Source organism: Bubalus kerabau, chromosome 6, assembly GCF_029407905.1.
Source record: "Bubalus kerabau isolate K-KA32 ecotype Philippines breed swamp buffalo chromosome 6, PCC_UOA_SB_1v2, whole genome shotgun sequence".
NCBI lineage: Eukaryota > Metazoa > Chordata > Mammalia > Artiodactyla > Bovidae > Bubalus > Bubalus kerabau.
This window is the reverse complement of record NC_073629.1, coordinates 22,475,812-22,604,533: the sequence shown is the minus strand read 5'-3', so window position 1 is coordinate 22,604,533 and position 128,722 is coordinate 22,475,812. Positions and strand designations below refer to the sequence as shown.

At 42.5% G+C, this 128,722-nt stretch overlaps 6 protein-coding genes across 16 annotated transcripts in view; 3 read left to right on the top strand and 3 right to left on the bottom strand.

Annotated features, from left to right (window-relative positions):
* The first annotated feature begins 8,355 nt into the window (after positions 1–8,355).
* CD160 (CD160 molecule) lies at positions 8,356–14,643 on the top strand. Its single transcript, XM_055587082.1, is given in 5 exon segments — positions 8,356–8,427; positions 8,430–8,649; positions 12,599–12,676; positions 12,679–12,717; positions 14,636–14,643. Coding segments are annotated over 5 exon segments (417 nt in total).
* Positions 14,644–24,476: 9,833 nt separating this feature from the next.
* Positions 24,477–83,971, bottom strand: RNF115 (ring finger protein 115). Of its 2 annotated transcripts, XM_055584534.1 has the most exons (10): positions 83,837–83,853; positions 62,350–62,408; positions 61,553–61,604; positions 58,785–58,827; positions 51,997–52,208; positions 31,535–31,585; positions 30,294–30,366; positions 29,270–29,363; positions 26,470–26,585; positions 24,477–25,786 (listed from the first exon to the last, which is right to left on the bottom strand). In XM_055584534.1, exons 2-10 carry the CDS (start codon positions 62,357–62,359, stop codon positions 25,655–25,657), a joined length of 783 nt encoding a protein of 260 aa, XP_055440509.1. In that variant the 5' UTR covers positions 62,360–62,408; positions 83,837–83,853; the 3' UTR covers positions 24,477–25,654. The 2 variants fall into 2 exon arrangements, with proteins under 2 accessions (XP_055440509.1, XP_055440508.1); XM_055584533.1 differs by lacking the exon at positions 61,553–61,604 and having other exon boundaries at positions 83,837–83,971.
* A 308-nt stretch (positions 83,972–84,279) lies between these two features.
* POLR3C (RNA polymerase III subunit C) lies at positions 84,280–97,196 on the top strand. The gene is made up of 15 exons (XM_055584525.1): positions 84,280–84,421; positions 85,403–85,569; positions 86,166–86,421; positions 86,532–86,717; positions 87,780–87,868; positions 89,882–89,986; positions 90,117–90,209; positions 92,090–92,170; positions 92,419–92,470; positions 92,968–93,028; positions 93,460–93,610; positions 94,374–94,475; positions 94,586–94,635; positions 95,060–95,209; positions 97,045–97,196. Exons 2-15 carry the CDS (start codon positions 85,423–85,425, stop codon positions 97,121–97,123), a joined length of 1,602 nt encoding a protein of 533 aa, XP_055440500.1. The 5' UTR covers positions 84,280–84,421; positions 85,403–85,422; the 3' UTR covers positions 97,124–97,196.
* Positions 97,197–97,662: 466 nt separating this feature from the next.
* On the top strand, positions 97,663–104,110 carry NUDT17 (nudix hydrolase 17). Of its 6 annotated transcripts, none has more exons than XM_055584532.1 (8): positions 97,663–99,294; positions 99,602–99,788; positions 100,022–100,047; positions 100,197–100,289; positions 100,545–100,643; positions 100,866–101,002; positions 101,374–101,526; positions 103,975–104,110. In XM_055584532.1, the coding sequence occupies exons 1-8, from the start codon at positions 99,247–99,249 to the stop codon at positions 103,994–103,996; spliced, it is 765 nt and encodes a 254-aa protein (XP_055440507.1). In that variant the 5' UTR covers positions 97,663–99,246; the 3' UTR covers positions 103,997–104,110. The 6 variants fall into 6 exon arrangements, with proteins under 6 accessions (XP_055440507.1, XP_055440503.1, XP_055440502.1 ...); XM_055584528.1 differs by having other exon boundaries at positions 97,663–99,438; positions 101,379–101,526; XM_055584527.1 differs by having other exon boundaries at positions 97,663–99,438.
* On the bottom strand, positions 101,757–111,900 carry PIAS3 (protein inhibitor of activated STAT 3). Of its 2 annotated transcripts, none has more exons than XM_055584524.1 (14): positions 111,769–111,900; positions 108,722–109,139; positions 108,478–108,562; positions 108,186–108,236; positions 107,873–107,963; positions 107,026–107,160; positions 106,715–106,820; positions 105,944–106,017; positions 105,649–105,809; positions 104,211–104,344; positions 103,962–104,130; positions 103,692–103,825; positions 103,455–103,492; positions 101,757–102,928 (listed from the first exon to the last, which is right to left on the bottom strand). In XM_055584524.1, exons 2-14 carry the CDS (start codon positions 109,134–109,136, stop codon positions 102,662–102,664), a joined length of 1,860 nt encoding a protein of 619 aa, XP_055440499.1. In that variant the 5' UTR covers positions 109,137–109,139; positions 111,769–111,900; the 3' UTR covers positions 101,757–102,661. The 2 variants fall into 2 exon arrangements, with proteins under 2 accessions (XP_055440499.1, XP_055440498.1); XM_055584523.1 differs by lacking the exon at positions 111,769–111,900 and adding an exon at positions 111,057–111,179.
* Positions 111,901–117,923: 6,023 nt separating this feature from the next.
* The window catches only part of ANKRD35 (ankyrin repeat domain 35), a 17,717-nt gene continuing 6,918 nt past the window's right edge, over positions 117,924–128,722 (bottom strand). The window contains exons 3-15 of one of the 4 annotated variants that reach the window (XR_008715599.1): positions 128,580–128,668; positions 128,142–128,206; positions 127,254–127,311; positions 126,991–127,061; positions 126,583–126,689; positions 125,745–125,929; positions 125,078–125,115; positions 122,870–124,885; positions 120,923–121,012; positions 120,623–120,688; positions 119,460–119,557; positions 118,996–119,025; positions 117,924–118,908 (exon numbers count right to left, since the gene is read on the bottom strand). Coding sequence is in view for 3 of the 4 variants with exons in the window: in XM_055584520.1 (XP_055440495.1) it covers positions 119,498–119,557; positions 120,623–120,688; positions 120,923–121,012; positions 122,870–124,885; positions 125,078–125,115; positions 125,745–125,929; positions 126,583–126,689; positions 126,991–127,061; positions 127,254–127,311; positions 128,142–128,206; positions 128,580–128,668 (2,845 nt within the window). In the remaining variant the exon portion in view is untranslated. Of the gene's footprint in view, positions 118,909–118,995; positions 119,026–119,459; positions 119,558–120,622; positions 120,689–120,922; positions 121,013–122,869; positions 124,886–125,077; positions 125,116–125,744; positions 125,930–126,582; positions 126,690–126,990; positions 127,062–127,253; positions 127,312–128,015; positions 128,207–128,579; positions 128,669–128,722 lie in introns of those variants that run through there. The other 3 variants (XM_055584520.1, XM_055584521.1, XM_055584522.1) reach the window with 3 other exon arrangements.

Genomic DNA, 128,722 nt, shown 5'->3' with positions numbered 1-128,722 from the left:
TTTACCATCTGAGCCACCAAGGAAGGTATTAGTAAAAAGAAATGAGATTTCTTCCTTCTTCTATGCTGCCAATTTGAATAGCATCAGAATCCAGAGTAGTGCTTTCTGAAAAGATAGTTCAGTTCACTTGCTCAGTCATGTCCGACTCTGCAACCCCATGAATTGCAGCACGCCAGGCCTCTCTGGTGGAGAGGTCTGACACAACGTGGTCCACTGGAGAAGGGAATGGCAAACCACTTCAGTATTCTTGCCTTGAGAATCCCATGAACAGTATGAAAAGGCAAAATGATAGGATACTGAAAGAGGAACTCCCCAGGCCAGTAGGTGCCCAATATACTACTGGAGATCAGTGGAGAAATAACTCCAGAAAGAATGAAGGGATGGAGCCAAAGCAAAAACAATACCTAGTTGTGGATGTGACTGGTGATAGAAGCAAGGTCAGATGCTGTAAAGAGCAACATTGCATACGAACATGGAATGTCAGGTCCATGAATCCAGGCAAATTGGAAGCGGTCAAACAGGAGATGGCAAGAGTGAACATCGACATTCTAGGAATCAGCGAACTAAAATGGACTGGAATGGGTGAATTTAACTCAGATGACCATTATATCTACTACTGCGGACAGGAATCCCTTAGAAGAAATGGAGTAGCCATCATGGTCAACAAAAGAGTCCAAAATGCAGTACTTGGATGCAATCTCAAAAACGACAGAATGATCTCTGTTCATTTCCAAGGCAAATCATTCAATATCACAGTAATCCAAGTCTATGCCCCAACCAGTAACGCTGAAGAAGCTGAAGGTGAACGATTCTATGAAGACCTACAAGACCTTTTAGAACTAACACCCAAAAAAGATGTCCTTTTCATGATAGGGGACTGGAATGCAAAAGTAGGAAGTCAAGAAACACCTGGAGTAACAGGCAAATTTGGCCTTGGAATACGGAATGAAGCGGGGCAAAGAGTTTTGCCAAGAAAATGCACTGGTCATAGCAAACACCCTCTTCCAACAACACAAGAGAAGACTCTACACATGAACGTCACCAGATGGTCAACACTGAAATCAGATTATATTCTTCGCAGCCAAAGATGGAGAAGCTCTATACAGTCAACAAAAACAAGACCAGGAGCTGACTGTGGCTCAGATCATGAACTCCTTTTTGCCAAATTCAGACTTAAATTGAAGAAAGTAGGGAAAACCACTAGACCATTCAGGTATGACCTAAATGAAATCCTTTATGATTATACAGTGGAAGTGAAAAATAGATTTAAGGGCCTAGATCTGATAGATAGAGTGCCTGATGAATCATGGACAGAGGTTCGTGACATTGTACAGGAGACAGGGATCAAGACCATCCCCATGGAAAGGAAATGCAAAAAAGCAAAATGGCTGTCTGAGGAGGCCTTACAAATAGCTGAGAAAAGAAGAGATGCAAAAAGCAAAGGAGAAAAGGAAAGATATAAGCATCTGACTGCAGTTCCAAAGAATAGCAAGGAGAGATAAGAAAGCCTTCCTCACAATCAATGCAAAGAAATAGAGAAAACAACAGAATGGGAAAGACTAGAGATCTCTTCAAGAAAATTAGAGATACCAAGGGAACATTTCATACAAAGATGGGCTCAAGAAGGACAGAAATGGTATGGACCTAACAGAAGCAGAAGATATTAAGAAGAGGTGGAAAGAATACACAGAAGAACTGTACAAAAAAGATCTTCATGACACAGATAATCACGATGGTGTGATCACTGACCTAGAGCCAGACATCCTGGAATGTGAAGTCAAGTGGGCCTTAGAAAGCATCACTACAAACAAAGCTAGAGGAGGTGATGGAATTCCAGTTGAGGTATTTCAAATCCTGAAAGATGATGCTGTGAAAGTGTCACACTCAATATGCCAGCAAATTTGGAAAACTCAGCAGTGGCCACAGGACTGGAAAAGGTCGGTTTTCATTCCAATCCCAAGGAAAGGCAATGCCAAAGAATGCTCAGACTACCACACAATTGCACTCATCTCACACGCTAGTAAAGTAATGCTCAAAATTCTCCAAGCCAGGCTTCAGCAATACGTGAACCGTGGACTTCCAGATGTTCAAGCTGGTTTTAGAAAAGGCAGAGGAACCAGAGATCAAATTGCCAACATCCGCTGGATCATGGAAAAAGCAAGAGAGTTCCAGAAAAACATCTATTTCTGTTTTATTGACTATGCCAAAGCCTTTGACTGTGTGGATCACAATAAAGTGCGGAAAATTCTGAAAGAGATGGGAATACCAGACCACCTGACCTGCCTCTTGAGAAACCCATATGCAGGTCAGGAAGCAACAGTTAGAACTGGACATGGAAAAACAGACTGGTTCCAAATAGGAAAAGGAGTACGTCAAGGCTGTGTATTGTGACCCTGCTTATTTAACTTATATGCAGAGTACATCATGAGAAACGCTGGGCTGGAAGAAGCACAAGCTGGAATCAAGATTGCCGGGAGAAATATCAATAACCTCAGATCTGCAGATGACAGCACCCTTATGGCAGAAAGTGAAGAGGAACTAAAAAGTCTCTTGATGAAAGTGAAAGAGGAGAGTGAAAAAGTTGGCTTAAAGCTCAACATTCAGAAAACGAAGATAATGGCATCTGGCCCCATCACTTCATGGGAAATAGATGGAGAAAGAGTGGAAACAGTGTCAGACTTTATTCTGGGGGGCTCCAAAATCACTGCAGATGGTGACTGCAGCCATGAAATTAAAAGATCCTTACTCCCTGGAAGGAAAGTTATGACCAACCTAGATAGCATATTGAGAAGCAGAGACATTACTTTGCCAACAAAGGTCTGTCTAGTCAAGGCTATGGTTTTTCCAGTGGCCATGTATGGATGTGAGAGTTGGACTGTGAAGAAAGCTGAGCGCTGAAGAATTGATGCTTTTGAACTGTGGTGCTGGAGAAGACTCTTGAGAGTCCCTTGGTCTGCAAGGAGATCCAACCAGTCCATTCTGAAGGAGATCAGCCCTGGGATTTCTTTGGAGGACTGATGCTAAAGCTGGAACTCCAGTACTTTGGCCACCTCATGTGAAGAGTTGACTCATTGGAAAAGACTCTGATGCTGGGAGGGATTGGAGGCAGGAGGAGAAGGGGACAACAGAGGATGAGATGGCTGGATGGCATTATTGACTCGATGGATGCGAGTCTGAGTGAACTCCGGGAGTTGGTGATGGACAGGGAGGCCTGGCGTGCTGCAATTCATGGGGTCACAAAGAGTTGAACACGATTGAGCGACTGAACTGAACTGAACTTGGCTACATCATGGTAAGGGTAGGACAGTGAGCAGGTACTAGACTTTGAAGAAATTTCACTAGTGAGTATTATTCCACTGTCACCTCATTTTTTACCGCACATCCTCAAGAGCCAAAGGCCTGATGGGAACATCCCATTAGTCCAATTCCATCTTTCAGAGGGTGAGAAAAAGGTGTATCTGGTCTTTTGGGCTCCTGGAAGGAAATCGGGGCTCTGCCTTCTACCAACACTCTCACAGGGAGATAATGAGGGGAGAAAGGAGGATGCAGCTGGTTCCATCAAAAGATACTATTGAGTAGCCAGAAGAATGACAAACACCCACTACATGGAATCACTGAAATCTTTCAACTGGGGAGAAAGCCAGGTTCAAATCTGTGTGTTTGTTTTTTCAATATTTAGAAGTAGGCAGCCTCCTCACTTACAGATGAGGAAATAAAGTTCAGGAGAGGACCTGAGACAAGCCAAGGTAACAGTCATCAAGAGTTGAAATCAGGAAACCATAAACAAAATGAAAAGACAATGTATAGAATGAAAGAAAATATTTGTAAATGATGTGGCTGACAAGGGATTCATCTCCAAAATATACAACTCACATAGCTCAATATAAAAAACAAACAAAACACCCAATCAAAAAATGGATGGAAAATCTAAATAGACATTTCTCCAAGGAAGACATACAGATGGCCAAAAGGCACATGAAAAGATGTTCAGTGTTACTAATCAGTAGAGAAAGGCAAATCAAAACCACAATGAGGTATCACCCACACCAGTCAGAATGGGCATCATGAAAAAAATCTACAAAAATAAATGCTGGAGAGGGTGTGGAGTAAAGGGAACCCTCCTACACTGTTTGTGGGAATATAAATTGGTACAATTGTTATGGACAACAGTATGAAAAGTCCTTAAAACATTAAATACTGAACTACCATATGATCCAGTGCCGGGAGCCACCACGGGAGATCCCACCCATGACAAAGGTCATGCAGAGAGAACCTGACAGGCAAAGGGATTCCCTGGATCTGCTCGATCATCTACCTCAAAACCAGAATCTGTCTGTCTTACTATTTTGTGCCTTTCACCAACTCTTCTGACATTAACAGGGGGCGTGGTGTTGGAGAAGACTCTTGAGAGTCCCTTGGACTGCAAGGAGATCCAACCAGTCCATTCTGAAGGAGATCAGCCCTGGAATTTCTTTGGAAGGAATGATGCTAAAGCTGAAACTCCAGTACTTTGGCCACCTCATGCAAAGAGTTGACTCATTGGAAAAGACTCTGATGCTGGGAGGGATTGGGGGCAGGAGGAGAAGGGGACAACAGAGGATGCGATGGCTGGATGGCATCACCGACTCGATGGACCTGAGTCTGGGTGAACTCCAGGAATTTGTGATGGACAGGGAGGCCTGGCATGCTGCGATTCATAAGGTCGCAAAGAGTTGGACACGACTGAGCAACTGAACTGAACTGAACTGATCCTCGACCACCTTTCCCTGGAAAAGGTCAACTTAGGGCTTTAGTTAATAAGTCTCCTGGGTATGATAGGACAGTTTCAATTCAAACCCCTCTGATGGCTTTCTAGCTTGCCTGACAGGTTTTTCACAGCCTTCCAACCGTGAGAGACACAGGAAGCCTAAAACATTCTAAAAATATAGAGCCTTTCAAAGAGTTAAAAACTATTAGAGTAGTGCTGGTGTAGGATTTCATTGTTGAGCCAATGCTTGCTGCCAAGTGCCCATATCCCTTATCCATTGTGCACCTGGAAGTGCATTAGTTAACATAGCTGGAATGTAAGAAAAACAAGTAGTAGCCTTGGAATTAACCACTTCAGACCTTTGAGCTATTTTTCCCCAAATAAAATAAACTCACAACTCTCACAATTGTGCATTTTTTTAAAGTCAACACAGAGAAAGACAAATACTATATGATATCACTTGTATGTGGAATCTAAAAATAAAAATGGTACAAATGAACTTTTTTTGATGGTTAAAGGCAATTAATAAAGCATTCAATATTTATTCTTGATATCTTAAAAATTCAATAAAATAGAAATAAACATATATTCCTTAACATAATAAAATACTTAGCACAATACTTAAAAAGGAAACAATTGAAGAATCCCCCATTAAACTAAGGAAAAAGACAGGACTCATTATCACCACTATTTAATATTTTCTGAAGATATTAGCCAACACAATTAGACAGGAAAAAGAAATCAGAAATATAAAACTAGAAAATGAAGTCATTATCACTGTTTACAAATAAGATGATTATATGACTAGAAAAGCCACAAGTCAACTGAAAAATGATTAAAAACAATTATAGAATTGAGTAAGAGACAGTAACTAGGTATGAAATTAATATATAATCATCAATAGTCTTTCAGGTGTGAAAAACACTGAAGAGATAAAAGATATAGTGAATGATAACAAAATTAAAATGACAAACATAAAGGATACAATGGGGAAAAGATAATATTTTCAATAGTGACTTAAAATATAAAATACTAAGAAATAAACTTAACAAATGGACAAGACCTTTGTTTTAAAAACTTCTAAAAATGCCTGAGAGACACACATAACAAAATACAAGACTTTTTAAAATGGTAAGGAATATCATGCTCTTGGATGAAATAAAATCAATGTCACTGGAAGCAACCTAGATGTCCATCGACAGAGGACTGGATAAAGAAGATGTCATATGTATACACAATGGAATATTATTCAGGCATTGAAAAGGATGAAATAATGCCATTTACAGCAACATGGATGGACCAAGAACATCAACCCTATAGAAGATGAGCAATTTCACAGAAAGGGATAAACAAATGTCTCTTGAATATATAAAAATGTGCTTAACCTAGGTCATGAAACGGTAACTGTAAGTTAAAACTGTATGAAGACCATTTTTCACTTCTCAAATTATCACTATGCTGTTGGCATAGGTATGAGGAAGCATTTCATATGTTGCTGGTGGAAAGGTATGCTGGTGCAACCTCTGTGGAGGACAATATGGCAACTTTCTCAAAATTGCAAACGCATATACCCTTTGACCAGCAATGCCATTTCTAGAGATTCATCATTAACAAAATAATGCACGTACAAGGTAGGGTTTAGGAAACCTCCATCAGACTAACCAAGGATCTCTGTCAGGCCTTGTGTAGGAGATCCCCTTGTGCTTTCAGGAAAAGTGAAGCCAAGGACACCAGCAGAGCCAACATCTGCTATTCCTGGGGCTGCTGACAACATGCAAGATGCAGATGGAGAGGCTGCTGTGCCCTACCCATTCTTCTGGCAATTGTGGACATCTAACTTTGTGGTGAGCACAGCCCATCCAAAGATCCCCAGAGCAGAGACAGTCAATAGGGAGAATCCTGGGTTCATGAGGAATGGAACCCATAATTTTTTTTTTTTTTTTTTATGGTGGGGAAGAAAAGGCCCCATTTTTCCTGACACTAATGAAAGGGTGAAAAATATAGTTTATTTTTCTTTTTTTTTTTTAAGAACTAATACTATTGCCCTTCCCATCAGACATCTGCCTCTACTATATGTTGCAAAAAAGCCTGGTAATCTGGCCTTTAGGCTCTCATATACTATAAATTTATAAAATCCAGGTTTGATATCCAGATACTCCAGTATCTGTCAACTTTCAGTTCAGTTCAGTTGCTCAGTCGTGTCCGACTCTGCGACCCCATGAATAGCAGCACACCAGGCCTCCCTGTCCATCACCAACTCCCGGAGTTCACTCAGACTCGCATCCATCAAGTCAGTGATGCCATCCAGCCATCTCATCCTCTGTGGTCCCCTTCTCCTCCTGCCCCCAATCCCTCCCAGCATCAGAGTCTTTTCCAATGAGTCAGCTCTTTGCATGAGGTGGCCAAAGTACTGGAGTTTCAGCTTTAGCATCATTCCTTCCAAAGAAATTCCAGGGCTGATCTCCTTCACAATGGACTGGTTGGATCTCCTTGCAGTCCAAGGGACTCGCAAGAGTCCTCTCCAACACCATGGTTCAAAAGCATCAATTCTTCGGCGCTCAGCCTTCTTCACAATCCAACTCTCACATCCATACATGACCACAGGAAAAACCATAGCCTTGACTAGACGGACCTTTGTTGGCAAAGTAATGTCTCTGCTTTTGAATATGCTATCTAGGTTGGTCATAACTTTCCTTCCAAGGAGTAAGCGTCTTTTAATTTCATGGCTGCAGTCACCATCTTCAGATTTTGGAGCCCAGAAAAATAAAGTCTGACACTGTTTCCACTGTTTCCCCATCTATTTCCCATGAAGTGATGGGACCTGATGCCATGATCTTCGTTTTCTGAATGTTGAGCTTTAAGCCAACGTCTTCACTCTCCACTTTCACTTTCATCAAGAGGCTTTTGAGTTCCTCTTCACTTTCTGCCATAAGGGTGGTGGTGTCATCTGCATATCTGTGGTTATTGATATTTCTCCCGGCAATCTTGATTCCAGCTTGTGCTTCTTCCAGTCCAGCATTTCTCATGATGTACTCTGCATATAAGTTAAATAAGCAGGGTGACAATATACAGCCTTGATGTACTCCTTTTCCTATTTGGAACCAGTCTGTTTTTCCATGTCCAGTTCTAACTGTTGCTTCCTGACCTGCATACAAATTTCTCAAGAGGCAGATCAGGTGGTCTGGTATTCCCATCTCTTTCAGAATTTTCCACAGTTTATTGTGATCCACACAGTCAAAGGCTCTGGCATAGTAGCAACCACTTAATCACTCTGTGCCTCAGTTTATCTGTAAAATGAGAAAAATAATGCCTGTCTCTAGGACTGTACCATAAATGTATACAAAAGAACTTTTTAATAGTTAAAGGGCCTATAGAAGTTCCAGTTGAAGAATAGAAATAAAATATAAACCACTTCAGAATTAATGAAGAACTGGGATTGCAGACCTCCCTCAGATACAGGTATAGTCTGTAGGTTACTCTTCTAACAGGGTGGTATTCAGTGTCTATGGAGCAGCCCCATCTCTGCCTCAACATTTTTATGTGAGTGGATTTAGTTAACCATGTATATACCTGTCTTCCATGGCTAACACTTTCCTTCCTATTCCAGAATGAATGCACACCCTCAGCTCAACTTCCCAGGAGGGAAAGCAACTGTATGGCTTAAGAAAGAAGAAAATGAGGCGGGAACCATGTTTTTTTGTGCAAGGACAAGTTTTGAGATTGTTCCCTTGAGACAAGCTTAAAGCAACTGAGACTTAAATAGGATCCTGAGAGAGATGGTATCAGTGAAATATCATCTCAGTTGGTGCTCACCATAAACCAAGCCATTCCATTGGACAGGGAGACCTACCAATGTTGTGCCAGAAACCAGAAGCTGGATATCCACCTTCAGGGCCATTTTTGTCTATGAGTCATAGCTGAGCTTCTGATATCATCCCAATGCTACCAGGTGAGATAGTAAGCAGGGTCACAGATAGAGACAGTAGTTATTTCAGTTCCTGGATAGGCAGTAACCTTGGAAAAAGAGTCCTTCCCATTACTTAGATCCTTTGCCATCACTCCCATTGGCAAATGCTGCCTTTCCTCAAAGCATGGATACAAAGGTATCTCATTTTGTCTTTAGTTTATAAATGGATAGGTGTCTTGAAGAGCATTTAGTCATAAGAAATAGAAACCTGGAGTTGCCTAGCGGCACAGTGGCTAGGAATCCACCTGCCAATGCAGGTGACATGGGTTTGATCCTTGGTCCAGGCAGATCCTACATGCTGCAGAGCAACTAAGTCCACATGCATCAACTACTGAGCCCACAATCTAGAGCCTGCAAGCTGCAACTACTGAGCCTGTGTGCTGCAACTACTGAAGCTGGTGTGCCTGGAGCCTGTGCTTTGCAACGAGAAGCCACCACAATGAGAAGCCTGTGCACCGCAATCAACAGTAGCCCCGCTCACCACAGTTAGGGAAAGCCTAGCAGCAACGAAGACCCAGCACAACGAAAAAAAAAAATTTTTTTTTAAAAGAGTAAATCTTAAGAACTGTCATTAGAAAAAAAAAAAAATCTATTAAAAAAAAAGAAAGAGAAACCCACTCAAATTGTCATAGATTTGGGGGGCAGGGAATAATAATAAGTACAGTAAGCCCCCGTGAGTTCTGGAATCAGAAACCAGAAAACCAACAGAACCCCAGTTACTGTCTCAATCTCTCTGGGGTAGGAAGCCCTCTCATCTCTGCACATTTCCTTCGTATATGTTCCCCTGCTTTGTCACTGCTTTGTGTGCATGTGCTCAGTTGTTTCAGTCGTGTCCTACTCTTCACGGCCCCGTGGATCATAGTCAGCCAGGATCCTCTGTTCATAGATTTTTCCCAGCAAGAGTACTGGAGTGGTTTGCCAGGCCCTCCTCCAGGGGATCTTCCCAACCCAGGGATGGAACTCCTGTCTTTTGCACTACAGGCAGATTCTTTACCTCTGAGTCACCAGGCTTTAGCACAGCCTAAATATGGTCACTCCAACTTCAACTTTATATATGACTTCCTCCTATTCCCAGACAAGGGAGCAAGTCTTCAAAACTAAACTATGTTCTAGCTAGAATTCTATACCCAACCAAACTACCAGTTAAACACGAGGAAAGAATGAAGACAGTTTGACACACAATGACTCAAAAAAAAAAAAAAAAAAAAAAAAAGTGCTTCAGTAAACCAAGAAGGTGAATCAGTACAGCAGATCAAATGAGATTCAGGAAATGAGAAAACTAATAGGGGGAAGGGGATAAAGAAATTCTAGAATGAAAAAGGGCCCAAAAGCGTAATTGGTCGTGAAGAAAGCAAATGATAGAGGGCTTGGAAAGATCTCTAGAGGGTGAAATGGAATTGACAGATCATCTTTCTGAAGGTCTATGACAGATCTGATAAAGGATTAAAGATATGGATACGGAAAACTTTGCCTATTTAAGATGACCATCATCTCCAAGGAAAACACTAAATTTCACAAAAGGAAGCACAATGGTAGCTCACAATTTGGCTCTGTAATAAGTAACATTTACAGAATTCAAATTATGTAAAAATAAACTAAAATTTGTAATATAATGATTTTTGAAAGATGCAGAGAAGGGTAGAGGTTTAAAAGAACTATACCCTCATTTTCTATAACACAAAGTCAGTAGACAATGTCTAAACCTTATCATCAAGAAGTGGAAGTCTTAGGGCTTTGTGTAGGAATATGGTAAAACACCTCAAAGAGTTGATAATGGATAAAAGGACACTATTATTTTTTATGAACTTTCACATACTATCTTTTTGACTTTAAGAAAAATAGATCTAAAGTACACCTACCCACCCCCAAATAGAATCTACTTACAATGCAGGAGACCTGGGTTTGATCCCTGGGTCGGAAAGATCCCCTGGAGAAGGGAATGGCAACCCATTTCAGTATCCTTGCCTGGAGAATTCCATGGGCAGAGGAGCCTGGTGGGCTACAGTCCATGGGGTCACAAAGAGTCAGACATGACTAGTTGACTAGCACTTCACCCCCAAATAAAAACCTATCCCAGAGCCTTTTAACAAATATTTTCATCATCTCCTACAGTTACTAGTTAATCCAAATTTTCTACTTCAGCCTAAGGGAATTTGTTTTCCTCCTAGCTTTCTGGTGTCTTCCCATCTGACCTAACTAGCTTAACATTCAGCACTTTCATTCTCTCCCTTATCAAACTTGCATCTCTATTGGCTTCTGTGACTGCTTTCTGGTTTTTCTACCTTTATGGCTGTTCTTTTCTTTCCTCTGCCTGTTTCCTCCTCTCGCCTCTCAAACATGAAAATTCATTCAAGGCTCATTCCCCACTCCTTCAATCTTTTCTACTATCTCTCCCAACTCTCACCCACCCTCGATTTAAACCTGCAACCCCTTGCAACTGACCCACAAATCAACTCTAACCTCTTTTCTAAGTTTCAACTAAAAAATATACCCTGACAACTGACTCCTTGTTCTTGAATGCCCTACCATTTCCTCACTCAAAATCAAACCTGAGACCATATTTTTGTCCATGATTCACAGTCATAACCTTGGTTCCTCCTTTTTCCTCTTCCCCTATCTGGTCAGTAAGTACTACTAGTTCTTTCCCATATTCATTCCTTTCTTTCCAAAGGTGTTTTCCAGGTCTTCCACATCTCACAGTATAGTCTCCTAAGTAGTAAACCCCAGATCTCAAATCTGCCCATGTCTTTTTCAATATTTAACATCCCACACCTACCTCAGGGCCCTGCACCGAGCTACTGCCTAATAAATGGTCCAACATCCCTAAATACGATCTCCACCTCTAATCCATACTGCCACCAGACATCTAAAATGCAAATCTGTACAAACTACACACCATTCAGAGTTTTGATGGCTTTTCACTGTCATGCGGCAGTGAATTAGTTTAGCCTGGCCCTGGAGGTGCTCTATGAAATTTCATTCTACTACTTATGTGAATACTGTTCTGGTTAATCTCCCTAATGGAAACTCATCTTTTATTCATCTGAACAGACTGATTACATATCCCAGGCACAGTGCTAAGCCTTGGAGAACAGAATGGGAGTATAAGGAAGCCACTGTCTTTATAATCCAGTATTTGTGTTCTCCTAATACCCCTTAAATATTTCTATTAATACTTGTGACAGTTCTCCTCAAGATAGAAAGCTTTCTCATCCTCTCAGCATACTTAAGTACTATAGTCAGTAAATATGGATGCTCACCAAATGTGGAAATAAGGTTTTTTGGAAGGTGAAATAAGGCTAAAGAGGTAACAGATAATACCAATAAACAATGTCTACCATTTACTGAGTGTTTACTGTGTGCCAGGCATTGTGCTAAGTGATATATTATTTCATTTAATCTTCATGGCCTTTTGAGGTAGGCAGTATTCTTGTCATGTGACAGGTCAAGCTCAAAGGTAATCTGTGTAAGTTCACTCAGCTAGTAAATAGTGGTAAATAAAAATCCAGATCTATTACAAAACCCAAGATTTTAACTTAGACTAAACTGCTTGATTCACTCCAGAAGATGGTTTTGAAATGAGATTTGGGGACACTCAAATCTAAGGTAACTAAGCTATTTTAGCTGTTTCTCTGGCCTTTAGAGTTCCTTCAAGGTAGGCCGATTTGCATCCCCACTGTGACACACATAGATTCTATATTTATGTACTGTTGCTTAAGTACGTCATCACCACCACCCACAAATGTTAAAAAATACTTATGTGGGCAACTAATTATACTGAGGTATCCTTGGAGATCATGAAAAAGATGTCCTGAGATTATGCAAAAGGAGGTATTAATTTTCAAAACTTTCTCCTGATCCACTGATTCTCTTCTGGACTGCAGTAATGGTACTGAAACACAGAGGACACCCTGAGTTTGGCCACAGTAAATGTGTTCTCAGCTCAGGCTTCCTGAAAGAAAAGTCTGGATGATGCTGTTCACCAGCCTGGTGACCCTTCAAGGTATGTTCAGAAGAGCCTTAAGCGCCACAAGAAATGAGGGTCCTATACCTGTAACATCTTGATGCCTCTCCAGGAGTGGAAAGGAAGCCCAGAATGGGACAGTGAAATGCTCCCCAGGCCCTGGCTGTCCACAAGAAAACATAACATCAGTATGAGGGCAGAACTGGTCCAAATGGACTAGTGACTTCATACTAACTAGGGGAGGTAGATGAATCAGACTTTCCATTGGGCAGGTCACACCTATGAGGAGAGAAAGCCTGTGGGAGAGGCAAGCAAACACCCCCAACTTACTGGATGAACAAAAGGCTATAAGTTAAGGCAACAGATGTTTGGCTACAGTGTGAAGATGAGAAAGGCAAGAAACAGACTTGGTCTGGAGGTGGGTTTTAAACAATGCAGCTCTTTAGCAAAGGATGATGGCCAGTCTGAGTACATAAAACACTTGTAGTTGAGTCCCCTGAGCATCAATGTGAATCAGTTTTCCCTATTAGATAAAAAAAGACACTGGAATTTGCAATGATTTACCATTTCATGTCTGTATAGTCGGTAACTGATACAGCTTTTTGCCTCTCCTTGACATCCTTAATTTCAAGCCTATTGAAGCCTTCCTCAAATCAGTAAGTAATACTTTCCAAGTGCCACCAGAATGCAAGCTCTATTAATATGGTAAGGACTTTGTCTTTTTTACCCCAACAAAAAAACAGTATCAGGCACATAGCAGGCTCTTAATATATTTGTTTAAAGAATTTGTATGATGGGCTAGGCTTTATAAGGTGCTTCTAACCTCACAACCCTTCCAGGTAAATATTCCCTGATTACTCACCAGCAAACAGGTATAAAGAGGTTAAAAGTTGCCCCAGTGCACAGGAATTAATACAGGACCATCTCACTCTAAAATCTGTGCTCTCAGTGATCACCTACTACATGCTAAGCAACTTTTCTCTCAACTCCATCACCACTCTCCCCATTCTGAGACTGCCTCCTCCCATTTCCAGAAACAGGACTACTTAACACTCTTACTTCAGCCCTTAACCTAAACTATCAAAAGAAAACAAAGACCTAATCTGTGTTCCTTGGCAAGCATCTGCCAAACGTAAGCCTATGCCAGCTTTCAGGAGGAAACTGGTGAATATCAAGCAGTCTGACCCTTCAGATATAATTCTTTATTGAATCCAAATCCTCTCAGATGGCTATTTTATTGACAAAGTTAATTTTAATTATTCATACAGATTAAAAACTTTAAAGAGGAAATTTATTTTAGCCATACAACCTACTACCATTTATGACTCCCAAGTTATGCTAGAGGAAAAAAAATCTCTAAGCTCTTTTCCTTTTTCTAGTCAGGTGAAGAAAATGAACTTTGATAGTTCATTCCTTTCATCCCTCTCTCCCAACTCAAGACTCAGCAGAATTATGGATATGGTAGTGTTCAGTAAAACAAAAACACACATTTTCTCAGACCCAGAGAAATGACATAGGTCAAGTTACTATGCATACATGTGACAAAAATGAGGGAACTTTCCTGGATCTCTATGCCTCCCTCAGTTCATGAAGCTAATTTCAGTAAGTGTCTCTGTCGTTTCATTATGCCAGGCATTCATTGCTATACATGGAAAACCTACCTTGAAATTGAATGGCGTCTATTCCTTCTTTGATTGTCCTACTTTCCAGCCAGGAGAGATCAAAGGTAGGCTTCTTCCCCATTTCCATGAGGATCATGCAGATGTCATAAGATCACAATTACAACTTTAAGCAGTAAGACAAAACACATGTAAGACTTTCTTCCCTCCTTTCCTTGTCCATTCCCTCCAGTCATAAGGGTCTATCAAACACACATCCCAGCATGAAGTACATCAGGTATTTTGTTGCTATTCTTAAGTTTGTAGCATAATACAAACCTTCCTTTTTCCTTCTACAGCTTTGTAAGCTTTGTGCCAGAAGAAATTTTTTAAAAAGCTACAGCAAGAGAAAACTGACTTTCTTTAGCTTGGTATCTTTCACATCACAGTATACAGAGAAGGAAATAACAGGGAACAGGTGAAGAGACGCTAAATATGCCAAGAATATGGGAAATATAAGATGGGCAAGTAAATGTATTCCTTCACCTCCCCTCCTCACTGCCAGAACAAACCTAACTTTTTTCCTACCTCAGTCACCAGTAAACAGTGCAGTTCTCACAAAAGCAGTTGGTATACAGTTCTCATTTAAATACTGGCTAAGTGTGTTGTGTTTTTGTAACCTGGAAGAACTTTTCCTCTATGTCCTCCGAACAAAGTCAAATAAAGAAGCAAGTCAAACAAAATGAGAACACCAATGTTTTTGGAAGACATTTTATTTGACATGGTTAAGGGAAAGTAGATGAAACAAGCAAACATAGTTAGGATAGGAGAAGAACGCCAGACCCAGTAACTGACTTGGCAGAAAATGAGGAAACAAAGACACCTTGGTGTTGAACAGCATCCACGTAGTGGTACTGGACGAAGAGGAAGGTTTATTTGTGTAGACCAGGTGCACCACAGATCCTAACTGTCCAGCTTCAATGAAATACTTGTCAACCTCTCTGATCATTTCTCTCTTTTTAAATAAACATCAAAGCAGTATTTGCAGCCTTTTCTTTTCTCCCTAAGTTCACAGATCCTTTTGTCTCTCTTTGGACAGATAATCTCTTATCATAGTTAAGCAGAGAGGTGGGGGCAGGATATTCCTGATAGGAGAACTATATGAATAAAGAGGTGGGAACACAATTCAACCAGGGCTAAATGGCAAACCATCAAAGGGAAACAGACACCTTACCTGTGATCCTTGGCCAGGACCTGCAAAATGTGGGAGCTAAAGTTTATAGGAACAGAGGGAGAAAGGCTGAAAACAGATGGGTTAAGACCTTTATTAGTGATAGCACTGAACCCCAAACTAAGGATTTTGGATTTTGTCTTATGGAGGTAAAAAGACTAGGCATGAAGTCAAAAGCCTTAATTCAAATTCTGACTCTGCAACATACAGGCTACATGTCTACGTGTCCTTGGGCAAATGAAGTTTTGAGATACTATTTCTATCTACTTATCTGTAATATGGCATATTTCCTACTTTATCTTCTGTTTCCATAGGATTCCTCTGAGAATCAAATGAGATTCTGGATTTTAAACCCAGAACCACTGGAATTCTGACTAAAGTCTCCAAAGCTTTCTCCACTATAGTACACTCACTTTAATCTTTATCGACCTGTTTTATGTACTAGTGCTGTTCTTTTTACTGTATTTTAAGTTTACATGAGTGGAGATGTCTTTTACTTTTTTACTATTCAAAGACTCTTCTGAAACTGCTCCATATTATACAATTGCTGGAAGTCTCACAAAGAAGCCATATCCAACTATATAAAAAGTTTTTATCCATTGTGCTGTGCTAATTATAGCCTACATAAAAAAAAAGTCTGCAGAAAGGACACATGATTACTGGCCAAGTTTATCAAGACATTCAAGAGCATTAGACTACTAACTCTGACTTGAACTAAGCAGAATAAACAAACCCAACAGTAAGTCAGGGGTCCCACTTCTAAAGAATTTATTTATTCTGCTCATTTCAAGACAGTTAAACAGAAATTTGAAACACTTATGTCTTGACTTTCAAAGTGTATTAATTCCACTGATTTCAAATAAGCCTATAAATTTCCATGCATGAATATTCTTCTGGACACACATCTAAACTTCAGTCTATATGAGTGATTCATAATCCAAGGAATTTGAACCTCTGTAAGGCCATGCAGTTACATAAGAAATCTGTGTAAGTATTATCTCTAATATATCTTACAAATAAGTAATACTTCTCTTCAACTGGATGTAGATTCTTGTGTGACTAATAAAGACAAATTGATTTAAAAGCATTACTGAAAGCAGAGCAGCTTTTTCCTGTGTGTTTGTTCCAGCAAGATACTAAAACTACAATTATAATCTTGTTGGGAGGGAATCTAATAATTTTTGGATCTCAAAAATGATACATCTTATTAGAAAAAGAATCATAAGCTTACATTTCATGATTTATAGATATTAAGTGTTTCAGGTGAAAGAGGAAAGGTAGCATATAGACTTCACTTCTGGGAACACCTTAAGTGTAATTCGGCAAAACACAAAGTTTATATGTAAAAAATTTGAAACTTGAGTGCCTATAATTCCACTTATCTGGCAGGTATATAAGAGATCAAAACCTCAATAGTGTCCATTGGATAAGATGTTTTAATCCTCTCTTGATCCTGGAAAAGATCTCTGGTTGTACACTTTATATTCTATACATTCTATTTTAAAACCCATGGCACAGCCTGCTGGGATGCTGACATTACTGCAATCTACAATTCCCTGCCCCCAACAGGATGGACACCTGTGATATGTTTACCTCAGTGTTCCCCAACCTTTTTGGCACAAGGGACTAGTTTCATGGAAGATAATTTTTCTACAGATAAGGGTGGGGAGATGGTTTCAGGATGACCCAAGAGCAGTACAATTTATTATGCCTCCACTGATCTGACAGGAGGCGGAGCTCAGATGGTTATGTGAGGGGGACTGATTGTAAATACAGACAAAGCTTCACTTGTTTGCCTGACACTCACCTCCTGTTGTGTGGCACAGTTCCTAACAGGCCATGGACCAGTACTGGTTCATGGCCCAGGGGTTCAGAACCCCTGGTATACCCCACCAAATCCTTCCCCCAACTCCCTACATCAGAACTTACGTTAGATTCATTTGGAAACTTATAGTAAGAGTACTCTCTCCTGCTAGTACCCTCAAACTCCCCAATCTCCACTGGTAAATTTCTGCAAACTGCACCTTTATCTTCCTGCTTCTCTACCACAGAGACCAACGGGATTTCCCCTAACAATCAGATATCAATTCATCAGCCCTGCTTCTTCTCCTAAATCTGTCTTCCTTCACAGATGTCAGTGGCCTTCCTAAATCAGCTCTAAAAATCAACTCTGAGGTGGTGTCTCTCACTTCTCCAAACCCCAGAGGCTGTTTTGTTATTGTTTAAAACAGACAAACTATGATCCCCTCCTGATTAGTTTTTGTTAAGTTCTGATAAACCTGTATTCCTTGAGAAACAGCACTTGGACACCAAGAAGAATGAAACTGAAGCACACAGAAGGTCATGTGAGAAGTCAATTTGTCATCAATCATTTATCAAGAAAGAAATTTTAAAAACAAGACAAATGTGTTAGAGTTCACCTAATTATAATACAGGAAAAACAGATAATGAACACCCTTTCCTCAAATCCATTTATTCTCAACCTTCAAAAATGATAACCAGACTTTTAGCTCTAGTGAAACCCTTTGCCACATACCACATAACAGGATGTCCGCCCAAGCCAACAGTGCCCCAAAATAGAGAAGTATAGAGACACATGGGCCTAAGGCAGGTACAATGAGGGAATCAGACTATGAGGCGCCAGCCCTCTGCTGTACCCCTGCTCACTTTATCTATTTCAGTGCCCACCAAATCCCTTCTTCCTCCAGAGTGAAATGTGCATATATGCATGTGCCTATGGACACACATACACAAATGTTCAATATAAAGACATAAACAAGGAATTTTTCTAATAATTATTTAATCCAAGTGAGACTTGGGGGGGGAACAAATTCTTCTCACCAAATCTTCCTTCTAACTTGAGAAGTAACTATCGGACCAGACAGTACTGCTTAAGGAAAACACTTAACAAGTATTTGCTCATTTGTTATGTAGCAAATGTTCACAACTAAGGAAGCTACTTGGACTCTCCAGGTTTCCCAACTCTTCAGAGAACTGGCAATAAGAGGAATTTTGAGGGAAAATTAATTGTGAATACCAGGATTATTCCTTCTCTCTGTTGAAGATAACAGTTAAATGTTCATCACTTTGCCCTGCCCACCCAACTGCCTAGTTCTAATTCATCTGGAAACTACCCGAGAAGCAATAATCATTCAGAGGCCAGCACGGAGCTGACCTATATAACCTCTCAACTTTCATGTCTACCAATCTCTAGGAAGTCTCTCCTAATTATGTGCTAACAAAATTATTTCCCTTATTTCAAATTATAATGAAAAAAGATTAAGAAGAAAAAGACATTTATGAATGAGAAAACAATCTGCTTATCTCTGCATGGAACTCAAAGGGTAGGCCATTTAATACAAATGTAAAGGCCTCAAGTCTAATGACTAAGATTTGAAATTGCAACTTTCTTCTACTTGCTTTGATAATGAGTGAAAGCTGAATCGTCTCTCCTAGTAAGGCTGACTCCTAGTAAGGCTCCAGTTTCCTGAGTCTGTAAACTTTCAGGCTGTAAAGGAATGAACACCTGAAAAGTCTGGGTTATGGAGACTTCTGCTTTGGGCACTGTATCAAACTGTGTTTGGATCCATAATCATGTGGCCCAATTCTTTATAATAAATCTCTATATACATGTACACACAACCTTATGGTTCAGCTTCTCTCAGTTCAGTTCAGTTCAGTCGCTCAGTCGTGTCCGACTCTTTGCGACCCCATGAATCGAAGCACGCCAGGCCTCCCTGTCCATCACCAACTCCCGGAGTTCACCCAGACTCACATCCATCAAGTCAGTGATGCCATCCAGCCATCTCATCCTCTGTCGTCCCCTTCTCCTCCTGCCCCCAATCCCTCCCAGCATCAGAGTCTTTTCCAATGACTCAACTCTTTGCATGAGGTGGCCAGGGTACTGGAGTTTCAGCTTTAGCATCATTCCTTCCAAAGAAATCCCAGGGCTGATCTCCTTCAGAATGGACTGGTTGGATCTCCTTGCATTCCAAGGGACTCTCAAGAGTCTTCTCCAACACCACAGTTCAAAAGCATCAATTCTTCAGCACTCAGCCTTCCTCACAGTGCAACTCTCACATCCATACATGACCACTGGAAAAACCATAGCCTTGACCAGACGGACCTTTGTTGGCAAAGGAATGTCTCGAGGTGGGTCATAACTTTCCTTCCAAGGAGTAAGCGTCTTAATTTCATGGCTGCAATCACTATCTGCAGTGATTTTGGAGCCCAAAAAAATAAACTCTGACACTGTTTCCACTGTTTCCCCATCTATTTCCCATGAAGTGATGGGACCTGATGCCATGATCTTCGTTTTCTGAATGTTGAGCTTTAAGCCAACATCTTCACTCTCCACTTTCACTTTCATCAAGTGGCTTTTGAGTTCCTCTTCACTTTCTGCCATAAGGGTGGTGTCATCTGCATATCTGTGGTTATTGATATTTCTCCCGGCAATCTTGATTCCAGCTTGTGCTTCTTCCAGCCCAGCGTTTCTCATGATGTACTCTGCATATAAGTTAAATAAGCAGGGTGACAAAATACAGCCTTGACGTACTCCTTTTCTATCTGGAACCAGTCTGTTGTTCCATGTCCAGTTCTAACTGTTGCTTCCTGACCTGCATACAGATTTCTCAAGAGGCAGATCAGGTGGTCTGGTAACCCATCTCTTTCAGAATTTTCCACAGTTTGTTGTGATCCACACAGTCAAAGGCTTTGGCATAGTCAATAAAGCAGAAATAGATGTTTTTCTGGAACTCCCTTGCTTTTGCCATGATCCAGTGGATGTTGGCAATTTGATCTCTGGTTCCTCTGCCTTTTCTAAAACCAGCTTGAACATCAGGAAGTTCGCGGTTCACGTTATTGCTGAAGCCTGGCTTGGAGAATTGTGAGCATTACTTTACTAGCATAACCCTAAAACACTCCTTACCTAAATTAACCTCAAAGTCTGAGATATTTCCTATTCTTTGAAGAAACACTACAGATTCATTAAGTAGGAGGGGTCCTGGAAACCGCAAAAAGATTTATCTCCTTTATCTAAAAGAATTAAAAAAAAGTGAAGGAAATTTCAGATAAGATTGATGCTCTCTGCTATTCTTATATTGAAAAGTTAAATCCTTATCCAGCACTTTGTTTGCATACCTTTGTAAAGCCACTCAAGTCTTTCTGGTTGTCTAGATTAGTTCAGTCGCTCAGTCATGTCTGACTCTTTGTGATCCCATGCACTGCAGCACGCCAGGCTCCCCTGTCCATCACCAACTCCCGGAGCTTGCCCAAACTCATGTCCATCGAGTTGGTGGTGCCATCCAACCATCTCATCCTCTGTCGTCCCCTTCTCCTCCTGCCTTCAATTTTTCCCAAAATCAGGTCTTTTCCAATGAGTCAGTTCTTTGCATCAGGTGGCCAAAGTATTGCAGCTTCAGCATCAGCCCTTCCAATGAATATTCAGGACTGATTTCCTTGAGGACTAATTGGATCTCCTTGCAGTCCAAGGGACTCTCAAGAGTCTTCTCCAACACAACAGTTCAAAAGCATCAATTCTGCACTCAGCTTTCTTTATAGTCCAACTCTCACATCCATACATGACTACTGGAAAAACCATAGCTCTGACAAGACAGATCTTTGTTGGCAAAGTAATGTCTCTGCTTTTTAATATGTGGTCTAGGTTGGTCATAACTTTTCTTCCAAGGAGCAAGCAACTTTTAATTTCATGGCTGCAGTCACCATCTGCAGGGATTTTGGAGCCTAAGAAAATAAAGTCTCTCACTGTTTCCATTGTTTCCCCATCTATTTGCCATGAAGTGATGGGACCAGATATCATGATCTTAGTTTTCTGAATATTGAGTTTTAAGCCACCTTTTTCACTCTCCTCTTTCCCTTTCATCAAAAGGCTCTTTAGTTGTTCTTAAATTTCTGCCATAAGGGTGATGTCATCTGCATATCTGAGGCTATTGATATTTCTCCCAGCAATCTTGATTCCAGCTTGTGCTTCATCCAGCCTGGCATTTCACATGATGTATTCTGCCTATAAGTTAAATAAGCAGGGTGACAATATACAGCCTTGAAGTATTCCTTTGCCGATTTGGAACCAGTCTGTTGTGCCATGTCTGGTTCTAACTGTTGCTTCTTTACCTGCATACAGATTTCTTCGGAGGCAGGTAAGGTGGTCTATTATTCCCATCTCTTGAAGAATTTTCCACAGTTTGTTGTGATCCACACTGTCAAAGGCTTTGGCATAGTCAATAAAACAGAAGTAGATGTTTTTCTGGAAATCTCTTGCTTTTTCTGTGATCCAAATGATGTTGGCAACTTGATCTCTGGTTCCTCTGCCTTTTCTAAATCCAGCTTGAACATCTGGAAGTTCATGGTTCACGTACTGTTGAAGTCTGGCTTGGAGAATTTTGAGCATTACTTTGCTAACGTGTGAGGTGAGTGCAATTTGCGGTACTTTGAACATTTGATTGTGCAGTGGTTTGAACATTCTTTGGCATTGCCTTTCTTTGGGACTGGAATGAAAACTGACCTTTTCCAGTCCTGTGGCCACTGCTAAGTTTTCCAAACCTGCTGCCATATTGAGTGCAGCACCTTAACAGCATCATCATTTAACTGGCATCATTCTAGTTCTCTAGTTGTAAGTAAAAATACACCTGCCTGTCCTGGCATCAGTTCAGTTCAGTTCAGTCATTCAGTTGTGTCCAACTCTTTGCGACCCCATGAACCACAGCACACCAGGCCTCCCTGTCCATCACCAACTCCCAGAGTCCACCCAAACCCATGTCCACTGTGTCGGTGATGCCATCCAACCATCTCATCCTCTGTCGTCCCCTTCTCCTCTTGCCCTCAATCTTTCCCAGCACCAGGGTCTTTTCCAATGAGTCAGCTCTCCGCATCAGGTGGCCAAAGTACTGGAGTTTCAGCTTCAACATCAGTCCCTCCAATGAACACCCAGGACTGATCTCCTTTAGGATGGACTGGTTGGATCTCCTTGCAGTCCAAGGGACTCGCAAGAGTCTTCTCCAACACCACAGTTCAAAAGCATCAATTCTTCTGCGCTCAGCTTTCTTCACAGTCCAACTCGCACATCCATACATGACTACTGGAAAAACCATAGCCTTGACTAGACAGACCTTTGTTGGCAAAGGAATGTCTCTGCTTTTGAATATGCTGTCAAGGTTGGTCATAACTTTCCTTCCAAGGAGCAAGCATCTTTTAATTTCATGGCTGCAATCACCATCTAACAGTGATTTTGGAGCCCAGAAAAATAAAGTCAGCCACTGTTTCCCCATCTATTCCCCATGAAGTGATGGGACTGGATGCCATGATCTTAGTTTTTTGAATGCTGAGCTTTAGGCCAACTTTTTCACCCTTCTCTTTCACTTTCATCAAGTGGCTTTTTAGTTCCTCTTCACTTTCTGCCATAAGAGTGGTGTCATCTGCATATGTGAGGTTATTGATATTTCTTCGCAATCTTGATTCCAGCTTGTGCTTCATCCAGCCCAGAGTTTCTCATGATGCACTCTGCATAGAAGTTAAATAAGCAGGGTGATAATATACAGCCTTGACGTACTCCTTTTCCTATTTGGAACCAGTCTGTTGTTCCATGTCCAGTTCTAACTGCTGCTTCTTGACCCGCATACAGATTTCTCAAGAGGCAGCTCAGGTGGTCTGGTATTCCCATCTCTTTCAGAATTTTCCACAGTTGATTGTGATCCACACAGTCAAAGGCTTTGGCATAGTCAATAAACCAGAAATAGATTTTTTTTTTTGGAACTCTCTTGCTTTTTCAATGATCTAGTGGATGTTGGCAATTTGATCTCTGGTTCCTCTGCCTTTTCTAAAACCAGCTTGAACATATCTGGAAGTTCACGGTTCACGTATTGCTGAAGCCTGGCTTGGAGAATTTTGAGCATTACTTTACTAGCGTGTGAGATGAGTGCAATTGTGTGGTAGTTTGAGCATTCTTTGCCATTACCTTTCTTTGGGATTGGAATGAAAACTGACCTTTTCCAGTCCTGTGGCCACTGCTGAGTTTTCCAAATTTGCTGACATATTGAGTGCAGCACTTTCACAGCATCATCTTTTAGGGTTTAAAATAGCTCAACTGGAATTCCATCACCTCCACTAGCTTTTTTCGTAGTGATGCTTCCTAAGGCCCACCTGACTTCACATTCCAGGATGTCCAACTCTAGGTGAATGTGAGTGATCACACCTTTGTGATTATCTGGGTCGTGAACATCTTTTTTGTACAGTTCTTCTGTGTATTCTTGCCACCTCTTCTTAATGTCTTCTGCTTCTGTTAGGTCCCTACCATTTCTGTCCTGGCATATCCAGATAATAACAAAACTTCCAGGCTAACATCATTTTTTGAGACAGCTGATACTGTCAATATTGTTTTACTTGAAAACCACAACATATTCCAACTTCAGTTGAGCCTATCTCAACCTAAGCAATGGCCGTTCACAATATACCTCTTATGTCCCCTCAGACTCATCATCTCTCCCCATTCAAAGCCAATGTATATCTCTGGGTTACATTTCAATAACCATAGTAAACAGTTCACATTCTCCAAAAACACTCTCTCTACAGAGGTATAACATAAGAGGCTCATGAGAAAACATCTCATTCTCTTTGGGGCAAACCTGCATCATACCTTATGGTCACAACTTTTAGAGGCAAGCTATTAATTCAGCATTAAATTCTCCCACTTTCTCTCTTCCCTACCCTATTCCTCTATCCTCTACTAAATTACAAAGATATCTCTAACCCCACCCTCATGCCCAAAACCAGTGTGTGACAGACTCCTAGCCAAGAAAGAGACTCACCAAAGACTCACCTTCTTGTTTTGATCATTCCAACCATGAAGGGCTGATTAGACCACACCAATGGTGCCCCTCTTGTCACCATTTTTGGTGCACCAACTGTGGTTACATGTTCCCATCATTTATTTTTAAGACTTTGAAGTTCCAACAACATTCTTAAGCTTCTCCATTTATTCAACTTTAAACACTTAAATGCACCAAAGAGCATCTGCATGTACATGGGACACAGGCTGAAAAAAGAAGGCCTATCTCTCCTAGGCCAAGTTGTTTCAGCACGATCACAAAAATCAATATCACTGCAAGTATAGCCAGAACGAAGCAAACAAAAAGGTTTCAGAGATGATAAATGAACTTTAAAAATTAAAATGAAACAACATAAAGTCTCAATTCCTGAAGACCAATGAATTATTAAAAAAAACATGAATCAGCTGTAAAAGCAGTAATAAAATAATCCTATTTCTGTGAGGGAAATTACTTTAAGGTCCCCAGGATAAACAATGAGCTGAGACTCACTAAAAAACCTTAGAACCAGAGATTTCAAACATCTGTCTTTTGTGCCTTTATCCTGCCCAACTTATTCCCAAAAAGGAACCACAATCAGATTCCTACCAATGTAAGACTCTTTAAGATATGTCATTTGTCATGTTGGTTTCTGCAGAAGCTGCATCTTACGAAGTAGTCTTTAAAAATAAAAATGAGAAAACCAAAGAGTACAATTAGAAGCCTTCCCACTGTAACTTTGTTTTGATTTGCTCTCTAAAGATTTAAGGAAAAAAAAAAATCATTAGTCTCAGATTCCTGATTTAATATGACCTCACTCCATGGCTAACGTGGCCAAGAGTAGATGCTTCTGTACAATTAAAACAGAAGCACTTTATCAGCAGGACTTTACGGCTCTGGTTCCACTGTATTTACTATAAAGTACACTAACGATGGTGGAGGTTGAAGAAAGAGGTGAAAACAACTGTCACAAGGTAACATGACAGACAGCAGGACCCTAGGTAGACTTTAAGGAACCAATTCTATTCTGGCAGGGGAAACCCACATAATTAACCAATTCTATTCTGGCAAGGGAAACCCACATAATTAAGTTTCACACTTACAAAATTTTATCACTCTGAATTCAGGAATAAGAGGCATTTGGTTCTAGATATAATTCCATCTGTAGACACTAACTTTAAATTTAAAGAAAAACACTCAGTGAATTAATATTATAAGTTGGGGTTTCTTAAGTGATTCCTAAATCCACCTACTATTTTTTTTGCATTGATACAATTAATAGCTGTGATAGGAGGTCTACCATAGCCCTGGCTCAGACGTGGTCTTTAGTTTCAGAAAGTCCATCGGTCATGTAGCTGGCTGTCACTGCTAAATCTGTTGCTTGCAGAAGCCCCGGATCTCTGTGTTTGCTGAGTAGAGTCCTCACCATTTAAGCTCTTCCTACATACAGGACATGCGTCATGCTGAAACAGAAAGATATAAGTCCACATGAACATGCCTGACCTGAGAAGCTGGAAGAACCAACTAAACACTTAAGAAACCCTGACAGTTAGCAGGTAGATAAACAAAAAGGGCATGCATTCTCACAGAGTACCCGCTGGGCTTCAAGTGTAACCCCAGGACATCTCCCAAATAGAACTTTTAACAGAACTGACAAAGAATTCAAGGCAGCAACTTAACAATAGCTAACACATACTATCAAACAGAACTAACTAGAAACAATGACCTGAGATGGTCTAGAGCAGGGGTCAGCAAACTTGCTCTGTTAAAGAAAAAATAGTAAATATTTCAGACTCTGCAGGCCATACCGCCAATGTTGCAACTACTTAACTCTGCTAAGGGAGCACAAAAGTAGCCATAGACCATATGTAAACAAATGAGCATAGCTGTGTTCCAATGAAACTTCATTTACAAAAATAGGTGCCAGTCCACAGAGACCTATAGGCTGTAGTTTGCTAACCCCTGGTCAGAGAAGTTCTGAACAGATTAATAATCTAAAACACAGTAATGTTGCTACTAGGAGTTAGCCAGAAACTAAAATCTGATTTGCTTGGCTCTCCACTAACTGTTAATTATGCCCTTACTGATCCCCCCAAGACATGACTGCCACAGGGCCCCATCACAGATGAGAGCTGTCTGTACTTACGAGTTCTAACCACGGCACAATACAACTGCTGTGAAAGTAGTGGTTGCAGGGTAACTGCCGGACTTCCTCCTCGACTGTGTAATCCTCTTTGCATACTGGACACTCTAAGCCCTTATCTGTTAGAGGAGGAAATGCTTTTAAAATAAGCAAAAAGAAGGAAAAAAACCTAGCCTAATGTCTTTACCACCCAAAGGGATACAAAGAAAACACAAAGTGCATCTAGGGTGGAGGCAGAGAAGCAGTAGAATTTTACTTCAAAAGGGGGACAGAGGTGGTAATAGCCAGGGATATGAAAAGGACTGATGAATGGGCCCATTCCAATAAGGTCCAGACAGCAACTCTACGAGGTCTATTTTTCAACATAAAGAGTTGGAAGAACCGGGGCTTAGATTATCTGTTAAGTAAAACAGGAAAAACATCTTCTCAAATGTGTGAAAGCCTTCTGGCAGTTTCTACTTAGGAAACACTGGCAATCTGTCCACCACAACCAAAGGACTCATCTTGACAATCTTAGCAGTTCTCATTCAGTGCGTCAAGCCACTTTCACTCTACTACTTTCGACATTACACATCCTATTTCATCATGGTTACCCTAAAGCCTTTTTAACAAGTTGTTTATTACAAGTTGTACCAAGAGGTGCTGCTACAGAACTGCAAGGCCCAAGGGTAAATCAGGCTCCAAGTCCAGAGACCGGAAACTTTCTTCTGAGAGATAATGGCTACAAACTGAACTAGGATTACCAAGCTGCAAATTCCAACTTTCCCAAGTTTGGCTAATAACACCAGCTAGTCTATCTCTCCGGAGAAGGCAATGGCACCCCACTCCAGTACTCTTGCCTGGAAAATCCCATGGACAGAGGAGCCTGGTAGGCTGCAATCCATGGGGTCGCTAAGAGTCGGACACGACTGAGCGATTTCACTTTCACTTTTCACTTTCATGCATTGGAGAAAGAAATGGCAACCCACTCCAGTGTTCTTGCCTGGAGAATCCCAGGGACGGGGGAGCCTGGTGGGCTGCCGTCTATGGGGTCACACAGGGTCGGACACGACTGCCGCGACTTAGCAGCAGCAGTCTATCTCTCCAGCAGCCGGGGTATGTATGCTACATGCTCCACAATATTCACAGCATTTGGAGTAAAATACCACTTAAAAGATTCACTCTCTCCTCTCTACTCCCACGATGTCTGCCCTAATTTCAGCTTTTACTTCTCATGCCTGCTGCTGCTGCTGCTAAGACGCTCCAGTCGTGTCCGACTCTGTGCGATCCCATAGACGGCAGCCCACCAGGCTCCCCCGTCCATGGAATTCTCCAGGCAAGAACACTAGAGTGGATTGCCATTTCCTTCTCCAAGGCATGAAAGTGAAAAGTCAAAGTGAAGTCGCTCAGTCGTGTCTGACTCTTCGCAACCCCATGGACTGCAGCCCACCAGGCTCCCCCATCCATGGAATTCTCTAGGCAAGAACACTAAGAGTGGGTTGCCATTTCCTTCTCATGCCTAGTTTACTGCAATAGCCTCTTAGGTAACAACCCTGACTCCAGGCCTGCCAAATATATCCTATACTTTGCTACCAGTTGGTTTTCCCTAATACCAGCTCCACAGCAATTCCCAGCTCATCTTTTCTTGGATTCTCAGTTGGGATCCCCAAAAGCAACAGATTCAAAATTAAAAACATCACATCACCTCCTTATCCAAACCAGGGCCTGCTCATAATTCTTCCATTCCCTGATGATGTCAGCACCACCTCTGTAGTTACAGAGTTGCAAAACCTTAGAATCATCTTTCCCTCTTTCCCCTCCTTATCTTATGCAACGATGAAAGCCTTTCTTCAAAAAGTGTCTGAGTCCACCCTTTCCTTTGCAGCATTGCCATCACCTGAACCCCACCAGAATGCTGCAAGAGCCCATTAAGAATATTTCTGCTCCTTCCCTCTTCCAATCTATTGTAGATACTATCCTCCAAACTAATCTTCCCTAAAGATCACTCAGATTTCCTCATTCCTCCAGTTAGGGACCTACAGAATTTACCTACTACCTAAAACATCCAGCCCTAACTCCTCTGCCAGTTTCAGGGTCCTCTGCAACAAGGACCTATCCAGTCATACCTATCCAATTATACCTCCAATTCAAACATACCTCCCATCACTCCACAAATTAGATTCTATTTCAGATCTAATAAGGTTACACTCCTTATACCTAATGCAGACTCCACATTCATACTGACATTCTTCATTGGTTCATACTTTGCCATAAACAGAAAAATGTCTCTAAGATGGCCCATCCTGTCTTTTAAAATCTTCTGACTCTCTAAAGTAGAATTCATGGGGAAAGAAACTCCAAGTCCAAACTAATGTCCCTCAATACTAATTTTTTTTCATGCTTATAAATAAAATAATATCTATGTCTAATGTACCTAAATATAGGGTAGATGTGAAACAAATTCCTAGCCTCCTATTTTTTCTCTTCCTTTTCCCCTAGAGTATCATTTGCTCAAGTACTTTTTATAATAATGTCTAATCATTTGGTGAGTTTTGCTTCCTCTAGTAAGTTCTTCAAGAAATCAAGTTTTATATACCTTTGCACTTCTTTATTTCCTGCATGGCAGCTAGAAAAATAGCATGGTAATTGCTCAGGAATTAGCTGGTGACTAACCCTAATGAAGGGATAGGTACCTTTTATATCTGGCACACAGGTAGGAACTTTAGGAGTCCTACAGCTTCATGGAAGATTTTTAATATAGTACATGGCTCAGATTCTGAACAGAGATAATAAAACGACAACACACATATGAAAATGAACCTACCAACTTGTTCCTGAGTTACTGTCACTGTTGGAAGAGATGTGATCTTTTCCTTGTCAGCTGGGGGAGGCCCTGTATTTTCCAGTTGTCCTAAAAGCTACAAAAAAAAAAAAAAAAAAAAGGCAAAGAAGAAGTGGCAGACATCGAACTATCCCTAGGAGGGAGCTGCTCCATCTGAGAACAGTGCAGACATTAGAAATGTTAGTTGCTTTTGCTTCCACAAGGCTCTGAGAGGCTTGGGTTTGCCCTTTCCTGCTGCCAGAATAATTGCTTTACAATTTCAGAGTGACATTAGTATAAGCCTACAGACAGATCCATCATTGCAAGGCTCACCTCTGGGCATAAAGCAACTTTGGAGGCAGCAAAAGGGTTGTGATGTCACAAATAAAGCTACACCTTAACAGAAAGTGATACTTAACCAGTTCAAAAACTTCATTTTGCTGAAAGAAAGAAAAAGGTGAGAGTATGGAAAGTAGCATAAGGTAAGCCAAGAAATAAGTAAATTACTGCCTACAAGAAGACCTGGATATAAATGACATGCCTTCTAGTCTCAGCAATCCACAAGGGAAATGAAAAACCAATTAAATTAAAATAAACAGAAACAAGTGGAAGCAATTATACATGGCATGGGAATACCTTTTTCTCTGCTTCCTTCCCCTACTTTGCTCCATCTAGCAGAAATCCCTGCTTCAACATGTGAGGAGACCTTTCTTTTTTGTGAAGTACTTGTCAATAGAATCCTCAGAGGAATGAACAAGAGGCCAAAACAGAAAATACTGTTTGTTACAGAAGTTTTTTCCTTTGGAGTTGAAGCTATCTTCTAGAAAGTCCCTAGGACCAAGAAAGTACATGGATGCTGAGCTAAACCCATAAACCATTTATCTCTTTAGTAAAACAGAAACCCACAAGCTCAAAATATTAGGGAAAGCAGAGTGACTGCCATTTCAGAAAGTAGCAGAAGGAAAGCAGGAAGCCTGTGGAACCATGAGACACACTGAACAGACACCCTCAAAAGGCAGCTCCTCACCTGGGTTACAATGGCATCAAGCCCTGTCTGACCCCAGGCATAGTCCCCAGGGTTGGAGTGCAGCATCCCGCTCCTATACATGAGATGAGACAGACAGCATTAGATGGAGTGACCAGGCTCCGCCTTACACCACAGAAAAAGTTGGCAGAGGAATCCTGCTCTCTCTCAGAGCTGGCAAGTCACTAGTTCTCTAGAACCAAGTGGCAAAGAATTTCTCAGTGATTTCAAGGTCAAACAGATTATCCAGAGGCAGTCTCTCATTCTCCAGGAATTTCTGCTTAACTGTATGGAACATAAAATGTGAAGCTACCTAAAATACCACCTGACAAACCAGAGCAAAAAGAGTGACTCATTGCCTGTTGGTTAAAAGTTTGTCTCCTCTGTGCCCATTTAAATTAAACATAGATGGAACTGCTTTTTAAGGAGATTTTTCCCTTCCTGAGTGGCCAAAATTGACAGCAAAGTTCCCTCATTCTAAGGAGCAGCCTGTGGCCTTACACAATGAGCAGCTTTCAAGTAGAGAAGCAGCCATAGCAGTGTCTCTGAATCACAACTTAGAGCAGTTACAAAAGGAATTTGGCAGCACCTCTTTCTGGAGCTGTTGGTGTACCACCCTGCATGACAGATATCCAGACTCTGGCTGGAACATGCTTAAAGAAACTAGAGGCTGGAAAACAGGGTAACTGTGTGGAAGGACCAAGGTCCCTCTGAGCAAAGAAGCCTTCTGGGGTAGAGTCAGAAATGGCAAATAATTGTCCAGACAAGAAGACATTACATCTTTAACCTGTACAGTAAGTGACTGTCACTCTGTTACTGAATTTAAGCCTTTTGTTTCTTCTGAAAAAACCTTCTTACTTTGAGAAAAGGAAGTGAAGCAATGTTTTCAATTTCAGAAATTCTTAAGGAATAAAGTCTTCCCATATAATCTCCAAGAGAAACTCACAAATCAGACACCAAACTTGGTAAGGACCACCTCACTCCCTACCTCAGCACGACCCTCAGACCTGAGTATGAATGGAATCAGACACCCTGCAGGACCAGGATGGCCCTCATCAGCCTGAATTATACAAAAATAAGTTCTGATTAAGTTTGGGCTCAGCAGACAACAGCAGTCTTGAACAGCCTGCCAATCACACCTATACACTCACCTGTGCAGCTCCTTTTCTCTCATTATGGCACAGATACTACAGTACTAGAAATTATGCTACTCCAGGAGAGTGAGAAGGCAATTAGTTACTTACCAAGAAAATGGGGATCCAGGAATGAATCCTGCAATGATCTGTTGTAGTACTCTGTTGAAGAAAAAAAATTAGGTAAGACAACAGACTCATGAAAGTACTCTATAGATGTCCATGGCTGACTCATCACCAACCCCTTCCCTGTAACACAATGGCTTTTCACTGTATACAATAGCACCAGAAATCAGTCTGCTATCTGGTAGACTGCTACTTTGCTATTATGGCTGTCTTCCTGAGCTATGCTGCCTTATATAATAATAGATTTTTATGAATTAAGCAGGAAAGGACTCTGACTGTATGGTTGGTGTTCAAACTATGATTCCTGGATCCTTGGAAGCAACATGAGAGGCTTAAAGAGATTCTAGGCCAGTAGGATTCTGGACCCACCTCCCTGCAACAAGAGTAGTTCCATTTTTATGTGCTATATACATTGTGCAAAATACTATTTAAAGGTACGGCATCCCACCCATCCCTTTATTTGGCTGTGCTGGGTTGTCTTTGCTGCTCGGGCTGTTTTCTAGTTGTGGTGCTGTGTCTAGAGGTTTTTCATTCTTGTGGCTTCTCTCATTGCACAGCACAGGCTCTAGGACATGTGGGCTTCAGCAGTTGCAGCTCCAGGGCTCTAGAGCACAGGCTCAATAGTTGTGACATACGGGCTTGTTCCTCCATGGCATGTGGGATCTTCCCAAACCAGGGATTGAACCCTTATCTCCTGCATTGGCAGGCAGATTCTTTACCACTGAGCCACCAGGGAAGCCCTAAAGAGCCCTTTTAAAAAAAATTCCATGATAGCTAACTAAGACGTTCACAAGTTATTTTATACTCCTCTTTTGGGTATAGGTTGGACTTACTGACTTTTCTTTTTTTTTGATGTACAACTGACATATAACATTGTATTTTTTTTTCAGGTACAACATGATTTGATGTTTGTATATATCGCAAATGATCATAATAAAACTAGTTCACATTCATTACCATACATAGTTATAAAATTTTACTTTCTTATGATCTACTCTCTTAGCAACTTTCAAATATACAATACAGCATTAAAATAACACTGTAATGTAATTAACAGTAATGAACTATAATCTATCTCATTGTGAGTCTCATTTACATTTCCCTGATAATACAGTCATTGTGCTATACATTATATCCCCAATATTTATTTTATAGCTGGAAATTTGTATCTTTTGACCCCCTTCACTGATTTTACTTATCCCCCAACCCCTCCTATGGCAACCCACCAATCTGTTCTCTTTTATCTATGAACCTGGATACTGAATTCTTTTTTTTTTTTAAGATTCCACATATAAGATTATATAGTATTTGTCTTTCTCTCTCTGATTTATTTCACTTAGCATGTCCTCAGGGTCCATTCATGTTGTTGCAAATGGCAAGATGTCAGTCTATTTTAGAGCTGAATAACATTCCTCTGTATATGTGTACCACCATTTCTTTATCCATTCGTCCATCAGTGGACCCTAAGGTTGTTTCTATGTCTTGGCTATGGTAAACAATGCTGCAACGATCATGGGATGCATGTATCTTTTCAAATTTGTGCTTCTGTTTTCTTCAGATGAATATCCAGAAGAGGAATTGCTGGATCATGGGGTCGCAAAGAGTCGGACATGACTGAGTGACTGATCTGATCTGAAGGTAGTTTTATTTTTTTTTTTTTGAGGAACCTCCATATTGTTTTCCACATTGGCTATACCAATTTACATTCCCAATAATAGTGTAGAGGGGGCTCATTCCCTTTTCTTGACACCCTCATCAACACTTGTTATTTCTTATCTTTTTGATTATAGCCATTCTAACGGGTGTGAGGTGATAGCTGACTGTGGCTTTGATGTGTATTTCTCTGATGGTTAGTGACGGCAGAGCATCTTTTCACGTGCCTGTTGGCCACCTATATGTCTTCTTCAGAAAAATGTCTATTCAAGTCCTCTGCATGTTTTTTAATTCAGTGTTTGTTTTTATTGTTGTTGAGTTGCATGAGTTCTTTGTATTATTTTGGATATTAGTCTCCTGTTGGATATATCATTTGCAAATACTTTCTCCAGTTCAGTTGGTTTCCTTTTCATTCTGTTGCTTTCCTTAGCCATGCAGAAGCTTTTCATAGTCTGATGTAGTTCCACCTGTTTATTTTTGTTTTTATTGCCTCTGCTTTTGGAGTCACCCAAAAAAATCATCACCAAGACTGATGTCAAGGAGTTTCCTGCCTGTTTTCTTATTGGCATTTTACAGTTTCAGGTCATATGTACCGGTCTTTAATCCATTTTGAGTTAATTTTTGTATGGTATAAGACACTGATCCAATTTCATTCTTTTCCTTGTGGCTATCCAGTTTTCCCAACACCACTTATTAAACAGACTTTTCTTTCTCCACTGTATATTCTTGGCTCCTCTGTCATAAACTAATAGACCATATATGCATAGATTTATTTCTGGCCCTCTGTTACCTTGATTTAGATGTCTATTTTCATGCCAATACCATACTGTGACTTACTTCTTTTTTTAATTATTAAAAATTAAATTTATTTCATTACCAAAGTTAAGGGAGTCAAATAAGACACAAAGACTTAAACAGATTCTTGCAAAAGATTCTTGTCTTATCCAACCCCCTGTTCCTGCTCCCGGGAAGGAATCACTTTCTGTGGTTGCTTCTGGCATTCTTAAATATTCATATTCCTAAGTACTATCATGATTCATTTGTCTCTTTATCAATCAGTTGTAGTCATTCACTTATTGATTTACTGATTTCCTCTTAGAATAGATGAGCATTTAGTTCTATGAGCTAATTACTCCAATCTCATCCTGTCCTCCAGCTACTCCGCTTTCCTGTTCCAGACAGAGTCTGGTCAGTGATTCTGGCTATATCAGTATCAGTTGTGACTTACTTCTTAACAATAGAATACGGTAGGATAACTGTGACTTCCGAAAGTGGAAGTGGAAGTGAAGTCGCTCAGTCGTGTCCAACTCTGTGACCCCATGGACTGTAGCCTACCAGGCTCCTCCATCCATGCGATTTTCCAGGCAAGAATACTGAAGTGGGGTGCCATTTCCTTTTCCAAGGATAGGTCATAAAAGGCATTGTGGCTTCTTCCTCGCACCCTCTCATGGATTACTTTCTCTGGGAAAGTGCCATATCAAGCAATCCTGTGGAAATGCCCACATGATAAAGAACTAAGGCTTCCTGGCAATACCTAGAACAAACTTGCCAAAATCTGAGTAATTCCCAATTGATTCTTCAGATAACTACAGCAACGGCCAATGAACCGACTGTAAAGCTCATGAGATCCTGGGCCAGAACCACCCAGCTAAGCTGCTCTCAAATTCCTGACCCACTGAACCTATGAGATAATAAATGTTTGTTGTTTAAGCCTCTAAGCTCTGGGGTAATTGTTATACAGCAATAGATACCTAATACAGATTTTGATACCCAGAAGTGAGTGCATGCATGCTAAGTTGTGTCCAACTCTGAAATCCCATGGACTGTAGCCTGCCAGGCTCCTCTGCTCATGGAGTTTTCCAGGCAAGAATACTGCAAGAGGATTGCCATTTCCTACTCCAGGGGATCTACCAGACCCAGGGGTCAAACATGTCTCTTGTGTCTCTTGCACTGGCAGGTGGATTCCTTACCACTGGGCCACCTGGGAAGCTTGCTGTGGGAAAAAAAAAAAAAAAAAACACCTAAAACGTGGGAATAGCTCTGGAATACAGCAGAGGGCAGAGCTGGAAGGATTTTGAGGAGAGTGAGTAAAAGTTTGAAAAGCCTTGAAGAAATAGTAGACGCATGATGGCTTCTGAGGAAGAGTGAGTACTTAAGGGAAAGTGAGGAAAACAGGAGGGAAAGAGATCCTTGTTATGTAGTGGCAAAAGCCTGCCATCATATGGGAAATAGAAGTTATGGCTCATGAACGGGATGATAATCTAGCTAATAAGATTTCCAGACAGGAATGTTGAAGGTCCCTTTTGGTTTCATCTTGATGCATTAAAATGCAAAAGAAGAGGAATACATTTAAGGAAGAATACTTAAAAAGGAGTTAAGATTGGATCATTCTGAAAATTCCCAGACTCTCCAGATGGCAAATGATACTAAAATTAAGAAATGGCTTTTAAAAAAAAGAAAGAAAGAAATGGTTTTCAAGCAAAGATCAAATCATGGGCATTGCCAGAAGAAAACAGTTAAAGAAGCCAAGAGTGTGGCTATAAAAATTCTTTGGGAAGACCTCAGAAAGATAGTGCCTAGAGAACTATTCAATTAAACAACTGTGGATGTCCTATTATTAATAGTTTCCTGGGGCTGCCATAACATATTCCCACAAACTGGGTAGCTAGAACAACAGGAGTTTGTTCTCTCATAATTTTGGAAGTCAGAAATCTGAAATCAAGATGCTGTCAGGGGCTTCCCTGGTGACTCAGTGGTAAAGAATCCACCTGTCAATGCAGGAGACATAACAGACGCGGGTTTGATCCTTGGGTTGGAAAGACTCCCCTGGAGGAGGGCACGGCAACCCAGTATTCTTACCTAGAGAATTCCAAGGACAGAAGAGCCTGGCAGGCTACAATCCATAGGGTTGCAAAGAGTCAGACATAACTGAAGCATCTGAGCACACACACACATAAAAGACCTTATTTCCAAATAAGATCATATTCACAGCTAAGTTAGGAAGTTAGGACTTGAACATTGGTGGAGTATACAGGTCTACCTACAACAAGTATTGTCCTTCAGCAATCCCAGCAGAAGTTCACGGTAAAAAAGAGTATCTAAAAAAGACTTGTGAGCGTAGCTCTTGTTAACGGCATGAACTTTACTAATACTCACAGGAGACTCAAAGTTTTCAAAAGAAACACTACCAGCTTAAATTGAAAAGTACAGAGGCAGTACAAAACGAAAAGAGATCTTTTAGGCCCTCAAAATTCTATTGGTAAGATGCACGCTAAGAAAACTATGGAGCTGCAAATTTGGACTACTTTTCACGGAAAACAATGACTCATTGGGTGGAATCAAGAGCCAGGAAGGAGGAAACAAGAGCCACAGAGAAGCATTCCTGGGCAGAAGTAGAATGAAGTCCTAATCAAGGACTGTCCAACATTTATCCAGACAAACATCAAAATTGCTATGAATCAGTAACTTCTGTGTGCCTTACATCTTCTCCCTTTCTAAACAGAAATCTCTATACCTGTTTATTATATGCTTCTCCCATCACTATATGTTGTATATGTGAGGGGTAAAAAACTTGTCTTTGTTTTCTAGATCTCCACATCAAAAGGAATTCTGTCTATATCCAAAGAGCCTCATCCATACTCAGACCTAAGTAAATGACACCTGGATTTCAAGTTAATGCTATAAAGGGACAAGACTTCTGGTGGGTCTTGGGAGGAGGTGAGTATATTTCTCACATGGGAGAAATTTCTGGCCAAAGATTAAATTGTGGTAGTTTTAAAAAAATATGTCCGGGGCTTCTCTGGCAGTCCAGTGGTTAAGACTCTGCTTGCACTGCAGGGAGCACAGATTTGGTCAGAAAACTAAGACCCCCACATGCCGTGCAGCATGGCCAAAAAATTAAGGAAAACAAATTTTTTTTTAATTTTGTAAATAAAAACATGTACACAAATTCTTTAATATTCTTCCTCATGAATGTGGACTAGACTTGGTGACTCACTTCTTACAGATAAAATATAGCTGAAGTGACAGCGTTTGTCTTTTAAGATCAGGATATAAAAGGCATTATGGTTTTCCCATCTTCCTTTTTCTCTCTTGAATCACTTACTCTAGGGGAAGCCAGCTGCCAAGTCATGAAGACACCAAAGAGTCCTATGGAGACGTCCACACAGTGAGGAATTGAGGCCTCCTGCCAACAGTAATGTTAGTTCACCCATCTTGAAGTGGATCTTACCAATCCCAGGTAAGTATTCAGATTACTGCTGCCACTGCAGACATTTTGATTACAACATCATGAAAAACTTTACCCAAAACACCTAGCTAATTTGCTCCCAAATTCCTGTCCCTCAGAAACTGTGAGATGATAAATGTCTGTTGTTAAAAGTTCCCTGATAGCTCAGTTGGTAAAGAATCCCCCTGCAATGCAGGAGACCCTGGTTTGATTCCTGGGTCAGGAAGATCCACTGGAGAAGGGATAGGCTACCCACTCCAATATTCTTGGGCTTCCTTTGTGGCTCAGCTGATGAAGAATCCACCCACAATGCGGAAGACCTGGGTTGGATCCCTGGGTTGGGAAGATCCCCTGGAAAAGGGAGAGGCTACCCACTCCAGTATTCTGGCCTGGAGAATTCTATGGATTTTATAGTCCATGGAGTTGCAGAGTCAGACACGACTGAGCAATAATTCTATCATAAATTGCTAAATTCTGGTATAATCTGTTTACCCAGCAACAAATGACTAGTATATCCTCGCTTGCTAGTAAAGGCATATCTCAGCAATATCACAGGTGTATGGTTCCAGACCACTGCAATGAAGCAAATGTTGCAATAAAATCACTCTTATGAATTTTTTGGTTTCCCAGTGCATATAAAAGTTACGTTTACACTTTATTGTTGTATACTAACTGTGTGATAACATTATGTCTAAAACAATGTACATACCTTAATTTTAAAATATTTTATTGTTTAAAAATGCTACCCATCATCTGAACCTTCAGCAAGTTAGTAGTAACACCAAAGACCACTGATCAAAGCTCACCACAGCAAATACAATAATGAAAAAGTTTAAAATATTATGAGAATTATGAAAATGTGACACAAAGACGTGAAGTGAGCAAATGCAGTTGAAAAAAATGGCACCGACAGATTTGTTGGATACAGGGTTGCCACAAACCTTCAATTCGTAAAAAACGCACTATCTGCTAAGAGCAATAAAGCAAAGTGTAATGAAAATTGGGAAGCTGTACAGTTGGCCTTCTGTACCCACAGGTTCTGCATCTGCAAACTACGAGGGGAGGGGGGGAAACTCAAGAAAGCTCCAAAAAGCAAAACTTGAATTTGCAGTTCACCACCAACTATTTATATAGCATTTACATTGTTTAAAGTGTTGCTATTTACATAGCATTGTATTAATTGTTACAGTAACCTAAAGATGACTTAAAGTATACAGAAGGATGTTTGCAAATACTGTTTTATATCAGAGATGCGAATTCTCAGAGTTGGGTACCACCGGGGGGCGCAGGGTGTCCTGGAACCAATCCCTCCAACAGATACTGAGGGATGACTAACTAGAACAGTTAATCACATACTTGAACTAACCAATAAGTAAGTGGTAATAATCAAGTTTGAGAGAAAGACAGAAAGACTCTAGTTCCCTGAGGCTCTAAAGCAGACCCTATATAAATACTTGGAATTGCCAGGGACACCTTAGGGGATCAGCTGCTGATTTTGCCTTTATCAGCTGCTCACTCTCCAGAAGTGAGATGCAGGTTCCATCTCAGCAGCTCAAGGTGACCCCAGTAAGTGTATGAGCTGATGTCAGGAAATTATCTTCAATAGATACATACATAGTACTTACAGTGAACTTTTTTTAAACAAACACTTTCTTGTTAAAGTAATAGGAGCTAAAAGGAGTGGGGGAAGAGGTTTATGTATTTAATTTTAGCAACCCACAGAAGAGAGAAATAAATCCACAGGGTCTGGAAGGGAAGATACATGCTAAAACCAAGAGTAGTCACTTAGTCTCCAGAGCTATATTCTCTCTAGGTTTTCCTCCTAGCTCCCTTCTCAGTCTTCTCTACTTATTCTTCCTACCTTCCAAACTTCTAATCAAGGAGGGCTCAGAGCTCAATTCCCTGAGCTCTTCTATTTTCTATCTTGACTCTTTTGGCAATTTCATCCAGTTTTATATTTAAGTACCATATATAGGCAACAACTTCCAGGTTTTATCTCCAGCCAAGATCTCTCCCTACTCAACATCATCACTTGAATGTGTAGTAAGCACCTCAAACTTATTAAGTCCAAAAGTGAACTCTTAGATCTTCTCCCCCAAACCTATCCCTTCTAGCATTCCCCATTTTAGCTGATGGTGGCTCCATTTTTCTAGTTGTTCAGACAAAAACCTTTGTCATCCTTAACTCTTCGTTCTGTTACACCTCATATCCAATCTGCCAGCAAATCCTATCATGCCCAATGTCAATCTTTACCTAGAATCCAACTTTTTTTTTTTTTTTTAAACTAACCCTCATCCAAGCCACTGGCATCTCTAATGCAACAGCCCCCTAACTGGTTTCTCTGCTTCTGTCTTTGCCCCCGTGCCCCTCGTACACACACATACCACTCGCCATTCTATTATCAACACAGCAGTTACAATGATCATTTAAAGGTGTAAGTTAGACCATGTCATTCCTCTACCCTAAAATTCCTACTGGACCTCCACTGCACTCAGAATAAAAGCCTTTATAATAGCCTACCAGTCTCTACATGATCTCAGACTCACCTCCTGATCTCCGGCCCCAACAAGTTCTCTGTGACCTCATCTCCTACTATTTCCCTCACCCATTCTGCTCTCTTTACATTAGACTCTCCTTGTTGGCACATTCCTGGCTCATTCCCTCACTACTTTTATGTCTATTCAAATATCTTCTCAATAAGGCCTTTGCTGACTACACTTTTTGAAGCTTCACTTCTCCCACACTCCCAAACTCCCTCCTCCCTTTTTTTTTCTATATCATTTACTGCTGTTTAAAACTCTATTGATTAGGTTTATTTTGCTTGTCTGTCATCCCCCATTAGTATTTAAATTCCACAAGGGCAATCTTTTTTTTTCTTTTCACTCTTTTGTTGACTAATGTAAGCCCAACATCCTGAATAGCACTTGGCAGTAATACATAAATGCTTACTGCATGACTTAAGAGACCTCAAGATGGGGCCCAATCAGATAGTCATTGAAAGATATATTCAATCTATGAAGATTAAAAAAAAGAAATTATAAAATAGGTATAGTATGATTTCTTTTCAACTCTATAGATGTAGGTATCTCATATATATGTATGTAAAAGGTCTACAGGATTACGTACCAAGAAACAACTGTGGCTAATTTCTGGGTAATGCTGTTTTTTCAATCCAAGCCAAAAAAACAAAACAAAGTAAACCTACTATTTTTAAATAACAAAAAAAGTCAATTCTCAAAATTTGAGTTCTGAGTAGTGGTCAATAAACAATGGTCCCATAATCTAGGGTTAACTTCTGCTGCTGCTGCTAAGTCGCTTCAGTCGTGTCCGACTCTGTGCAACCCCATAGACAGCAGCCCACCAGGCTCCTCCGTCCATGGGATTTTCCAGGCAAGAGTACTGGAGTGGGGTACCATTGCCTTCTCCGAGGGTTAACTTTAGGAGAACATATTTTAGGTTGAAAACCTGCTGCTGCTGCTGCTGCTGCTAAGTCGCTTCAGTCGTGTCCAACTCTGTGCGACCCCATAGATGACAGCCCACCAGGCTCCCCCATCCCTGGGATTCTCAAGGCAAGAACACTGGAGTGGGTTGCCACTTTCTTCTCCAATGCATGGAAGTGAAAAGTGAAAGTGAAGTCGCTCAGTCGTGTCCAACTCTTAGTGACCCCATGGACTGCAGCCTACCAGGCTCCTTTGTCCATGGGATTTTTCAGGCAAGAGTACCGGAGTGGGTTGCCATTACCTTCTCCAGAAAACTTGATAAGCAGGATAAAAAGTTATACTACTTCTCAAATCAACAGGACAAACTGTTATCAGGAAGAAGCCAAGCCAAAATTCAATCAATAAAAAACTTATAAAATATGAAATTGTATAGTACTTTCAAAACACTGGGTAACATTGTAATGATAACTACTGTAAAGTAATAACAATCATGTGGAACAATCTGGGTTGACCTGCTAAGAAGGCAGAGCAATATGCCCCAAAGATGTGCTCCATTTACACTTACATGAATGAAAAGAAAAAATAAATTGAACATAAAACTCCTTAAGTTTTACTTACTGATACACTGATATGTGTCCCTTAGAAGGAAAATTTTTGACAAAGTTAGGCAAATGCTTAATTCTTTTTTTTTTTTCCTAATAGTGAAGACTATAGAACACTATTAAAATTTCTTTAAGTATTTTGAAACATTCATAATCCCACCAACTACAAATATCATCATTTTTGCCATATCCTGGCTCCAATATTTAACTGGCTTCATATCTTCAGGCAATTTACCTAACCTCTCTGTGCCTCAATTTCTACTGTAAAATGGAATATTCATAGTAACTTATCCAGAGTTATAATAAAGATTAAACAAATAATTGTAAAGCAATTGTAAATCAAACTACTATCTGGCCCAAACTCTTAGCTATTATTACTACTAATTCATATGTTCCATATACCTCTTAGAAACATAATTACAATTATTCATTCATTCAACACAAATATATAGTGTGTGTATTGTGTGTTTGTGCTCAGTGGTGTCTGACTTTGTGAATTTATAGACTGGAGTCTGCCAGGCTCCTCTGTCCATGGGATTTCCCAGGAAAGAATGTTGGAGTGGGTTACCATTTCTTTCTCCAGAAGATTCATTCAACACAAATATATACAGTATTCACTATAAAACAGACACTAACTAGAAGCTGGGAATACAAAAATGAATAAAATGCCACCCTAAGCCACTGGTCCCAGAAGTAACTGAAAAGGTTGTAACAGATCTGGTCTCCCAAAGATGCTAGGCTCAGATAAAAATAACAGGTAACTTTTATCAAACCTTTAAAAAATAGATAATTCCTGATTTAAACTATTCTCAACCATAAACACAAAGCAAGATTTCCCAGTTTATTTTACCAAACTAAAATAACCCTGATACCAAAGCCTGATAAAGATTATACAAGAAAATTACCAGCTTCCGTATAAATTGATGCAAAAATCCTAAAAAAGATTAGGAAGAAATCAATTCCAACAATTCATTAAAAGATCAATGCTTCTTTGTCAAAGTAGTTTTTAATTAAAATCTGATGAATTCATAGTGTTCATTCAATGTTAGAAAATCTATTAGTTAATAAAATGCACTAATTGTTTAAAGGAGAAAAACTATAAGGGCAATCTTCACAGGACTGCAAACAGCATTTGATAAAATCACTCACCATCCTCAGTTAAAAGCCCATAATAAATCAGGAATAAAATAAATGTGATAGTGCACATATTAGGAACCAAAAGCAAATATGCTTAATAAAGAAACACTAATTCACTTTTACTGAAGTCAGGAAGAAGACAAAAATAACTATTAGGTAACTTTGTTTTGATAATAAGTCAATGCAACAGATAAGAAAAATAATGAGGCATAAACACAGGGAAAAAATACAATCAATATTTGTAAATGATACACCTGTTAATCTAGAAAATTTAGAAAACAAAATGAATAACTATTAGAGCTAATAAGACAACTAAATTAAGGAGCAAGGTGTTGGGTAGCAATCTAACAATCAGTTTAAAAATTAAGTGCAACTATAAAATTTTACTGAATACATCAAAAAAGAACTATACAAATTGAGACATGAGCCGTGGGTCCAGATGAGAAGTTTCAATATTATAAAAAGTACCAACTGTCCCCAAATAAATGAATTCCAGTCAAAATTCCAACAGGATAAGAGAGGTCAGAGATTGACAAATTACATTTAAAATTCATTTGAAAGAGTAAATGTAAGAGAAGCATTCAGCAGTTTTTAAAAAGGAATAATAATGAAATAGACTTTCACTACTAGGTATCAAATCATACTACAAAATTATAGAAAGTAAATCAGGAAGACACAGGCATCGGAGCATACAAAAAAATATCAGATCATAATACAAAATCCAGAGATGAATATGAAACTGTATACATAACAAAGGTAACATTTCAAGTCAGATGGATTATTCAGTAAATGATAATGAGAAATAATTATATACTCATATTCAGAGGGGACATATTACTCAAAAAATGCACGAGAATTATACCACTCAGTACCAGAAGTATGTGCACAAAACACAGAAATCCTCCCTGGAAGTGGATAGAGGCACATATCCACTGGGATGAATGCTCTAATGTTCTTATAAACTTGGAACTACCATTAGCTTTCATTTTACATAGGAGAGCTATCTAATAATGATGCCAACAAAGAGAGGACAGAGACAGACAGATGATGATAACATACTGACCAACCACTTAGTTCCATCTAAGAACATCTAATTTACATCAGTGGTCAATACTGTCCCCACACAGTAACTGAGAAATCCAAAGAGATGGTTTTGCTAGATTCAATAAATGGGGTAGTACCATTCATACTCAATAGATAGGAAGGAGCAGTACTAGTCATTCTGACAAGAAATGGGAAGACAGCCAGGACCAACATGGAACTGTCTTCCAACATGTGTAATTTGTGAACATCCTGCCTGGACATTCATTTGGGGCATGTCTGTTTAGAATTAACTGAATTTTCTAGTAACACATCTACTGTGAAAATCAAGGGAAAATTATACATTCCCGCCCCCAGCACTTTCCCAGGAAGTCTTCACCACTTTGGAAAATTCTAACACTAGCAATCACAGGTTCGATCCCTGGTTGGGGAAGATCTCCTGGAGTAGGAAATAGCAACCCACTCCAGTATTCTTGCCTGGGAAATCCCATGGACAGAAGAGTCTGGCAGGCCATAGTCCAGGAGGTCGCAAAGAGTCAGACATGACTGAGCACATACAGATGCACACAACTCTAGCAATGCTGCTTGTGGTAGACGGAGATGGTAGATATTACACTCTCATACCATCTGCCTATCATATTAATTAAAAAAAATTACAGACATTTATTCTTTAGTTGAAAAATCCATACACATAATCAGAATATACAGTTTAAGGTTTCTTTTTAGTGCAAAGGAATCCAACGTCTCAAGAGCTTTGATGAGCCTGCAACATGTTTTCTGGAAATCACTTAACTGAGCCTTTTGAGACTCTGGAACAAAACAGAAGAAAAATTGTCTCAAGAAAATCAGCACTTAGATTTTGAAATCAAACTGCTGCTGCTGCTGCTGCTGCTAAGTCGCTTCAGTCGTGTCCAACTCTGTGCGACCCCACAGATGGCAGCCCACCAGGCTCCCCCGTCCCTGGGATTCTCCAGGCAAGAACACTGGAGTGGGTTGCCATTGCCTTCTCCAATGCATGAAAGTGAAAAGTTAAAGTGAAATCACTCAGTCGTGTCCGACTCTTCGCGACCCCACGGACTGCAGCCCACCAGGCTCCTCCGTCCATAGGATTTCCAGGCAAGAGTACTGGAGTGGGATGCCATTGCCTTCTCCGTGAAATCAAACTACCTATTCTTAATTCTATACATCCAGAACTGGAAAGAACTGGGACAATTCTCTTCTATATTTCCAACATGCTCGGATTTACCCTAGCAAAGAGATGCCTGCTCTACTGGAAGACATAATGCAAACAGAATAAATTCAACAGAAGATGGTGATATGCTTTTTTTTTGGCCACAGATGTGGCTTGTGGGATATCAGTTCACTGACCAAGGATGGAACCCAGGCCACAGCAGTGAAAGCCCGGAATCCCAACCATCAGGCACCACGGAACTCCTGGTACGCTTTTAGGAGGACACAATTGATGGCCTGTGGCAAGTTTATGGAATGGTAAGGATTTTCAGGGTAGGGATGAGAAAAATAGCTACAGAAAAGGTAATGTAAGATTGCAAATAAGAACTTATATTGATAACTGAACTGAGCAATGATATACTTTTAAGCAAAGGTGGACCTCATTTACCTATTATTCAATTTCCAACAGTTTCAATACATACCATTGTGAATACCACTACTGACTACTTTGCATATAATTCAGGATTCCATAGACCCCATGGAGACATGGAATTCAATGAGAAGCCTTCATCTTTTATGTGAAATTCAAAGGCATTGTGAAGTCTGAGGTCAACTGAGCTAACCAGGTTAACTAGGATTTGTTTCATTTGTAAGAGAACCCTCCTGCAACAGTTCTATTTAATTCTCCTAAAAATGGTGGCCTTTTAAACTTTTCTTTCAGAAGCAGCAGTTATATAAATGGGATGCTGGATTAAACCTAAAAATAGGCACACTGGTCAACTTTCATTATTTTTCTACATATAATCATGGAAAAAGGTTAGGAGATCCCTCTTCCCACTCTACACATTTCTAATCAAAATATAATTTGAAAGTTTGTCCTTGCCAAACTATAAAACAGTTACTTGAGAATAAACCAGCAGAGCACTGCAGCACCTCAATAAAGCTGTAGGTTTCATCATATGCACCAACAAATCTACAGGGGTAGTTTCTACACCCCTCTTTTGAAGACTATCTCACACCTCTCATACCACACAGCATTTTAAACACTGACATATAACTCCCTAATAAGATAAAGCAAAGATGAAAGTGTTTATAAAGCCAGGGATGAGCAGCTTCCACATGATTTTTAATTCTTTACAGTCTCAGGATTAAGCTGTCAGTCAGGCTTTGATTCATGTTAAATAGTGTATGGATGATGTTAATGTCGCCCCCAGGCCCCATTTCCTGGCCTACTCCTTAGAACTATTTCCATGAAAATACATTTTAAAATAAATAAATAAAGGGGTGTAAAAGATAAAACTGTTTATCTTATTAAATACACTATCACTTAAGAGTCTTCTAACATTACTGCACTTTAATTTTCATAATTTCCCAATGCATTCATGAAGCAATCTGCAGAAAATGCTTTAACAAATTAAAGAGCTTTTTAAATCTGATATTTGTATGTATTTGTGAAATGATTATCATGTAAGTCTAGTTAATATTCGTCCCCATACAGTTTAAAATTTTTTTTAACATTTGAACTTTTAAGACCTACTCTCTCAGCAATTTTCAAATATGCAATAACATTATTAACTATAGCAGCCATATTGTACATTATATTCCCATGACTTATTCATAATATAACTGGAAATCTGTCCTTTCTGATACCCTTCACCCATTTCACCCACCTCCCACCCTAAAATCCCTATGGCAACCACCAATCTGTTCTCTGTATCTATGAACCTGATTAATGAATTTTTTTTTTTTAAGATTCCAACTATAAGATCATACAGTATTTGTCTTTCTTTGTCTGATTTATTTCATGCAGCATTAATGCCTTCAAGGTCCATCCATGTTGTTGCAAATGGCAAAATTTCATCCTTTTTCATGGCTGAATAACATACACACACATATATATGTGTATCACAATTTTTTTTTAATCTATTCATCCGTCAATGGCTCCTTAGGTTGTTTCCATGTCTTGGCTATGGGAAACAATGCTGCAACAAACATGGGATGCCATTTATCTTTTCATATTTGTGTTTTTGTTTCCTTCAGATAAATACCCAGGAATGGAGTTGCTGGATTATAAGGTAGTCCTATTTTTAATTTTTTTGAGAAACCTCCATTGTTTCCCACAGTGGCTACACCAATTTACATTCTTACCAAGTGTAAAGGGGTTTGTTCCCTTTTCTCCACAACCTCATCAACACTTATTATTTCTTGTATTTTTGATAACAGCCATTCTAACAGGTGTAAGGTGATATTTCATTGCAGTTTTGATTTGTATTCCTCTGATGATTAGTGATGCTTGGCATTCTTTCATGTCCTTTCTGGCCATTTGTATGTCTTCTTTGGAAAAATGTCTATTCAGATCTTCTGCCCATTTTTTAAACAGATTGTTAGGCTGTTTGCCTTTCATTTTGTTGATGATTTCCTTTGCCATGCAGAAGCTTTTTATCCTTTGATGTAGTCCCACTGTTCATTTTTGCTTTTGGAGTCAGATCCAAAATATCATCACCAAGATCAATGTCAAGGAGTTTGCTGCCTATGTTACCTCATAGGGATTTTATGGTTTCAGGTCTTATGTACAAGTCTTTACTCTATCTTGAGTAAATTTCTGTGAATGGTATAAGGCAGTTTCATTCTTTTGCATGTGGCGACTCTCAGAGCCCCACAATGGCATCTAGCTTTCTCCTCAGCAATAGACTGAAGGCTTTCAGCAAATTTTCAGTGCTTAACATCCTGATGGGACAGGCCTGCCATAGGATGCATCCTTAGGAAATGTGCATTTACAGCCACTAAAATACACACAAATCTAATATACAACATAATCTCACTCGGCCTTGTATCCCAGTCTGTGCACTTTATCAAGCCAAGTGGGGCAGGCAGTCTTAGAGAGCTCTGAGAGCTGGCAGTACTGTACCCTGAGAAGAAAGTGCATTAGGTCAACTGCTTCCTCCTCTATAGCTCCTGGATGTATTAATACTTGTACCGACACAAGTACCCATCTTGGTTTACCTAATGGCTGCTGCCAGACAGAAAGGCACTATCACTTTCTTAGCGATTCTCCACACAGAAGCAAGCATCTGGTATTTCACAGTCTCCCAAATCAGTCATAGCCAAGTATTTATAAATTTAAAAACATATTTTTTATGTATTTAGTTCTCTTCTATATTAGTTGGAGAATAATAATATAGGCATAGATGTTTTACTTATATTTTATAGGTTTTATTATGAATAAATTCCAAATCAGGATAATAAGAAATGATATCATATTTGCTAAAAAAGAAGAGATGTTGGGTCTGATATGGCCAAGAACCACTTGAGTTATATGAACCAACACATTCTAATTTTCTCAAGTTATATTAAATTGAATTTCTATTGCTTTTAACAAGAGAGTTCTGACCATTATAACTAAAAAGCACTAGATAAGAAAATATTGGGAGAAAATATGGGAATATTTTAAAATCATGAAATAAGGAGAGAGACTTTCAAGTATGGTATGAAATCTAAAATATGTAATATATAAACAATATATAAAAGATTAAGATCTTTGCTACATAGAGAGAACTCCTATAAAACAATTTTTTAATTCTGTAATAGGAAAACCAAGCAAAGGATATTAATAAACAATTCACAAAAGAAAAAATGCCTAAAGCCCAGAGATAAATCCATGCACATATGGACACCTTATCTTTGACAAAGGAGGCAAGAATATACAATGGATTAAAGACAATCTCTTTAACAAGTGGTGCTGGGAAATCTGGTCAACCACTTGTAAAAGAATGAAACTAGAACACTTTCTAACACCATACACAAAAATAAACTAAAAAATGGATTAAAGATCTCAACGTAAGACCAGAAACTATAAAACTCCTAGAGGAGAACATAGGCAAAACACTCTCTGACATACATCACAGCAGGATCCTCTATGACCCACCTCCCAGAATATTGGAAATAAAGGCAAAAATAAACAAATGGGACCTAATTAACCTTAAAAGCTTCTGCACATCAAAGGAAACTATTAGCAAGGTGAAAAGACAGCCTTCAGAATGGGAGAAGATAATAGCAAATGAAGCAACTGACAAACAACTAATCTCAAGAATATACAAGCAACTCCTACAGCTCAACTCCAGAAAAATAAATGACCCAATCAAAAAATGGGCCAAAGAACTAAATAGACATTTCTCCAAAGAAGACATACAGATGGCCAACAGACACATGAAAAGATGCTCAACATCACTCATTATCAGAGAAATGCAAATCAAAACCACTATAAGGTACCATTTCACACCAGTCAGAATGGCTGCGATCCAAGAGTCTACAAGTAATAAATGCTGGAGAGGGTGTGGAGAAAAGGGAACCCTCTTACACTGTTGGTGGGAATGCAAACTAGTACAGCCACTATGGAGAACAGTGTGGAGATTCCTTAAAAAACTGGAAATAGAACTGCCTTATGATCCAGCAATCCCACTGCTGGGCATACACACTGAGGAAATCAGAAGGGAAAGAGGCACGTGTACCCCGATGTTCATCGCAGCACTGTTTATAATAGCCAGGACATGGAAGCAACCTAGATGTCCATCAGCAGATGAATGGATAAGAAAGCTATGGTACATATACACAATGGAGTATTACTCAGCCATTAAAAAGAATACATTTGAATCAGTTCTAATGAGGTGGATGAAACTGGAGCCTATTATACAGAGTGAAGTAAGCCAGAAAGAAAAACACCAATACAGTATACTAACGCATACATATGGAATTTAGAAAGATGGTAACAATAACCCTGTGTACGAGACAGCAAAAGAGACACTGATGTATAGAACAGTCTTATGGACTCTGTTGGAGAGGGAGAGGGTGGGAAGATTTGGGAGAATGGCATTGAAACATGTATAATATCATGTATGAAACGAGTTGCCAGTCCAGGTTCGATGCACAATACTGGATGCTTGGGGCTAGTGCAGTAGGACGACCCAGAGGGATGGTATGGGGAGGGAGGAGGGAGGAGGGCTCAGGATGGAGAACACATGTATACCTGTGGCGGATTCATTTTGATATTTGGCAAAACTAATACAATTTTGTAAAGTTTAAAAATAAAATTTAAATTAGTGGGAAAAAAAAAAAGAAAATGCCTAATAATTATATGAAAATAAGCTTAATCAAATGAAAAATTAAAGAGACATTAAAAAGTAATATTTAGCATATTACTAGCATATTTTTGTCTATCAGATCATGAAAGATAAAAGACTGAAAACAGTTTGATAAGGATGTTCTGTACATTTCAAATACTATTGGTGAGAATATAATGCTATAGCCTTTCAGAAGGGCAATTGGACAGTATCAATTTTCAAATGGTCATATCTTTGACCCAGCTCTTTCTCTCTTAGAATTTTATACTCCAGCAAGAGAATTTCAGAAAAACATCTACTTCTGCTTCACTGAGTATGCAAAAGCCTTTATTGCATGGATCACAACAAACTGGAAAATTCTTAAAGAGACTGGAATACCAGACCATCTTACATATTTCCTGAGAAACCTGTATGCAGGTCAAGGAGTAACAGTTAGAACCAGACATGGAACAACAGATTGGTTCAAAAATTGGGAAAGGAGTACCCAAGGCTGTGTATTGTTTTCATGCTTATTTAACTTATATGCAGAGTACATTACGCAAAATACTGAGCTGGATGAATCACAAGCTAGAATCAAGATTGCTGGGAGAAATATCAACAAACTCAGATATGCAGATGATACCACCTTATGGCAGAAAATGAAGAGAACTAAAGAGCCTCTTGATGAAGGTTAAAGAGGACAGTTGGCTTAAAAACTTTTTTCTGGCGTTAAGCCAAAAAAAGCTGGCTTAAAATTCAACATTCAGAAAACTAAAATCATGGCATCTGATCCCATCACTTCATGGCAAATAGATGGGAGGAAAGTGGAAACAGTGAACAGTGATAGATTTTATTTTCTTGGGCTCCGAAATCACTGTGGATGGTGACTGCAGCCAAGAAATTAAAAGACGCTCCCTGGAAGAAAAGTTATGACAAACCTAGACAGCATATTAATAAGCAAAGACATCACTTAGGTGACAAAGGTCTGTATAGTCAAAGCTATTGTTTTTCCAGTAGTCATGTGTGGATGTGAGAGCTGGACCATAAAGAAGGCTGAGCGCCAAAGAATTGATGCTTTTGAACTGTGGTGTTGGAGAAGACTCTTGAGAGTCCCTGGGACAGCAAGAAGATCAAACCGGTCAATCCTAAAGGAAATCAACCATGAATAGTCCACTGCAAGGACTGATGCTGAAGTTGAAGCTCCAACACATGGCCACCTGATACAAAGAGCTGACCTGGGGAAAGATCCCAATGCTGGGAAAGACTGAGGGCCTGAGAAAGGGGCGACAGAGAGTGAGATGGTTGGATGTCATTACAGACTCAATGGACCTGAGTTTGAGCAAACTCCAGGAGACAGTGAAGGACAGAGAAGCCTGGCATGCTATAGTTCATGGGATTGCAAAGAGTCGAACATGATTTAGCAACTGAACAATAACAAAATGAGAACAGCAACAACACCTACCATTTTACATGGATTAAATGAGCTAAGTAGAAAAAGCACAAAGCACAATCCTATGCACATGGCAAACACTTAAAAATTTAGTGTTTATCATTCCTACTAAATGGTATCCATGAGATCAAGGACTACTATCTGTTTTGCTCACCATCATATCCCCAGTATCCAGTGAAGTATCCCAACATAAAAGACACTCTATAAGTATTTGCTGAGTGAACGTTTTGCAGTCACAAGACTCTATATTCCTATTAAATTTCATATTAACTCCATCACTGCAATCTATTGAGGTCTTTTTGAATCCTAATGTCATCTAATATATCTGCTATCTCTTTCAGTATCTTCTGAAACTTTGATAAACATATCACCTAGATATTTATCTGAAATATTAATAAAAATGTTAACTAGAGACCTATGTCATTAGTTTTATCATCCTTCAGTTTATCATCATTGGTAAACTGGTACTAGTTGAGTACAGACATTCAATTTGGCTTCATTTTCATTCTGCGTATATATTCTCATCTTGCCCACAAAGTATGAAAATCTTATTATGTCAATTAGATTATGTCAGTATGTCCTTCACTGAAACTACCCTTAAAAGAATTTAAATAACAATTTAGCACTCACCTTTCAAAAGCTGGGGATCTCTCTGGACGAGTACTTCCTCGAGATCTGTATCTCTGAGTCACTGACAGCCGTGGAGGCCGACTTGGTCCCCAGAAGTCAGTGTGAGTTTGGTGACTCCTCTCATTGGCTCTGTTATCTTGGTCCAGTAGACTGCTACTTAGAAAGGGTCTAAAATCTTGGAAAAACATCGTGGGGTCCAAACGGTCCCAGAACTACAGCAAAAACCAGAAATAAACAACATGTTACTTTTTTCAAGAAAAGGTGACAGAGGAAACAGGATGAAAAAATACTGGGAAAAAAGAGAGGATTAACTTTTAAGACTTCAAAATTCAGCAGTTCCAAATGTTAAAAATGTATGCTTCCCAATTTCGTGGAGGAAAAAAGAGAAGTCTTTCAAGTGTATGCACAGGGGGAAAATTTTGTATACCAAGAAATAATTCCCTTCATATAGAAAGAAGCCAATGGCCAGACCTTAATACTGAGCTCATAGCCACATGGCTCTGACCAGTTTCCCAAACTAAAATTAAAAACATGAACCAAAGGTTGATCATGAACTTCTGTCCTAAGTACAATCAATCATCTAGATCAACATTATAACCTTGTGTATTGTAACAATGACATCCACATGTCTACCATAGAATAACTTAAGATTAAACAAAATGGATGTATACACTTGTGGGGGAAAAAAAAGCATCAACACTACAAAGTGAAGACAGATGTCTATAAAACACTTAACTTATAGAAGGTGCATGAGGAAGCTGTGTCGAAACTGTGTCAAAGCTGTGCCAAAGCAGTGCAAGAATGTCTGATAAGGCCATTCTATTGTACACACTTTTTACTAAAAGTGTATTGGCATGGGACAGGCATGTCTAGGGGCGAGGGGGAAGGGGAGTGTTTGTTGGGTTTTGCCAAGGAATCACTAAACAAAGAGTAAGAGGAAAAAATCCAAGTTACCTCTAAAATAATTTAAATTTTTTTATTTATAATTTAATTTATATTTATATATATATATAAATAATTTATATTTATAAAATATATAATTTATAAAATAATTTAAATTATTTGGGCATCAGATATTTCAAGAGTTCCACAGACCACAGCTTACTTCACTCCATCCAACCAAGTACATAACTCTGGTCACATCCTGGTCTTTTCATGTTGTTTTTAAGTTTTAAATCAAGTTAAAAAAAACCTCCTTATTTATTGTATTTTAGTATGTTACTAAAATATTAAACTACTCAATACATGACCTTAGATCCTAAAATCCTCACAGCTCCTCCATCCCAGACTGATCTTTCTTCCAGAGACCCATACTAGCAACAGCCTCCTTTAGAAATACTCAGAGAAGGGTTAGCAGCTCAGTTGCACATTAAGCTAAAGCTGATTCTCAATCTACCTTCCAGTAATTTGTCACATCAATTCTTAAAGTTAAGGGGTTTGTCTACGTTTGTCCATAATGTTATTTTTTGCTAATTTTTCCAATTTATAATTTATTTTCAAAGATGCTTTCTCCCTTTTTAGTTAAAAATATACAATAAATATAAATTATAAAAATACAAGTGCAGAATATAAAATACAAAGTACAATATAGCTTCCATTCTCTCAGCTGTGACCAAACCCTACCCCTAATTCCAAAGAACTATTTAGAGGTTAATTTGATATGCAGAATTCCAGATTTTTTTTTCTTGAGAGGGAATTGTTAAATTTTAATCTTTTGTTTTCCATTTTATATTTTATGACTTTGTTGTTGTTGTTTGTTATAGTTCTAGAACATAGGCACCATTCCACTAATAGAAACTGACAGGACATAGAGACAGAACTATCTGATGAATACACACAATGACTAGAAAAGAAATATAAAGAGACTTAGTTTATGAAAAGACTACCTTAGTTTATGAAAAGACTTAGCTTACCTCTGAGAAATCATCCCCCAAAATAGGTCCTATATTAACAACTGCAAAAACTAAACAAACCCAAATGAAACAAAAGCAAATAAAACTTCAAAACATTAAAATACAGTGCAAAAAAATGGTAAGACAAATTTAAGTCACTTTCCAGCCTTTCAGTCAATAAAAGGCTGTGACTGTGTCTTTGTTTGGATTCAGGTCCTCCTTTTTAAATTATGCCCTAAAGCCCTTGCCCCAAGTGATGGGGGTTGGGGGGTGTTAAGCGGGGCAGTGAACACCCGGTCTGTGACACCTGACAGCATGCGCCTTCACGGTGGGCCAGCACAGCAATGGCGACACTCCCCTATTCTCACTGGTAAAGCTTCAGAATTCCAGATCTTTAATTCTCTATGTGTACATACATTCACCAGGCTTTATAAACATACACACACATTTATTCAACAAATACTTACTGAGCATGTACTATGTCCCAATCACTTTCTGGGAATGATTAGAATACAGCAGTTAACAAGATGTTAAAAAGCAAACAAGAACTTGTGCCCTAACAGATTTCATTTTCAAGTGGGAAGAGAAACACTCTCCCTCCCTCCAAAAAAAAAAACAATGCCATGAAAGGAAAAAAAGGCTTGCAATGAATAACTCAGAACAAAGGCATATCATTCTTTTCAACAATAGCACTGTATGGATGTTTTATGTTTTATATAGTCTTTAACATTTATTATAATATATAGTATTTGACACATGTAAAATAACACAAGAAAGGAGGTGTAAGAAAATAAAACAGGACTTCCCTAGTGGCAGAGAAGATAAGAATCGACCTGTCAATGCAGGGAACATGGGTTCCATCCCTGGTCTGAGAAGATCCCACATGCTGTGGATCAACAAGGTCCCCGCGCCACAACCACTGAAGCCCACACGCCCCAGAGCCTGTGCTCCACAAGAAAAGCCAACACAATGAGAAGCCTGTGCACCGCGACAGAGTAGCCCCAATTCTCCGTCAACTAGAGAAAGCCTGCACACAGCAATGAAGGCCCAGCGCAAACGAAAAAAGTAAAAATAAATTTTTTTAAAAAAGAAAACATATGGTCATGTAACCATCTCTTAGCTCATATGACCAAAACCACTGAAACCCTATGTCCCTCCCTCCTCCAACCTCCAGGGATAACCACTACCCTCAATTTGTTCTTTACCATTCCTTAAATAGTTTTACCACAGATACACACATCCATAAATAAAATGTGCCTTATGAATTAATATGAAAGTGCCTAATGAAAGCACTTGCTTTTCTGTCTCCACATGTTGATACATTTATTTTCATACACACTTTATGTCACACTTTTTAAAATCTTTTCTTCCCTCAATAAACATAAGGACATAATATTTACAGCTTTTTGCCATTACAAACAGCCAGTGCGAACATTCTTATATATGTTTTCTACTATAGAGATAGGAAGTTTCTGTTAGTGGTCTATACAACTTTATATATGGTCTATATTAATGCCAAATTGTTTTCCAAAGTGGTTGAACCAATTTACATATCCACCATGAGTGTTTAAGGGTTTCCACTGTATCAAATCCTGGTGAACACTTGATAATAGGGCTTTTTAAAAAAATAGTTTTTACCAGTCTTCAAGACAGAAAACACTTATATCACTAGAGGTTTCTCTTTTTGTTTTCTGTGTATAAGAATCTATAGGAGGTTGATTTTTTAAATGTATATTTTTTTGTCCTACTGCAGAAAGTAAACTCAACAGGTCTATAGTAAGCCTGAAAGACTCCCTTCTGCATTTCTTGTATAGATGGTATAAACCATACAGTAATGAACTCCCTCAGCTATTGTTTATCTGGGAATGCCTTAATTTCTCCTTCATTCTTGAAGACAGTTTTACTTGATTTAGAATTTCAAGGTGGCCATTTTTTTCTTTCAGCACTTTAAATATGTTATCTCACTGCCTTCTCAGTGTTGTTCAGTTCAGTCGCTCAGTCGTGTCTGACTCTTTGCGACCCCATGCACTGCAGCACGCCAGGCCTCCCTGTCCATCACCAACTCTCAGAGTTTACTCAAACTCATGTCCATTGAGTCGGTGATGTCATCCAATCATCTTGTCCTCTGTTGTACCCTTCTCCTCCGCCTTCAATCTTTCCCAGCATCAGGGTCTTTTCAAGTGAGTCAGTTCTTCACAGCAGGTGGCCAAAGTGTTCAAGTTTCAGCTTCAACATCAGTCCTTCCAATGAATATTCAGGACTGGTTTCCTATGATGGACTGGTTGGATTTCTCAAGAGTCTTCTCCAAAACCACAGTTCAAAAGCATCAATTCTTCAGCACTCAGCTTTCTTTATAGTCCATCTATATTATACTGTCCTCTCATATCCATACACAACTACTGGAAAAACCATAGCTCTGACGAGACAGACCTTTGTTGGCAAAGTATCAACTCAATCCTCATAACAACCCTGAGGTAGGTATTATTATTTTCCCCAATTTACAAAGGAGGAAACAGAGGCACTGAAAAATTCTAAGTAATTTTGCCCAGGTTACACAGTCAGTAAGCAGTAGACCCAGGATTTAAACTCAGGCAATCTGGATCTGGGCATATCACTATGTCATTTGACCTCTTTTCCTAAACATCTTAGTCTTTTCAAAGACTGCAGCACACCTAATCTGTCCTTTCTACTGTCTGTCACATACACCCCACAGTAAGTTTATTATACCCTCTGTACATTCTTTCTTGTATCCATACTTGTTTCATATGTTTGCACTTGCTCCCCAACTAAATTATAAGTTCCTTGCACTCAAGGCAACTGTAACATTGTTTCTTGCCCTAACTTCTAGCAGAGTGCTGGAAGTGCACTCAATATATACTTCTTAGCTGATTTTTTTAATCCTTGACAACTTGTACAATATTAAAAGACAGGTTTTTTTCTATATAAGTGCAAAATATTTTAAAAGGAGAAAACTGAAATATTCCCTTTGATGACAAGGGAAAACTGGGTGTAATCATGCCCTTGCTACAAATCCTGAAGAACATGATGTCACAGGCTATAACTAGGCAAAATTACTTCAACACCTGAAGGATAACTCATGCAGTGTCAGATTTAGCATTACTAAAGTTAGAAAACTGACTAAATATATATTTATTTTTCTTCTGAATGCATCTTCTCCTAGTGAGTCATAACTATAAAACTTGTATTTCCATCTCCTAAAAGAGAACACTTAAGGAAAATCAGATGAAGTTTTTCCTCTGCATATGTATAACCAGTAAGTGACGATCTGTGTTATCAGGAATAGCACACACAAGGAAAAAAAATACTAAAACTGGAAAGACTTTCATGCCTGGTGAGCAGAATCAATTCTAAGTAATGTTTTTTCATCCATCAAAACAAGAAAATGGGAGTTTAAAGACATAATCTATCTTGAATCACACTAATCAACCCACATACCAAGTCAGTTCAGAGTTAAGTAAAAAGCTTAATACCGGATACTGGGAAGTACCACAGACCATAAGTAAAAGAAAATACCCTTACTAAAACAGGATTGTTACCCAAACATTAAGTTTCTTGACTATATATCTAATAACACAAAAAATCTTGGGAGCTGAGAATTCCCTGGTGGCCCAGTGGTTAGGACTTGGTGCTTTCACTACTGGGGCCCGGGTTCAATCCCTGGTTTGTTTGAACAAACCTAGTTTGTTCCTTAGTTCCTTGTAGGAACTAAGATCCTACAAGCTGCACGGTGTAGCAAAAAAAAAAAGTCTGGGAGCTGCAAGTCTTAAAATAATTTTCAGAGGATAAAGGAGAGAAGCTTAGGGTTTTATGGGCTTCTTACTAAATACCAGTTTTCAGACACACCTGCAAATACAGTTTTACTTTATACACAAATAAATACTAAGAAGTTTTGCTTGTTCTCAAAACTTGAATTATTTCCAAAAAAGGTTAATGTGATTCTGAAATACAAAGAAATTCCGATTATGGGATTTAATTTTTTTTTTTTTCTTTTAGCAACTGTTAGCTTTCTAGGGCTAACCAAACTATATGGCAGTAGGAGCAAAAGCAAACCAGTGTTTTCTGTAGGCAGAGGGGTCTACCCTTGTGAGATATAGTCTCTTAATGCTTATAAACAAAAAGTACTGAGTGTCACTTAAAACTGTACACCTTAGGGCTCCCCTGGTGGCTCCAGGGTAAGGAATCCACCTGCCAATGCAGGAGAAATGGGCTCGCTCACTGATTCAGAAAGATCGCACATGTCACATGGCAACCAAGCTTGTGCACCACAACTACTGAGCCCATGCTCTAGAGCCCGAGAGCCACATCTACTGAGTCCACCTGTCACAACTACTGAAGCCCACATGCCCCAGAGTTTGTGCTTCGCGGTAAGAGAACCCACATTATATAAAGAACTGGAAATTAACTATAGGTCCTATCTTGAGACCTGGAAGGCAAGTAAATATCTTATCCTTAATCTGGCACCCAAATTCCAAAACATATATCAAATTACCATATTCATTAAAGGTAATCTCTAGAAACCAGTTCCTCTGTGTAAAACTGTAGACTGTGCCTCAATGTGACTTCAGTTATAACTCATCCCCTGCTCTTTACTTGACTGTCACACCACTAAGAGTCTGCACACAGTTATTAAAAAAAAAACACAAGCTTTACATTCGCACACTATATACACAATATAGAAGCAGAAAATAACTGAAAATACCACCTAATCAAAGGTTTACTAAAAATAACATGCCAAAGCCCCAACTACTGAACACAAACCCTTCTAAGACTACTCCTGCCTACATCTCCCTTAAACATTCTGAGGTTCTGTTGCGCTCTCACCGCTGCAGCGCGAGGCACTGCCTAAAGGACCCATAGAGCCAAAGGGACACTTACCTCGGCAAACTGTGTTGATGTGCTGCTGCCACCACCTAAAAAACTGAAGAGAAAAAGCAATGAGAAGTGATTCTATTTTCTATTCCCAGGAGTAAGCTTCCCTCCCAGAACCTAAATATAGAATGGTACAGTGAGAACAAATCCCAGTAAGGAAAAATAACTCATTCCAATGTGACACCTACAAAGGAAATTATGAAGAACTTGCATGTGGATTAATCTATGGAAAATACTGTAACAAACTACAAAATCAAGGATAAACCAAGTGAAGAAAATTAGAGAGAGGGGCCATCACAGGGAATGAAGAAGGACCCACAGCTAGCAACGCAACTCAAATCTGAGTAAAGGAAGAAAAATATTTATTCTCAGAAGCTAAAAAATAAAACTAGATTCTCCAAATAATATTTCACTAAAAAACCACTAACCATCAGATGAACATACAACATTTGAAACTACTAGAAATGATTAAAAATTAGTAATGCAAGGGGTCTGGTACAATATTTAGCATCTTATAAAAGGGCTCAATACATATTTTTTCTTCTGATGATGAAGAAGCCATCCACCCCTCAGAGCCATCCTCCATTAAGACTTTACTAAACTCACCAAACAAGACTCTTCCACAGCCCTCTGCACTCTTGACTTTGATTCTAAATTTGACCTTGTATTATACATATCCAGAACTTGTTTCATCCATTTCTACTTCTTACCCTTCTTTCAGAAACATAAAGTTCAGAAGGTAAAGACTGTATTTTATTAATACCACAAATAAATGTATTTATTATGTATCAGCCATTATACAGAGCACTCAGCACTTTTGATAACACTGCTTTATTATATCCTGCATTGAAAACTCAAAAGTAAACGTTACTGAATTAATACTGCATGTGCAAACCAACTCCCAAAGACCAGGAAAAAATATTAGATCCCACTGTCCCCATGAAATTTGCAAAGAGAGAAAACTGGCTAAAACACTTTGGCAGAAAGGGGATGGAAAGAATCACAAGAATTGTTGGATATCACTTTTACTTCAAGACACATACAAGGGCACAAAAGTACACACATTAGCACACCAGCATGCACACACTCACCCCAATGATATAAAGTACACAAATTACTAGAGCAGCTTTCATTTTCAGAATTACAATAGTAATCCAGGCGCTGCACTCAGCTCATTGAGAAAACACACACACCCTGGTTAGTCTGGAACCAAAAGTGAAAAAACGAAAGCTAATGCCATTCTCTGTCTATGGCAGCCTTATTCTCTGATTAGAAACCATTTGACAACTGTTATTTGTTTCAGAAGTTAAAATGTCTTTTGTAAAAAAACACTTCCTCTGTAGAACAAGCCCCAAATTACCAGTACCTCTATGCTAGATAAATTACCACTGTGTATCCATCTTATTGCTCAAGCCTAGAAAGGCTTCCAGGGCTCTTACTGCCTTTACCATATATTGATAGCTTCAAGGATTCAGGTATCTTTGGTAATTAAAGTTATCAACTCTTTCTTTTAGGGTTCTTCTATCCCTGCAACTCCCCCAGCCTTCCCTTTCCTTAAAATTCCTTTGTATATTAAGAATGACAGAGCTGGGGTTCCTTGGTGGCTCAGTGGTGAAGAATCCACCTGCCAATGCAGGAGACATGGGTTCGATCTCCGATCCAGGAAGATCCCACATGTAGCATGGCAACCAAGTCTGTACACCACAACCCTTGAGCCCGTGCTGTAGAGCCTGGGAGCTGCAACTACTGAGCCCCACTCTAGAGCCCACGTGCCACAACTATTGAAGCCCACTGGCCATAGAGCCCTTGGTCCACAACAAGAGAAGGCACCACAATGAGAAGCCTCAGCACCACAACTAGAGAGTAGCCCCTGCTCACAGCACCTAGTAAAAAGCCCATGCACAGCAACAAAGGCCCAGCACAGCCAAAAATAAATAAATAAATAAGTAATTTTTAAAAAAAGAATGATAGGGCTAATCATAGAGAAGGGATAGTAAAAACAATTACATTTTTCTGAGAAATGTTACAAAGCTTAAGTAAATTTACAAGATGTTCCTCCAGATGAATGTCTAACAGCAAATGGAACCCATTATCCAATGTTCACATAGGACTTGCTCTCATTAATTTTTACCATCCATTACATAACACTGTAATTGCTAAGTATTCAAATCAGCAAATGTTCATAAACTTTATAGAAGAGAATAAATACCCTGCTACCTCTTAAGACACTGATTCTAAGCAGATTTCTTCAACGATTTAAAACACTGATCTTTCAAAAGACATCACCTTTGTATTGAATATCTGCTACCAGTAGCACCTGTACAAGACGATCTTTGACTCACAAAAGCACAAATAAAAGATTAAATCAAGTGAGAGCAGGATCCATAGAATTCAGTTTCCTTCTAGAAAAGATTCATCTTGTAGAAACCAGGATTAGTATTTAAAACCTTTGAAAAAAATGCTCCCCCCAAAAACAACATGCTCTATAACACATGCAGAGCATACCCTGCTTGAAACAAGTATATGATGCAATTATAACACCACAAATAAAAAGCTATCCCAAGTTAGCATGCCATCCACACAAAATCGCTAATTTTGCCATCATTCTAATCTTATAGATTGAGCTGGTATTGTGTTATTTAAAACCAAGATTATTACATCAAGTGTTTGTAGCAAACTAGATCTTCATGCCATATGTTGCCCCAGAAGCTCCAGGTCAGATTATACATATAATAATCACTGATCATTAATAAAGTTAAACTGATTGTACATACTGTAAAATGTGTAGTTTTTCCTGGTTGTGGAAGGGAACTTCAACTTTATATTCTGCCAACAGCAACAGTAAAGGAATTATTTACTGTCATTAAAACCCCCAACATCACTCCAATATTAAAAGAAGCCCTCCTATCAACACTATTCTACTTTTTATTACACTTTCATAGTTTTACTCATATTAACCAAGAAGGAATATGTAACCTTGTCACTTTCAGAAATAACTTTCCCCTTTTATAGGTTTTATACCATCAGTAAGAGCAATAAGAGCCAATTTCAAGCATTAACAACACACTAATACTACAGTGGCAAGATGGTATGTTTGACCACAATAATCCTAATAAGCACAAGGGATCCAAGGCTTCCTTAAGAATAATAACAGTTTCCCTGGCTAGAACAGCCTGTTTATCTTATTAGGTAATCTTTGTCAGAAGTTGCTCCCCAGCCCACCAAAGGGGTATAAGAGCAATCTACTTTCAGGCAACAGAGTAGTCACTAAAAACCAACCAATAATTCAAGAGAAACCCTAAAGTCTCAGAAAATATATGAAAACTCACCAAATTTACTCTGATAGGGATACAGAGGTTTCCCAGGAACGCCACAGTAGATCTCAAGACACCTACTATCACAACATTTTCCTTATTTCCCCATTTTTCTTCCCCTTTGCTCTGCTACTTTTCTTCTCTCTCGGCAGAGAGTGTAAGTTATAAAACAAATTTCTTTCTATTCATTCAGTTGATGCTAAAAAACATAATTTTGATAAGAGAATGCCTGATTTATTCATGGGCTTGTACTATACCTGGAATCATCTGTCACTTCTTCAATAAAACCTGATTCACATCTGGGACAAGTATATTCCTATAAAAGAAAGGAAGACATAAATGAGAGTTTTTCACCAGAAAGCTAAGTATATAGTTACATAACAATACACAGTACACAAGCTGATGTTGTGAAATGCTGTTTGTACTTGCTGACTCTCAGGATAGTTTTTTCTGTTATACTCCGGCAAGTAATGAATTCCATGTCATAATTATAGAATGGCTTCATAAGTGATTCCCACTGAAAGCTAAAAGGAAGAATGTCAAAGTTTGTTTTTTTAACTTTAACTTTTTTTTTTAACTGTAATGAGTTCATTATCTAATTCTCTCTTCAAATCTAGTGAAAAAGCTCCAAGAGATGTATCAGAGCAGTAAAAGATTGTAATACTCAATGAACATAGAAATTGCTATTTTTTTCCTGCTATGCTATTTTTTTCCTTTATCTACTCCTTGCCTTTTCGCCCCACTATCATAACCCAAGCTAGCACTGGCTCTGAACAATGCAGGAGACACAACTGAATCACAGAATAAATTGATTGATTTAATCACAGAATAAATCAATTCCAGACTAGGAATTTACAGTGAAGTTTTACAATACTTCTAACCTATTGTTTGATTATCAATGGTTCCAAATAAAATTTAAATATTCTCAGGTGTTCTATAGACATGTTAATTCAAATAACCAGAATAATTCCCTTAGATCAGTTTCTATTTCCTTCACTACCAGGAATATTTCTTTTAATTAAATATCAAGCTTTTGGGCCAATTATCTGTGTCTAGAACTTCTGGGTTACCTGGATGGATTTCTCCACTCCGGGGCTCTAATTGGATGGCTCAGACAGTAAAGAATCTGCCTGCAATGAGGGAGACCGGGGTTCGATCCCTGGGTCAGGAAGATCCCCTGGAGAAGGGAATGGTTACTCACTCCAGAATTCTTGTCTGGAGAATCCCATGCACAGAGGGGCCTGGCGGGCTACAGTCCATGGGGTCACAGAGACTTGGACGTGACTGAACAACATTGGGGCTGATAAGAAAGAATATACTTCAGAGGTTGCTTTACCACAATTTTAAAAAGTATATTTTAACTATTAATGCCTATTCAAATAGATCTGGGAAAGACATCTTCAACTATTTTCTTGCTCGCTATATTTTCTAAATCCCAAAGTTTGTCTTATGAGAAGGAAATGTAAGCTGTATTTGCCTACTCAAAGACAGTCAGAAATGTAACTCAAACATTCAAGAATGCTTTCTTAAAAGAGGCGTAAAGAAAAAAACCAATCCCTTCTGTCAAGAAGACTAGTTTGGTGAGCAGTCAATGCAAGAAAAACATTTAAATTTAATAAAACAATTGCTTTAAGCAATGCACACTGGGAATATAAACAAATACCAACGTTCTCCTGAGGGAATCAGGGAAAGCTTTATCTGAAACAGAGACTTAAAATATTAGTCTATCTGCTCAATAAAAATGGAAACTATGAGTTAAAAATTGTAACAATAGAATACAGCATGCATGGTGGTTGGAGGGGAATGGTATGATGAATGTGAATAGGCAGGCTGAAACCAGACTACGGAAAACTTCAGATTACCATGAAATTTATCCTGTAGAGCAGAGACTCTCAACCTTTTTTCTTCTCTACACACATGAAAGATGAGAAACACTAATAATGGGCATACTGTGAATTACTCCAGGCAGGAAACAATCTGGAGAATATAAATTCTGAGCCCCTCCCTCTGCTCCTCATCCCCTATCCTCCCAGGGGAGGATAACTATATTCCTTTGTAGTAGCAGTAACTATATTCCTTTCTCTCCCACAAAGAAAGTTATCTGAAAGCAAGTGAGATGGCCTTTAGAAGGCTAACCTTAAATCTATTTTAATGTTTAAATTTAAAAAGAAAAAAATCAATGAAAAAATGTTGTGATGTGTGATTTGCATCCCAGTGTCGGGCCCTCCTCTTTCTTTTCTATTCCTCTCTCATTCATTCCCATTGCTTTACATGAAAAATAAAAAAATAAAAATAAATAAATATCCTCTAGGTGGAACAACTTCCAAACGTGTTATCTCTAACCCAGGTCACTCTTCTGGACTCCAGATTCATTTATCCTCAAATGTCTTCTCTGTCATGCTCTTTCTCTCTTACACACACACACTTATCAAGAGGTGGCATACAAATTTGTTCATACTGGAAAACTCGGGAGTCACTCCTGACTCCTCCGTCTCTGTCATCTTCTACATCCAACCATCAAATCCCGGTACTTCTACTGCGAACACATTTCTCAAATCTACTCCTTGCCTTTTTGCCACACTATCATAACCCAAGCCAGCACTGGCTCTAAACAATGAATAAGTTCCCTCTTAAGTGCTGTCCTGCTTCTCTTCCAGCCTCTTCCCATCTGTTCTGCATGATAAAGTCACAATGATCTTTCTGAAACATAAAACAGACCATATCATCCCATCTTAAAACCTTTCAACTATTTCCAGAAACACTCAGAATAAAATCAAACTCTTAAAAATGACTTGCAAGGCCTTGATTCAGCTGGTCCCTGTTTAACTTGCCAACCTCATTTCAGGCTACCTGCCTCAGTGAATTCCAGTCACAAAAACCTTTCAATTATTCTAACTCATCAAGCTGATCCCTGCCTCAAGCTTTCACACATTCTGCTCCTACAACTGAAAACACTATTCCCCTAACTCTTTGCATGGCAAGGGACTTCCAGTCTTTTAGGTCTCCATTTTGAGGTCATGTTAGAAAGCCCCTCTTTCACCATTCAGTCTAAAGTGCTTTCCTCCTCTTTTTAAAAAGAATTTATTTATTTTTGGTTGCACTGAGTCTTCCCTGCTGTGTGTGAGCTTTCTCTAGTTGCAGCAAGCAGAGGCTACTCATCGTTGCAGTGCATGGGCTTCCCATCGCAGTGGCTTCTCTTGTTGCGGAGCACAGGCTCTAGGCACACAGGCTTCAGTAGCTGTGGTGCAGGAGGCTTAGCTACTCTGTAGCATGCGGAATTCTCCTGGACCAGGGATTGAACCTGTGTCCCCTGCATTGGCAGGCAGATTCCTATCCACTTGTTTAACACCAGGAAAGTCCCCTCCTCTTCTTATTTTCTCCTTATGGCTCCTAATTCATTCCTTTATAGCACTTATCACAGTTTGTAATTATATATTTGTTTAATGCTTTCTTTATGTCTGTAACCATTCAGAAAGCTTTAAGTTTCATAAAGGCAGGGTTCAGATCAATTTTGTTTACCATTATATCCCTAAGACAGTCAGGTATTCAATAAATATTTACTGAATAAACAAACATGAAATTACTTGCCACACACCTCACAACTAGGAGTCAAAGTACCAGAATCGAATACAATCAGAGAATGGCTAAAGTGGAAGTAAACAACTAAAAGAGCTGGAAGTTTAAGAAGTTGGGGCCTGCTCATGGGATAGTGAGGCCTAAGATTTCAAAAGAAGCAATGTTCTGGATGATCACAAAGTGCAAGATACAGCTATGAGAGTAGGTGGTGTAATAATTATACAATTATTATTGTATGCTAAAGCTGAAACTCCAGTACTTTGGCCACCTCATGCAAAGAGTTGACTCATTGGAAAAGACTCTGATGCTGGGAGGGATTGGGGGCAGGAGGAGAAGGGGATGACAGAGGATGAGATGGCCGGATGGCATCACCGACTCAATGGACATGAGTTTGAGTGAACTCCAGGAGTTGGTGATGGACAGGGAGGCCTGGCGTGCTGCAATTCATGGGGTCGCAAAGAGTCGGACACGACTGAGTGACTGAACTGAATCACATTTATTTCATAATCAACATTAAGCATATATAGAAATATTATACATGTATTTTTAAAATTTTTAATTGGAGGATAACTGCTTTATAATATTGTGTTGGTTTCTACCATACAACAACATGAACCAGCCATAGGTACACATATGCCCCCTCCCTCTTAAATCTCCCTCCCACCTCCTACCCATCCCACCCCCCTAGGTTGTCACGGAGCACCTGATTTGAGCTCGGTGCATCATACAACAAGTTTTCCCTATCTAGTTTACATATGGTAAGTTATGTTTCCGAGCTACACTCTCGATTGGCCCCAGCCACTTCTTTCCTCACTTTGTTCACAAGTCTGTTCTTTATGTCTGCGTCTCCACTGCTGCCCTGCAAACAGGCTCCTAGATTCCATATATATGTGTTAATACACAATATTTGTTTTTCTCTTTCTGACTTACTTTACTCTGTATGACAGGCTCTAGGTTCATCCACCTCATTAGGACTGAATGTAGTCTTTTTTATGGCTGAGTAATATTCTATTGTATGTATGTACCACAACTTTTTTATTAACTCATCTGTCGATGCACCTCTAGGTTGCTTCCATGTCCCAGCTGTTGTAAATAGTGCTGCAACGAAAGCTGGGGTACATGTGGCTCTTTCAATTATGGTTTTCTCAGGGTATATGCCCAATGGTGGGATTGTTGCGTCTTATGGCAATTCTATTCCTAGTTTTTTAAGCAGTATCCATAATGTTCTCCATAGTGACAGTATCAATTTACATTCCCACCATGGAGTAAGTAAGGTCTTTAAAGGGTCATCTACACTGATCCTGAACTTTCAATGATGTTTAGAACTGTGATAAAAAGAAAATAATTTCAGAAGGTAGATATCATAATTGGGAAGACAGAAGTGAGACTTGAAGCAAGAATCACACTGATCTAGAGTAGAGAAATGTACAAGTTCTCGCTTCATGATCCCAGTTCTAAGAACCAGATCACTGAATCTGGAGAGCCCTGTGACTTCTTTACCTATAGAATACTGAGCTAATTCCAGACAATGTTCTTAACTGCCTAACAGTTTCTGCTTTCTGAGTCTTAAAGCCCTGAGCATTCACACAAATCAGGGCTACTCTGCTGGACAGCAAACAAAGAGGAACTAAAGAACCTCTTGATGAGAGTGAAAGAAGAGAGTGAAAAGCCTGGCTTAAAACTCAACATTCAAAAAAAGATCATCATGACATCTAGTCCCATCACTTCATGGCAAACAGAAGAGGAAAAAGTGGAAACAGTGACAGATATTACTTTCTTGAGCTCCAAAATCACTGCTAAAAAATCACTCCAATCAATGACTGCAGCCAAGAAATTAAAAGATACCAGCTCCTTGGAAGAAAAGCTATGACAAACCTAGACAGCATATTAAAAAGCAGAGACAGTAACTTTGCCAAAACCATAGTCAAAGCTATGGTTTTTTCAGTAATCATGTAAGGATGTAAGAGTTGGACCATAAAGTTGAGTGCCAAAGAACTGATGCTTTTGAATTATGGTCCTGGAGAAGACTCTTGAGAGTCCCTTGGACAGAAAGGAGATCAAACCAGTCAATCCTAATGGAAATCAACCCTGAACATTCATTGCAAGGACTGATGCTGAAGTTCCAATGCTTTGGCCACCTGAAGCAAAGAGTCGACTCACTGGAAAAGCCCCTGATGCGGAGAAAGACTGAGAGCAGGAGAAGTGGGCAACAGAAGATGAGATGGTTGGATGGCATCATCAACTCAACAGACATGAGTTTAACAAACTCCGAGAGATAGTGAAGGACAGGGAAGCCCGACATGCTGCAGTCAGTGAGGTCACAAAGAGTCAGACATGACTTAGCAATTAAACAACAACTCTGCTGGACAGAGAAGTCACATAGATGAGCACTGAGACATCAGAGAAGGACTGGACCGTAAGAGAGAAAAACTACCTTGGAGGTCCATCCCAGTAGGGCCTTCAGACGGCTCCCTCCAGTTTTGTGGACTACAAACAGATGAAAGATCTCAAGTGATAACTGGCCAGCTGAACTCTATAAATCCATAGGAACATGAAAGATAATACTGTTTCAAGTCACTAAAGTTTGGGGTGACTTTTTAGGCAGTAACAGAAAACCAGAATATTGACCAAGGGATGAAGAGTTTTGAATCCTGGTCTTTTTTGAATTAAACACCCCATATTCTTTTCATTATACCTCACTGATTGACAATAATTACTCTTTTAAAGAAAGGAATACGAACTATAATTTGCTGATGATTGAATGGAAAAGTTTATGTCAAGGCCAAATGAGGACTGGGGAGATTCAGCAACCTTCCAGACCCCTCCTTCCCTTAACAGGAGAGCATTACCCTGATGAACATACAATCCAGGGTCTGAAACCTTCTATCTTACAAGATCAGAAATTTAATCTAGCACCCAGAGAAGACCTGTCTCTTAAGAGGAAGATTCACATAAAACCAAATTCAGAGGCCATGTATATAAAAACCAGAATGTCAATTTAATTTCAACGAAAAGAGTTACAGAGTGGCTCATTTACTTTTACTATTCAGCACAGTCTTCCTCAATAAATAATTCTACCTGAATAGAGGAAAGACACATGAGTAGAGGAATCACAGAACTGAATTCTAAACTCAAATCTCTATTATTTGTATTATTATAAAGGTTACACTGTTTGCAAATTACCTAATTCAATGATTGCCACATTAGACATATAATATAGCTACTATAGTTATTCCATATTATAATCACCTGTGTCATCAGGCTAAGATAGCCTAATATATCCATTTCCACTATCAGCATAAACCAGATTCTCAAAATCAATGATCTGTGTTTCTTCTCCCTCTGGGCAGGAAGAAAACAGCATATGTTCGCCTCTGACTCTTTTCTATTCCTTCACAGCTGATCTACAATTTCCACACCTTCTTCTAACAGATACATTCTTTCTCCTGTTAGAATATAATACAATTACTTGGCTGTATTTTCTTACTTACAATCACAATTTAGTCCTGCCCTACACTGAGATTACAACCAGACTAGATTTTAAGTATTTATCTCTTGGGTCATTTCTAAAGATGGCTAACTTGGCATTTTAATTTTTCCTAATTTTTTTTCAGAGGTAATGTTAAGTTCACTCTGGGGGAACATCCATGAATTAAGGAGAATTTGTAAGAAGATCAAACAAGAACCAAACATAGTCTCTGACTCTACACTCCTCCCACACCCAAGCCTTGATCTTAGTATATCATCCTGATATATCCAGATTACAGAGTTTTAAATTTTAAGCATAATAGGTTTCAGAGGGGAGGGCAAAAGCAAGGATAAAAGTGAATTAAAGGCTCACTATAGGTCTGGCACTATGCATGTCTTCAAACTAAACTGCTTTCCTCCAGGGTCTGAACATTTACTACATGCAACTCCAATGAAGACACTCAGTAGCAGGTACACTTGAATGAACTACTTTGGATGATCCACTGCCTATTTCATCTAAAAATATCCACAAGGAGAAGTATTTTTCACCATTAACACTCTGAATCGGGGACCACTCCTTAAGTGCAGCTTAGCCCTGATGTTTACTCACTGAGAAGAACAGTCCTAGGAGACACAAAGCACTCAGAATGTAAGTGAAAAAACTTTGGGGCTTTTTCTTTTTGTGTGCGTGGTTCTTAGGGGGAATGGATGGTTTTAATGCATTATTTTATTTTCCTTCTTCTATTTCATGGGCTGACATCACAAAATGTGAGGTCTTGGTAAAACAATAACCTACAAGCCAAGACTTATATTAAATCCCATACTGTGAAATTTATATACCCTTTAACTTTATACAAATTTATATCCAATGTTTATTCATAATATGAAATATAATATAAAAACTTACTATTTACTTTCTACTTCTACACTTTGTTTTTCTATGTGTTCACATAGAAAATTTTTTTTTAGCTAAAAGAAAAGCCTAATTTCCATGTCATTTGACAGAATCCAAATCTAAGATCACAATATTAAGTCAGTCATGTTCTATTGTTCATATTCTCTGCTGCTGCTGCTGCTGCTAAGTAGCTTCAGTCGTGTCTGACTCTGTGTAAACCCCATAGACAGCAGCCCACCAGGCTCCCTGGTTCCTGGGATTCTCCAGGCAAGAACACTGGAGTGGGTTGCTATTTCCTTCTCCAATGCATGAAAGTGAAAAGTGAAAGTGAAGTCGCTCAGTCGTATCCAACTCTTTGCAACCACATGGACTGCAGCCTACCAGGCTCCTCCGTCCATGGCATTTTCCAGGCAAGAGTACTGGAGTTGGGTGCCATCACCTTCTCCGTCATATTTTCTAGAGTATCACAAGGCAAATTATTCAGAAAATCCTAATTAGAAGGATTAGGAATACAAACTGTTTGAAACACACCATAGTTCCTGCCTAGGCTAGAACCCACCACACCATGAATTTCATGTCAACTTACATCTCTAACATCAACCACACTGCTTTTCTCATAGACAAAGTGAAAGTCACCCAGTCATGTCTGACTCTGCGACCCCATGTACTATATATACTCCGTGGAATTCTTCAGGCCAGAATACTGGAGTCGATAGCCATTCCCTTCTACAGAGGATCTTACCAACCCAGGGATCAAACCCGGGTTTCCCGCATTGCAGGCACATTCTTTACCATCTGAGCCACCAGGAAAGCCCAAGAATACTGGAGTGGGTAGCCTCTCCCTTCTCCAGCGGATCTTCCTGACACAGGAATCAAAATGGGGTCTCCTGAACAGCAGGCAGATTCTTTACCAGCTGAACTACCAGGGAAGCCCTTAAGTTTTCTATAATCTCCTATGATTATTCTTTTACAATCCAGGTTACACTTTCTGCCGTTTTACAGCATCAGTTCAATTCAGTCGCTCAGTCGTGTCCGACTCTTTGCGACCCCATGAATCGCAGCACGCCAGGCCTCCCTGTCCATCACCAACTCCAGGAGTTCACCCAGACTCACGTCCATCGAGTCAGTGATGCCATCCAGCCATCTCATCCTCTGTTGTCCCCTTCTCCTCCTGCCCCCAATCCCTCTCAGCATCAGGGTCTTCCAATGAGTCAACTCTTCACATGAAGTGGCCAAAGTGTTGGAGTTTCAGCTTCAGCATCAGTCCTTCCAAAGAACACCCAGGACTGATCTTCTTTAGGATGGACTTGGTTGGATCTCCTTGCAGTCCAAGGGACTCTCAAGAGTCTTCTCCAACATCACAGTTCAAAAGCATCAATTCTTCAGCGCTCAGCTTTCTTCACAGTCCAACTCTCACATCCATACATGACTGCTGGAAAAACCATAGCTTTGACGAGACGGACCTTTGTTGGCAAAGTAATGTCTCTGCTTTTTAATATGCTGTCTAGTTTGGTCATAGCTTTTCTTCCAAGGAGCAAGTGTCTTTTAATTTCATGGCTGCAATCACCATCTGCAGTGATTTCGGAGCCCAAAATATAAAGTCTGAGGCTGTTTCCACTGTTTCCCCATCTATTTCCCATGAAGTGATGGGACAAGATGCCATGATCTTAGTTTTCTGAATGTTGAGCTTTAAGCCAACTGTTTCACTCTCCTCTTTCACTTTCATCAAGAGGCTCTTCAGTTCCTCTTTGCTTTCTGCCATAAGAGTGGTATCATCTGCATATCTGAGGTTACTGATATTTCTCCCGGCAATCCTGATTCCAGCTTGTGCTGGACTCAGCATTTCTCATGATGTACTCTGCATAAAAGTTAAATAAGCAGGGTGACAATATACAGCCTTGACGTACTCCTTTTCCTATTTGGAACCAGTCTGTTGTTCCATGTCCAGTTCTAACTGTTGCTTCCTGACCTGCATATAGGTTTCTCAAGAGGCAGGTCAGGTGGTCTGGTATTCCCATTTCTTTCAGAATTTTCCACAGTTCGTGGTGATCCACACAGTCAAAGGCTTTGGTATAGTCAATAAAGCAGAAATAGATGTTTTTCTGGAACCCTCTTGCTTTTTCCATGATCCAGCGGATGTTGGCAATTTGATCTCTGGTTCCTCTGCCTTTTCTAAAACCAGCTTGAACATCTGGAAGTCCACGGTTCACATATTGCTGAAGCATGGCTTGGAGAATTTTGAGCATTACTTTACTAGCGTGTGAGATGAGTGCAATTGTGCAGTAGTTTGAGCATTCTTTGGCATTGCCTTTCCTTGGGATTGGAATGAAAAACTGACCTTTTCCAGTCCTGTGGCCACTGCTGAGTTTTCCAAATTTGCTGGCATATTGAGTGCAGCACTTTCACAGCATCATCTTTCAGGATTTGAAACAGCTTAACTGGAATTCCATCACCTCCACTAGCTTTGTTCGTAGTGATGCTTTCTAAGGCCCACTTGACTTCACATTCCAGGATGTCTGGCTCTAGGTGAGTGATCACAGCATCGTGACTATCTGGGTCATGAAGACCTTTTTTGTACAGTTCTTCTGTGTATTCTTGCCACCTTTTCTTAATATCTCTGCTTCTGTTAGGGCCATACCATTTCTGTCCTTTATCGAGACCATCTTTGCATGAAATGTTCCCTTGGTAGCTCTAACTTTCTTGACGAGATCTCTAGTCTTTCCCATTCTGTTGTTTTCTCTATTTCTTTGCATTGATCGCTGAGGAAGGCTTTCTTATCTCTCCTTGCTATTCTTTGGAACTCTGCATTCAGATGCTTATATCTTTCCTTTTCTCCTTTGCTTTTCGCGTCTCTTCTTTTCACAGCTATTTGTAAGGCCTCCTCAGACAGCCATTTTGCTTTTTTGCATTTCTTTTCCATGGGGATGGTCTTGATCCCTGTCTCCTGTACAATGTCATGAACCTCCATCCACAGTTCATCAGCACTCTGTCTATCAGATATAGTCCCTTAAATCTATTTCTCACTTCCACCGTATAATCATAAGGGATTTCATTTAGGTCATACCTGAATGGTCTAGTGGTTTTCCCTACTTTCTTCAATTTAAGTCTGAATTTGGCAATAAGGAGTTCATGATCTGAGCCACAGTCAGCTCCGGGTCTTGTTTTTGCATCAAGTGAACCCCAAAACAAAGTTAATAGATCTGAAATAGGCTGAGACTTGGGACCCTTTACTGGAGTGCTTGCACCTGGACAAACTAAGGAACTAAAAGCAAGAGTTTCAGAAAAACATCTGTTTTATTGATTACATCAAAGCCTTTGACTGTGTGGACCACAACAAACTGTGGAAAATTTTTCAAGAGATGGGAATACCAGACCACCTTACCTGTCTCCTGAGAAATCTTTATGCAGGTCAAGAAGCAACAGTTAGAACTGGACATGGAACAACAGACTGGTTCCAAATTGGGAAAGGAGTATGTCAAGGCTGTATATTGTCACCCTGCTTACTTAACTTATATGCAGAAATCATCACGTGAAATACTGGCCTAGATGAAGCACAAGCTGGAATCAAGATTGCCGGGAGAGCTATCAATAACCTCAGATATGCAGATGATACCACCCTTATGGCAGAAAGTGAAGAAGAACTGAAGAGCCTCTTGATGAAAGTGAAAGAGGAGAGTTAAACAGTTGGCTTAAAGCTCAACAATCAGAAAACTAAGATCATGGCATCTGGGCCCATCACTTCATGGGAAATAGATAGGGAAACAATGGAAACAGTGGGAGACTTTATTTTCTTAGGCTCCAAAATCACTGCAGATGGTGATTGCAGCCATGAAATTAAAAAACACATGCTCCTTGGAAGAGAAGTTATGACAAACCTAGACAGCATATTAAAAAGCAGAGACATTACTTTGCTGACAAAGGTCTGTCTCGTCAAAGCTATGGTTTTTCCAGCAGTCGTGTATGTTGGACTATGAAGAAAGCTGAGCACTGAAGAATTGATGCTTTTGAACTGTGGAGTTGGCAAAGACTCTTGAGAGTCCCTTGGACTGCAAGGAGATCCAACCAGTCAATCCTAAAGAAAATCAGTCCTGAATATTCATTGGAAGGACTGGTGCTGAAACTGAAGCTCCACTACTTTGGCCACCTAATTCGAAGAACTGACTCTTTGGAAAAGAGCATGATGCGGGGAAAGACTGAAGGCAGGAGGAGGAGGGGACGACAGAGGATGAGATGGTTGGATGGCATCACCGACTCTATGGACAGGAGTTTGAGCAAGCTCTGGGAGTTGGTGATGGACAGGAAGGCCTGGCATGCTGCAGTCCATGGGGTCGCAAAGAGTCAGACACGACTAAGCGACTAAACTGAGAAGTAATTGCATAAACGCGCAGTTGGGGCAATTATGAACAATAAGATACAAAAAGGCCACAAACTGACTTTTCGGAGATGTAGGCGGTGTTGGGAACAAAAGCACATGGTACCTGCACACAGCATCACCTGAGGTGGGCAGACCACCTAAACTATGCTTCCTGCCCAAGCCACCCATCCACCCCTACCCTTACCTCATTTAAGGAACCGCTAGCTCACCTCACCTCAGAAAATGAGCAAGGGCACCTGTTTCTTACTTGAAGCGCAAGTCCCAATAAAGCCTTTCCTGAACTTCTCATCTGGCCTCTTATCAATTTTAATGAGTCCACAGACCCAGGTCGGTAACAGAACTTCTGGATTCTATTCCCAGTTCCACCAGTTCATGGTCTTTGGGAAGACCTGTTTCTCCATCTATAAAACTAGAACACAGATGTCGTCTTCATTTACTTGTCTCCTCTAACTCTCCTTCAGGAAAACAAGAAGTCTCATTCATTCAATTCTTATATTGAGGTTAATACTGAAGATCTGGGGGCTTCCCAGGTGGCTCAGTGGTAAAGAATCCACCTGCCAAGCAGGAGATGCCAGTTTTATCCCTGGGTCGGGAAGATCCCCTCAAGAAGGAAATGGCAACCACGCCAGTGTTCCTGCCTCAGAAATCCCACGGACAGAGAAGCCTTGCTGGCTACAGTCCATGGGGCTGTGAAAGAGGAGAACACAACCTAGCGACTGAACAACAACCATACTTAAGATTAGGATATTCACAGAAGTTTGTTTTATATGTCTTTACTTCCCTAAGTGGAATTTTATTATTAGAACATAAACTTTGTACATGATTTCAGTGACTTTTAATCCCAGGTTATTTTTCTTTCCCCACCAAGTATGCTTTTCTTTCTGCACAATGCTTAGAATGTAGAGCTTAGAATATAATTGCTGAATGAATGAAGGTTGTCAGTTTAAGCAAGAAGAGTCTATCAGCCTAAACTGAATGTAAGACAAACTCTTCCCTCAGACTATGGTGGTACATGATAGAACTAAGGGCAAATTTTTAGGATCATTTACCATTTTATATCTATGCCACTGAGTTGTTCCCCTTCTTGCTGCCTTTACTGTAAGCAAGCAAAGAACACTATAACTAAACCCTTTCTGGCTACACTGTGTTAACTTTATCTCTGATAATTCTTGTAGTTTAGTCAATTTTTTTTTTCCTTAGAAAATCTGGCTTCTTGTCCACCTGATCAAATTATATCAAGTAACACTTTGTCTCCTGACCTGATTTTCTGCCTTGTTACACAATGAACCAAAGAAAGTTGGTTGATTATACATTCCTGTTTGGAATCCCTGATAATGTCAACCTTTCAGGTCTGGAATGAAGGAACAAAATGATGAAGGTTGTGAATGTTACTATTCTTAGGGAATAAGACCATAAATAAAGGCAGTTCTAATGGCCTGGAACTCAATCACAGCTCTCCAAATATTTAAATTGTATAGGTATCTTTGTATAACACTAAAAAACTCTGGCCTGATGGTAGATTTTTGTTTTTATAAACTGGTTTTCTTCCTGAATAACAGCCAGGGGGACAATCACTTAATACTTAAGTTCAGAGCTAATTCACACTCAGTAACAGATTTCTGGAATCCTTTTATAGCACTAGTGTTGCAAGATAAGAAAGACCAATGTTACATTGCTAACCTTATTAAAAACCTTGGGAACTCTGAATCTGCTCATCGAATACAGATTGTATGCTAAAACAAAATGCTAGCAAGGAACAGTTCTCAAAGCTTTCTAAGAGGCTGTTCCAGGGTTAAAATCCTCAGTTTGGCCCAAATAAAATTTTCCATTTCAAAAACAAATAAAAAAGAACCAAAATGCTAGTATATTATTAAAACAAGTCTCCCTAACTGATTTAGCACCTACATTTGGCACAGAATGATAATAAGCCAATAATTTTAATGATCAGCAAACTAAGGTTGAAAAATTTAGGGAATCAAACACTTTCATTATTCTTATTTGTGAATATTACTTCCAAACACTTTTTAATCATAAATACGCAAATTAAAAACAGCAGTAAAAGCTAATTTGCTGAATTTACCTTTTACATGTTATTAAACAAAAAGTAAAGGTACAATTATAGTTTTCACACTATATCAGCAAGCAAAATGACAGCAGTTTAGGTTCAGATCTGCACAGCATCAAAGTGAGTGGCAAGTAGGTGAATACAGGATACCTTGCCTACTTCCTGTGATACCTGTTGAACTCATCAAGGAGGCTGGGCAATCTATTTAACATACAAGAAAAGTGTGCCTGGTTTAAAATCACCAGTCACTTCTATTTATTATACATGTATCTGTATATCTCTAAGGAACTCCAAAATAACAACTGAACTTAAAAAAAAAAAAAGATTTCAAAAAAATCTTTCAGAATCTAACCTAAACTTCTTTATGTGAAACTATAAGAACAACCTAAAATGTTTCTGCTATGGTAAAGGCCTTATTTCTCTACAAATAAGGACTACTCACTCCTACACAACCTTTCATCAAAGATTACATATCCCCATTTCTCTGAATGCCCACTCAAGCTTTCAATAGGCACACCTCAGTATTATTTTACAGTGGGATACACCAAGACAAACTGAGAGGGTCAGATGACTCAACTTCAATCCTATGAACAAACAGTATTAGAACAAGGCTTGATAACTTCAATTCACCAACTCGACCAAGAATTTGGGGAAACTAAAATTTTAAGCACAAAATCTCCTAAGCTCATGAAAACTTTCAAGAACATTAAGAGAAACAGAGAAAGTAATGCTTAATTAATGCAAAGATGAGCTATAGAAAAACTAAAATTTAGACTTGGTGTCTGCTTTCTACTTTGTTTTCAAACTGGAATTTCCAGATGTCTTACTAAGTTACATGTTGTGTTACTACTTCAATTAATTTCCAACTGAGAAAAAAAATCTGGATACTTTTAGAAGTTGCCCCACAGTGTGTAACTTGAGAGGCGTGATCCAATTCCTCTGGTCTCAGTAACCACAAGGAGAGAAAGTGACCCCAAGAGATACTGCTATAATAGAATGCCTCTTAACTACCTTCTAAACAATCCCTCCCATCAGGGCTTTGGTTAAAATTATCTCAACTTTATCTCACTGAAAATTCTCAATAGGATTCCAAAATTAGAAATCAAAGCTACCCCAGGACAAAACCTTCAGCACCAGTGACACAAGACAATGACTATCCTTTTATCCTTCTACACCTGGGTTCCTGAACCACAGTGCTCTTAACATTTTGGGCCCAATAACTTTTTGCTGTGGGGGCTGTCCTGTTCATTGAAGCAGGTTTAGCAGCATCCCTAGCCTCTATCCACTAGATGCCGGCAACAACCCTCCCTTTCCCGCAGTTGTGACAACAATCCTGCTGTAGAAAAGATCTACAGACATTGCCAAATTTCCTCCTAAAAAGCAAAACTGCCCCCAGTTAAGAACCACTGCTCTACATTATATCCTTTAATAATCAACATTCAGCTGTGGAGAGATGAAAAGAAGTCAGCATTCACAGGCTTCTTATTCTCAGACCCTTCCAATTTGACTACAGAGAATAAGAAACAATCCACATGGTTTTTCCTCTTCTGATATGATGGCTGTCTGAGAGACCTCAGCATCCTCTCCCTTAATGTAAGCAAAGGTCATAAAAAGCCAAGTAAACATAAAGAAACAAAAAGTATTAGCAACCAAAAAGTGTTACTTCCCCTTAAAAATATAAGGAATTTCACCTGTGGTGAGTTTAACTTTAAGGTTTTTGTTCTTCCTCATACCGAAAAAAAAAATCCCAAGATTTCCCCAAGATATACATAAAAGTCAATTTATCAGCAGAATTTCAAGACTAGAACTAGCCTTCTACCCATAAGAACACATATGTCTTTCTTCTAGCTCCTTGCAGGGAATATAATTACTGACAGTGTTATGTTCAAACTTTGCATGGCAGCGCCTGCATTTTGTTCCACCAAAGCCTTTTAGATAAAGATCTCATACCATTAACACCACTACTTTTTAAAAAGAACTACTGGGTATTCAACTCAAGGGCTTGCTTCCTGGTGGTTCAGCAGTAAAGAATCTGCCTGCCAATGCAGAAGATGCAGGTTCGATCCTTGGGTCAGGAAGATCCCCTTGAGAAGGAAATGGCAACCCACGTCAGTATTCTTGCCTGGGAAATCCCATGGACAGAGGAACCTGGCAGGCTATAGTCTGTGGGGTCACAAAAGAGTCAGACACAACTAGCAGCTAAACAACAATTCAACTCAGAATATTTCAAGAGACATTTAACAAGCAACTGCTATAAAGCACAGAAAGACGCTAGATAATCAAGCAGACTTTTTAGATGGTAAGTCACCAACAGCAGAATTTAAGAAATCTAAATAATTAAAACCTATAAAATCCAGCTCAAATCACTAATTCCTTCCTCCAGTTCAACAAAACTACTAATACTACTTAAGACACCATTCTAGGATCTTCCTAAGAATCATGCACTTTTAAAACTCTAGGTCTGACTTCCCTGGTGGTACAGTGGATTCGCCTGTCAAGGCAGGGGACATGGGTTGGATCCCTAGTCCAAGAAGATTCCATGTCACAGAGCAACAAAAGTCCATTTGCCACAACTACTGAGCCCCTGGGCCACTACTACCAGGCCCATGTGCCTAGAGCCTGTGCTCTGCAACAAGCCACCACAATGAGAGGCCCATGCACCCCAACGAAGAGTAGGCCCCGCTCACCGCAAATAGAGAATGCACACACACAGCAACAAAGACCACTGCAACCAAAAATAAATAAGTAAATTAAAAAAAAATAAAGAGCAAGGACAGGGAACTTAAGAGTTTTAAGAATCACAGAGTCTTTAAGAAGCCTACTTTTTAGCTTCTCTTATGGGGTGGTTAGAAAGTTTTCCTGTATTACAGTCATTACAAGTATAGCACAATAACAATGACCTGTATAGTACCTGGTAAACAAACAAATTAGGTATTATTATTTATTGATAAGGATGACATTTTATTAGTCCAAAGGTGATATAATAAGGAGATGGAAGAGGGAGAGAAGTTGGCTACTTGCTTCAGGCAAAGCCTCAGAGGTGAGTAGTACACCTGCAGTCTTTAATGAGATGGTCTCTCTGGGTTTGGATACTCTGATCTCTATAAAACACTTAGGAACCACCCTAGTTTCATCAATACTAAAAGCTGTTTACTCTGCATGATTTATCTCACCTGTTCAATGACTCTACAGAATTTAATCTCATAAGGTAATATTCCCTGACCTTGATTTAAAAATGGGAGAGGATAGTATGGAGTACAGTTGCATGACACAGTCCTCTGTGGCACCACCCAGTGATCCCTCAGGGGCATCTCTCAAGTGTTCCATACTTAACTCCATTAGTCTTGGCTTCACAGTGTCTCTCAATGGATAGACAGGTGAGGCAGAAGCTTCTGCTATATTCTGAAAATAACTTTAAGTTACTTAAGTATTTCCTCTGTCATCTGATGATCAAAAAAATACAATACCAATTTACCCAATGATATTTAATATAAACTTGAAATACTAGGGCTTCAGACCATATAATCAAAATCCTTTATTTTAAAATCCAAGTTTAGAGGAGGACTCACCCTCCCCCTCCCTAACTCATCTGGGGCCGGCAAAGAAGACAGCTGTAAGGCTCGATTCACCCAATGCCAATCAGAGGAAAATTGGCAAGACGAAGCAGACCTGAATGAAGAAGGATAGAGCACATGAATCACTCTGCTTTTGCCTAAGCGCCAATCATGCTGGCCACTTGGAATATACTGACCCATCACTGTCCACTTGTCTTGATTCTTCTAGGCTGGAATGCCTCCAAGAAACCTTCCCTGACTCAGACCCCAGCCTAAGTGATCTGCCTCTCCTTTCCTCTTAAGCTATCAGTGGCTTCCTGGATGCACTTGTTCATAGGCCTCTGGACCCTTCTCTGTTCACTCTCAGCTTGATGCCAAGCAGGGTCCTGTGGGGCTCCTGCACATGGAGGCCATTTTGTGCCCAATTTCTTATAGGCAAGCCTCCAGCCTCCATGACCTTCTCTGAGTTCCACAGGGCAAAACAACTGCTAATCAAAGGAGGAGCAGCCAATGAACCACCTGAGGCAAGATTAAGGGACCAGAGAGGCTCATCAAGATTAGGAAACCTGAACACCTACCATCTAAGACCCTGCACACAAACCCACCCTCTTGAAACCTTGCAGAAGAATGCAAGACTGTTACTGCCTTGATCCTTATCATATACCCCTGCCTAACTATATAACGGAGAAGGCAATGGCACCCCACCCCAGTACTCTTGTCTGGAAAATCCCATGGACGGAGGAGCCTGGTAGACTGCAGTCCATGCGGTCACGAAGAGTCGGACACGACTGAGCAATTTCACTTTCACTTTTCACTTTCATGCATTGGAGAAGGAAATGGCAACCCACTCCAGTGTTCTTGCCTGGAGAATCCCAGGGACGGGGGAGCCTGGTGGGCTGCTGTCTATGTCACAGAGTCGGACACAACTGAAGCGACTTAGCAGCAGCAGAAACTATATAACCTTTCCCTACTCACCAGGGAAAAAGCCGGCTTGAAACTCAACATTCAAAAAACGAAGATCAAGGCATCCAGTCCCATCATTTCATGGCAAATAGATGGGGAAAAAATGGAAACAGTGACAGACTTTATTTTCTTGGGCTCCAGAGTCACTACAGATGGTAACTTCAGCCATGAAATTAAAAGACGGTTGCTCCTTAGAAGAAAAGCTGTGACAGAAGAAAGACTTCTGTCTTTAATACGGAAGAAAAACATAGTGTATTAAAAAGCAGAGAAATCACTTTGCCAACAAAGGTCCCTATGATTAAAGCTATGGTTTTCCCAGTAGTCATGTATGGATGTGAGAGTTGGACCATAAAGAAGGCTAAGAGAAGAACTGATGCTTTCAAACTGTGGTGCTAGAGAAGACTCTTTAGAATCCCCTGGACAGCAAGATCAAACCAGTCAATCCTAAAGGAAATCACCCTGAATATCCTTGGAAGGACTGATGCTGAAACTGATACTCCAATAATTTGGCCACCTGATGAAAACAGCCAACTCACTGGAAAAGACCCTGATGCGAGGAAAAACTGAGGGCAAGACGAGAAGGGGGCAACAGAGCATGAGATGGTAGGATGGCATCACTGACTCAATGGACCTGAATTTGAGCAAACTCCAGGAAATGGTGAAGGACAGGGAAGCCTGGAGTGCTGCAGTCCACAGGGTCGCAAACAGTAGACAGGACTTAGTGACTGAGCAACAACAACTCACCAGGGAAGAGGGCACAGTTCTTGAGGCACTAGCCTACTATCCCCCTTTGCCTGGTAAAGTAATAAAGCCACTGTTTTCTTCTCCAAAAAATTTAATTAATTTAAAAATAAAATCCAAGTTTAGTATTCACTAAATTTTACTAAAACCATTTTCACTGTAAACAGGGAATCATTTTTAATAAAAAAAGAAAATTCCTAAATCATTATTCACTTCTAGAATGAAGACTTTTTTGAAACCTAACAATACCACTGAATAATATTTTCATTTTAAAATCTCAAAAAAACTGAGTAGCCATTGCCCTTTTGTGAAGAACACTTACAACAGAGAAATCTCCATTTGTAAGGGTTTGTCCCTCTTTGCACCAGAAATAGGATAATGAAATCTCAATTCTTATCAATGGAGAAGTCCTGACTTAAATCTGCAAACAATCATGCTTGTTTACCGTGTTTTGCATGATAATCTGCCAAAACTGGTTTCCCCTCTTCCCCAAAGTCTTCTGTTTCTAGGGATGGCTTTACAGTCATTTCAGGGAGAGATTCAGTTTTCCCTGGCATCTCCCCTGTATATAGGAGGTATACATGTTATTAAACTTCTCCAGGAAAAAAATAAAAAATAAAATTCCCTTCACGATTTCCCCCTCATTTCTTCGTATCTCCTTTCTAAAAGAAATTTGTCTTCTTATCTGAGAGGATCCAAATCAAAACACACAAAGTTGAAATAGATAGATCGAGATTAGCAGTGAGGAGCAGTATGGCAAAAATCAGACACAGCCAAAAAGCAGCAAAACTAAAACAGCATGTAGATGAAACTATGACTACAAAATTGGGAGTGGGGCAAATAGTGAAGAAAGAAAATGCTGTAAGAGCCTGAAAAAGCACAACTTTTAGGCAAAAAGGCTATATACCTTTAGGCACTTTTTCCCTGGCCTCCACTGGTGTTTCTAAGAAATAAGATATACAGACACACTTTAGTAGGCTTTCTTACAGATTTTATCAGAGACGCTGTAAACACTGAGGAAAGTTGTTAGGCACCCTGACTTAAGGCTGAACACTGATACTTTCTAAGGAGAAAAACAATCATAACTAGCTAAAGATGACTGGCCAAAGGCAGGATTAACATTCATCCTGGTGGGTCTCCCTGTGGTAGATATAGTCCAAGCCAAAAAAGCCTGTGTGGTTTGGGTGTTTAGCTGGCGAGCTTGCTGCAGAAGCACTTTTTTTCACAGCCATAGCACTACCTCTCTAGGGACTAACAAAATCTGGCAGAGAGTAGTGAAAACCAATTTTACATTAGATGATGCAGTCCCCAGCATTCTGTCCTAGATCTTTTTTATTAAGCAAAGACAGAGAGAACCAGAGGAGGAAGGGTGAGTAAGGCAGGTGGTGCTAAAGACACTGGCAGCATGACAATCAAAATAAGCAAGTTGAAACAATATGTTCTGCCTTCTTCCTAAAGCCATTTCCTTCAATAGTGATAGGGAGCGGAGGCAGTCTGCAAGTCATTAGCACACTGCTGTTTTCACTTTCAGAAGAATATTGGAAACCCCTGAAGAGCAAAATCCCCCTCTCCATCCCAGTTACCTTCCAACCCTCTTTTTCTCTCCGTGTTTTCTTCCTTCCTTTCCTAGGGACGACCGAATAAGGACAATTCTCAGCAATCCGTTATTTTGCTTTAATGAGGAGAGGGAAGGGGGAGGATCTGGTAAAAAGTGGAAAAGGAATAAAGGTGAGAGGCAACAGCGGAAAGAATATCGAATGCAGGAAAAGAGAGGTCATCGTGGGAAGGAGACAAGATGAAGAAGAGTGCATGAAAACAGCGGACGACGTGTCAGAAGAGAACTTGCTAAAGAAGGCCAAAATTATTAAAAATGGAGCGCGGGGGGAGGGGGATGGGAGGAGCTGGTCAAGAGGGGAGAGAAAGTGAAGGGCAGGTGGAACATCCGAGCGAGAGTTGCGGAGCCTGGGCCGAGACGCCCGGGCAGCAGGGTACTTGAGAGACCGATGTCAGGTGAATCGGGGTTGTGTGGGAAGGTTAACCCCCATTCCAGGACATCTGGGAGAGGAATCCGGGCCAATGCCCGAGCGCAGAGGAACCGGGTTCTTACCGGTAGTTTGGGGCTGACCTCGCCCTTGCAAAAGTGGCAGAAAAACCGGTGCGCGGCAACCGCAGAGCCCGCGCCGGCCCCGGCCGCCGAAGCCTCCGCCATTTTTCTCTTTCGCCACGGCTGTCCGAGAGGGCAGCCGGCCGGTCTTTCGCCAGGCCGCTGGCTCCCGGCTGCTGTCGCCTCCTCTGCCGCCGCCGCCGCTTCCTCAGTGCTGCCAGCCTCTCCAGAGCCCGCGCGAGTCACGTGAGTCCGCCCGGCCCACAGAGGCGGTGGCGCGGCTGCTGACCCCGCGGCCCGCCTCCCAGAACCAAAGAGGCGCAGGAAGGAGTCCGCCCGCCGGCCGGCTTCTCAAACAACCCCTCGCCGGTCCTCCAAACTCCCAGCGAGAAGAAGGAAAGAGCGCCCCCGGAAACCACCGAAACGCTGGGGCAGATCGGCACACGTTTTTCCTCTTCGCCGGTCCTCGTCGGTGGCCGTGCTCCTGCGCGAAAGGACCTTGGGCTCCCCCTCTGCCCGGGCGGCCAGCGGGAACCTCACAAAGCAGTCGTGGGGAGCTCGGCGGCGTTACGTTGCATTGACCCAGAGGTTAGTGGAAAATGCGGTCTGAACGAGGCAGCGCTGTCTCTGGACCCGGGGATCCACTCCGGAACCGGAACCAGCGGGAAGGGAGTGAAGAGCCAGGAGCCAGGCTCCCTAGAAATCCTTTTCGAGGATGGCAGAGGGTCTGGGGATGTGTCCCCAAAGACCTGTGGATGGGAATAGTGAAGCTGAAAGGCATACTCTTGGTTGGCTTCTGAGGGATTGGGAGAAATAAATGAACAAACCAGTGTTTGATAGCACTTGTGATTATATAGTCAACCATGTCTGTTTCTTTTTGTGTCTACTTAGTCAAGAAATCGAAATTTCAAAATTAAATACTGCCCTGCTAACAACATGTTTCATCTCTATCTGAAACACCCTGTTGAGAAGCTATCATTTACCTCCTGACTTACTTTGCAAAGTTGTCATTGCCTGTTCACTCCCAATAGGAGTGAAACAATGAAGTATAGAATCTAAGGTCTGTGATAGATCGCAAAACCATCTACACCCAATCTTTCAAGAAAATTAGAATCATATATGATCCCATAAAGATAAATCTCATATACCTAGGTTTCCAGTCTTCTTTTTCGATGCATGCATGTGGGGGGGTTTTCACAATAATTGAACTTTCCTCTACATTTTGCTTTGTAACCTGCATCTTTCCCTTAATGAATAATTTTCTACACTAATACATATTGTATTGTGAATGTTGACATAGAATTCCATTGTATGCATATACCATAATTTATTAAAATAATCACTAGGTTCCTAGAATATCAGTATTCTAATGTGACATATTTTTGTCATTCCCTTGGAACAGAACATCCAAAACAAAAGAATTACATCAAAGATATGCAAGATTTTAAGGCTTTTGGTATATCTACTGTCACATTGACATCTAGAAAGAACATGAATTTACATTCAGCAATTCTGTTCCCAAAATAAAAGAAAAACTTCCTGTCATACTGTCTTTTATTTTTTTCCTAGCTCTGAGAATCCTCAGCATAATGACTCAAGCAGAAATTAAACTGTGTTCTTTGTTGCTGCAAGAGCATTTTGGAGAGATTGTAGAAAAAATTGGAGTCCACCTAATCAGAACTGGCAGCCAGCCCCTAAGAGTTATTGCCCATGACACAGGAACATCACTGGATCAGGTATGTTTGGATCACATCAATTTGCTTTCATTTCATTAATTTTTTTTACCTACCCTTGAATATTGTTATTCAAGGACAGAGGAGCCTCGTGTGCTGCAGTCCATAGGGTTGCAAAGAGTCAGACATGAGTAAGAGACTGGATAACCCCACAAAATGGAAAAGAGCAAAGTCTGCCCTAGGATCAGAAGGGTGTTATTTGAGAGGAGAGAGAGAATGAGACATAGGGCCCAGGGTTCTGCTTCTCAAAGTGTTCTGGCTCCTTGTGGCTTCTTAGGCAAATCTTTGCTCCTCCTATCCCATACTTCATTTATTCATAATGAGTCTATTAATCTCAGTACTGCATTTTAGGAATGAGAATAATAGAGGGGAAGTAAACTGTACTTTGAAAGATAAAGATTGGAGGAAATATGAACATCATAGTAAGGAATCTTCCTGATTTTTTCCACTGACATTCGATTCTTACTAACTATTCCAGTGGAGAGAGAGAGCAATTTGCAGCTGTCTCTTGATGTTTAGGAAACTGTTAGACAAAACTTGCCAGCAATAATGAACTGCATCTTCAGACTTTTCTTCTCTTTCTTTTATATCCTCTCTAGGTTAAAAAAGCCCTTTGTGTCCTCATCCAGCACAACTTGGTGATATATCAAGTGCACAAACGTGGAGTGGTGGAGTATGAAGCCCAGTGCAACCGGGTGTTGCGAATGCTTAGGTATCCCCGGTACATCTATACCGCCAAAACACTGTACAGTGACACTGGAGAGCTGATTGTTGAGGAGCTGTTGTTGAATGGCAAAATGACAATGTCAGCTGTCGTGAAGAAAGTAGCAGATAGGCTCACAGAGACTATGGAGGGTCAGTACTGTATCCACAGCTGTTAACAAAAGCGTAGGTTGACTAGATGCAGGAGTGAACCCTTAGCTACCTGAGGCCATCTCATTTGCCTGTTTCCTCCTGTCATACAGATGGCAAGACCATGGACTATGCTGAGGTATCAAACACATTTGTGCGACTAGTGGACACACACTTTGTGCAGCGTTGCCCCTTGGTGCCTGCCACTGAGAATTCAGATACTGGGCCACCACCACCTGCCCCCACTCTTGTCATCAGTGAAAAGGACATGTACCTGGTTCCTAAACTGAGCTTGATAGGTAAGGAATTTTGACCCCGAGATCTGTGACTTGCCCCGATTGTCGATTCTTTCATGAAAGTTTCATAGTGATTGTTAAATGAATGACTTAATCAATGAAGCAATTACCAAGGATTTGCTCTATGCCAGATACTGTGGTATAAAGTGATGAAAAAAACATTATGGTCCCTGCCCTTATGGAGCTTGAGTCTAGTATAGGAAGCTCGCATTAATCAGGTAGTCTCATGGATATATAACTAACAAACTGTGATCAGTACTGTGAAGGGAAAGTATGAAAAGTGTGTTAGGAGTGTTATGAAAATATATAACAGGGGACCAGATTTACCTGGGAGTTTAGGGCACATGCTTCTTTGAGAAAATGGCATTTGAACCAAGATTTGAAGCAGAAGTAGGAGCCAGTCAGTGACGTAAGGTATGAAGAGGTACAGAGGATCAGCATTTTTGGCAAAAGGAATTGTATGTAATGAGAGAAGAAACAGTATATTTGAGGAATTAAAAGATCAGTGTAGTTAAAGCATAGAGAGCAAAGGAAAGAGAGCCATACGATAAGGTTAGAGAGATAGGCGGGGAATAGATCATGCAAGATCTCATAGAGCACTTGTTCTTTATCCTAGATGTGAAGGAAAACTACTAAAGGATTTTAGAGGAAGTAACATCATCTAATTTGCATTTTAAAAATATGTTTCTGTCTGCAGAAAGGAGGGGGCAAAGGTAAATGTAGACAAACCAGTGAATAATTAGGCATAGAAGGGATGAGGAAAACAGAAATCAAGAATGACATCTGGCTGGCATACATGGAAGGATGAGCGTACCATTCACTGTGAAAGGAAGCCTTGAAACAGGAGCAGTTTGAGGGAGAGAGACTATGAGTTTCTTTTTGAACATGTTGAGTTTCAGATGACTTCATCATTAACTTGAATTTCTTGTAGTTCCTCCGTCTCCTCAACATCTCTTGCCTAGAGGCCACTACAGATGTCTTTGGGATAGTGACACCTGTCACCTTCCACAATTTCCTGTCATCATAGGAGATGTAGCCTATCAGTGCGCCTGTTCTGTTTGGCAGGGAAAGGTAAAAGGAGGAGATCGTCTGACGAAGATGCTACTGGGGAACCCAAGGCCAAGAGACCAAAACAGACCACAGATAACAAAGAGGTAATGATGCTTCTGGACTTGGAGTCCTCACCCTGAGGCCAGCCAGGAAGAGCACTGAGATACCAAGCCCTGAAGAGCTTCAAGGTTCTTGGGTTGAGAAGTAGTGGGATTATGAACTTGATCAAATGTTGGCCAGGGACAGACTAACAAAGAGGGCACTCCATTACTATCTCTATACTGTCCATTACTGTCTCCCTTCTGAGGCTTAACCTCATTGGACAGAGGTAGTAGCTTATGCACAAATAAAGGGCCTAGAAAAAGTTTAAACTGATCACTGTGGCTGGACTGTAGAGACCCACAGGGATAAGTGGTCACAAATGAGTCTAGAAAGATATGTGTAGACCTGAGCTCTTACATTCAAATGCCTTCTCAGCATCCCTATAAAGATGTCTAATAAGCATCCCAAAAGTAGTATGACTAAAACAGAGTAATTGATTTCTCATTATTTCTCATTCCTAGCTATCTACTCCCTCCTACACTTTCCTCATCTTAGTCACATCACCAAGACCAACCACCTAGGATACCATTTGCTTAGACCAAAGTCCTGGGAGCCATCTGACCTCACAGTAAAACCTGTCAACCGAATTTCTACAATCAATTCATATCTGACTGTTTCTTACCATTCCCAGTCACCTTAGTCCACACCACTATCACTGTGGTCAAGACTTCACCAACACTCTCCTAAGCGGTCTCCCTGCCTACATTCATACCTACATAAGAGCCAAAATGACTTGCTAAATTGTTCTTTTAAAAAAAAAACCCATCACTGGTTTTTGACTCCTTTAATAACTTCCCATTACTCTTAAAAGAAAACCAGATCTTTACCATGGATTATTATCCCTTACATAAACTAAGTCTTGGCATGATCTGCTGGAGACAAGGCTCTCCAATCTCAGCTCTTCCTTCCGTCCCTCAAACATGTCATATGTGCTCTTGCTAGCCTTTTGGCTTTCGTCCCTAGGATTTCTTCTGCTTCAAATACTTTCCCTCAGATCCTCATGTAGTTGCCTCTTTTTCATCATTCCGATCTCAGTTCAAATGCTGTTTTTTAAGAACTCAAGCACCATTGCCCACTCTCTACTCCATTCTCTACCACATTTTCCCATTTCATCTTCACAGCATTTAAAGGTAGATAAAATTATTTATTATTTGTACTCCCAATAGACTATAACTCTTTGAGGACAATATCTTGACCCTGGTATCTAGAATACTAGCATAACATCAATAAATATTTTTTGATCGACTAAGAGGTTTACACTTCACCCTGAAGATAAGGGGGAGTTGATGAATTTTAGACAGGTGAATGAAGTAGCTAGATTTAAGTTTTAGAAATGTTACTATAGTACAGTGGTTCATAACTTGTACAACTTCATGGATGCATTTCAGAGAGTCTACCTGTACTTGTTCATAAGTACATTTTCCTATAGAGTACTCATAGCTTTTTTCAGATTCTTCAGGGGGACTGTACCCCAAAAGCTGGAAAAGCACAGCTCTATGAGAAATGGGGAGAACAGTGCAAAAAGAAAAAGATTAAAAATGGAAAACTATCCTCTTTTATAGTGTTCATTAAAAAAAAAAATGAAAATTAGTTAGGAGGCTACTTATAGTCATTCAGGTGAGTCAACATTAGAGCCTAAAATAAGGTAATAACAGGATAAAGAAAAGTAGACCTCTAATTGGGCTTCCCTTGAGGCTCAGCTGGTAAAGAATCTGCCTGCAATGTGGGAGACTTGGGTTTGATCCCTGGGTTGGGAGGATCCCCTGGAGAAGGGAAAGGCTACCCACTGCAGTATTCTGGCCTGGAGAATTCCATGGACTGTATAGTCCATGGGGTCGCAGAGTCAGACACAACTGAGCAACCTTCACTTCACTAAATCCACACAATTGAATGGTTTTTTCCTCCAACCAATTTAGTCACTACTGTATAGGAAAAGAAACAGTGAAATCCAAACTCTTCGCTAGAAAACTTCATTGTATCTAAATGTTTCTTTCTAATACTTTTCTCCTCCTCAGCCCATTCCAGATGATGGGATTTATTGGCAGGCCAACCTTGACAGATTCCACCAGCACTTCCGTGACCAAGCCATTGTCAGCGCAGTTGCCAACAGGATGGACCAGGTGATATCTAAGTGGGTGGGACAGTGGCTATCAGGAACATTACACTGTTTACCAGATGTGGCCACTGGCATATAGCCAGAGCCCACACAGCAGACTGAATTCTGAATTCCAGTTCACTGTTCAAACCTAGACCAGTAGTGAGATCGTGAGGACCATGCTCCGGATGAGTGAGGTCACCACTCCCTCTGGTGCCCCCTTCACCCAGCCATTGTCTTCCAACGAGGTGAGCTTCATGCTGCTTATACTAGTTTTCTGACAGACTCTTGGATGTTATAATTATTATACGTAGAGCCTGGGATTAGGTTAAGGTCTGGACCTTGAAAGAAAGGGTTTTTGCCGTTTGAGGTGGGACAGTGATTAGCCCCAGGTGGTAGGTACCGAAATATTTGGTCTCTTGGGAATTCAACCTTTAAAAACCTAAACCACTGTTTTAGTCAAAGTACAAGCAATTCTTTTTTTTTTTTTTCATTTTGAATATATTTTATTGAAGTACAGTTGATTTACAATGTTGCATTAATTTCTGCTGTACAGCAAAGTGGTTCAGTTTTATATCTATATATATATACACACACACACATTCTTTGCTTTTTCATGTTCTTTTGCTTATTGGTTTATCACAGGATACTGAATATAGTTCCCTGTGCTATACAGCAAACCTTGTTGTTCATTCATTCTATATGTAATAGTTTGCATCTGCTTATCCCAAACTCCCAATCCAAACCCTCCCCTACCCACCTCCCTCTTGGCAACTACAAGTCTGTTCTCTGTAAGTCTGTTTCTTTTTTGTAGATAAGTTCATTTGTGTCATATTTTAGATTCCACATATAAATGATACTGTGTAGTATTTGTCTTTCTCTTTCTGATTTACTCTACTTAGTGTGATAACCTCTAGGTTAATCCATGGCTGAGTAGTATTTCGTCGTATATACATATATGGTACAGATTACTCTTAATTGTTCTAAGTATTCACTGTTTAGAATCTGAGCCTTAGTGCTCAGGATATTATTTGGCTGCTTGTATTTGTTTTTTCAGTATATTATATATATTTTAATTTTTTAATGTTTTGTTTATTAAGTTTTGAATAAAAAAATATTTAATATATTGAATACTTTATATTACTTTTTAACCATACCGATATTTATTCATATTAAATATAGTTGTATTTTTACAGTGTTTAAATTTTTTAAGTTATTATATAACAAAAATTTAAATACAAATGTTTTTCTGATGACAAAAATAATTATATGACCTGTATTTAGAGATCTATAGTTCTTTTTTAAGATTTCTTTGTTTAGCTGCACCAGGTCTTAGTTGCCACAGGTGGGATCTTTGATCTCTGTTGCAGCATGCAGGATCTTTCGCTACAGCATGCACACTCTTAGTCGCAGCATGTGGGATCTAGTTCCCTGACCAGGGATCGAACGTGGGCACCCTGCTTTGGGAGCACAGAGTCTCAGCCACTGGACCACCAGGGAAGTCCCTAGAAATGTATAGTTTTTCAAAGTTGTAGTTCCGCAAACTTTCAGAAATGGCAGGCAAGTGCTGTATCTTGTAGATGGCAGTTACATGGGTATATAAAATTATCAACACTCATCAAACTGAATCCTTACGATCTGTGCTTCTTGTATGTAACATACTCTAGTTTAAATACATATGTAGTTTTGCATAATCCCAACCCCAGAGGTCTTTGTCAGTAGTTTGATACATATCTTTATTCAGACTTCTTATATATAGTCTCACTTAAATGTAGGTATATGTATATTTTTTAACAAAAATTTTAAAAGGGATTATACTCTGCAAACTGTTCTAAACTTGCTTCTCTCATATGACAGTATATATAAACTTCCTTTTCATGATCTATCTCATTCTTTATAATGGCCATATCACATTCCACTTAATGTGGCCATGCTGTACTGTATTTTAATGAACTCCTTATTATTGGACATGTGAATTCTTTCCAGTTTTTTACTCTTACCAACAATGCTGCTGTGCTTTGGGACATTTTTACATTTGTGATATCTAAAATTAAAACATCTTTATTTCAGCAATGTCACCAGTTCTAAGTTCCCAAACTCATTTTCACTGTGTCTTTTTGCTCCATAGATCTTCAGATCCCTACCTGTTGGCTATAACATCTCTAAGCAAGTTCTTGATCAGTATCTCACTCTGCTGGCAGATGATCCAGTAAGTCTTTTTTTTTTTTTCTTTTTTCTTTTTTTTTTCTATTGTGTTTAGGATTAATTTCTGCCGCTGATAACTGGTAGCAGTCTTCTGCAGCTTCATTCTCTACCTAGCCAGCTCAGACAATTTCTCTACCATTGCCTGATGGGAGAGCTTCCTCCTACCAACTCAACCAGATTTGCTCTTCTGGAAACAGAATCACTGGACTTTCCATTCTGATAACACAAGTTCTCTCTCTCTTTTTTTAATAGCTAGAGTTTGTTGGAAAGTCTGGCGACAGTGGTGGAGGAATGTATGTCATCAGTATCCTTATGGGTGGTTATTTCCTTAATAGTCAGGCAGCCTGAACTATGAAACAGAAGCGTGACTTTAGGAAAGATTTGATGATATTTAGTATACTAAGTGGGGAAGGGAATGGCAACCCACTCCAGTATTCTTGCCTGGAGAATTCCACAATCAGAAGAGCCTGGTGGGCTACAGTCCATGGGGTTGCAAAGAGTTGGACACGACTGAGCGACTAACACACGCATATAGTATACTAAGTAAGTTAGAAAATTGAACTAAAACACTAATGATAAAGAAGAAAAACAGACTTTTAACCAACTAAATTTTAGTTAAGCAAAACCCTGACTTAAGCACCTTTAGTTAATTAAGGTTTTGAAATACTTACATAACATAAATGAGACTAATGTGAAAAACAAAACGGTATTTAAATTTTAAATTAAATACTCGGAAATAAAACTAAGAGCACAATATCCAGGCCAAGACATTATGGAGTGACCTTTACCCTCTACATAAAGACCTGCATAAGGCTCTAGGATCTCTAGCCACGGCCACTCTGGAGTCTGTCGTACAAGAGAGGTAAGGCGGTTACCCTGAAAGGGTTGGGGGTCAGGTAGTTCCTTTCCACACCCCATTTGAACAAGTCATTTGATCATTAGGTAACCGACCAGTATAGGCACACCTGGCACATCTTGCCCCATTTTCCACTGGACTACTATGGATCCCATCTATTACTGCTCTTTACCCTAAATACCCTGCTGCTTAATTCCCAGGGATGCCAATTCATCAGCCTTCCTAACACCTTTCCTTACAAATGTAGGAACTGAGGCATTCGAGTCAGCAGTTGGTGACTCTCTTATGATTAGCAGTATTGTCATTGATCTATGGAATTAGGAAGGATTCTCTGATTGCTGTTCCTCTCCACACATAGACACTAAACAACCCTCTGTGACTAAGAACTAAAGCTAATTTATGTTGGCATGCCATTTGCTTCCTTTATTCCTTTCCAGATTTGGATCTCGCTGTGCCAGAATATTCCGTCTAGTTTTACAAAAGAAACACCTGGAGCAGAAGCAGGTAGAAGACTTTGCAATGATTCCAGCAAAGGAGGCAAAGGATATGCTTTATAAGATGCTCTCAGAAAATTTCATATCACTGCAGGTAACAATAATTGCCAACCAGCAGAGTTGATGGATGAGAGAAATTGCTGAAGCAAATATTCTGAACCTCAAACAAACTCTGTATCCATCTTTGAGACAGAAGGAAAAAAAGATTGACAAAGACATACCAAGCACTTGCAAGATAACTGTGGAGCTTTATCTGGCCTTGTAAAAAAGAGGCAGAGCCAAGAAATCACCCCAGAATCACCGTACCTTTTTTTCTTTAGCTCCTTGTTCCTATGATTTATCCTTTCCTCAAGTCTTAAGTTTATTACCGGTCAGTCTATCAATAGCATCTGTTGGGTCCTCACTGCATGCAGAGCTATGTACTCTACCCTAAAAGGAAGTAAGATAGAATGGATTTTGGAATCAGAATCACAGCTCTGCCTATCACCCAGTTACACTAAGCAAATTCCCTACCGTCCTTTTTCCCACCTACAAAATGGTAATAGATGGAGGTAACAGAAATAATATAGTTTGTTGTAAAAATCAAATACAGTCTGCTTGGCACATAAGAGTTGCTCAGTAAATGTTAAGTGCCTTCTCTTTCTTCCCCACTCAGGATGTTGACAATCAAGAGAAAAACAGGACGTCCTGGCCCTCCATATGGCTGATTATGCTATAAACACAGATGCTATATGACTGGGGAAGAGGGAATATAGGTGAAAGAAAGGGCTTAGTAACTCCAGATGGCACAGGTATTTACTTTGCCAGTTCTGAAGGAAAGTAGAATGTCTCTTATTTTTCTTTCTGTGAACAAATAGGAAATTCCCAAAACACCAGACCATGCCCCATCCCGGACCTTCTATTTATATACTGTGAACATCCTGTCAGCTGCCCGAATGTTGCTGCACAGGTGCTACAAGGTAACTCCCCCCATTCCCTCTGCAGACATGTCTCACCCTCACGCCCCCTTTAGCTGTTGTGCCTGAGCTACTTATACAGAAAGAACTCTGCATTTCTTCTCTCTCCTCAGAGTGTAGCCAACTTAATAGAAAGGAGACAATTTGAAACCAAAGAAAACAAGTGAGTAACATTTTCAACTGAGTAATTACATATTTCAAGGCCAAAAAGCTTACGGGGAAATTTCCTATAGAAATGGAAACCAATAGAGATAATAACCTGTCTGGTTGCACTGAATTATTGGCTTAGGTTGGCATAATCATGCATTTGTATACACTTGTCAGATATCCCCAGTGAAATAGTTCTGCAGATTAAATTTATGGGCAACATATAAACTGGCACCAAACTTTTAAGTACAAGTGAGAAGCAGCAAGAGTTTCAGGAATAAAGTCACATTTCTAATTAAACTTGTAGGAAACATCCTTAGAGAGTGACATTGTCCACTTTGACCAGGAACGTGGTCAAGGGGGAGTTATGCCCCAGGTCTGTGGGATGAAAGAATCTCCAGGGCTAGGGGACATGCCTCAGAGTTATATTGTTCTGACAGGCGTCTACTAGAGAAGTCTCAGCGGGTAGAAGCCATCATTGCATCGATGCAGGCTACAGGTGCAGAGGAGGCGCAGCTCCAGGAAATAGAGGAGATGATCACAGCCCCCGAACGCCAGCAGCTAGAGACCCTGAAGCGCAATGTCAACAAGTAAGCCTCACAGACTTCAAAGCTACGTTTCAAAATGCCCTCCAAACAAATCCATTTTGATGTCCTGCCACCCCTCACACTTAACATGAGCAAACTGAAACTATCTTCCTCCTCACCTCAATCAACAGAATTTAATCCACCTATTTTCCTAAGCTCAAATTTCTGAAGATATTCTCAGCTTCTCCTCCCTCACCTCTCTCTCTCCTCTCCTCTCTTTCCTCTCTCTCTCTCTCTCTATGTCATGTTCACCACGATTCTTGATGTTACTTCAGCAGCATGTCCCAAATCTGGCCTTTCGTCTTGCTCTCCATGCACGCCCTTCTCACCTTTTCCCCAGACCTTTGCAGTCACCTCCCTCTTCAAACCATTTCTTATAATGCTTTCAAAGTTAGTTTCTTTAAAGGGATTGATGATAGCACTCTTCTACTTTACATGCTTTATTGACTTCTTGTTTACAGCGTAAAGACCAGCCTCCTTGGTGTAACATATAAGTCCTTTCATGGTCTTCTCCCTCATTTCCTTTCACTCCTCACCATAGACCTTCATAGAGATTGCTTTGAATCTGGGGAAGATTGCCATGTTAATGATACTAAATCTTCCAACCCATGAATATGAAAGGTCTTTCCATTTACTTAGTTCTTCCTTAATCTCTTTCAATGATGTTTTCAGTATTCAAGTCTTATAGTTTTTTTGGTTAAATTTATTCCTGTTTATTCTTTTTTGATACTGTTTTAGTATTTTCTTAAATTTCACTTTTGAATTGTTCATTGCCAGTGTATGGAAATAGAACTGATTTTTGTGTTTTGGTTTTATATCCTGCAATTTTGCCAATTCATTTACTTGATGTGGTAAGTTTTTTGTGGATCCTTTGAGATGTTTCTGTCTATAGGATTATGTCATCCGTGAATTAGAAATAGCTTTACTTCTTCCTTTTCAATCTAGATGCCTTTTGTTTTTCTTGCCTAATTTCCAGACTAGAACTTCCAATGAAATGTTGAATGGAAGTAAAAAGCAGGCATCCTTGTCTTGTTCCTAATCATAGGGAGAAAGTTTTCAGTCATTCTCCACCAAGTATGACGCTCAGTATGGGTTTTTCATAGATGATTTTCATCAGTATTATCAGAGTAGAAGCGGTATTCCCTTCTATCCCTAATTACTTTCAGCCTCAGCCACTCTCAGCTTCTATTTTAAAATACATTTAAACATACTGCAGGGCAAATCATATTTTCTAAAACACAGGAACTACTTTTAGTAAAGAAGCCTGACTGGATACATCTTATTTCAAGATGTTCTGTTCCTCCTCCACTCACCTCAGCTTTATTTAGAATTTCTGTTACCTTTAGTTTCTGTAGGGCTTCCCTGGTGGCTCAGACGGTAAAGCTTCTGCCTACAATGCGGGAGACTCGGGTTCAATCCCTGGGTCAGGAAGATCCTCTGGAGAAGGAAATGGCAACCCACTCCAGTACTCTTGCCTGGAAAATTCCATGGACGGAGGAACCTGATAGGCTACCGTCTATGGGGTCGCAAAGAGTTGGACATGACTGAGCGACTTCACTCACTCACTCAAGTCCTTTTTACACCTGTGCATTTAACATGTGCTTTTTCCTCCTTGCAAATTAGACTATAACTTCTCCTGGGACAGAGGTGTTGTTTTTTGAACCCTCAGCAATTTCCATAGTGCCTAGCACATACGAGATGCTTGGTCAATGGGAGAATGAGCTATTAGTTCTCTTGCTTTCTGCCCAGTACTTTTGAGGGTAACCAGTCCAGCCTCTAATCTTAAATGTGCTGATAAATGTTCAGTCTGGACAAATGCTTTCATTTTTTTCACTCAGGTTGGATGCCTGTGAGATCCAGGTGGATGAAACCATCTTCCTGCTGGAGTCATACATCGAGAGCACCATGAAGAGATAGTGACCCAGAAGAAAAGTCTTCCTCCAAAGATCTGAGGGGATTGGAAGAATAAAGGAGTAGGAGAAAATCCAAATTCTGTGCTGACATTCCTTCTCCCTACCACCCAGAGTACACCAGAAAGAGTGTGACCTGTCTTTTTTTCAACTTTGCTGATCCTGTTTTAGAACCATCATTATATTCTACCCTCATCAAATCTTGGCAGGAGAAAGAACCTTAAATCAACTAGATTAATCATCTATTAGATGTATCAGTTCCCACCGAGAAGTCAGCTAAAGCTGTGTTTGAACGTCCCCGACAGAAAAACTTCTTCCTAAGCTTTTTATCCCATTTTCAAAAATCTGCACCTGTTCTTTACTTTGTTAAACTGTAATATTAAACACACACACAGTGTAGAGAATGTGAAAGACTACCACGGAGAAGGGGATAAAAGCTATTTGTAGGGCTAGCAGGTGGATTGGCCCAAGCAGTCATACTAGAATCTGTGGATAAATGTCACATTTGCCAGCTCTGGGCTTCTAACACATCTGAAATTATGTGAAACTTAGCACAGTGCTTGGCATGTGATAAGCACTCAATAAATCACTGCTTTTTTTCTTCACCATTATTCCTAAAAACTGGCAATTGTAACTTCCCTCTCACAGTACTGTGGATAGATGACTAGTTGGTATAATTTGTCCCAGCAGCTTCATTTCATTTAAAACAGGTCTTATCTTATAATCACTTCAGTTTGCTCCTACCAAGTGTTAGTCCTAATTCGTTAAACATTGGAATGCCAATTAACTGTAGAGACAATATACAAAGATAACTCTTAATACAATACCATCTCTGCCTTCAAGACACTTACATCATTTTTGAGCATCCCCAGTACTAGGATGCAAAGATGAATAGCCTCGAGCACAAACGTAATGAAAGGGGACAAATAAGTACAAGGATGTGTTGGGGGCTGTAGTATAGAAGTAAAGGGGGGAAGGGTCAGGCAAGAAAGGAGGCAAAGAGAAGTGACACAATCTGTATTTTGAAAGATAGGGATTTACCAGGTGAAAGGGGGAAAGACCCCAGAGGGAAGCAGAGCCTGTTTCTTAGGGGACCCACAAATAGGATATGACTAGAAAACGGCATAAGTCCTGCCAGAATTGACAGGCAGGCGCAAGGACTGGTGGGTCCTTGCTATGCTGTAGTAAGTAGCTTAGCTTATCCTGAGAGCACGGAGAAGCAAGATGAGCAGATTTGTGTTTTGGAAAGATCACTCTGAACTGTAGAGAATGAATTGGTGAGGGCAGGACTATTTCAGTTCAGTCACTCAGTCGTGTCCAACTCCGTGATCCTATGGACTGCTGCACACCAGGCCTCCCTGTCCCTCACCAACTCCCAGGGTTTACTCAAACTCATGTCCATTGAGTTGGTGATGCCATCCAACCATCTCATCCTCTGTTGTCCCCTTTTCCTTCTGCCTTCAATCTTTCCCAGCATCAGGGTCTTTTCAAATGAGTCAGTTCTTTGCATCAGGTGCCCAAAGTGTTGGAGTGTCAGCTTCAGCATCAGTCCTTCCAATGAATATTCAGGACTGATTTCTTTTAGGATGGACTACGTACAGATTTGTAATAATATCTCAGGCAGAATATGAGGAAGACTTGAACTAGGGTCTCTGGAGGCTGGAGATTAAGACACAGATTTGAGAACATTTACGGAGGTAGAATCTGGTGGACCTGGCTGCCATTTGAGTGGAAAGAAAGAAGGTGTCAAGAATGTTTCCTGGGTGTCTGGCTAAGAGATAGATGTAATTAATCCGAGGTGTTACCTGCTAGCACAGGTGTGCAGAGTGTCCTGGAGGGCTGCTTACAGAGTTCCACCCATGCCTGGTGGGAAATGACACGTGAGTCCAGAAATCACTCAGTCTAGGGATCATTTTCCTAAACAGAAGATGGGAGGACAAGAGGAGCTGAGGATTTAGAGGCGTTCCGCTTTGTCATTTATTTATTACACTCCTGGATCATCCCCAAGGTTCTTCCCCCAATTTCCCCCTGGGACGTTCCGGAAGCCCGGTTTCCTTCAGAGCCGCCGGAAGGCTCGGAGGGGAAGCGCTGCTGGGCCACCAGAGGGCGCCAAGCGCGCCGGAGCCCGTGATGGCGGCGGCACGGGTGCTGCTACTCCTCTCCGGGCGTCCGGAGTCGGTGAGCTTCGCGCAGAGTGTGTGCGGCCTCTTGGGCGCCGGGTCGGGGCTCGGGCCGTGGCCCACGCACTGCGGCCTGAAGCGGGGACAACTGGTCCTCTCGGACAAGCCTTTCCCAGGCGCGTCGGCCAGGCTTCCGCTCCAGGTGGAGAGAGGAGGGGACGCGATGGGGCGGGTGAAGGACCGAAGGAAGGGACCGGGAGAGGGTGGGAGCTGGAGGCGAGAGGCCTGGGCCGGTCACCTGCCTCGGGCTCCTCCAGTTCTTTGTCTCTTCTGCGATGTTAACCCCAGTGGCTCCCTCTTGCCAGCGACCCCCTTTCTGCCCTTTTGCGGCCCTGGACCAACAGCCCAGGGCTCCGGGGGTTGAGCTGCCCCCGAATGGTCGAGGTGTGGATCTGGGTGTGGCGGTCATTCTGCAGTCCAGCGACCAGACTGTCTTGTTGACGCGAAGGACAAGCACCCTCAACGTTTCGCCCAACCTCTGGGTACCGCCAGGTGAGTGACCTGAGGACAAGGCCCAAGGTCCAGGAAAGAAATCTGCCTCTACCCCACAGCACTTTTCCCAGTCTCAATGACAGAAGTAGGCCCAGAAGTGTGGTAGGTCCCAGAATCACAAGGGGCTACAACTGCACCTGTGTCCACTGGAGGAGGGGGCAAGCGTGAATAGTGAGCGGGGGTCCCTGGACAGGAACACTACCTTTCACCGACTGGTGCCACTGTTGTTGCAGGTGGGCATGTGCAACCTGATGAAGAGGTAACCAATCAACTGAGCCAAACCGCACCCTATGCTGAAGGAGAGACCCTGTCTGGGACCACATGGGGTGTGGGCAGGGGGAAGGGCAAACACAGGACTTGTAGGAGCCAGGCATTGGCCTCTCTGACCTCCTATCCTCTCACCCCCAGCTGCTGGATGGGGGGCTTCGAGAGCTTTGGGAGGAGAGTGGACTCCAGCTGCCCCAGGGCCAGTTCTCCTGGGTCCCTCTGGGGTTATGGGAGGTGAGACAGGGGCCTGGGAGAGGTTCCTTCCTATCTAACCAAGGGCACTTAATAACTACTAACCCACCAAAGCCCACAGAACAGCCCTACTTGCCTTGACCACAGGGGAACTGATGGAGTGTGGGTGGTTTGGAGTCCCCAATCCCATGACTCTTCCCCATGTCCCTCCTACACCATTTCCACTCTCCACTTCCTAAGCTGCATTTCCAAAGTCTCAAAAAGGGACAGGAAGTTCTCTTTTTTTTTCCTTCTTAGTCTGCCTACCCCCCTAAGCTGAGCTGGGGTCTCCCCAAATACCATCACATCGTTCTCTACCTACTTGTCATCTCCCAGGAGTCACAGCAGCAGCTCCAGGTAGGGCTGGCAGTAGACGAAGGAAATGGGGCTGAGGAGGCCCAGAAAGACTGGTTCCAATGATGACTAAGGTGGGGGGAAAGTCAGAGATAACCACGAAATACAATAGCCTCTCCCCTGTCCCTGCTCCAAGTCTCTCCATTCCACCTGTGGGTAGGCTGTGATCAAGAACAGGTCTTCTGAGAGAGGCCATAACTAAAGGATCAACATGTCTGGCCCCAGGCCCGGATTCAACCAAATGCAGGAGAGGTGAGTGCCTTCATGTGGCTGGGACCAGGCACAGCAGCTGCAGTGGCTGCCACAGAGGATGGGACAGAGACCCCCAAACATCTTCCCCAGGACCTACCGTCTTCTGTACCGTAAGTAGGAACTTCTCCCTGTCCCTCCAACACATAGACATTGAGAAGTTCACCTTCTGTCTCCTCCTCAGGGCAAGACATGTGTTGTGGGGGAGATTTAGGGAGGGAGTTGGTCAACTGATAATGAAGAGAGCACATAGATCAAAGACACTGCCTATGATACTCCCAAGGGATCCTGTCTAATAGGCTCCCTGGGTTTCGGTCCCACACTCTCATTGGGGCAAGTCATTTTACCCTCCTTTCTGTAAAATGAGGTTAAGCCCCCCACCCACCCCTCTCCTGTGGTGGTTGCGAGGATCCTATGACCTAATGTATATGGAAGTGGGGCTAAGCCACAAGGCACAGCCCAGACAGGAGCTGTCGTTCTGCAGTGCAGTGGAACTAAAAGAGAATGGAGGAGCCCAGCCTCTGGCCTTGCCCACATCCACCCTGCTGCGGACAACCCCAGCCACGGCAGACAACAGAGAGAGGGTCAGCACTGGCACCAAGTTTGCCCTCACGCTCTGGCTGCAACATCTGGGCAGGTAAGGATGAGGAAGGACATAAGGGCTCCACGGTGTTGGGCTGAAGGGGCAAAGAAAGGAAGAAAGAACAACTGCCCTGGCAAGTCCTCAGTGTAACACCCAGAGCTCACTTGGACCCAGGGCCAGCAAGGGATAACAGAGCGTGGACCTCCCTCCCCACCTCCCCACACCAGGGATCTGGAAAGCCGAGTGCTTAATCACCTCCCCAGCCCACCTCCGTGACACTCACAGAACATTCACAACCTTTATTATGGGTAAGAACTTTGCTACAACTGTGAAAATAAAAAGTAAAATTACAACATAGATCCTGCGCCCCAGAGGAGCCTGAAAAGGGAGACAGGCGAGAGCACAAGGATGCTCCCACCTCCAGGAAAGGTGCAGAATGAGCCAGACCTAACCCCAGGGCCACCGGCCTTTAGAAGCTCAGGCCCCAGGCTGGTCAGTGTGAGCAACGTTGTGAACTTAAATATATAAATAGAGACCCAGGCAGTCAGCCAGGCCCTTCTCCCAAACGCCTGGGGATCCGGGCTAAGGCCTTATCTCCTCCTCAGTCATACTGGGCAGTAAGAGGCAAGGAAGGTCATCTTTGGAATATTTTGGTTTTTCTTGTTTACGCACAAAAGATCTGCAACCCAAAATAGAATTCTCCGTCCATGTGTCTGCCTATCTCAGTTACTCCACTTGTCTGTTTGGCCAAAGAAAACGGAATGGACACGAAGAGATGATGGATGCAGGGAAGGAGCAGAGCCAGCTGTGGGGGCTGGGAAGAGGGGGCATCTGGGGGACACAAGAAAAGCCCCCTCCCCACAAGGCCCTAGACAGTCAAGGCTGAGGACTCAGCCCTTTCCCCAACTCACATCCCATCCCATCTGCCTCCCACTGCCTAGGTTAACGGACCCAAAGGAATGTGCTGGATGTCAAAGAACGTTTCCAAAAGCAGACCCCAAATGTCCTGAAAAAGAGGTTAAATATTAACCCTTTGGGTGCTAGCCTCGTCAGGCAGAGATAAGGCCAAAAAACCGGTGTCCATGAAGGTATTTCTGGCCATTGACCAAAGCTCCCCTGCCCCCGCCCCAAGGGGTCAGAGTGGCCAGGAGTCTAGACTCCACAGCATACTTGTTCAGTGTTGGGAGACTCAGTCCAGGGAAATGATGTCTGACCGACAGCCAGTCAAAGAGGGACCTGAGGGCAGGGGTCCTCCATGGCCCTCCCTTAAGGTGCCCCCAGGGGCCACAATGCTACTGACACGGCCAGGAGGGGGTGCCGGCGTGGCACTGCGGTGAGAGCTCCCCAACGTGGGGGTGAGCGGGCCCAGGAAGTGGGAAGGGGTCCCTCGGTACTGGAAGAAGTGGCCCAGGGCATCCTGTTCATCTAGTGAGGTGATGACGGAGGGACCATAGTGCTGGGAGGAAGCAAGAGTGTGGTGTAAGATTTTATCCGGACCTTCCTTACCCGCCTCCCAGTCACCCATCTCACAAATACCATATGGGATAAATCAACCCCTCAGAATCCCAAAGAGTTCTCTGAGAAGCAGGAGAGCTCTCCTCTGACTCCTTCCCCCACACCCCAGCCCTCTTCCCTGCCCTGAGACAGCCCCACCAGCTCGGCCCTGTGGGCGTCTGAAATGTGTGGAATGTCCGGCTAGGGCAGCCACGGCGCTCAAGTGCACGTGGGTTGGGGGCAGGGTGGGGGGTGAGCACACAAGAGCAGAACTACACCAAAAACTAGAGACAAACAGTAACGGGACAGAGGAAGACTCGGGTGAGAATCTGAGGAAGTCCCAGGCGGGGCCTCCGAGGAAAATAAACTGCCCGTACCACCCCGCCCTTCATGAAGAAGCCGACTTAGGTCTCTCGGGAAAATGAGGGGCCCCATCAGTGCCTTGAGAGGAAGCTTCAGAGATATGAGGTGGAGAAGGGACCACTTACCTGACTCTCGGTCTGAAGAAAAGAAAATAAATCTAAACCTGGTAGGAAAAGAAAAATTAAAATCAACCTCCTATCTAAACACTTCATCACACACACACACACACAAACTCAAGGAAGTTCCCTGGATTGTAGCCCTTTGCAAAATAGCCAAAAAGCTTTGAAGAGGAGCAAGGGTTCTGAACTGGTTTGGGGGAGGACGTGGCAGGCCAGGGCCCCATGCTGTGATCCGTGTCATACCTTGGATATCAGCCCCGAGGGGGAAGGCGGGCGGGTACTCATGTAGTGGGAGACTGGACAGGAAATCCCCTCCCAGCGTGCCCATAGCAGGGCTCCGCAGCACCGAAGATGGCTGGTGACCAGATGTCAGGACTCTGTGGGGGAAGAGATGGAATCACAGGTGCCCTCACCCAGTTCAGCATCCCAAGTCCCCTCTCTGCCCCAGGGTCTGCCCATTCCTGATTTTTCCCTCTGTGCCCTGTGCTGTAGATTCAGCCTGTTTCTTCATACCCTTTGCTTCCAGGAAGAGCCGGGATGGCAGCTGACGTGACAGGACAGTGCTTCTTCGTCGGGGGCAGGTCCTCCTCATCTGATGAGCTTTCTACTGTCAAGTCAATAACTTCAACCTTCTTCTTACTCTCCGATGGATTGCCCTCTTGGACTGGGCTATACTGGAGGCCTGTGGGTGATAAGAAGACTGTGTCTCAGAGAAGAAGCCACACAAGACTTAGCTCAACTGGGGGACAAGGGGTCACTCACCATCCAGCCCATACCCTGGCGGGGGGCAAACCTCAGATGCCTCCTTCTTGGGTTTCATTGGGCACCAGGATCCATCTTCCATGAACTGGATCTCATCACAATCCGAGCAGGAATTAAGAATCTCCATGAATAAACTGGGGGAGAGGAAAGATGGGAATTCACGTGGCTGGGAGGTGGCTGGAACAGTGGCCACGGAGTTCTGGGACTCACCTTCCTGAACCTGTTTCCTCATCTGTAAATTAGGGCTGTTATCCACCCTCCTGACCTCTCTGGGTTGTTGGAATCAAAGCAACGTGTATAAAGAAAGTGAAAGTGAAGTTGCTCAGTCCTGTCTGACTCTTTGCGACCCCATGGACTATACAGTCCATGGAATTCTCCAGGCCAGAATACTGGAGTGGGTAACCTTTCCCTTCTCCAGGGGATCTTCCCAACCCAGGGATTAAACCCAGGTCTCCCACATTGCAGGTGGATTCTTTACCAGCTGAGTCACAAGGGAAGCCCGAGAATACTGGAGTAGGTAGCCTATCCCTTCTCCAGGGGATCTTCCTGACTCAGGAATCAAACCAGGGCCTCCTGCATTACAGGCGGATTCTTTACCAACTGAGCTATGAGGGAAGCCCAAGGTGTATAAAAGAGCTGTGAAAACTTTAAATGCTAAGTTTTAAAATAAATACATGCTAAAAAATCTGTTTCATGTGGTACTAGGGACAAGACAGAAGCAGCAGAGGTACAGAACACTACGAAAGTGTCAGTCACTCAGTTGTGTCCCACTCTCTGTGACCCCGTGGACTGTAGCCTGCCAGGCTCCTCTGTCCATGGGATTTCCCAGGCAAGAATACTGGGGTGGGTAGCCATTCCCTTCTCCAGGGGATCTCCTCGACCAGGGATTGAACCCGGGTGTCCTGCACTGCAGGCAGATTCTTTACCACTGAGCCACCAGGAAAGCCCTCTATACAGAACTCTATAAACCACCTCAAAAAAGGCACTGGGAACAAGAACCGTAACAGAGGATTTGGAAGAGAGTTAGACTCGCTAAATCAGCACATCCAGGCCCTCGAAAGAACCTGACTGCTATGTACAGTAAGAGGTCAGGTAATTGTTCTATGTAACAGTTTGTATACTTGGCTCTGCCACTTACCCTAACTTTGAGCAAGATACTGCATCTTTCTAGGCTTCAGCTTCCCTCCCCTATAATGACAGTACCCATCTCACAGGGTTATTGGCATCTCCCAGGCTTCAGTGAGATAAGGCATGCAAAGTTCTCAGCACAATGTGTAGTGAGTTCTCAATGTGGGAAGATAGATAATATTTCTATAAAATAGACAGGTAAGCGGGTTCAAGGGAGGGGAAGTAAGTTATTGATATGGATTTATATATACGCGGGGCAGTCCTAGCAGATATCCTCAGTAAAAGGAAGCAGAATGCAGAATGGTCCTACCCATCAATGATAAGCGATTCATAGGGAGCTTTCTTGTCACACACAGGACATGTCCACGTTGGTTTCTTCTCATTCATCTGTAGATAAAGGGCAGCATCGAAGCTCTGCAGGTGGGCGCAGGTGAGGGCGCGACAAGGGACAGTCAAGCGCATCTTCCCCAGCTGAGGAGAGACAAGTTCTCTGGTCAGAGTCCCCATGTCCCAGAAAGCTTTATGCCTACCGCCCTACGAACCCTCATCTGCGTCCAGAAGTTCATGCCACCCCTCCTCCCCCTTCTCCTCGCCCTGGTACCCACCGGGCACATGAGTGACACCCGGAGACTCGTAGTAGCCACCTCACTGTCCGGGTCAGCGGTCAACTTCTCCTTGACTGAAACAAGATGGGGCCAGAGCCACAGGGTCAGCAAGGCTGGAGAGAGCCCCGGGAGATGCTGAAGCCAGAAGCAGATGGCCCTGACTGAGAGGCAGCTGGGGAGACAGCCTTTGGGGGCCTATGGGATAGCATATGGGGGTGGCCTGGGACCTGCATTATGAAGGCTAAGTGGGGGAAGGGGATCTGCCAGTCCCTAAAGATGCTTAATCTTCAGCATCTTTGGCAGAGACGACCTAGAGGGAATTGAAGCATTGCCAAGACGGTTGGAGTAGACGATACTCAAGACTCTTTCTAGGGACTTCCCTGGTGGTCAGTGGTTAATACTTCATTTTTCCACTGCAAGGGGCACAGGTTCAAGCCCTGGTCAGGGAACTAAACCTGCATGCCATAAATAAATTAAAATTTTAAGTTTAAAAAAGACTCTTTCTAGTCTGGAGAACCCATATTCCAACAGTTAAGGTCTGTGAGGTACAAAGCAGATGTATAACTGGGAATGCAAGAGTGTCACTCAATGCCTGGAGTGCCCCCATTTTTCAACCACAAAGACTGGTAAGAGGGGTACAAGGGTTTTAGGGTTCATGTAAAAGGTAACAAGGTAAGTTGTCACAAGAAGGGTATAAGTTTAACTATAAAGGCCAGAGGGCCAGGAAAAACTGGATCTGGGTCGAGGGAAGAGGAGCAAGATGTTACTCACTCAGTGCCCGGGAGTGGTCTGGGTTCCGGATGCCCTTTGCTCTGAGTTTTTGTAGCAGGGTCCCTGCCGTCAGCTGCCTCACCAGGTACACGGACAAGGAGTAATTCTACTTGGAGGTGGGGGAAACAATTAGCCTCTGCATTGTACACCTCCACTACCACCATCTCCACTTTGTCACACAAGGGCCAGAGACAGCAAGTTAAGGGAGAGAGACCCACAAAGAGATGGATATTTCCCCAGCCCAAGACACTTGATGGTTCCCTCTCATTCCCTGCAGGCTTCTCCAGGCTCCCTGCCTCAACCATGCTCACCCGTCCAAACTCAGACGACCAGTTGACCACGATGGTGTTGGGAACAGTGGCCGAGAGACGAGCCAGGGGTGTGATATTGATGGGGCGGCTGGGTCTCTTGGGCTCAGCCCCGTTCTTGGTAGGGGGAAGGTAACCCTGGAGGAGGGAGGGGCGGACTGGTCAACACATCTTGTCTTAGGTTACTCACTTTCTGGAGAAAAGGTCAGCTCATTCTCTGACCAAGGAGATGGGGGCCCATTCAGTGACTCAAAAAACTGGGGCACTATCTAGGGTCAGGACTGAGGTTCATTCCTGGGGGAAAAGGAGAGCTTATTCACTAACCAAAGATAAAGGAACCTGCTCACTGCCTTCTTAAAAAGAAGAGTAGGGATACCCAGTTTCTTCTAACCCTCAACTCTAGGATCATCACTTCTGAGAATCTTCTCTGAGTCTTTGGGTTGAACTAATATCCCTCCTGATGCTGGGAAAGATTGAAGGCAAAAGGAGAAAAGGGCAGCAGAGGATGAGACAGTTGGATGGCACCACTGACTCAATGGACATGAACTTGGGTGAATTCCGGGAGATGGTGAAGGACACAGAGGACTGCCATGCTGCAGTCCATGGGGTAGCAGAGTTGGATACAACTTAGTGACTGAACAACAACAACGTCCCTTCTCTGGGTTCTAAGAGAACCTTTGTTCAACCCTATCCTAGTTCTCACCAGACTATATCGATTCAGGCAGTAAACTGAGCACCTACTATGTGTCAGGCACTGTGCTAGGCACATCTCTTTCATAACAGATGTGTAGCTAACATTGAAGAACTCAAACAAGGAGAGGGCGACTGTCAGAAGAAGAAGAGCATTTACCGGCAGGGGGCACAGTTTCCCATTGACCTTGACAAAGAGGTTGGGGGGGAAGTAATCTTCCTGGGGGCAGCTGGTCTCACAGAGACAGAACCTGGTAACAGATAAGAGAAGATGAAAGTGTGGGAGGCAGTTTCTGGAACAAAATCTGACAAAGAGAGGTAGGCAATCTCAGAAAATCAATCAAGGGTATCTTCCAAACAAGAACTTCAGGCGGGTGTGATGGAGCAGGGGTATCTCCTAATAAGGAGCACTCATACCCTCACTTCGTTCCCACCCTCAGTGGGAGACCTGCTGGGAGACAGCATCAACTCACCTTAACTGCACCTGTATGGTATAATCACATTTGGCTCCTGGCAGAACCTCTCTGAAACAGGGAGGGAGAAGGAGAGATGTCAGTGTGTGGTCCCTGGCAGGTAGCACATGAGTGAACAGAGAAACAGAGTTAGATGTCCAGGGGATAGAGACGAGACATACAAGAGAATGAGGGACAGAGCAGGTGCAGGAGGATGGTGAGAAGGGGGGCAAAAAAGAAAAGAAGAAAGTCAGAAAGCAGAGTCTCAGGGTAACCACCCAAGGATGAGGCAGGGGGACTCAAACAGACATACCTGGAAGTAAGAATCTGCTGCACTTGCTGGGGGGTGAGGGCAAAGGTGAAGTGCGCTTCCTCGAACCGCTGGCTAGAAGTGGATGCTGAGGACACAAAGGGGCAGTTATTCCCAAGCCCATGCCCACGTGGCCACAGATGTGGCCCCTATTCCAGTGTGCTGAGCCCACAGGACAAAAGGCTAAGAACGGCTTGAGGAAGAGGCAGGGAGGCCAGGAAGACCCAGGGACCACAAAGATCCATACCGAGGGTGGTAGGCCGGATGAGCTCCCCGTAGATTTCATAGAAGGGCAATGGTTTCATGGTAACGTCAGGGTGCACAGGCTGGGGCAGAGGAGGGTGCATGTCCACTTCACGCTTGGGGCCCAGCAGGGTGCCAGGGGCCAAGAGGGCCGGGGGGATGGGAGCCAGAGGACCAGGAGAGCCTACAGGAGGGGTTCCAGGGGGCAAGGAGAGCAGAGAAAGATCAGAGGGCCCCAGGGTCTTGCGGGGAAAGCGTCGGCGGTAAAGCTCTTTGATCTTCATCTGGACGCTGGGGGCACAGCTGGACTTGAGGAGGTGTAGGGCCTTGGCCAGGAGCTCGTGCTTCCGTCCACTCTTGTTCCGGCCAGCAAAGCCGAGGAGCACCTGGAGCTCAGACACCCGGAAACTCATCACCATGTGCTGTGGAGATCAGAGAAGCTTGAGGATCCTACCTTGCACAGACCTGTCCTGCCAAAGACACTGGGGCTGAGCTATTAGGTGGGCAATGCGCTTTCCCTCCAGCACTGATCTGAAAGATGCTTTGCAGCCAGTGGATTACTGCCAAACTGCCTACCTAGCCAAAAGGACATCTGAGTCCCATTCTAGCAACCCTCAGGTCACCTCTCCACTACCCCCCAGGCTTGAGCAATCCTGTCTCCCCATCCCGTAAGTTGACCAGGTGGGGGCAGGGTGCATGCCACCCTACAGCACAACTCTGAGTCCACTACAGCCTCCTCCCACCACCCTGCCTTGAGCCTGGACCCTCCTTTAAGCCGCTTATCCCCTCTCCTGCTCTTTCTCAGACTCTCAGACCCATCCTAGCCTCCTGAAAGGGAACAGGAGACAGGGAGGAGAGGGAGAAGAGGATTCAGGCCAGACAGCCCCGCAGGGAAGAAAGGGGCCAGGTGGCTGGAGGATTGTGCCTCAAAATCAACTCCTCTCCACACCTCAATCTACCTCAGCTATTTTCCCCAAGCTTTTGTGGCCAGGTCAGGGTTCAATGCTCATAACTTCCCAAACCTTTTCTTGGTGTTATTTACATAACCACTCACCCCTCAGTCCTATTTTTTCTGGGAGAGAAACAGGACCAAAACTTGGGGCAAGGGGTTAACAGTGAATTGTGGAGTCCAGGTATCCTTCCTGTTTACCTGTTTACTCCATCTGCCAGGAACTAATAACCTGCTTCTCTCCTACCCAGAGAAAGTAAGTGATTCTTCCCTTCCTCCACAGGGGTGGAAGAAACAAGGGGAAAGCTCTAAAGAGAGCCCCTGGAAGAATGGAGAGAAGGTGATCAGCCCCTGAGCCAGACTGAAGAACTGCACACTCTCCTAGGAAGCTGGAACCAGTGACTAGACCTCAGGCCTTCCCATGACTCTGGTTCCATTTCAAAAGGCAGAATAAAGCCAGGAGGCAAGGGGGTGAACCCCATGGTTTTTAAAGGTTCTGCAAGATGGTTATTTATCCTCAAGATTCTGGTAGTGGTAAGCTCTCCGCTTAGAGGACTCACTTCTGTGAATCTCCAGGAGACCCTGCCACAGGCCGATCTTACTAATCATCTGCAATTCTTATGGAGGCATTATGGCTTTGGGCCCCTTTTGAGGAGTATGATTAAAAACTTGCTCCTCTACCTTTATCCTCATCCTTATCTCCTCGGTCCTGTCTTTATTTCTCCATTAGCTTTGTCAAGAAATTCTTCTTTTCAATCCCATAGTCTCACACTTCTCTCTCTCTGCCCAGAGATACCGACTCACTAAGGCAGGACCTTCCTCTCAGCCTCCAGGATGCTTCTGCCCCACCCCTTCGATCTATCCCCGTACAGCCCCGCCCCCTAGATCTCAGCCACCTACTGGTACTTCCCAAGGCTCAGATCCCAACAGCAGCCCCAAAGTCTCTATCCTCTCAGCGCCTTTCCCCCAGGAGCCTCCCGGTAATCGGCCCCCCAGCCCCATTCCCATCATCTGCCCCCTACTGTCACCTCTCTAGGCCTCGATCGACTCGCCCGCTTTGCCTCTACAGCAGCTTTTCCTCCCCGCCCTACCCCTACATCTGCCCCTACTACCAAATTCGACTTCTACCCCGGGTCCCCGCCCCCTGAGCCTCGGCCCCCAACAGCTGCAATTCCCCTCGGCCCCACCCCTACATCTGCCCCGCGGCCCCGCCCCCGGAGCCCCGCGCAGCCCCTTCCTCGCCCACAGCCACTTCTCACCATCCCCAGCAGCCAGTCCCCACCACGTCTCCGGCCCCCACCCGAGCCCTCAGCACCCAGTCTCGGTCGCTTCCCAGACTCAGCGTACAGCCGGGCTCAGTCCAGATGGGGATGGGGGAGGGGGCCGGTACCTTTAATTCGCCCAGCTCCGCCATCTTGAGACATCGCAGGCGCCCGAGCCCGAGCCGAAGCTCAGGCCCAGGGACCGGCGCACAACTCTCCACCCCGGCGCCGGCCGCAAATGCCGCCTGCTCCGCCCCGTCCGGCCCCCTACACCTCCCCTTCCCGGCCCCGCCCGCCGTGTTTCGGACGAACCCCAGCCTCAGCCCCTCCCTCCACAGCCGGACCCAGCCGCTGCACGTCTTTGGCCGCGGTGCCAGACCCGTAGACCCGGAGGGAGTGTGCCGCCCGAAGGATCGCGGGGTCCCCGGTAGCATGGGAGAGGAGGTGAACCCGAAGTACCTGGGGGAGGGGGGCCTTGCCACGCCGGAGTCGGGAAGGGATGAGCTTTGAGAAAGCCAAAGATACTTGGGATATGGAGGGAAAAGTCTCGAGAAGGGCTTAATCTCAGAGAAATGGGGGAGGGGGGAGCGAAGTTGGAGCAAACCCCCTCATCTCCCTATCTACAAGTTTAACCAGCCAAATTCAAGAGTTCCACCAACTCGGGAAATGGGTGAGACCTGATCCATTTTAGGGACGCTATGGAGTCGTGAATAGTTTATTTCAAGACGGCTATTCTCAATTCTTCACCCCCTCCCCCCCACCGGTTACATTGTATCTCATGGTCCCGCGGTAGGGCTCAAATTCGCCAGCAAAAAGTTTCGTGCGGAGAGTGGGACTTACCGGCACAGTTGCAAGGAGCGGGGAGGGGGCTCGGGACGCTCAGAGGGGGAGCTGAGGAGATGGGGGGGAGGGGGCCCGGCGCTGCTCCCAAGGTCTGCACGGCTGGAGGTCGGTCCGGCAGCTGGACGTTGCAGCAGCAGCTCCGCCCGGGCGGGAGCTCAGCCCGGCCCAGCGCTGGGACTGGGGCCGCCCCCTCCTGGATGAGCCCGCCAGGACAGCGGAGATGTGGAGAGGGGCGGAGTCTGAGACGGGAGAGGGCGGGACTCTGAGTCTGCGGAGGAGAGATTAACTCCTCTAGAGAGTGGATGGGAGAAAGCAATGGCACCCCACTCCAGTACTCTTGCCTAGAAAATCCCATGGATGGAGGAGTCTGGTGGGCTGCGGTCCATGGGGTCGCTAAGAGTCGGACACGACTGAGCGACTTCACTTTCACTTTCCACTTTCATGCATTGGAGGAGGAAATGGCAACCCACTCCAGTGTTCTTGCCTGGAGAATCCCAGGGACTGGGGAGCCTGGTGGGCTGCCGTCTACGGGGTCGCACAGAGTCGGACACGACTGAAGTGACTTAGCAGCAGCAGCAGGGAGTGGATGGGAGAGACGTTCTTGGATTTCACCATTCTCACTACTGTTCTGACTCCCTACAAGCAAACCCTTATATGCGTTTTGAGTGGAAGTATACTGCAAATAAGGACGGTGTGGACCAGAAATCCGATCGCTAAAAGAGGTAGCTACTTACAGTGAGTCTCTCCTACGGGAAAGAAAACATGAGCTGCTAAAATCCGAAGTGTATCTAAAGCCTACCTCCTCCACCTGTGGTCCCCTACTCCCTACCTCAAATACACAGACTGCCACCAGAGACTTAAGAGCTTTAATGTAGTTGAAGGTGAATGGAAGGGAGCTTTTCTCACCGAGAAAAGGCACTTTTTCTGCCACTCTCTGAACTGCCTACTCTCCTTCCTCCAAAGCCATAGACCTTCTCAACTAAGCTAATCACTCGCAGACATTTCCCTTGAAAATACCAACTTGAGAGCAGTTTACCCAAACTAGGTATTGGAAAAATACACAGCATTTTGTACTTAGTTGGTTGGGACCTAAGTGATAATGTCATTTGTTCAATAAATATTTGATTACTGTTCAAAGATTGTTAGGTGATGAGGACATAAAATCCGTGCAGAAGTTTCCAGTCTAGCAGCAGCCAGATGGTTAAACCAATAATTGGCATACAGAAAGAGTACTTTAGTAAATAATATGAATAATCCTCTCAATTTGCTTACTTTCAATATAACCCTTCCCATGAGACCCCAAAACTGTAAGATTGAAGGTGCCAGCCTACCAACACCCCCAGGTACCTGCTGAGCTGGACCATGCCCAACTACTCTGTGGGTTTTGTCCCTAGGGAGGATGTCTACCCTCTCCTGACATTCAGCTTCTTTCCTTGCTGCTCTGCTGCCAGCAGTAGTGGAACCTCAAGCTCGAATATTTGGTTCTAAATCCCAGCTGCTCCCTCCAACACTTGAGTCTTCATCAGGCCCTGAGCTCATTTTTTTGTTAAGTCCTCTATACCAAAGGAGGAGAAGAGGACAACAGAGGATGAGATGGTTGGATGGCATCACCGACTCAATGGACATGAGTTTGAGCAAGCACCAGGAGATGGTGCAGGACATGGAAACCTGGCCTGCTGTAGTCCATGGGGTCGCAAAGAGTTGGACAGGACTGAGTAACTGAACAACAGCAACAAATCAAAAGTTACTATGGACTAGTTTATATCTTCTAGAATTTTCAGTGGTTTCAGGGGAAGGAGAATAGGAAAGATTTAAAAAAGAGAGAGAGATGGGGAAAGTCTTTGGAAGTGATGGGTATGTTCATCATCTTGGTTTGATGGTTTTATGGGTATATGTGCTGTGCTTAGTCGCTCAGTTGTGTCTGACCCTTTACGACCCCATGGAGTATAGCCCACCAGGCTCCTCTGTCTATGGGGATTCTCTAGGCAAGAATGCTAGAGTGGGTTGCCATGCCCTCCAGGGGATCTTCCCAACCCAGGGATCAAACCCAGGTCTCCCGAATTGCAGGTAGATTCTTTACTGTCTGAGCCATCAGGGAAGCCCAAGAATACTGGAGTGGGTAGTCTATCCCTTCTCCAGGGCATCCTCCTGACCCAGGAATCAAACTGGGGTCTCCAGCGTTGCAGGCGAATTCATTACTGGCTGAGCTACCAGAGAAGCCCCTTATGGGTATATAAATATGTCAAAATTGATCAAACTGTACACTTTACATGCAGCTTATTGTATGTCAGTTATACCTCAATAAAGCTGTAAAAATATAAAGGAAAAAACTCAACCTCACCTTGATTGCTAGTAATTTAATAAAGGAGGGATCTCCTATAATAGTTAATTTGAATCCCCAAGAAAAAGAGGAAATGCTCTTTCAAGGAGGAGCTGCTCAGCACTTAAAGAGGTTGCTGGTAGTGTTGCAGGGAGAAGTCAATTCTGACTCCATGTTGGAACTGTTTCTTTGACTTGCTTTCCATTGTTTTTGTTATTATAATCATACATAAAGTCCTACTTCAGAGAATTCTGCCCCTCTGCCTCACTGTTAAGTGAAAATGCCTTTGTTCATAACCTTGTCCACTTGTAGATTGCACAAGAAAGAAATTAACACATCCCCTTGCCTGAGGCTTGCCATTCTAGAAGATATTTGCAAGATTAATGGCCTTTTTTTTTTTACTTTGTTTCCTCACCTACCACTGTCCCCCCATCTCTGATCCATAAAAGAACCTGGTATCCACACCCAGAACAACATGGTTATTTTGAGATGTTGCCATCTTCTGGATCAACCAGCTTTCCAAACAAAATTCCTTGCCTCAACATCTTGTCTCTCAGAGTCCTTGGCCTGTCATGTGGCAAGCAGAGTGAACTTGGACTCTGTAACAGTAACAAGAGCAGCAGCTCCAAGAAAAAGTTCCAAAAGCTATCCCAAGGAGATTAGAATGGACATTTCCCTGATGGGCATAACTCATGGAGACATTCCCCAACCCATCCCCTATATCTCAAGAAAAACAAATTCACAAGGGGAGAAAAAAAAGTTCATTGCAGTTTTAAGTTCTAGCATCCCTATAGGATAACAAAGAACTAGGAACCAGGGCTCCTGAGTCTGATCCTACCTGCAAGTTCTCTCTATCCCCAGTGCCTGGCACTTAGACCCTCTTCACATCAGTGTAATAAAGTTATGTGACCAGACAAAGGAGGTGAACTGCACATCAGAACCAAGTTTCAGATCGAGGGCATTCAAAAACATGGTCAGGGGTTCAAACCCCATCAGGGCGCACCAAGCTTCACCTCCTTTCATGCGTACACCCCATCTGGAGAAGGAGAGAGAAGTGAAGCAGGAATAGTCCGTTAAGTCCCTACTGAAGTTCTACTAAAGAGACAGTCCAGGAGGAAAGACAGGAACATTACGACTAGGGTTACTTTGAGAAATAAAGATTTATTTATGAAATCAAGGAAAATTTCAGGGCTTGAGTTGTTGGGGTAACAGTTTATGGGGTTGTATAAAGGGAGACTGCTTAGGAAGACCCATGGCTGGAGAAGTTTCTACTTCTGTGTTTTAACATCACTGACCATTCCCACAGCTCAGCCATCCTGGGATCAGCTTCCAGGAACCCCAGAGGAAGCCAAAGGCGTGACTTCCATTACCAGGACTGTTTCCTGACTCGAACTTAGCAAAATGATCTCCCCGTCCCTGGACCCTTCTCTCAGCAGTCTCTTCATTCTTCCCACCCCACACTGCATATACAACAAGGAATGTAATATTCCTTTTCTATTCTGTGGTAACTGGAAGGGCAGGAAGGAAAAGAGAAGTTCTGTTCCCCTTAATAGAAATGACTTTGACCTTCTGATGCTCTTTTGGCAACTGCACCCTTCTTTTTCCCCATCAATTCCTCCCCTCTTCATTCTCCCAACCTTAAAGCAGTCCTGTGTCCATCCGCAAAAACCCTGAAACTGACCTCATCTTCTCTAGGACCTAATCTACATAGCTCCCCTTCTCCTGGCCAAACCCTGGAGACAGGCTCTGCAGCCCGGCATGGCCCCCGGTCTTCCACGACAGCCCCTCCCCACCCTTCTCTCAGCCCAGTCAGTTTTTACTGCCAAACCGCTGCCGCCTGACCTAGTGTAACCCAGCAGGGGGCGGGCTGAGAGAAGGAATTGGGAGGGATCAATGTGGGGGCCACCTAACCACAGTTCAGACGTTTGAGTAACTGACCGCCTCCCTCTCACCTAGCGGTCTGACTGGTAGAGGGGTGAGAAGGGGCGGAGACCCAGAGGAAGTGACCCAGAGATACATTTTCATCAGTCTGAGGACAGAACTGGAGGGAAGAAGCCAAAGCTGAGTATCCCTGCATCCCTTTTCCAGGAATCACACTTTTCAACCCTCTTTGCACCTGGGACAAAAAACAGTGACTTCATGAGACCAGGTACCTCAAATCTAGATACCTAGTTTAACATATGATCAAACATTTTAGACTGTACATACTGAAGAAAATCTAGGTCTCTCAATCTCTTCTTCTTAAGAAAGATAGTGGACTGAGGAGTCCCAAAGTAGAAAGATTAGAGCTGTTCAGTCAGTAAGAAACAGATGTTAGAGAAAGGAAGAGTGTCGATACCCATTTTTACAGAGGGCTGTTTTTCCAACTGTGAGAATGCTGTTTTTCAAACTGGGTCTTGACTCATTAGTGGATGTAACCAATATGTTTTGATGGAATATAGAATAGAATAGAAATAATAAGGGTAAATGGAATGAGGTTCGTGACATTGTACAGGAGACAGGGATCAAGACCATCCCCATGGAAAAGAAATGCAAAAAAGCAAAATGGCTGTCTGGGGAGGCCTTACAAATAGCTGTGAAAAGAAGAGAAACAAAAAGCAAAGGAGTAAAGGAAAGATATAAGCATTTGAATGCAGAGGTCCAAAGAATAGCAAGAAGAGATAAGAAAGCCTTCCTCAGTGATCAATGCAAAGAAATAGAGGAAAACAACAGAATGGGAAAGACTAGAGATCGCTTCAAGAAAATTAGAGATACCAACGGAACATTTCATGCAAAGATGGGCTCGATAAAGGACAGAAATGGTATGGACCTAATAGAAGCAGAAGATATTAAGAAGAGGTGGCAAGAATACACAGAAGAACTGTAAAAAAAAGAACTTCACGACCCAGATAATCACGATGGTGTGATCACTGACCTAGAGCCAGACATCCTGAAATGTGAAGTCAAGTGGGCCTTAGAAAGCATCACTACGAACAAAGCTAGTGGAGGTGATGGAATTCCAGTGGAGCTATTTCAAATCCTGAAAGATGATGCTGTGACAATGCTGCACTCAATATGCCAACAAATTTGGAAAACTCAGCAGTGGCCACAGGACTGGAAAAGGTCAGTTTTCATTCCAATCCCAAAGAAAGGCAATGCCAAAGAATGCTCAAACTACCGCACAATTGCACTCATCTCACATGCTAGTAAAGTAATGCTCAAAATTCTCCAAGCCAGGCTTCAGCAATACATGAACCATGAACTTCCAGATGTTCAAGCTGGTTTTAGAAAAGGCAGAGGAACCAGAGATCAAATTGCCAACATCCGCTGGATCATGGAAAAAGCAAGAGAGTTCCAGAAAAACATCTATTTCTGCTTTATTGACTATGCCAAAGCCTTTGACTGTGTGGATCACAATCAACTGTGGAAAATTCTGAAAGAGATGGGAATACCAGACCACCTGACCTGCCTCTTGAGAAACCTATATGCAGGTCAGGAAGCAACAGTTAGAACTGGACATGGAACAACAGACTGGTTCCAAAAAGGAAAAGGAGTACGTCAAGGCTGTATATTGTCACCCTGCTTATTTAACTTCTATGCAGAGTACATCATGAGAAACGCTGGACTGGAAGAAACACAAACTGGAATCAAGGTTGCCGGGAGAAATATCAATAACCTCAGATATGCAGATGACACCACCCTTATGGCAGAAAGTGAAGAGGAGCTAAAAAGCCTCTTGATGAAAGTGAAAGTGGAGAGTGAAAAAGTTGGCTTAAAGATCAACATTCAGAAAACGAAGATCATGGCATCTGGTCCCATCACTTCATGGGAAATAGATGGGGAAACAGTGGAAACAGTGTCAGACTTTATTTTTCTGGGCTCCAAAATCACTGCAGATGGTGACTGCAGCCATGAAATTAAAAGACGCTTATTCCTTAGAAGGAAAGTTATGACCAACCTAGATAGCATATTGAAAAGCAGAGACATTACTTTGCCAACAAAGGTCTGTCTAGTCAAGGCTATGGTTTTTCCTGTGGTCATGTATGGATGTGAGAGTTGGACTGTGAAGAAGGCTGAGCACCGAAGAATTGATGCTTTTGAACTGTGGTGTTGGAGAAGACTCTTGAGAGTCCCTTGGACCGCGAGGAGATCCAACCAGTCCATTCTGAAGGAGATCAGCCCTGGGATTTCTTTGGAGGGAATGATGCTGAAGCTGAAACTCCAGTACTTTGGCCACCTCATGCGAAGAGTTGACTCATTGGAAAAGACTCTGATGCTGGGAGGGATTGGGGGCAGGAGGAGAAGGGGACGACAGAGGATGAGATGGCTGGATGGCATCACTGACTCAATGGACGTGAGTCTGAGTGAACTCCGGGAGTTGGTGATGGACAGGGAGGCCAGGCGTGCTGCGATTCATGGGGTCACGAAGAGTCGGACATGACTGAGTGACTGAACTGAACTGAATAAGGGTAAATATTATTTCAGGTATGTACACACAGGATGTAAAATGTATTTCTTACTTTGGATCATAATCAAAGTTTGAAAGCAGCTATTTAACAGGGCCATTTGTGATCAAAAAAGAATGAAAAGATTCCTTCCCCATGCCCCCTTTAGAAGAAACAATGACACCCAACACCATCCTGCCTCCCGCTTTATTCTCCATAGAGCTGGCTTCCACCCACACCTCCTCTGATCTCATCCATGCTGATTCCAGGGTTCAGGTTCTCAGGTCTGGGGTCCATAATGTCAGGTGAAGCTCCACCCACACCACCTCCAGTGGCCAACCCACCACCCACCACAGCCTGATGGAGCCTCTGCCAACCAGGATGCTCTGTTCCCTGAAAGAGGAAATTCAAGGATGAAATGCACACATTTCTATACCCTCAGTCTCCTCCCACCCATGCCAAGAGGCTAATGATCCTCACCTATCCGGACTGGAGAAGATAGCCAGCTGCCTGGGGGTCGGGAGAAAGAGAGAGGATGACTACACTTTGAATGAGTTGTGGGGAGTGAAGGAGATTCCGGAATCTGCAGAATCCCACTCTAGGAAACAACCGTGCATCGCTGGCACACCACCACTCATCTTTCACTGGCTTCTCTCCACCCCAGACCCTAGGAAAGTCACTCAACTCCTCTTTCCCATCTCTTATCCCGTAAGTCAGGCCCCTTCAGTCTATCTGCTCACTGACTCCTGACTGTACCCAGGCATTCCCCATATCATGTCTTCTCAAGTGACCTCACCTCAAACAGTCTATGCCCCCACAAGATATGTCCCACTCTACCTCCCTAGTGTCAGCTATCACCTGGGGCAAAAGGAGACTCCAGTTCCCATCGTTAAGTCCCCTTTCTCCCAAGCTCCTTCCCTCATCACCCTGAGCCCATAACTCACAACAGAGAGATCCCATATTCTTCAGGACACGGGTTGCCTCACTCCTGTATGCTGAGGATTCGCAGGAGGATATTATACACGTCCTGTTCCATGTAGCCCTGTAGGTGGCAGGAAAGAAACAAAAGGAGATGAACAGAACATGAGAGGGAGAGTCTGCGGTAGAATGCAACTTACTATGTGCCCTCACTTAGTAGTACTTCTCCATAGCTGTTTCCTAATCTTTACAAGGAAGATAATGACATCGACTTTTCAGGACTGCTGTGAGGGTTACAATTGTGAATACAGAGCAAAGCACCAGCTACAAAAATAAATGTTCGATTCTTTGTAGTTATTATTGTTCCTCATAAAGGAACAAGCCACCCACCTCTTCTTCCTTGGTGAGGGATAAGCTGGCATGGGAGGAAACTGAAAGGGCATGTTCTGTGTACTAAGTTGCTTCAGTCGTGTCTGACTCTTGTGACCCCATGGACTGTAGCCCACCAGGCTCCTCTGTCCATGGAATTCTCCACGCAAGAATACTGAAGTGGGTTGCCATGTCCTCCTCCAGGGGATCTTCCCAACCCAGGGGTCAAGCCCTCATCTCTTACATCTCCTGCATTGGCAGGCAGGTTCTTTACCACTAGCGCCACCTGGGAAACTCCCCAAGAAAGGGCATGCCACTGCTAAGTCGCTTCAGTCGTGTCTGACTCTGTGTGACCCCATAGACAGCAGCCCACCAGGCTCCCCGTCCCTGGGATTCTCCAGGCAAGAACACTGGCCTGGGTTGCCATTTCCTTCTCCAATGCATGAAAGTGAAAAGTGAAAGGGAAGTCGCTCAGTCGTGTCCGACTCTTCGAGACCCCATGGGCTGCAGCCCACCAGGCTCCTCTGTCCATGGGATTTTCCAGGCGAGAGTACTGGAGAAGGGTGCCATCGCCTTCTCCGAAGAAAGGGCATAGGGACAAGAAAAAGCCTTTCAGTCAGTCAGAGAAATGGAAAGGAGGGGCAAACACCTCTTCCCTTCACATTCATACTCTTGATCTGCCTCATGAGGTCCAGAAACCTGGTACTGGAACATTTAAAGTCCAACTTTCTAAGAGATGACGTCTTTGCAGTTAAGAGAAGAGGCGCCAAATGCAATGCCCCCTGCCCAGCTCTCTGTCTCTACCTCCCCCCAGGCTCACCTGAGCAGCATTCAGCAGATGCTTCCTATAGGTAGAGATGATCTCTTCATGGTTCTTCTGGGAATCCTAGGAGTGAGCATCTATGGGAGGTCATGTGACTCACCCTCCTCCCCCAAGCATGAGGAACAACAAAGGGAAGGGGTCAGCTGTGGCAGGTGGGCTCCCTTGGCCCCTGAGCGCCTCAGCCTAGACCACTGCCTGGCCAGGCCTCTGGATCCCCAGAATCTCTCCCACAGACACATCACTGCCACTCTGCACGCTCTTCTCTAGCAGTGCCCATCTCCCGAGGACCAAACATACCTGCAGCTGTAGAGCAAGGCAAGCATTATCTCCCCGAACAGCTAGAACCTCCTCTGAAAGCTGCTCCAGCTTCTTCAACAATTCCTTGATCTGAGGCCAAAAGGAAACGAAGGGAATCAATGAGGCCCCGGTCATTTCCCACCCCAGGACCATTCAAAGTCAAGGTCAGTTGCCATTTATTGGGTATTTAATATCCGCCATGTGCTTTTACACACATTGTCTCATTTAATCCTCAAAACAACTCTTCTATTCTAAGAAAAACAATACTTCTCTGAGGGAAGTATTATCATTCACGTTTTGTAGATAAGGATCCAGAGTTAAGTAATTTGTCAAAATCACACAGCTGATAAGTGATGAAATCAAGATTTGTCTGAATTCATGGTCCACACTCTTAGCTCCTTACTGAATCCTAACCGACTTCTGGCTGCTGACCACTGAAGGAAATGGAGATGAGTTTTTGTGGTTCGTGAGGTTGAGACACAAATGCAGTTAATGATAACCAGCTGTAATAGGAATGGTGGCAGGAATGGCAGGAGTAGCTAACTTTTACTGGGTATTAGCCATTTGCCATGGCAACCCACTCCAGTATTCCTGCCTGGAGAATCCCAGGGACAGAGGCGCCTAGTGGGCTGCAGTCTATTGGGTTGCACAGAGTCAGACACGACTGAAGCGACTTAGCAGCAGCAGCAGCAGCCATTTGCCAAAATTTTTTCTGAGTATTTTAAATGTAATATCTTATTTAATGTAATCCTTATAACAATTGTTATTATTTTCATTTTATATATGAGAAAACTGAGGCTTAGATAACTCACCCAGGGTCAATCAGTTTAGGTTTTTTGTTTGTTTTCTGTTTGTTTGGCCGCTCATGGCATGCAGGATCCTAGTTCCTAGACTAGGGGTTGAACCTGTGCCCCTTGCATTGGAAGCTCCAGTTCTTAACCACTGGCCTGCCAGGGAAGCCCCTCCATCAGTTAGTTTTGAAATTGAAATTCAAATGCAGACAATCTCAATTAAGAGCCCACTACACTATTTTCTTTTGCTCATTTGTCTAATCATCTTCAACACCAACATAAAATTCCTTCTTTAATTAGCCCCACCCCACACTGATTCCTATTCTATATAACATTCCTTCTATGTTTATGTACTTTATATTCTGTCAAATGTAACTCCCTATAGTTTTTAATCCTTCTAAATTTGATCATGTACACAAATTTTAATAAGTCTGAACTCACTCATTGCACAAGCAGTTCTAGAATTACTAAATTCATTTGTAAATTTTTTTTTTAGAATTCATAAAAACATGTCTTTTAGAAATATATAGACTTATATTCACTTTTGGAGCAATCACTAGCAAACTCGAGTATCTAACACAATGGTTTTCAATTTTTTTCCGCTGCATGGCACCCTCTTTGCCAATGAAACTCTTTTGTAGAACCTACTCTGATTGAGGTGAGAGGGGAGCTTCCGAACCCTGAGTCCCAAATTTTAATACCTAAGCTCCCTTCTCTCTTGAATTTATACCTTACTTCCAATTTTCAACCCCAAATTTCAACCCCAAACCCCCTCAGACCCAGGAGAACATTGTGTGGTCCTTGCAACTGACTGGTTCTGCTTGGGGGCTATTCATCTGACTGGCCAAAGATAGTTTCAGGTTGTGCGTGCCTGCCAAGTCACTTCAGTCGTGTCCGACTCTGCGACCCGTGGACTGTAGCTCGCCAGGCTCCTCTGTCCATGGAATTCTCTAGGCAAGACTACTGGAGTGGGTTGCCATGCCTACCTCAAGGTGACCTTCCTGACCCAGGGATCGAACCCGTGTCTCCTGCGGCTCCTGAATTGCAGGCGGATTCACTACCACTGAGCCACCGGGGAAGCCCCAGTTTCAGGGCCACAGACCCTAAGCACGCAGAAACCTGATACTCCCTTCGGCTGGCTGGCCTGCCTGCTCACCTTAGCCTCCTTGTCCCGGCAAGCCCCGATGAGATGCTCCACCTTCTCTTTGAGCAGCTCCGCCGTCTTCTCGAACTGTTCGGAGCGTCCGCGCATCTCGCTGGCCTGGTGCTCGTGCTCCGCGGCGCGCGCGGCCAGGTCCCCGCTCCGGCGCCGCTCCTCTGCCGCCGCCTCCCGCAGCCGACCCATCTCCCGGCAGGCAGTGTTATACTTTTCCAGCAAAGCCTTTAGCTCCTGGCCCCAAGCCTGGGCCTGGGCCACCAGGGAGCCCCGAGTTTTCTCGTGCTGCCGCAGGCTGGCCGCCTCCCGGGCCCTCAGCTCCTCCACTTCCTCGGTGGCTTGGTAGAGCAGCTGCTTCAGCTTCCAGATCTCCTGGCTCTTTCCGCTCATCGTGGCCTGAACGGCCCGCAGATCTTCCTCCAGCTTCCCCAGGTCTTGCTCCAGAGCCGCCACCTGCGGGGAGGCCGAGGCCTCCGAGGAGACGCCTGGCTCCCCGCGGCGGGAAGGGGAGCCCCGCAGCTGCTGGTTTTCCTCTTCCAGCCGAGCCAGCCCCTGCTGGGCCTCGCGGTGCCTGGCCACCAAGGCACTGATGCAGGCCTGCAGGTCTTCGAGGGGCTCGGCGGCTGCGCTCCGTGCACTCCCCTGGCCTACCAGGTCTGGGGGCAGGCAGTCCCACAGCCCCTGGAGGCCTCTGTTCTGGGAGGCCAAGCGCTTCCGCAGCTTCTCGGTGGCCTGCTTCTCCAGGGCCAGTTCATCTGTCAGCAGCCCCACACTCCTCCGCAACTGCTGTAGCTGGTCCTGCGCCTCCGGCCTGGGCACAAACTCCCGCTGTAGCCGCTGGCTCAGGGACTGCAGCTCCCCCTGCAACCGCTGCCGCTCCCGGCCCAGCTCCCCCAGCTCCTCCAGCAAGTTACTGTTGCTCAGTCTCAGGGCGGACACCTCCTTCTCCAGCTGTCCCCTGGCCTGGCCTCCTCCTGGCATCTGGTCCCCTCCAGGAGCCCCTAGAGGCTCTCCCCGGGCCTCGGGGACCCTTTTCTCCTTTTCTTCATCCTCTTGGGTGATGGTCCCTGGGAGTGCCTTGGGTGCTTCCTCTCTGGGCTCCTGGGCAGGGGCCTTGGGTTTCATCTGCCATCCTGCTTTTGCTCGATCCAGTCTCACCAGCACCTGCTCCAACCTGGCCTCCATCTTCTCCCAGGCAGCTGCTGCAGCCTCAGCCCGGGGTGTCCCCAGAGCTCCCTCCAAGACGGATCTTGATAAAGCCCCCCGGGCTGCATCCTTTTCTCGCCACACCGCAGCCAGCTCCTCCCTCAGCTGTAGCAGGAGCTGATTCATGGCTGCTGTGCCCACTGGCTCAGTCACTGTGCTTGTGGGTTCAGACCCTGGAGCCTGGGGCCTCTCCTTCCGGCCAGCAAACAGCTGGTCAGTATGATCAAGGCGAAGGGCCTGCCCATCACTGTTGGTCAGTTGCTGTCCCGTGGTTTTCCCTACAGTTTCAGACTTTGGGCTCTGGGGTGGCTCCTGTTCTTCTGGTTGGGACCTTCCCTGGGCTTCATACTGGATCTCCCCTGGGACTGAATCCTCAGCCTTCTTGGAAGCTAATACTGGGTTGGCTGCCGCTGCAGCTGTGGCCTGCTGATGCTTCTTCAGCTCTTGTATGTGCTTAGCCAGCAGGTTGAGGGCACAACCCTGTTCCATGCCATCTCCTCCAGGCCGGAGACTAGAGCCCTGGTTCCCTGGAGCTCTGGGCTCTTGGGACAGGAGGAGCCCCAGCTCCCGCACCTGTTCTTGTATCTGATTCTCCAGGCCCAGGTAAGCTGTAGCTTGAGCCTTGCACTCTTCCGTCTTTCGCAGCAGCTCCTGCTCCAACTGAGAAACTTTTCTCTTCTCCTCTTCATACTTCCACTTCCACTCCTCTGAACATGGATCCTCGTCCTCTTCTTCCTCCTGCTCCTCCTCAGGCTCTGCTCTCCATGGGCTCTTAGGTGGAGCACCCACCTGAGGCTCAGAGGGAGAGGTCTATGTAGAAAAAGGAACAGTGACATCAACCCAGGCAGCTAGCCTTTCTTCTCTTAGACTGTCTTGATGCCCCAATGATCCCTGCCTGGGAGACATCCCAGCGGGAAAGACTGGGGTGGGTCAGAAGCAAAAGGAGGAGGGGAAAGACTGGGGTGGGTCAGAAGCAAAAGGAGGAGGTGCTTAGGGTCTTACCTGGGATGCAGGATTCAGGTGTTGAACTGGCCCCTGACCTACATGAAAAGACATGGGGGAAATGAGAGAGGAGACAGGGCCCACACTCTGGCTTCAGACTTTCTCTGAAAGGAGTGGCCCCTCAGTGTTCATCCTTAACCACACGTGTCTTTCTGGTGCCAGAAGCCACCTCTATTTGATGGATCCCTAAGTAGCCATCAATGTTGGTTCCCTGTCCCAGAGATATGTTGGCTCATTTATTTGTTTCACTCATTTATGTATTGGACACTGTGCCAATAAGCACTGTTATAGGTAGAAACCAGGAGCCAATGGTGAGCAAAACAGAGGAGGTTATCTGAGGGGGTTACAGTATAGTAGAGGCAAGAGACAGATTGACCATCAAATCACACAAACAGATGTACAATTACAACTCATAAATGCTAGCAACAGTGCTAGCCAGAGTTGCCTTCAGGGAGAGACAAGGTTGCATTAAAGAATTTTGTGACCTTGCTTTTGGGAAGTGGGAGTCATCTCATAGCAGAAGCAATAAATAAGTAAATTCTCCACTAAAGTGACAGTTATTTATCACATGGATTGTTTCCATGGAAACAAATGGGATTCTAAGAAGCTTCTTGGATTCTAAGCTATCAAGGAGCATCTTGGAGTCACAAAAGCGGATTGGCTTTACCCCCTCGGCCCTGCCGGGTCAGGGCCTGCCGCAGCAGCCTCCACAGCGTCCTGTCTTGTGTGCGTAGGGCATAATGCAGAGCATCATGCCCCGTGCTGTCCACTGCCCCCGCATCTGCTCCATGGCTCAGGAGCAGCTCAGCCACCTCAGCACTGCCTTTTTCACAGGCCAGGATCAGAGCCGATCTGTGGGGTGAGACAAATCTGAGCATAGGTTTTTCTCATGACATCCTGGAGTCCTGGTTTAAAAAATAAATAAATAAATAAATAAAAAAATAAAAATCCACTTGCAAGGTCAGCTCTCACTCAGTGTGGTCAGGAGAACCACAGATTGTCACCAGTCAGTGACAAAGCATTAGGCCAGACCAGACCTGTTCAGATGTCATTCCAGGAACTGTGACATCAGAAAGCGGGGAGCCCATCTGAGGGGCTCCATTTTCATCTGCTTTATATGTTGAGGTTCTATATAAGTTCTTTACTGGGTAAACAGATTCTATGTCTTAGAACATAGTTTGAAAGCCAGTCAATTAAAATAGTGGTTCCAGGAGTATTAATTCTACTTTCAGAGTCATCTATGCCAGAAGGATGGCACCGGCAGCAGCAGAATAAGAAAGTATAGGGAAAACATTCTTAACTCACCAAGAGGAAAACAGTGAAGCCCAAGCAGGGCTCTTCTGAACCACCACTGGGAAGGAAGGAGGTTCCCAAGAAAACAGAGACCAATCTCCCCACCTCACACATACATACACACACACACACACATACACACACTCTTTGCCCAGTGGCTCCTTTTTAAATTGTCAGGGTCAGGATATGGGATGGGATGATAGAGGGCTCACTTGTCATTCTTGTCGGTGACATTGACCCGGGCACCTCTCTGCAGTAGCTGTGAGCAGATAGCTGCGTGACCGCCCAGCGAGGCAATCATCAGGGGTGTACGTCCATCCTGCACAGATTGTGGGAATGGGGTTCGTGAGCAGACAGGGGAACCAGGGCTTCGGCACGTCCTACCAACTCCCCTGTTCCCACACCTCTCCAGGCAAAAGAGCCAATCCTGGGGCTAAATACTCCTCAGAGGGTTGGAAACTCTCCAGAAGATAAGCCTTAACCTCTCTGTGTGGAAGAGGAGGAGGGGCAGAGGGAGAAGGAAGAAGAGGTGGTGCCTCACAACCCCTGGTCATGGAACTTGGCTAATTAACTTCAGAGAAAGAAGCAGCCTCCCCATATAGGGCCCTGCCAACACTCACATTATCCAGGACATCCAGGAAGGCTTCATGATCACACAAGAGGAGCACACTTGAGGCACAGCCAGAGGAGGCTATGGAGGGTTACAGGATGATTGGGTTAAGCAGAAGCCGGAAGGGCACCTCTCAGACCATGATGCAGGATCCTCTCCAACCCTTTCAGCAGTCAACTCTGGCCTGCCCTTCCCCCACAAACGTTATCCTCCCCTCCCTCCTCACCTTCTGGTCCCAGCAGCCCCATTTCCCACTAGTCCCCTGGCACACACCTGCCCAGTGCAATGGACTTCGATTTTCTGCATCTACAGCGTCTTCATTGGCACCATGCTGCAAACAGTCACAAAGGGAAGCAGCATGGAGCATGGTGTTAACACTGTCATCTCCCACCCTGTTGTATCTGTTGTATGACCAGCTTTCATCGTACTATAGGGAGGGGCAGAGGGATCATGGCTATGGCCAACTACTAGGCAAGTCCAGTTTATTCCTTGCAGACTATAGGCAGCCTTGAATTTCAGCCCTGCTTGATAAACCTAGGGCCTAAGAAAAATCAGATTATAGGTAAATAAACACCTTAAGGACAATAACGCCTGAGTCCATGTCTGGTACTTTAGGATCATAAATGAGAATCTTGGAAAGAGCTAGGAAGAACAAAGCAGAATATCCATTGGCACAATGGCCTGGTTGAACTGGGCCTTTTGAAATTTGAGAAGCTTATCTCTGAACTGTCCACATGTCATTTCACATGTATATTTCTCTTTGTACTCCAAGACTACAAACTCCTCAAGAACAGACAGCAGACTTTGGGTTTAATATGAACACCTCTGCCATCCTTCCACCCGCCCATCATCACAGCAGTCAGTCTCCGCAGTGGCTCTGCCAACGGTGAAACTCGATACACGCATACTGACTGACTGGGTGTCAGTCCCTGGCAATGCTGCTTTTTGATGTGCCCTAGAGGGCAACATTAAGCTGGGTGCCTGCACATAGCAGGTATTAAATAAATACTGACGAATTAATGAATGAGAGATTACCAGCTCTCTTACTGGGGATGTGAGGGGTACATTTGACCAAATGTTGCTGGCGAGTACAAGACAAAGTCAGGAGTCTCTGGGTCCACTTCTTCCTTTCACAGGAGTAGTATCAGGGTTCTCTCTTACCTGCAGCAGGACCTTGACACATTGTGGCTGGCAAGAAATGGTGGCCAAGTGCAGGGCGGTGCTTCCTAGAAACAGAAAGAAACAGGGAAAGGGGGTAGGTGGCCCCATGGATGCTGATGACTCACAGGGAGGGAAGGCGAGAGACGCACAGATAATCAGAGGGAGATTAGAGAGAGAAACTCTCAGCCACATGGGGCCAGAAATTCCTGTTCCCCAAGTGCCTGGTACCCACAGTGGAGGTGGGAGTGAGAGTGAGGTAGGCCCAGCTTGCAAGGAGGAGAACCCCTGAAAGCAGGCTGGCTGGGACTTACAAGGAGAAAAGCAGGGGGGACTACAGCTTGAATGCCCAGCAGGGCCCAGGACTGCCCTACCCCAACCCCTCACTGCTGCTATAAAGGGAAAAGCAAGCAGCATGGCCCAGTGCTCAGTCTAACTCACCGTCCTCATTCTTGCTGTTGATGTCAGCCCCATTGGCAAGTAGTATAGTCAGACATTCTGTCAGGCCTTTGGAGGCGGCCAGATGAAACCTGCCAGAGTCAAGGCCGGGAGGCAGAAAGATAAAGGGACCTCATAAAGATGAG

Coding starts and splice junctions, on each gene's coding strand:
- RNF115 (XM_055584533.1), bottom strand. CDS start 83,938: ATGGCGGAGGCTTCGGCGGCCGGGGCCGGCGCGGGCTCTGCGGTTGCC. Junction 62,409..83,836: donor AGGTCAGCCCCAAACTACCG/GTAAGAACCCGG, acceptor TTTCTTTTATAG/GAATATACTTGTCCCAGATG. Junction 25,787..26,469: donor TTGTGCCGTGGTTAGAACTC/GTAAGTACAGAC, acceptor TTTCTGTTTCAG/CATGACGCATGTCCTGTATG.
- POLR3C (XM_055584525.1), top strand. CDS start 85,423: ATGACTCAAGCAGAAATTAAACTGTGTTCTTTGTTGCTGCAAGAGCAT. Junction 85,570..86,165: donor CAGGAACATCACTGGATCAG/GTATGTTTGGAT, acceptor TATCCTCTCTAG/GTTAAAAAAGCCCTTTGTGT. Junction 86,718..87,779: donor TCCTAAACTGAGCTTGATAG/GTAAGGAATTTT, acceptor TCTGTTTGGCAG/GGAAAGGTAAAAGGAGGAGA.
- NUDT17 (XM_055584528.1), top strand. CDS start 99,247: ATGGCGGCGGCACGGGTGCTGCTACTCCTCTCCGGGCGTCCGGAGTCG. Junction 100,290..100,544: donor TCCCTCTGGGGTTATGGGAG/GTGAGACAGGGG, acceptor TTTCCTTCTTAG/TCTGCCTACCCCCCTAAGCT. Junction 100,644..100,865: donor AGTCACAGCAGCAGCTCCAG/GTAGGGCTGGCA, acceptor GTCTGGCCCCAG/GCCCGGATTCAACCAAATGC.
- PIAS3 (XM_055584523.1), bottom strand. CDS start 111,080: ATGGCGGAGCTGGGCGAATTAAAG. Junction 107,964..108,185: donor ACCATACAGGTGCAGTTAAG/GTGAGTTGATGC, acceptor ATCTGTTACCAG/GTTCTGTCTCTGTGAGACCA. Junction 103,493..103,691: donor CCTCGGGGCTGATATCCAAG/GTATGACACGGA, acceptor TTTTCCTACCAG/GTTTAGATTTATTTTCTTTT.